The sequence below is a fragment of the Carcharhinus amblyrhynchos genome, chromosome 2 (assembly GCF_965287045.1).
Source record: "Carcharhinus amblyrhynchos chromosome 2, sCarAmb.v2.hapA, whole genome shotgun sequence".
Lineage (NCBI taxonomy): Eukaryota > Metazoa > Chordata > Chondrichthyes > Carcharhiniformes > Carcharhinidae > Carcharhinus > Carcharhinus amblyrhynchos.
Genome location: NC_137325.1, coordinates 135,449,062 through 135,593,240, shown reverse-complemented (window position 1 = coordinate 135,593,240; position 144,179 = coordinate 135,449,062). Strand labels below are relative to the sequence as shown.

Genomic DNA, 144,179 nt, shown 5'->3' with positions numbered 1-144,179 from the left:
TTTTGTAGTTTCTTGCGGTCTTGGGCAGAGCAGGAGCCATACCAAGCTGTGATACAACCAGAAAGAATGCTTTCTGTGGTGCATCTGTAAAAGTTGGTGAGAGTCATAGCTATCATGCCAAATTTCCTTAGTCTTCTGAGAAAGCAGAGGCGTTGGTGGGTTTTCTTAACTATAGTGTCAGCATGGGGGGGATCCAGGACAGGTTGTTGGTGATCTGGACACCTAAAAACTTGAAGCTCTCGACCCTTTCCACTTCATTCCCGTTGATGTGGACAGGAGCATGTCCTCCTTTACACTTCCTGAAATTGATGATCATCTCCTTCGTTTTATTGACATTGAGGGAGAGATTATTGTTGTCACATAAGTTCACCGGATTACTCTATCTCTTTCCTGTACCTCATCCCATTCATGTCTTCCTTTGTGAAGACGGAAGCAAACTACGAATGTAATTCCTGGGCTATTTCTTCATTCCCTGTTATGAATTCTCCCATTTCTGACTGTTTGTGCCAACATTCATTTATGTCAATCTTTTTCTCCTTATATATTTATGGAAACTTTTAATCAGTATTCATGTTCCCACTAGTTTGCTTTCGTAATCTATTTTTCCCTTCTTAATCAATTCCTTCTTTGCTGGATTTTAAATTCCTCCCAATCCTCAGGCCTATTGCCTTTTCTTGGCAATTCATACCCTTCTTCCTCGAATCTGATACTATCTCTAATTTCTCTCGTAAACTGTGGTTTGGCCACAACTCCCTGACAACTCTTGTGCCAAACAGGAATAAACAACTTCTGGACTTCATCTATTCGTTCTGGATGACTCAAAATGTTGGCTCTATTTTCTCTCAGTAAGAAGTCTCACAACACCAGGTTAAAGTCCAACAGGCTTATTTGGTGTCACAAACTTTCAGAATGCTGCTCCTTCATTCTCCTTCACTCACCTTATACAGGAGCAGTGCTCTGAAAGCTCCTAGTCCCAAATAAACCTGTTGGACTTTAACCTGGTGTTGTGAGACTTCCTATTGTGCCCTCCTCAGTCCAACACCGGCATCTCCACATCATGGCTATTTTCTCTCCACAGATGCTGTCAGACCCGCTGAGACTTTCCAGCATTTTCTGTTTTTGTTTCGCTCTTACTGTGCTGTGGTTTACATTGGCAAATACCTTGACCTGTTGGCATCGGTGTAAGAAACGGACTTAAAGGTCCGTAGGCATCTTCATCATGGAGATACCGCAACCTCTTAATTGATGGGAAATTGGGACTGCATGTCCACAGTCTCAGACAAAGGGATCGGGCATTTGGGACTGAGATGAGGAGAAATCTCTTCACTCCAGGGTTCTGAACCTTTGGAATGTTCTATTCCAGAGAAGTGTGGATGCTCAGTCATTCAGCATTTTCAAACCTTTGAAATTAATTGGACTTACAACATTAATCAACCATTTCAGATGTTGATAAAAGACAAAATTTTACCCGTCTCTACTACTATGTCTGGCAGCTTATTCCAGATTCACCACCCCTCTGTGTGAAAAAATTGCCCTTTTTGTATTTCTCCCCTCTCACATTAAACCTATGGCCTCTAGTTTTAGACTTCCCTACCTTTGGGAAAGGATGTTGACTATCTACCTTATCTATGCCCCTCATTATTTCATAGACCTCTATAAGATCACCCCTCAGCCTCCTACACTCCAGAGAAAAAAGTCCCCGTCTATCCAGCCTCTCCTTATAATTGAAACCATCAAGTCCCGGTAGCATCCTAGTAAATCTTTTCTGCACTCTTTATAGTTTAATAATATCCTTTCTATAATAGGGTGACCAGAACTGTACACAGTGTTCCAAATGTCCCCTTCCAACAGATGAACACATTACCTTAGGCAACATGACAGTTTCAGGTGTGTTTAATTTTGTCCCTAGAGTGAGGCCCAGTTCTTAAACTAAAAATGAGCGATGTGGAGGCATCTGTATTTAATTTTATCTTGGCCTGACCAATAGCTGACACGTATGTGTGCTGGTGATGAAATTAAACACAAAAAGATTCACTGTCACTGAAACTGAACAGTAGTTCTCAACATGTTTTAAGGTTGTATCAGATTTTATATGAAATGGATCAAGAAATCCCTTGAACTTACTCCTCCTCCGTTGACATTTTTCTCCTGGTAGGATACTGGAAACACCCTAACTCAGAAGTAACACTGTAGGACGGAGAGCAGCTTTGAGTAGTTCATGTCCTTGGACTTTCCAATTTTCCTTTGCTTCCCACATTTAGGACGTGGGGATTATTTTCCTTAGAATACAAACAATTACAATAGTCTAATCTATGTTATTGCATTTTGGAAATTACCACAAACATTGATCGAACTAAGAGAAATGCTGGAGCAATGGGAATGTCACTGGATTAGTAAGCAACTCAAAAGGCTCAGGCTGATTGTCCAGGGGCATGAGTTCAAATCCCACTACGGCAGCTGGTGGGAGTTAAATTAAATTAATAAAATCTGGAATTGATGGCTGGTCCCAGTGATGGTGAGCATGAAGCTATCAGTTATCATTGTAAAAACCCATCTGGTTCACTAGGGGAGGTATTCTGCCATCCTTACCTGGGCTGGCCTAGACATCACTCCAGGCCCATATAATATGGTTGACTCTTAACTGTCTTCTGAAATGCCTGAGCAAGCCACTCATGTTAAGGGCAATTAGGGATGGGCAACAAATGATGGCCTTGTCAGTGATGCCCACGTCCCATTAAAAGAATAAACTAAAAAAAAGCGAGGCTTGCCAATATTAGCTCTCTGCCCAATGTACTCCAGTGGTTTTCAATGTTCAAGGATTGATCTCAGGTAGGAAATGCTGTAATTTCAGAATCCCACGTTTAAGGAGAATGGCAAAGTGACACTTGCTGTTGCTGTTTGACATTTCCTGCCAAAACGTTCCACATCTTTGTTATTTGCTCACAAAATGTGGGTAGCACTGGCAAAGCCAGCATCTACATAGAACATAGAACATCGAACACTACAGCACAAATAGGCCCTTCGGCCCACAAGTTGTGCCGATCACTTCTATACCTACTAAGCCATAGACCTATCTATAACCCCCAATCCCATTAAATCCCATATACTCATCCAGAAGTCTTTTAAAAGACCCCAGCAAGTTTGCCTCCACCACCACCGACAGCAGCCGATTCCATTCACTCACTACCCTCTGATTGAAAAACTTACCCCCAACATCTCCTCTGTACTTGCTTCCCTGCACCTTAAATCTGTGTCCTCTCGTAGCGACTATTTCAGCCCGGGGAAATAGCCTCTGAGAATCCACCCTATCTATTCCTCTCAACATCTTATAAACCTCTATCAGGTCACCTCTCAACCTTTGTCTCTCCAGGGAGAAGAGACCTATCTCCCTCAACCTATCTTCAAAAGGCATGCCTCCCAATCCAGGCCACATCCTTGTAAATCTCCTCTGCACCCTCTCAATAGCTTCCACGTCCTTCCGATAGTGAGGCAACCAGAACTGCGCACAGTACTCCACGTGGGGTCTGACAAGGGTCTTTATTGCTCTTCTCTGATTGCTCTTATGAAGATGATGGTGAGCTGAGTTTTTGAACCACTGCAGCCCATTTCAATGGTTTTGTTACAATTGACTGGCTTTCCAGGCCATTTCAATGGACAGTCAAAAGCCAACCAACATTACAGTGGGTCTGATGTTCCATACAGGCCAGATCACTTATAGACAGCAGATGAGTGAAGCAGATGGTTTATTTTATGACACAAAGATAGTTTTATGGTAACAATAGTGGATTTTCACAGTAACTTCATTGCAGTGTGAATGTAAGCCTACATGTGACTAATAAATAAAAAAAAGACAAGAATTTTAATGAGATCACCTCTCATCTTTCTAAACTCCATGGTTTATTCTATCCATTCTACACAAACAGTGTGCTATTTGATAACAGGAGCATAGGAGATGAACAGGCATCAACCTGCCAATTTCATAGTGGAATGCACCTTTGAATTCCTGATTGTCTGAGGGGACAGGGGTTTGATGATGCAGCACAGACAAGTCATGAGCAGTAAGATTCTGTTTCCTGCTGCATTGTCTTGAGTGTTTTCCTGTAAAGGACTCTGTAATGGAGCCTCGTACTCAGCACCTACAGTTGGTCTTGGGCAGGGTGCTGCACCTGCTGCGGTTCCACCTGTCCTTTCCCCATCTCATTGTGCTCAATGCTTTCCCAAGTTCTTCTGTTTTGTTCTTTTAATGATCTGGGAGAATGTTAAATAAGAGACGGACTAATCTTTAAACTATTAAAATGGTTTATTACAAAAGAGGGAACAATATGAAAGAAATGTAAGCAATGAGTCTCACGCTCTTCTGCCCATTGAGGACCCCGGTAACAGTGCCTGGTCTGGAGCTCAAGAGATCCTGGCACCAATTGCGATCCTGGTCCAAGGTAATGTACCCGGGTTGAAGTTCCCCTTTTACATTGTGGCACAAATAACCCTACGTGAGACTTGGTATAAACACATATTTGGAAAACAATATACAAAGATATCATTTGAAGGCTAGCTTGTTATTGTAGTGCAGCACCATTTTTGGATTTTCACAGGATGAACCATCAGTTGACTGACAAATTTCTCAACTTCTTCCATTCTATACACAAGTGCTTCCTCCCATATCTCACAAAGAACAAAGACAAGGGCAGCACAGGAGCAGATCCTTCTGCCCTCCAAGCCTGTGCCAATCATAATGCCCTAACTAAACTGAGAAAAAAAACCTTACTCAGGCCATATCCCTCTATTCCCTCCCTATTCATGTACCCATCCAGATGCCTCTTAAATGTTGCTAATGTGCCTCCTCCCCTGCCACCTCCTCTGGCAGCGCATTCCAAGCACCCATCACTCTTTGCCTGAAAATATTTCCCTGCACATCTCCGTTAAACATCCCCCCTCTCACCTTGAACCTGTGTGCTCTTGTAGTTGACACCTCCACCCTGGGAAAAAGCCTCCGACTATCCACTCTGTCTATGCCTCACTGACAGGGTTGCCACAGCTCTCGTCACAGTCGGAAAGGTGGGGTATTGGATGATGTGAGATAATAGATTGAGATGGCAAAGGTGGCAGGTTTGGCTCCTCCTCTATTAGCTGCCGGTGAGGCAGAAGAAGAGCACACCTTACTATGCTTGCAGTAATATGTCCCTTGAAGCAAAGCTGTGCATGGGGAAAGATGAGTTTCAGCCTAACTGCTGCCTGACACTCTTGATTTACTTTGGTTGGCTCAGTAGGTTAGCTGTTGGCTAAACTGCTGAGTTTCAGTCGGAAGGAATAGAGGACATAGGATTTACTGAACCTTATTTTTCTAATGTGCTGTTCTTTGACCTGACCTAGAGTTATATGCAAGGTTGCTCAAACTGTCTGGTCTTTCTATCTGAGGCGAGGTTTCCCATACAAGCAATTCGCGCAGTCGGGGTAAATGCGCACAGGGATATTTCAGCCTTTTCAGATATTTCATCCCTTGTCAACAAGCTTTAACACAGTCACAATAAATCTAAATGCAAGAAGGTCATATTTCTGGATTGTATTGCATTAGTTGAGGCACGTCTGATGAAACAGCCAAGGAATTACAGAATGACCCAGATAACAATTTGCAAATAAGCAGAACCATGCCAGATGAAATTCAATTTGGCTAAGTGCAAAGTATGACACATGGAAAGAAGGAAGTTGGGAAGGGCATTCAGACTAAATGTGCAGATATATCAGCCAGAAAATCTGACCTACAGCTTCAGAAGAAAGATCATTTATTAGTGTCACAAATAAGCTCACATTAACACTCCAATGCAAATCTTTGAGTCGCCACATTCTGGCGCCTGTTCAGGTACACTGAGGGAGAATTTAGCATGGCCAATCCCCCTAACCAGCACCTCTTTTGGATTGTGGGAGGAAACTGGAGCATCCAAAGGAGACTCATGCAAACAAATGCAGAATGTGCAAACTCTGTACACACAGCGACCTAAGCTGGGAATGGAACTCAGGTCCCTGGTGCTCTGAAGCAGCAATGTGCCACCATGCTGCCCCGAGAAAGATCTGAGAAAGATCCCCAAATGCAAATAACTGAAAAACCATCCTGAATTTGGACTTGTGACATGTGGATACAATGAAAATGCAATAGTGTATAAACTTCATATAACTTAAAATTCAAATATTCAATAAGAACACAAAAATAGGAGTAGGAGCAGGAGCAGGATTAGGTCAGACTCCTCGAATCTGCTCCACCATTCAATAAGATCATGGCTGGTTACCTACCTTAAATCCACATTCCCACTCTATCCTCATTACCACCAATTCCCTAAGTGTCCAGACCTATGGCTCCTGATCTTGAGTACGCTCAATCGCTGCACATCCACAACTCTATGGGGTAGAGAATTCCAAAGATTCACAGGTCTCTGAGTGAAGAAATCTCTCTTCAACTCAGTCCTAAAAGGCTGACCCCATTATACTGAAACAACGGCACATTGTTCTAGACTCTCTAGCCAAGGAAAAGAGACATTTGAGCATCACAAGATTCTACCAGAGGACTGTGGAATGTATTTGGAGGGATTTTTTTTCCCATTTCCTGTGGAGTCATTAATTGTAGGCCTCTGTTGGACGCTGTTGCTACTGGAGCTGAAACTCCACAAAGATTTCACTGGTCTCCCACCATAGCTCCACTGGAATCATTGTGGGGTATCAGCTCTTCTCAATCAATAGCAGAATATAATGCCCTCCTGGTGGTGAATTCCAAGGCGAGTGGAACCATATGATTGGGCAGGAGGGAATGTAGTGGGACTGGCATTGGGGGCAGTCCAGAGAAGGTTCATTCGGGTGTTCCTGAATATGGAGGGTTTTTTTTAAGAGGAGAGGTGATGTAGTTTAGAAGAATGAGAGGTGACCTTGTTGAGACTTATAAGATTCTTAGGGAGGTTGGCAGGGTAATTGCTGACAGGTTGTTTCCCCTTGCGGGAGGGCATAATCTCGGAATAAGTTTAAGATAGAGATGAGGAGGAATTTCTTCTCTTGGAGGCTAGTGAATCTCTGGAATTCATTACCACAGAGGGCTGTAAAGGTTGGATTGTGAAGTGTGTTCAAGGCTGATATGGACAGGTTCTTAATCAGTAAGGGAATCAAGAGTTATGGGGATAAGGTGAGTAAATGGAGTTGAGGATCAGCCATAATCTCATTGAATGATGGAGCAGACTCAATGGGCCAAATGGCCTACTTTTGCTCCTACATCTTATGCTCTTCCTGCCTGATTAAGCCCAGGGTAGGAAGACTTGTGGGCAGCCTTCATGCCTGGATGCCAAAGGAGGCCCTTAGTTGGGTAATACATGTCCATTTAAAGGCCTCATCCCACCACCTCTGGTATTCAACCTGTGGCGGGAGGATGGGGGTCTTGGCGTGAGGGGAGGCTGACAAACAAACTCTATTGAGCTGCTTGTGACTTTCCTGGGAGGGGTGTGGAGTGGGTGTTCCCTTGTTCAAAGGCACTTAGTGCCAGATTGAAGGAGCCGGTAATTGGAAGACCAGGGCTATAGAGAGTCACCTCCCCCCATCTCTCCCCATCACCCCCCACCTTTCCTTTCGATACCTATGCCCTCTTCATGCACCCTAACTCACCTTTATCCAGTAATCTAGCAATGACCTTGATGAAGGGCCATATGTATTACAGGCAGCAGCTACTGTTCCCGGTGGCATAGCTGGTAATTGTGAACTGCTGGGCTCTGATTGGCAACTCAACGGAGTGGAATTGCCAACCAAACAGATGGAAGCAAAGCATTTAAATGTCCCCTGTGGAGTAGGGAGCCCCAGAGACTGTGGAACTTAAGGTCAAATAGGGCCTTAATTGCCTCGGTGTTCCCAGAGATGGGTTTGGCAGGGATCTCGCCAATTTCAGTCGTAGATGTCAGGATCCTCTGGCATCCTCATAAGTTCCACCCTCTGCAACGTAATCCGATTATCATAGAATCTCTATAGAGCAGATTGAGGTCATTCAGCCCATCGAGTCTGCACCAACTCTCTGACAGAGGATCCCGCCCAGGCCCTTTCTCGCAACCCCACGTCTTTATCCCACTAATTCTCCCTAACTTACAATATAAAGTCATTTACACAATTGTCTCAATGGCAAGGCAACATTGGAGGCCAGTCTGCCATTGGATAGTTATGCAAATCAGAACAACTACCCATTATACCTCTCTCCCAATTCTGGCATGGGCAAAATTCTGTGCTAAAAAATTCTACGTTTCCCAGATTTCCACTGAAGTCAATTGAGAGAAATGTACAAATGGACTGCTGATCAGATGTCACTGGTTTAATATTATCACTCCAAGTCAAAATTACTCCCCTCCTCTCCCCAGTTCTTTCCTCATTAGACTGTTCTTGGGACAATGTGGTTGTCCTGGCAGGAGGGATGGAATAGACTAGGCTTGAGTTCCCAGGAATGTGGAAGAGTCAGGGATGATCTAATGGAATCACATAAAATTCTTCTTGGATTTGACAAGCTAGGTGCTGAGGAAATGTTTCTCTTGGATGGGAGGGACACCTAGAGCACAGGGTCACAGCTCAGAACACAGGCCATCTGGGGCTGAGATGAAGAGGGTTTTTTTTTAAGGGTTATGAATCTTTGCAAATCTCTTCATCAGACAGCTACGGATGGTCAGCCGTTAAGTGTATTCATGACAGAGGTTGATAGGTTGTTGGATAATAAGAGAATTGAGGAAGAAGGGGATGGTGCAGGAAGGTGGAATTTATGTAGAGTGTTGGCCATGGAGAAGTGATAAGGAGCATACAACTGGCAGAGAGAGATTACAGGAAAAGATTGGCCGCTGGTATGAAGGGAAACCCAAAAGTGGTTAGGGGCAGCATGTGGCATGGTGGTTTGCACTGCTGCCTCACAGTGCCAGGAACCTGGATTCAGTTCCTGGCTTGGGTCACTGTCTGTGTGGAGTCTGCATGTTCTCCCCGTGTCTGCATGGGTTTCCTCCGGGTGCTTGGGTTTCCTCCCACAGTCTGAAAGACATGCTGGTTAGGTGCATTGCCCATGCTAAATTCTCCCTCAGTGTTACCCAAACAGGCACCAGAGTCTGGCGACTCAGGGATTTTCACAATAATTTCATTGCAGTGCTCAGGTAAGCCTACCTGTGGCACCAGTAAATAAACTTTAAACTTTAAAATGATCTGACTGGAGTAAATCAAACTATCATGTGTGGGGAATAAGAGGTACTGCAGGGTTCAGTGCAGGGAGTGTGGAATTGGGATTGGCAGAGGGAAATATATTGAAACCAGGAGGTATAATTAATTGTGTGCAGGACAAGACGGCATGGATGAATGGAATTGCTGGAAGAATGACAGGTGCAGTTAAAAAAGAGATTTGCATTTTTATAGCATTTTTCATGACCACTGGATTTCTCAAAGCACTTTCAGCCGGTGGCCAGTACTTTCAATGAAGTACCTTTGAAGCGTAGTCACTGTGGTAATGTCGAAATTGCAGCAACCAAGCAGTGCACAGCAAGCTCCCAATAACAGCAATGCAACAATGACCAGACAATCTGTTTTAGTGACGTTGTTTGTGGGATAAACATTACGTCGGACACTTCTGTTTGAAATAATGCCATGGGATCTTTAACATCCACCCAAGGGCTGGATTTTATGGGGTGCCGTGTTCTGTGTCGCATGGCCCCTCGTCTAGAAAGCCAGTTGAGAGATTGCCTGTAAAAAAACTGGCCATTCCGCAGTCGCTTTACACTTGCCGGGGTGTTAATTGGCACAGGGTGAGACTTGTGCCCCCAGCCTGGGGCAGGCCTATGGCCGTGCCAGCCTGAGAAACAAAGCGCCCACCTGGGGCGGATGACTCTGCTACAGAGAGCCGCTGGCCGGTCCAATTGGCTGCCAGTGCTGTCGTCCCAGTAGATTCGAGCGGTGGCCACCACGGGGACTACAGGTGGAACCAGGAAAAGGGGAGGTTATGGAAGCTGGACTGAAGGTCAGAATGGGGTATTGGAGGGACCTGGCTGGCAGGTTGCAGCGAAAGGTGTTAGGGAGGTGGAGGGGGGTGGGCCAGGTTTGAGAGGCGGTGGGTGGACTATTTAAGTATGACTTTGAAGGGGGCAGTGCCTCCGATGGACACAAGGGTATCCTCAAAGGAGATTCCCCCCCCCCCCCCCCCACTTCTTACACTATCCTGTCTTGTCCAGTAAGACTCAGTAAAACCTGCCAGGCTATCCACTTGGCCCGGGGCCTCCTCCTGCCAAGGATAAAATTGTGATGGATGCAAGAAGAGACATTTAATTGGTCAGTTAAGGGCTTCAATAGGTCAAGAGTGAGCGGGCTGCCCAAGCTTTCTATCGCTCCTCGTTGTAAAATGGAAGACAGATCGAGGTGGGTGGGAAAATGGCATGGGTAGGCCATGTGCAGCATCTTAGGGAGGAAAACTGGGGATGTTGGCAGTGTGGAATCATTAATGGGTTTTGACCTCTGTGGCTTGCAGAATTTGGGGACCATTGTATATCACAACTTTGAAGGGCCTGAGGGTTAAAACCATAGTGACCTCTGAACGGCGTATGTGTTTTTAGGAATGCGTCTCTGTGAAGTCATGTCAAATGATGGTAATATTTGCCTGTTACTTTTTCTCTGTTGAAAATTCAGGTGAAATTTCAGCAGCTGCGCCCACCATCCCCGATGGACCAACCATAAGAACATAAGAACATAAGAAATAGGAGCAGGAGTAGGCCATCTGGCCCTTCGAACCTGCCCCGCCATTCAATAAGATCATGGCTGATCTGTCGTGGCTCAGTTCCACATTCCCGCCCTCTCCCCATAACCCCTAATCCCCTCTCTTATCAAAAACCCATCAACCCGCTTCTTAAAAATATTTAGCGAGGCAGCCTCCACCACTTCAACAGGCAGAGAATTCCCGAGATTCACCACCCTTTGAGTGAAGAAGTTCTTCCTCAACTCCGTTCTAAACCGCCCCCCCCTTTATCTTGAGGCTGTGCCCCCTAGTCCTACTGTCCTTTCTGAGCGGGAAGAGTCTCTCCACCTCTATCCTATCCATCCCATTCATCATCTTATACGTAACCTTGAAGGAGTAAGAGGTGGGACTCTCAGAGGGTTCATACAATCATAGAACCCTATGGTGCAGAAAGAGGGCCTTCGGTCCATCGAGTCTGCACCGAACACAGTCCCACCCAGGTCCTACCCCCACATCCCTACATATTATACCCACTAATCCCTCTAACCTAATGATCTCTGGACACTAAGGGGCAATTTCTTAGCATGGCAATCAGCCTAACCCACGCATCTTTGGACTGTGGGAGGAAACCGGAGTACCCAGAGGAAACCCACACAGACACGAGGAGAATATGCAAACTCTACACAGACAGTGACCAGAGCTAGGAATCGAACCCAGGACCCTGGAGCTGTGAAGCAGCAGTGCTAACCACTGTGCTACCGTGCCACCCTATAGTGTCGCATCCCTGTTCCGTACCTAGCACAAGCGCAGATACATGCACTTCAATGGGAAAGTGAGAGTTGGCTCAAAGCGATCCACCCACTGCTGTGAGCACATCACTGTGTCCAGAGCAACTGTCAGAGTTTGGGATAATTAAGTCCTCTGGCAATTGGAGGAGTATTGGAGACAACCTTGATGCTGAGTGAGCCCTGGGCTGATGGTGAGCCTTTGGAGTCGTTTGTCAGGTGGCAGGTGGTGGATGTCCACTGCGGGGCTACGTAGAGATGTGGCAGTCATTCTAGGAGTGTCGTGTACACTGACTAGTTCAATGGAGGAATCCATCTCAACCATGAGCATTGTGATCACCCATTCTTCAGAGTGCATGGCTTCTTCTACTGAGAGACTGGTGACTGTCATGGAGGGCTAAGCTCAGAAACTCACTGATGGGGTACTGGGTACGCGCTCTGATCTGTAATTTATCACATCGTCTCTGAGCTCTGCGACCCAGAGCCAAGGTGAGAAGGGGATAGGTGTTTGGAATTGCAGTTTCTTGGATCCTTGGGGGACCAGGGAAGGCCTAATGAACCTCATGGTGGTGGATGAGCAGTTGGTGATGTTTCTGATGGGGACAGCGTCTCCTGCACTCTGCCACTGGCACAAATGGCTCGCCGACCGAATGAGCCTTCTGCCACTGCAGGAGACCCCCACCGCACCAGGAGACTCACTGCCTCAGGCAGCCAGAGGACTCCTGCCAGGAAAAGCAGCACAAGGGTCGGCAGCCTGTCTGCGACACAACTGGCAGGGAGGAGGAAGCACCATGTCTTGGCACCTGGAAAAGATTGAAGAAAATGCCACATTATGACTAATGTTAGTCAGGTGTTTACAAGGGTGATTGCTCGCTTTTGTAGAGTCTGAAAATTCTTGGTTTGTTTTGTCAACAAATAATTCTCAAATACCTAGCTTCCTTTCAAATGCCTCAATCAATTCTGCATCTATGGCCTTCTGGAGCAGGGCATATCGTCACAACTGTGCGAAGGACTTTCTCTTGCGTTCACTTAACAGCTTAGTTCAAGATTCTCTTCCTCAGACAGGAATATACATTTATGTAACATCATTCATGTGCTCAGGACATTCCAAAGTACTTCCCAGTAAATGAATTACTTTTGAAGCGTAGTCACTCTGTTATGCAAGCAAACAGGGCAGCCAATTTGGCACAGAAGAGCCCCATAAACAATTATATGGTCTGATTCATAGCATTGGTTGAAGGATTAATGTTGGCCAGGACAAGAGAACTCCCTGCTCTTTTGTGAAAAAATTGCACAAACAGACTAGGTCATCTGTTCAACATCTCACTCAAAAGTCAGCACCCTCAAAAGCGCAGGGTCACATCCGTAGTGGACTGAACTGCCAGTCTAGATTATATGCTGAACCCCTGTAGTAGGGTTTGAACCCCACTACCTCTGAAGGCAAGTTCAACTGCTTACCCAATCAATGGTGGAAGAGGGATGCCTCTGTTCTACGTTGTTGGGTCTCTTCATTATTAAAAACTCTTCAATTGTACAATTCTTTACATCTTAATTTTATCCAGTTTGAGAACCTGGTGAACATAGCCTGAACATTAGAACGAGGTTATTTTGGACTGAATTCAGGAAGTACGTGTTTGTAGCCAGGTTAGCAGAAACTTGAAACTGGTTCCTCCAAAGACTGGGAATACTGAACCCATTAACATTTTCTGGACTGAGATTGATAGGTTTGTTTTATTCAATTCAAGGGCTGTGTGCTTTGCTGGTTGGCCAGCATTTATTCCCCACCCCCAACTGTCCTTCAGTAGCTGGTAGTGAGCTGCCTTTGTCGTGTAAGTACCAGGGAAATCCAAGAAATTGGAATATTTTCTGCTGGGTAATATTATTTGGAATCATCAGCTGTGTGGAGAAGTAGGTTTCACAAACAGGGCATATATAGATGAAGAAACAATTGCAAGATAATGGTTGGAATGTGAGTCTTTTCAGTTAATCAAGTCTTTACGGGTACAGACAGTATGAATGGAGAGAGAGATAATCACAGGTTACAGAGATGTGAATTGACTCAAGCCAGGACAGTTAGTAGGATTTTGCAAGCCCTGGTCAAATGGTGAGGGTTACATGCAGTCTGTCATGAACCCAAAATCCCCATTGAGGCCGTCCCCTTGTGTATTGAACTTGGCTATCAGTTTCTGCTCGATGATTCTACACTGTCATGTGTCTTGAAGGCTGCCTTGGAGAACTCTTACCCGAAGACTGGAGGTTGAATGCCCTTAACTGCTGAAGTGTTCCCCAACTGGAAGGAACTCTCCTGCCTGGCAATTGTCGTGCAGTGTCCGTTCATCCATTGCTGTAGTATCTGCATGGTCTTGCCGATGTGCCACGCCTTGGGACATCCTTCCCTGCAGTGTATGAGGTAGACAGTGTTGGCCAAGTTGCTTGAGTATGTATTGTGTACCTGGTGGGTGGTGTTCCCATGTATGATGATCGTATCCATGTCGGTGATCTGTAATGTTTTGCAGAGGTTGCTGTGGCAGGGTTATCTGGCGTTGTGGTCCTGAAGGCTGGGTAGTTTGCTGCATAAAGTGATCTGTTTGAGGTTGCGCGGTTGTTTGAAGGGTGTGGGGATGGCCTTGGCGAAATGTTGGTCTTCATCGATGACATGTTGAAGGCTCCGAAGAAGATGTTGTAGTTTCTCTGCTCTGGGAAAGTACTGGACAACAAAGGGTGGATATAGACGACCATTTCCTAGGATTATTTGTATGTAATTTTCATAAAAACAGAAATTAATTAAACATTTTAAGAAGAAAATAATAAATGGCAGAGAGAGAGAGAGCATAGCAGTGCAAGATAGGACCTGTGCGGAGCTCCAGAGGGACAAAGCACTGAAGGTCTCCTTCTGAGCTGAAACTGTTAAAATGAGTGATAATAGACAGGAAGCTTCACATAGGAGCGATCATTGAATAACCTGTTCTTCTCCTGTTTCTTAATCCAGAAAATGATGTCTAGACCTAACTATAGAAAACATATGTTTTGCAAAAACAAAGGTGCAAGGAATTGGCATTAATATATGAGGATTGGCTTGAAAAAAGAAAATTGGAATGAACAAACTAGGGTGTAACTGGTGAAGTGCTGCCAGGGTCAGTGCTTGGGGCTCAGCTATTTACAATTTATATCAATGATTTAGACGGGGAGGTGGGGGGAATATTGTCTAATGTATTCAAGTTTGCTGACGGCACAAAGTTGTGTGGGAAGATAAACTCTGACCTGAGGAGGATGAAAAAGGCTGGAAATAGATATAGACCGCCTAAGTGATTGGGTGAGAAAGTGGCAGATGGAGGCTTAAGTGGGGAAGTGTAAAATTATACGCCTTGCTAGGAAGAGTGGAAAAGCAGAATATTCTTTCAAAGGTGCGGGATGAGTAAATGTTGGTGTGCAGAGAGATTTGGGTGTCCTTGAACATGAATCACATACAGTAAGTAATCAGGGAGGCAAATGGTAAGTTAACCATTGTTTGGGAGGTGGAGCCCACAAGTAAATAAGTCTTGCTGCAATTGTATATGGCTTTGGTGAGACTATGCCTGGAATATTATGTACATGGTTAGTCTCCTTACCGAGGGAGGAATACACTTGCCCTAGAGGGATGACACAATGATTAACCAGAAAGATCCCTGGGATAGGAAGATCATCCTATTGAGTAAAGTTGATATCTATTTTCTGGAGCTTAGATGAGTGAGAGGTGATCTCAATGAAACCCAACTGTAGAAAACATATGTTTCGCATTAATAAAGGTGCAAGGAATTGGCATTAATAAATGAATATTGGCTAGAAAACAGAAAATTGGAATGAACAAACCAGGGTGTAACTGGTGAAGTGCTGCCAGGGTCAGTGCTTAGGGCTCAGCTATTTACAATTTATATCAATGATTTAGACGGGGAGGTGGGGGGAATACAGTCTAATGGATTCAAGTTTGCTGACGATACAAAGTTGTGTGGGAAGGTAAACTCTGACCTGAGGAGGATGAAAAAAACTGGAAATAGATGCAGACCCTCAGCTGGAGAGTCTAGAACTAGGGGTCGGAGTTTCAGGTTAAGGGCTCAGCCAGTTGGAACCGAGAAGAAAATAAGTAGAGAGTTGGAAATCTTTGGAATTCTTTACCCCAGAGAGCTGTGGAAGCTTCATTGATGACTATTTTCAAGCCTGATAATCATAGAATCATAGAACCCTACAGTGCAAAAACAGGCCCTTCAGCCCATTGAGTTTGCACTGACCACAATCCCACCCAGGCCCTACCCCCATATCCCTACATATTTTACTCTCTAACCTACACATCCCAGGACACTAAGGAACAATTTTATCATGGCCAATCAATCTAACCCACACATCTTTGGACTGTGGGAGGAAACCGGAGCACCTGGACGAAACCCACGCAGACACGAGGAGAATTTGCAAACTCCACACAGACAGTGACCTGAGCCGGGAATCGAACCCAGGTCCCTGGAGGAATGAAGCAGCAGTGCTAACCACTGTCCTACTATGCCGCCCCAAATGATTTGAGTTATTATTGTTGCATGTATTGAGATGCAGAGAAAAGTGTTGTTTCTTATGCGCTGTACAAAGCATACTGTTCATAGAGCACATAGGGGAAAAGGAAAGGAGAGGTTGCAGCATATAGTGTTACAGTCAAAGCTAGGGTGTAGCGAAAGATCAACTTAAACCAAATCTGTCAGAGATTGGAATAGAGCATTGTTAGAGAGTTTATAAGAATTAGAGTACAGTTTTAAGAGCATAGAACGAGAGTAAAAGATAGAATTAGAGGGTAGGCTGGGGACAGCTCACAAGAAGTCACCGCGCTCTACTGCCATCTTGAACATCGATGATATTGATGGACATTTGGATGCAAAGGGAATCAATAAATATGGGGTTAGCGCAGAAAGGTGAATTTGAGCAGGAGTTCAGCCATTTGAATGGCAGAGCTACACCCATTCATGCTCTTGTTTCTTTTGTTCTTGTAATGGCGGTCACGATCAAAATGTTGCATTGGATCTTGGTCAGAGGTCAGAGAGAGCCCCGAAATAATTAGTTGAAATGCCCAGGAAGAATTTTCATGCTACACCAAGGAGAGGAAGTCCAATTCATCATAAACAGAGAACAAAGAACAAAATCAGCCCGGGAAACAGGCCCTTCGGCCCAACGAGCCCGCGCCGCCATCTCAACACCACCAGTCCCCCTCTCCCCCCACGACCCCTGTCTAATGTTTTATGGCCATCCAGATTGAGGGAAACTGATTTAGGGACAATTTATTCCTGCCAATCAGCCTAACAGCACATGTTGGCAGAGCAATATTAAATAGAGATGCACATATGAAATATGGATGTGGATATTGTTGATGATGTAGAATTTTTTCAGTCCAACACATTCCATTTTGCCATTTCATTGGATAGAAATCCTATTTTTCAATAGATTTTTGAACTTTTTCCTATTGCCAGGATCAGAAATAAAAGGTTGCACTACTCTGCCAAGCAGTTTATTTCTGTATCTCTACACTGGTGGTACTTGAATTTGACTCTGACAAAAAGAGTGAAGAGAAATTTCTAAGAATAATCTCCAGTGCCTGATGCATGGAAAATCCATCTATCCAATGACTGCTGGGTAAAGAAATACAGTCCCACTGTGTGGATATTTGAGTATCCATCACAATTATCCCCTCAAACTGGGCCAACAGCAGCAAGACTGCTCCTAATGAAAACAAAGCAAATTCCTGGACCTCAAAGGACCGAGTTTTACCTTCAGCAGAAGCTTACCAACTTCTTTCTCAGTTAATCCTCATTTGTCCACCACTGAAGATCAGCCCGAAAGCAACCATGCTTGAATAAACTGGGCATGCTCTGTTGCGCTCTTCTGAAAATTAAAAGTGTCCTATCCTTTTCCTAGATGAGCAGAGTGCTTTGAAGAAGTGGCCATTTCTGTGCGGCAGATGCTGATTAAGTAATGTCAGGCAGAGAGCCATCAAAATAATCAACATCCCCATCACTCATTCATATTGCCAGATCACTGTTCATTGACACTCCTTGATTCATTCTCCACCAGTGCCAGACTCTTAAGCGGTGTCTGGAATGGCACCAGCAACTTCCTGATCCTGTGCAGACTAAATACAGCTGGCTTGGGATTGTTTCCACGGTTACCGAGACAACTGCTTGCTTTTGTTTGGAGAGCCATTATAATGCTTTGCCTGATTGATTTTAAGGGAGAAGATTTCAGTTTGTTTAATATAGATTAAAGTGGCTTTATGAGCAAAGCCAGTGATCTGATATTTGGAGATTGGGGTTCTTCACAGGTTCATGAACGGGACTCTTGTCAAAACATACCCATTGATAACCAGAAAGTTGTCGTGAACCAGAATGCTGTTTTGAGTTTCTTTTTATTCAGTCATGGCATATGGGCGTCGCTGGCTGGCCAGCATTTATTGCCCATCCCTGGTTACTCTTTTCAGAGACTAGTTCAGAATCTTCCACCTTCTTCCGTTGGGAAAAAGATACAAAACTCTGAGGACACGTACCAACCGACTCAAGAACAGCATTCTTCCCTGCTGTCATCAGACTTTTGAATGGACCTTCCTCGCATCAAGTTGATCTTTCTCTACATCCTAGCAAGGACTGTAACACTACATTCTGCACTCTCTCCTTGTCTTCTCTATGAATGATATGCTTTGTCTGTATAGTGCGCAAGAAACAATACTTTTCACTGTATATTAATACATGTGACAATAATAAATCAAATCAAATCAACAACAGTGCTGTGACTCTGGAGTCACACGTAGGCCAGACCAGGCAAGGACTGCAGATTTCCTTGCCTAAAGGGCATTAGTGAACCAGATGGGTTTTTCTGACAATCGACAATGGTTTCATGGTCATCAGTAGATTCTTACTTCCAGATATTTTTTATTGAATTCAAATCCCATCATCTGTTGTGGCAGGAGTCAAACCTGGGCCCCTAGAATATTATCTGAGTTAATAATAGTCTAGCAATTAATAGTCTAGCAATAATGCTATGAGGCCACCATCTCCCCTTGATTACAAACTGGAAAATTCTGTTTAGTATTGTACAACGTGCTAATAAAGTAACCCGTATTGTAGTTATAGTTATATTGGTGTCATTCCAATTGAATCCCTCCAGTACAAAAGGAGGCCATTTGGCCCGTCAAGCCTGCACTGAAAACAATTCCACCCATGCACTATCCTCATAACCCCACCTATTTACCATGCTAATCCCCTGACACTAAGGGGCAATTTTAGCTAGGCCAATCCTTCTAACCTGCATGTTTGGACTGTGGGAGGAAACTGGAGCACCTGGAGGAAACCCACACAGACACAGGGAGAATGTGCAAATTCCGCATAGTCACCCGAGGTTTGAATTGAACCCAGGACCCTGGTGCTGTGAGGCAGCAGTACTAACCACTATGCCATAGTCGACTGTACTACGCTCTAGAAAATTAATATTTTATAGCTCAAGAATCCATTTGGCCCATTCTGTCTGTGCTAACTCTTCTCTTTCCCATTTCCCCATTCCATGGCCTAATCTTAGAATTATACCCATCCTCTACCAATCCGCAAATTTCGAACCAACTGACAGATTGACATTTTCCGATTCATATCAGGGATTTTACTCAATGGGTAAGATGGTAAATTTGAGTCAGAATCATAGAACTCAACTCTTGGTCTCTTGAGGACTAGCTAATGCAATGGGTTAGCACATTTCTGGCATCTGTCTCCAAATCCAGTCTGGCCTGGTTGGATGAAAGTTTCCTTCTTCTGGCCAGCTGTACGGATTTCATCCAGAAAGAGTCAAACCAGTTTAAGGCAGCACGGTAGCACAAAGATTAGTACTGCTACCTCACAGCATCAAAGACTTGGGTTCAATTCCGACTTTGGGTCACTGCCTGTGTGGAGTTTGCATGTTCTTCTTATGTCTGCGTGGTTTCCTCCCACAGTCCAAAGATGTCCGAGTTAGGTGGATTGGCCAGGCTAAATTGCCTTTTCGTGTCAGGGGGATTATCAGGATAAATTTGTGGGGTTATGGGAATAAAGTTTATTTATTAGTGTCACAAGTAGGCTTATATTAAAACTGCAATAAAGTTACTGTGAAAATCCCCTGGTTGCCACACTCCAGCACTTATTCAGGTGCACTGAGGGAGAATTTAGCATGGTCAATGCACCTAACCAGCACATCTTTCGGACTGTGGGAGGAAACCATGGTACCAGGAGGAAACCCATGTAGACACAGGGAGAACTTGCACACTCTGCATGGACAGTGACCCAAGCTGGGAATTGAACCCAGGTCCTTGGTGCTGTGAGGCAGCATTGTTAACTGCTATGCTACCAAGCCATCTGGGTGGGATTGGATTAGGCCTGGGTGGCTTTGTTGTCAGTGCAGACTCGATGGGATGGGCCGAATGACTTCCTTCTGCACTGCAGGGATTCTACGATTCTATGAAACTTGCTGGCCAAAATTATTTCTGCCTTGCTCCTGGGAATCACAACTTCCCTGTTGCATTCTAAATGAAAGATTCTTTCACTTTCTATTTATCTCAACAGCTCTTGATGCATTTCCACCTATTGTACTGATCTTATTTAGATTACATTTGAAGCCATTTCCAAAAATGGTGGCCACCTTTGAACATTAACAAACTGCATGGGACAAAGGCAAGCGTTGGTCATCAATATGTGGCTTTGTATCATTTCAACTACACTGCGTGGTTAGAGCTGAGGTACTCAACAGAAGACATTGCTAAGGCCAGGTTAGAATGGGGAGTCTGAATCATGACATTTGATAAGTCAGGACCATTGAGACTGAGTGGGAAGCAGCAATAGGTCAGGGAAAGTGGCGCCAGTACTTGGTGCTATGGTGGCTCGGCAAGAGTTGGTTTAGGATTGTAGATGGCGAATGTGTAAATGCCTAAACAGCGAACAGGCTGGATCCAGCCAAGATCATATGCTATTCAAAAAATAGATTACACTCAAGAAGTAAAGAAAAAGTCAGAAGTACCATTCTTGGGAGATATTGAAGGAGCAAATGGAAACTATAGAGTGATATTACGGTCAACAGACATAAAGCAAATTTCAGGTAAGACACTGGAGCAGGAACTTCAATTCTTTCAGACTTAGAAAGGTGGTTAAAACCAAAACCTTGACTTCATCTTCTTAATAAAGGTTCAGGACTTCTGTAAAGGTTATCAGCAGTACTCATGTCAGCTGTCAGCTGGCAAGAGGACCAGTTGAGGCCTTATAAAGGTGGACTGTGTTAATTCCTGGGGTGGTGTGGATATGCCCCATTGATATTGGGTAGGTATTGGTAAACCCGCCACTATGCCAACCAGGAAATAGCAATACAGAAGAAACAGGCAATAGTTTGGTGGAAATAGAGGTACCCAGGTTCTGTACATAAGTCTGTCTCAAATAATGGCTCCAGATCAGTATTTCAGAACTGCTGATGTTAGGTATAACCTGCATGATGATCTTTGGCCTGAAAGCAGTAACAGTAAGGAATGTGTAATTGTTTGTAAATACATTTGAAAGAGACTTTAAAGACTCACGTGTAAAAGAATCAATTAAACATTTTGGATCAACAGGTCTATGTGACTGCAATTCTTGACCTAGAGGGCAGCATGGTGCACAGTGGTTAGCACTGCTGCCTCACAGCACCAGGGACCTGGGTTCAATCCTGGCCTAGGGTCAATGTCTGTGTGGAATTTGCACATTGCCCCCATGTCTGCGTGGGATTGCTCCGGGTGCCTTGGTTTCCTCCCACACTCCAAAAACGTGTGGGTTGGATTGATTGGCCATGATAAATTGCCCTTTAGTGTCAGCGAGATTAGCAGGCTAAATACATGGGGTTATGGGGATGGTGCCTGGGTGTTATTGCTGTTAGTGCAGGCCCAATGGGACGAATGCCCTCTTTCTACACTGTAAGGATTCTATGATTCTATGGAGGTAGCACCAACAGACAGGTAATTAAATAATGGAGACAGAAAGATACAAAGAGCTGGGGAGAGAAGGTGGTCAGCAAGTTGAGTCAGAGAATTGATGGAAAAGTGGTTGTGGAAAAAGTGATTTTCTGAGTGGTTGAAAAGCATGTTTAGAACTGCTGCCATTGTTTAGGTTAAGTTGATCTTTCTCTATACCTTAGCTATGACTTCTCTGCTCTGCTATGTACTCTATGAATGGTATGCTTAATCTGTATAACGCGCAAGAAACAATACTGTTCACTGTATCCCAATACAGGTGACAATAAGGAATCAAATCGAATCAAAAACATGTGGAGCGAAAGGCAGTTCTGGTGTATCCACATTGCCATGACCTATGGGAACTGAAAGTTGGGAAAGTTATGGAAAAAACTGCACCATTGCATAGAAGGTTCCTCAAGCATAACCCTGTCTTGTGGAAGCTGCTAACAGCAGTGAGTTGGTAAGTGCCTGAAGGAAAGTGACTGGAATTTTGCCTGAGGAAAATCCAAATTTGGAAAAATGTTATGACTGAAATTAGGGCCACACTGGACTGCTTAGAAAAATATGAGAGATTTATCTTTTGGTTTATTTGCTATTCCACTTGTAATTTATAGTTCGTACTGACAGCTTCTTCCCTGCTGCTGTCAGACTTTTGAATAGACTTACCTTGCATTAAGTTGATCTTTCTCTACACCTTAGCTGTGACTGCAACACTACATTCTACACTTTCTCGTTTCCTTCTCTATGAACAATAAGCTTTGTCTGTACAGCGTGAAAGAAACAATACTTTTCACTGTATGCCGATACATGAGATAATAATAAATCAAATCAAATCAAATCAAACTGTGCTAACCTCTACTTAATTTATGTTGGTTTTCCTTCATGTAAAGTAAAAGTCCGAAAAAGTGAATAAAAGCAAAACACTACCAATGCTGGTAATCTGAAACAAAAAACAAAAATGCTGGATAAACTGGCAGCACCCCTGGAAGAGAAAGGTTAAACAGTTTAGGCCTATACTCTCTGGAATTTAGAAGAATGAGGGGAGATCAAATTGAAGTATACAAGATGATAAAAGATATGGATTAAGTAGACATGGAGTGGATGCTTCCTCTTGTGAGGCATACAAGAGGTCATAGTCTTAGGATAAGGGGTAGCAAATTTAAAACAGAGTTGATGAGAAACTACTTCTCCCAAAGGGTTGTGAATCTGTGGAATTGTTACCCAAAGTGCAGCGGATGCTGGGACAGCATGTAAGTTTAAGGAGGAGTGAGACAGACTTTTAGTTGGTAACGGGTTGAAGGGTTATAGGGAGAAGGCAGGAAAATGGGGATGAGGAGCATATCAGCCATGATTGAATGGCGGAGCGGACTCGATGGGCCAAATGGCCTAATTCTGTTCCCATGTCTTATGTGCTTATAAACTTATGGAAAACAGAATTAATGTTTTGAGTCCAGATGACTGTTCTTTAGAGCTTGTAAAGAGTGAAATCTTGTTTGGTAATTTCTTCATTCGGGTGTCATTTGGTAAATTTTTGGTTTACAATCTTGGCATAAGAATTTCCAGCTACAGAGCAGTACACAAGTTCATCATTAACCATCTTAAGAAGAACGTAACAAGTAAAAATCAGCTTTTCAGCTGTGCCACACTCATTGATTTTATGAGAACAGATCCTTAATTGATGGAAATTACGACTGAAATTACATTGTGTTTAATGAGCAACATTGCCAAATGATATATTAAGTATTAACTTTCTACAAGTGAAGCAGCAGACCATTCTGTTTTTTTTCCAGGTGAATCATCTTGTGTTTCTTCTGGTCTTACTAATTCATACAGCAAAAACAGTGGAAAGGTGGGCTCTGTTGACTGACCTTGAGTAGAGAGGGTTGAAGGTTTTTTTACTTGCTGCGTTGAAGGTGATTAAATGAATTGGGCAAGTAGAGAGAGGGAAACTATTTCCTCTGGGAGATAGTCCAGAACAAGGGGGTCATAACATTAAAATTAGAGCGAGACCGATCAAGGATGAAATCAGGAAGGACTTCTTCACAAAGAGAATAGCGAAGATCTGGACACCTGACAGTGGCTCAGTGAGCTTGGCTCTGAATCATAAGTTCCTGGCTCAAATCCCAGTTTAGGATACAAACATAAAACTCCATTCTAATACTGAGTGAGTGCTGCACCCTCAGAGGTGCTGTCCATCAAATGTGATCTTAAACTGAGGCCCTTCTGCCCTCTCAGTTGGTTATAAAAAGTCACAAGATGGGGAGCATGGAAGTTGTCCCTAGTGACCAGGCCAATAATTATCCCACAATCAATTATCTGCACATTGCTATTTGTGGGAGCTACTGTGTTTCAAACATTACAACATAGAATTATGGAATCATGCAATGCAGAAGAGGTCCTTCGGCCCATCGGGTCTGCACTGATGTGTGAAACACCTGACCTTCCACCTAATCCCACTTACCAGCACCTGGGGCCCATAGTCTTGAACGTTGTGACATGCCAAGTGGTCACCTAGGTACTTCTTGAAGGTTGTCAGGCAACTTGCCTCCATCACCCACCCGAGGGGATTTTCACAGTAACTTCATTGCAGTGTTAATGTAAGTTTACTTGTGGCACTAATAAATAAAGTTAAAAACTCTAAACTCCCATTTAGTGCTTTCCAGACTGTCACCATCCTCTGGGTAAAAATGCTTTTCCTCACATCCCTCCAAAAGCTCCTGTCCCTCATCTTGAACCTATGTCCCCACGTGACTGACCCTTCAATTATGGGAAACTGCTGCTCCCTATCCACTCTGTCCATGCCCCTCATAATCTTGTACATCTCAATCAGGATGTCCCTAATCTTCTCTGCTCCAATGAAAACAACACAAGCCTATCCAACCATGACTTAAATGTTCCATCCCAGGAAGCATGCTGGTGAATCTCCGCTGCATCCCCTCCAGTGCAATCATATCCTTCCCATAATGTGGCAATCAGAACTGCACACAATACTCTAGCTGTGGCCTTAAAAAGTTCTCTCCAACTCCAACATGACTTCTCTGCTTTTTGTAATTTATGCCTCAATTGAGAAAGGCAAGTCTCCTGTATGTCTTTTTCACCACCCTACTAACATGCCCTTCTGCTTTCAGAGATCTGTAGACAAACATGCCAAGGTCCCCTTGTTCCACACAACTTCCAAGTGTCCTACCATTCGTTGAGTACTTACTTGTAAAATTACTCCTCCCAAAGTGTATTAACTCACACTTTAAATTCCATCTGCCACTTATCTGCCCATTTGACAATTCTGTCTATATCTTCTTGTAGCCCAAGATGCTCTACCTCACTGTTAAACACCTGGCCAATATTTGTATCATCCGCAAACTTACTAATCCCACCTCCCACATAGCCATTAATGTGATTTATATAAATGAAGAACAGGGGGCCTAACAAAGATCCCTGTGGTACACCACTGGGCACTGGCTTCCAGTCACTAAAGCAACCTTATGTTATCACCCTCTGTCTCCTACAATTGAGCCCATTTTGAATCCACTTTATCAAAGTACTCTGTATTTCCTATGCATTTACCTGTTTTACAAGTCTCCCATGTGGAACCTTGTCAAATGCTTTGCTGAAATCTATATAAACTACATCAATTGCACTACCATCATCTACACACAGATAGAATCTACAGTGTAGGAGGAGGCCATTTGGCCCCTTGAGCCTTCACTGACAGCAATCTTACCCAGGTCCTGTCCTATCCCTGTAATCCCACTTATTTTCCCCCATAACATTAAGGGGAATTTCTCATGGCCAATCCACCTAACCTGCACATATCTGGACTGTGGGAGGAAACTGGAGCACCTGGATGAAGCCCACGCATACTTGGGCAGTAACAATCATAAAAACAATCATAGAAACCCTACAGTGCAGAAAGAGGCCATTTGGCCCATCAAGTCTGCACCGAGCACAATCCCACCCAGGCCCTACCCCTTCATATTTACACGCTAATCCCTCTAACCTATGCATCTCAGGACTCTAAGGGCCAATCAACCTAATCCACACATCTTTGGACTTTGGGGGGAAACTCACACGGACATGGGGAGAATGTGCAAACTCCACACAGACAGCAACCCAAGCCAAAAATCGAACCCAGGTCCCTGGAACTGTGAAGCACAGTGCTACCGTGCTGCCCACAGAGAATGTGCAAACTCCAGTCACCCGAGGCCGGAACTGAACTTGGGTCCCTACACACCTGGTCACCTCCTCAAAACATTCGGCCAACAGTGACTGCATTTAAAAATAACTTTTAATCAGATTATAAGGGGTATGGACAGGATAAGAATGGAGCAGCTGTTCCCTTTGATTGAAGGGGTCAATTGAAGTTAGGCCAGGGGATTGTCGTTAAGGGGGAGCGGGGGGTATAAAAAAGGGGTAGCAGCATAGAGCGGGCAGCGTCGGGAGCGGGCAGCGGAGTGAGTGGGAACTGAGTGAGAAGGGCTTTGGCTTGCTGGGCTTAGGAGAGAGCAGGCTTAGAGAAGGTGAGTGACAGATTTCTACCTTTGGGCACTTACAGGAGGTTGGGACATGGTAGGGAATATAGGGAGGAATGTAAGTTGTGTCAGGTGCCACATGTGGGAGTTCCTGGTGGTGTCACGTGTCCCCAAGGTCCACATCTGCAGTAAATGTTTAGAACTGCAGCGATTGAGGGCCCGGGTCAGGCAACTCGAGGGGCGGCTGGAAGATGCGTTTCTAGTCAGGGAGAACGAGGAGATAATGGCTGGGAACCATGAGCAGGAGGAGGTCTCAAGGGCTGAAGAGAAGGGAGGATGGACGACTGTGAGGAGGGGAAAGAGGAAGAAGAAGAGTAGTCAGGTTCCCCTGGCCTCCCCAGAGGCCCCCCATGGTTCATCGACAGGGGCACAGAAAGATAGGCAGGAGGAGGTGACTGACTTAGAGGGACAGGAGGGAGCTGGCAAGGTGATAGTGGTAGGGGACGGGAGGGTCAGAGGTATCGATAGGAGGTTCTGTGGACAGAGGCATGACTCCAGGATGGTGGTCTGCCTCCCTGGAGCAGGGGTCAAGGATGTAACGGACAGGGTAGAGGGAATTTTGAAAGGGGAGGGGGCACAGGCTGAGGTCATAGTACATGTAGGGGAGGGGGACATAGGAAGGAGGAGTAGGGTAGAGGTCCATAGGCAATTTAGGGAGTTGGGGGCCAAACTAAAGAGTAGGACCTCCAGGGTGGCACTCTCTGGGTTGTTGCCCAGTACCAGCAGGGCAAAGGATGACGAGATCATGCAGCTGAATGCATGGTTGAGGGATTGGTGTAGGGTAGAGGGCTTTACTTTTGTGGATCACTGGGAGGTGTTTAGGAGAGAAGGGCAATTGTACAGGAGGGGTGGGGAGAATTTGAACGGGAGGGGAACTAATGTCTTAGCGGGGAGGTTAGCTGGGGTGTTTATGAAGGATTTCAACTAATATGGAGGGGGGTTGGGGAGGTGGCTGGGAGAGAGTCGGGTGAAAGGAAAAGTATCAGGGAGAAGGAGGTTCCGAGGGATACTTGTGGGTTGAACTGTGTCTGTTTCAATGCTAGGAGCGTGGCAGGGAAAACGGATGAGCTTAGGGCCATGATGTTTGTGAGGCAGTTAGATGTGATGGCTGTAACAGAGACATGGTTAAGGGAAGGGCAGGACTGGCAGCTGAATGTTCCTGGGTACAAGTGTTTTAGGTCAGACAGAGGAGGGTTGAAGAGAGGTGGAGGGGTGGCACTGTTGGTAAAGGAAAACATCACAGTAGTGCAGAGGGAGGACAATATAGAAGAGATAGGGATTGAGTCACTGTGGGTGGAGTTGAGGAATAAAAAGGGAGAGATTACGTTGCTAGGCGTGTATTATAGGCCACCCAACAGCCCGAGGTCAGTGGAGGAAGGCATTTGCAGGGGCATTTTGGATAGGTGCAGGAAGAATAGGGTGGTTGTAGTGGGTGACTTTAATCTTCCTGGAGTGAATTGGAGGGGGCCTAGAGCTGGGGGTACGGAGGGAGAGGAGTTTGTGAAATGTGTTTTGGAAGGGTCTCTAGAGCAGTATGTAACTAGTCTGACGAGGGGAGGGGCTATACTGGATTTAGTGTTGGGTAATGAGCCGGGGCAGGTGGGAGAGGTAGAGGTAGGCGAACATGTGGCTAACAGTGACCACAAGTCCGTCTACTTTAGGATAAAAATGGAAAGGGACGAGTGCTGGCCGAACGGGAGTGTGCTGAACTGGGGAAAGGCGAGCTATGGCAGGATTAGGAGGGAGCTGCAGGACACTGATTGGGAGGGACTGTTAGCTGGCAAGTCCACGGTTGGCAAGTGGGAGGCTTTTAAGGGCAAAATGAAATGGTTGCAGGGGAGGTATGTTCCGGTTAAGCGGAAGGATGGGAAAGGTAGGATTAGAGAGCTGTGGATTACAGGGGGTATTGAAGACTTGGTCAGGAAGAAGAGGGAGGCGTATGTTAGGTCAAAACGACTGGGTACGGAGAGTGCACTGGAGGAATATAGAGAGAGTAGGAGGGAGCTAAAAAGGGGAATTAGAAGGGCGAAGAGAGGGCATGAAATGGCTTTGGCTGGTAGGATTAAGGAAAATCCAAAGGCATTTTATTCCTATATTAGGAGCAAGAGAGTAGTTAGAGGGAAAATTGGTCCTCTTAGGGACAAAAGTGGGGAGATATGTATTGAGTCGGAGGGAATGGGGGAGCTCCTGAATGAATACTTTGCGTCGGTATTCACGAAGGAGAGGGGTTCGGAATCGTGTGGTCTGTTAGAGGGAGCTGAGGATCAGCTGTAGGAAATATCTATTACGAGGGAGGAAGTGCTAGGGCTTTTAGGTAGCGTAAGGACGGATAAAGCTCCGGGGCCTGATGGTATTTATCCCAGGCTGCTTAGGGAGGTGAAAGATGAAATTGCTGGGCCTCTGGCGCAAATCTTTGTCTCTTCTTTGGACACAGGTGAGGTCCCAGAAGACTGGAGGGTAGCAAATGTGGTACCGCTGTTCAAAAAAGGTAGTAGGGATAACCCTGGAAATTATAGGCCGGTGAGTTTGACATCGGTGGTAGGGAAATTAATGGAAAAAGTACTTAGGGGTAGGATGTATGAGCATTTGGAGCGTTGCGGTCTGATTGGGGATACGCAACATGGCTTTGTTAGAGGGAGGTCTTGCCTTATGAATCTGGTGGAATTCTTTGAGGAGGTGACAAAAACGGTTGACGATGGGAGAGCCGTTGATGTCATCTATATGGATTTCAGTAAGGCGTTTGACAAAGTCCCTCATGGTAGGCTGGTAGAAAAGGTTAAGGCGCATGGGATACGAGGTCAGGTAGCTAGGTGGATTGAGAACTGGCTGGGTAATAGGAGACAGAGGATAGTTGTGGAGGGGACTTTGTCCGGCTGGAGGCCAGTGACCAGTGGTGTGCCGCAGGGCTCAGTACTGGGACCTCTCCTCTTTGTAGTCTACATAAATGACTTGGAAGAGAGCGTAGGTGGTGTGATCAGCAAGTTTGCTGATGACACCAAGATGGCAAGGTTGGCGGGTACCGAAGTGGATTGTGAGGTGATACAACAGGATATAGATAGGTTGGTGCATTGGGCAGATAGGTGGCAGATGGAATTTAATCCTGACAAATGTGAGGTGATGCATTTTGGAAGGAATAATGTAGAGAGGAGCTATGTGATTAAAGGTAGACAAATTAGGAGTATAGAAACACAGAGGGACCTGGGAGTGCAGGTTCACAAATCCATGAAGGTTGCGACACAGGTGGAGAATGTTGTCAGGAAGGCTTATGGAATGCTAGCCTTTATAGGAAGGGGTATAGAGTTTAAAAGCTGCCGTCTAATGCTTCAGTTGTATAGAACGTTGGTTAGACCGCATTTGGAGTACTGCGTCCAGTTCTGGTCACCTTACTACCGGAAGGACGTGGAGTCTCTGGAAAGGGTGCAGAGGAGGTTTACCAGGATGTTGCCTGGCATGGAGGGGCTGGGTTACGAGGAAAGGTTGGAGAAACTGGGACTGTTCTCCTTGGAAAGACGGAGATTGAGGGGGGTCATGATAGAGGTATATAAGATACTGAAGGGAATAGAGAGTCAATAGTGAGAGACTGCTCCCTAGATTGGTTACAAATACAAGAGGACATGATTTAAGGGTGAGGGGGGAGAGGTATAATTTGGAAGTGAGAGGAAGGTTCTTTACGCAGAGAGTTGTGGGGGTATGGAACGCGCTACTGAGTAGGGTGGTGGAGGCGGGAACGTTGGGCTCGTTTAAGGTCCAGTTAGATAGGCACATGAGTGAAACGAGGATGGAGGGTTATGGTAGGGGTTATTAAATAAGGGTTAGAACCTCGGGAGACACCGGAAAGGCAGGCTTGTGATTAACGTTTTTGTCTTTTAATTCCGCAGGTGGAGGTCCACCTCGTTGTCAAACGAGGGGCATGCACACGGTGGGTCGTGCGTGGGCTGCTCTTGGAGGTTCCGGGAGTGGCCTAGTACTTCGTGTCGGTGTGTGTGCTTGATCCTGGACCGGTAGACGGGCGCCGCAACAGCTCGGTGACTAGCACTGCTAGCTGTGCAGATACATGGATTTGGGCCTGTGTCTGTGGGAGTTTGTGCATTCTCCCTGTGGATGCGTGGGTTTCCTCCGGGTGCTCCGGTTTCCTCCCACACCCCAAAGATGTGCTCTTAGGCTGATTGGTTTTACCAAATTGACACTATTCTCCCCTGAATCTGGCTAAGTCAGGGGTTCTATTTGTAGATACGCGGGGTAGAATAGGTGTAGGGTGATGCGGTGGCGCGGGCTTGTTGGGCCGAAGGGCCTGTTTCCCGTGTTGGGTTGTTCTTTGTTCTTTGTATCATGAGGGGACGTAGTTTTAGGCTAAGGAGCAGAAGATTCAGATGGGATTTGAGAAACATCTTTTTCACTCAGAGGGTGGTTAGAATTTGGAATGCACAGCCTGGAAACCTTACAACCTTTAAATTTCAGAAAATTCAAGGATATGGGACGCGCAGGAAAACGGGAATAGTGGTAGTTATTGTCGGTGCAGACTCAATGGGCCAAAGGACCTTTTCTGTGCTGTACAACTCTGATAAGATAGTACCACAGAATTCATGCCAGAAGGTGTGCTGGTTAGGTGCACTGGCTATGCTGAGTCCTCCCTCAGTATACCTAAACAGGCACTGGACTGTGGCGACTGGGGTATTTTCAGGACAGCTTCATTGCAAGTGTTAATCTAAGCCTACTTGGAACACTAATAAATAAATAAACAAACAAACAAACTTTTTCTGCTCTATGACAGAATTTTATTGATATCAGTTCCTGGAAAACCAATTCCAAATAATTCAGCTCTGACGAAGGGCCATCCAGACTCAAAACACTGGATCTGCAGTAATTTACAAATGCCTGAATAACTGTACATCGTTAGCTCCATCTTATTTATTTATTCTTATTTATTAGTGTCACAAATAGTAACGTGGGCAGCACAGTGATTAGCACTGCAGTCTCACAGCACCAGAGACCTGGGTTCAATTCCCGGCTCGGGTCACTGTCTGTGCAGAGTTGCCACGTTATCTCTGTGTCTGCATGGGTTTCCTCCAGTTTCCTCCCACAGTCTGAAAGATGTGCTGGTTAGGTAGCGTTGGCCATGAGAAATACTCCCTCAATGTACCCAAACAGGTGGTCGAGTGTGGCGACTGGGGGATTCTCACAGCAACTTCATTGCAGTGTTAATGTAAGGCTAACTTTTTTAAACGTTTATTATGTTAGTGTCATAAGTAGGCTGACATTAACACTGCAATGAAGTTACTGTGAAACTCCTCGAGCTGAGTTGTCCCATGTGATTGGCAGGCGGGAGAAGAGCGCGTCAGGGCGGGGCCGGGATGAATGCGAGTAGGGAGAGGGCGACAGAGCGCGGCGGCCATGTTGTTCGTCCGCTGCCAAAGGCCCTTCATCCGGGTAAGCAGCGCCCTCAGGCGGCTCTGACCCCGGAAGTGCTCCTCCTCATGGTTACTGCGGAGACGCGGGCCGCACGCTTTGAAACGCCTCGCCGGCAACAACAACAACAACAACAACAACCACCACCGGCAGCACCAGGAGGAAAAACACTTCACCCGGCCGTTCCACTCCCACCGACCTGACCAGCATGGCGGGCCATTTACCTCCTTGTGTCATTGACTGCGGGACGGGGTGAGTCTGCTGTCCTTCCCGGGGGGCAGGAGCCGGCCGGCGGGCGGTGCAGCGCCCACCCACCTGCCGTCAGTCACAGCCGTCGCCATGGTTACGATCGGGGCCAGCTGTTGGAGAGAGGGGAGGGGCCTGGGCAGAGGGGCGGGGCCCGGGGAGAGAGGGATGTGTCCTGGGAAAGAGGGGGGGAGGCCCGGCGAGGGAGGGGGAGGGGCTTGGTGAGGGAGGGGGCGGGCCTCGGGGAAAGGGGAGGGGCCTGGCGGGGAGAGGACTGGGGCACTGAGACGAGTAAAAAGTCTGACAACACCAGGTTTTAGTCCAACCTATTTATTTGATAATATACTCACTAGCTTTCGGGGTTACCCCGAGACAGAAAGGTAGAAAAACTGCAGCACAAAGTTGTGCCAAACACGTCCCTACCTTAGAGATCACTAGGTTTACCTATAACCTTCTATCTTACTAAGTTCCATGTACTTATCTAAAAGTCTCTTAAAAGACTTAAAGAGGGCGGGGGGGGGGGGGGGGGGGCCTGGAAGGAGCTTGGTGGTAAGGGAAGGGTGGGGCCTGGGAGGGGTGGGCAAGGGGAGGGGTGGGGCCTGGGAGGGGTGGGCAAGGGAAGGGTGGGGCCTGGGAGGGGTGGTCAAGGGAAGGGTGGGGCCTGGAAGGGGTGGTCAAGGGAAGGGTGGGGCCTGGAAGGGGTGGTCAAGGGAAGGGTGGGGCCTGGAAGGGGTGGTCAAGGGAAGGGTGGGGCCTGGAAGGGGTGGTCAAGGGAAGGGTGGGGCCTGGAAGGGGTGGTCAAGGGAAGGGTGGGGCCTGAAAGGGGTGGTCAAGGGAAGGGTGGGGCCTGGAAGGGGTGGTCAAGGGAAGGGTGGGGCCTGGGAGGGGTGGTCAAGGGAAGGGAGGGTCCTGGGGGGGGTGGTCAAGGGAAGGGAGGGTCCTGGGAGGGGAGGGGGCAGCAGGGCAGGGGTGGGTCCTGGGGGGGAGGGGGCAACAGGGCAGGGGTGGGTCCTGGGGGGGAGGCGCTGGCAAGGCAGGGGTGGGTCCTGGGGGGGGAGGCGCTGGCAAGGCAGGGGTGGGTCCTGGGGGGGAGGCGCTGGCAAGGCAGGGGTGCGTCCAGGCGGGGGAGGGGCTGGCAAGGCAGGGGTGGGTCCTGGCGGGGGGGTGGGTGGCAAGGCAGGGGTGGGTCCTGGCTGGGGGGTGGGTGGCAAGGCAGGGGTGGGTCCTGGCTGGGGGGTGGGTGGCAAGGCAGGGGTGGGTCCTGGCTGGGGGGTGGGTGGCAAGGCAGGGGTGGGTCCTGGCGGGGGGGGAGGGGCTGGCAAGGCAGGGGTGCGTCCTGGCGGGGGAGGGGCTGGCAAGGCAGGGGTGGGTCCTGGCGGGGGGGTGGGTGGCAAGGCAGGGGTGGGTCCTGGGGGAGGGGTGGGCAAGGCAGGAGTGGGTCCTGGGGGGGGGGGGCAAGGCAGAGTTGGGGCCCTGGGGTGGGGAGTGAGAAGGGAGGGGCCCTGGGGTGGGGAGAGAGTGGTGGGGAGAGAGGAGTGGGGTCCCAGCAGGAGCGAGGTTGGATTGGTCCAGAATGAAGTAGGAGTGTAGCCAGGTTGGGAATGAAGGGATGCGGGTGGGTGTGATGGGTGCAGCAGGAGGGTAGGGAAATTGTGCACTTGTCCCTCTGCTCAGCAGGAATAGTTCATTTGATTTATTATTGTCCAAAGTGTTCAGGTTAGATTGATTGGTCATGCTAAGTTGCCTCTCAGTGTCAAGGGGATTAGCAGGTTAAATATGTGGGGTCATGGGGATAGAGCCTAGGTGGGATTGTTGTTGGTGCAGGCTCGATAGGTTGAATGGACAATGAAGAGAGACTAAACTCGTTGGAGTTTAGAAGGATGAGGGGGGATCTTATAGAGACGTATAAGATAATAAAAGGGATGGATAGGGTAGAGGTAGAGAGATTCTTTCGGCTTAGAAATGATAGCAGGACTAGAGAGCACAGCCTCAAGATAAGAGGGGGGCAGTTTAGATCGGAGTTGAGAAGGAACTTCTTCACTCAAAGGGTGGTGAATCTCTGGAATTCTCTGCCTGTTGAAGTGGTGGAGGCTACCTCACTAAATATATTTAAGTCATGGGTAGATAGGTTTTTGGGAGACAAGGGAATTAAGGGTTATGGGGAGCAAGCGGGAAAGTGGAACTGATCCACTTCAGATCAGCCATGATCTTATTGAATAGCGGGGCAGGCTCAAAAGGCTAGATGGCCTACTCCTGCTCCTATTTCTTATGTTCTAATGAATGTTCTTCTGCACTATAGGAATTCTATGTTTTGGGATACTTTGAAAAGTATTGCTTGTGCACTGAACAGATGAAGCATATGTACATAAGGGAGAAGGAAAGGAGAGGGTGCAGAGTATGTTACAGTCATAGTTAGGGTGTAGGGAAAGATAGGTCCATTTAAGAGTCTGACAGCAGCAGGGAAGAAGCTGTTCTTGTGTTGGTTGGTACATGACCTCAGACTTTTGTATCTTTTTCCTGATGGAAGAAGGTGGAAGAGAGCATGTCTGGGGTGCATGGGGTCCTTGATACTGCTGACTGCTTTCCCAAGGCGATGTGAAGTATGGACTGAGTCAATGGATGGGAGGATGAATGGAGCTGCTGCCATGTGTGTAAATGTATTTGTCCTTGCAGTGTTGAAGCAGGATCTTCGGCCCATCCAAGTCCATGCAGGATCATTGTTGTGCATTATTCTGTAGCTTGGCCAGTTTATTTCTCAAGTCCATCTGATTTCCTTTTGAAATTGTTCGTGGTCTCCTTTTCCACACTCTTAGGCAGTCTATTCCAGGCCATCGTCAAACTGTGTTTAAATGAAAAGTCCTTCCTTGCATCCCACCCCAGCACTGCTCAAAAGCTGAGATTCATGTCTCCTTAGCCCTTGCACCATCAACTATTGGAAACAACTTTGTCTGCTTAAATCTGGCATGCAATCTTGTCCACCTTTGCTAAAACTTTCATCATCCAGCCTTTCTTGCTGCAAAGGAAACAATCCTAGTTTCTTCAACCTAGCTAAAATCCTTCAACCCTACAACCATCCTGGTAAGTCTCATCTCCACCCTCTCAAGATCCTTTAGATCCTTCCTGAAGTCTTGTGTCTAGAACTGGATGTGATAGTCAAGTTGTGGTTCCTACGTATAAAACTTAATAACTCCTCTGAAAGCTCGTGCTATCATATAAAACTGTATCATTTAACCTGGTGTTGTGAGACTTCTTACTGTGCCCACCCCAGTCCAATGCTGGCATCTCCACATCATAAAACTTAAGCAACTCAGCAGCTTGCATTTTCAGTATTCACCATTGTGAAACTAGTAACCTTATTTAGAATGTCTTTTGTTTCTTGTGTTATTACTTTTTTGGTCAGCCATGTTTTACAGGCAATTTATAATATTCAATACTTGTATTATATCCAGCATTATCCTGGAACATGCTCCCGAACAGCACAGAAAAATTTATTTACAATCACATTGATTTTTGAGCATAAAAATCATGACTGACACTCTGAGGGACTGCTGCACTATCACAAGTGCCACCTTTTGGCCAGGACGTTAAATTGAGGCCCTCTCTTTTCTCTCAGATGGCCCATGACACTATTTTGAAGAAGAGCAGGGAAGCTGTCCCTTTGTCCTGGCCAATATTTATCTCTCAAAAACAGATTATCTGGTCACTATCTCGTTGCCAATTGTGGGAGCTTGCTGTGCACAATTTGGTTACTGTGTACATTACGGCAGCGATAGCACTTTGAAAATACTTCATTGACTGTAAAGTTTTTTTGGCTTTTCCAGTGGTTGTGAAAAGTGCTATGTAGGTGCACGTCTTTTTAATTTGAGTTTATTTTTGGTCATCGAAATGTAGTAGTTCTATGAACTTCATTGCATTTATTTGTACATTACTCAGCCTTATTTGTACTTAACTTTTAATCAATATTATTAAAAGATCTTAACATTTATTTAAATCAGACCTGTGATTTTTGCCTCACGTTGTTATGTTATTTTCTGTAAACTCTCTTCAAAGTCCTCATTAACTTGTTTTGACATTTTTAGCAGTTAGACATTGGAACAGAGTGGTATTTGTCGCCTCTATGTACAAATTGACTGCTGTGGTCTCCTCCTGTTAGATCAATGTCATTTGCTGGCATGTTTTAATTATCTGGTATTTCAATTTGTGTGACTTTTTAACTTGGTAAAATAAGTTCTATAATTTTTAAATGAGATCTGACAATGACAAATGTACATGTCACTTGAAGAAAGATGAATAATTTACTGTTTAATTTTTCTTTATTGCTTTTTAAAAAAAGAGAAAGTCTAAATATTTAAACTGTTCTTGGTTTTGTTGTGTACAAGTTTGTCACCTCATCTGAAACAACAGCTGTTTATTTTCTGTCTTTAAAGAAGTGTTGTGGACATACAATTACAAGTGAATCTGTTGTATCTAAAACTGCAATCCCCTGTAGCTGCTAAGTTATATTTACCATTTTAAAAGCAAGAAGTAAATGAGCCCGTTTTTCAAAGATATTTCCATATGTTTGCTTCTAGTTGAGACCTACAGAAACATTTGTGGTGAAGTAAGTACTTTTGCTGCAACAATATTTTAATTACAGGATTTCTGGTTATTCCTTATCAAATAATTGCTCCTATCACTTTGCCACAAATAACTACTTACATCATCTAATTCCCCTCCTACCCATGCCATTCCATCCCATTCCTTTCATCTTCTGCTGCCACCATGCCACACTTGTTCGATTCCCAGCTTGGGTCACTGTCTGTGTGGAGTGAGAAGGGCTCTTATGAAAAGGTGGCACAGTGGTTAATACTGCTGCCTCATGTTCCCAGGGACCTGGGTTCGCTTCCAGCGGAGTGGAGTTTGCACATTCTCCCCATGTCTGTGGATGGTAGCTACTTTTATTCAAAATAGTGGTGAGGAATTTTTTTTCCTCAGAGGGTCATTAGTTGGTAGAATTCTCTTTCTCGGAGAACAATAGAGGCTGAGTCATTAAGTATGTTCAAGATTGAACTAGGTTTCTGATTGACAAGGGAGTCAAGGGTTATGCTGTGCAGTCAGCTAGGTGGCATTGAATCCACAATCAGATCAGCCATGAGCTCAGTGAAAGATGCTGCAGACTCCTCTTAATTCTTGTGTTCTTCTATTGGGTTGCCAAAGCAATGTGCTGGCCAAGAAGATGGACTGAGTCGCATTCTTCTGTGCAATAATTATCTGTTGCTGGTGAGAATCAGTGTATTTGATATGGGAAAAGTATTCACAGCATACAAAGTGCTATTAAAAGTAGATGCAGCAGCTCACAATTGCAGCCTATAGGCACTGTTGGCCATCAGAGTGGTGGAATTGTAATTCCTCACGATCTGTATACTCATGGTCTGGCATGTACCACGCTTCACCACCACGATGAAGGCGGATCCTTGGTCAAAGAAAGTTGTGAAAGTGTGTGTCAGGAGTGGCACACAGTCAATGAAGTACAGGTATATTGAAAAATGAGGTGCCAATCAATGACGGTGTAATGCAGGATTACATGCATGCTGAACTGTAACAGCTGGAGGCTACAGACTGAGTTGAACATCTCCCAACCAATGGCTAAAATGCTGTCATCCTGCTAAACCCAGTCATGGTGGGTAATGAGGCAGCTAATGGCGGCAAGTCTTCATGAACATCCTTCTTCAACAATGGTAGAGCCCAGCAAAAGGCGAGGGTGAGATATTTGAAACCATCTTCAGCTATAAGTGCCAGTAATAATCTGCTTATCTCCTGACTTCCAAAGCCCCTTTACCACCTACCTCTAAGAAATAAATTAGGAGTGCTTTTTGCTTGCTTGGATGGTAGCTACAATAGTACCTGTCGGACGATAACATCTGAGACAAAGTAGACCAGTGTGATGGTCACCCCATCAGTTTAAATTTCTGTTCATTCTACCATCTTTTGAATGCACTGCAGCAAATCATCAGACTTCCCAAAGACATGCCTCCACCACCTAAAGGACGAGGGCAGTAGGTGCATGGTAATCCCATCACTTCCGAGTCTCTCACTATTCAAACTTGGACATATTTCATTGTTTCCGTATTGTCACTAGGTCAAAATCCTGGAATTTTGTAACTGAAAACATTTTGGGATTAAATTCACCACACAGAAACATAGAAAATAGGTGCAGGAATAGGCCACTCAGCCCTTCGAACCTGCACCACCATAGTGTATGATCATGGCTGATCATGCACGTTCAGTATCCCACCCACACTTTCCCTCTGTGCCCCTTAATCCCTATAGCCACAAGGGCCACATCCAGCTCCCTCTTGAACATATCTAAGCTTTCTGTGGTAGAGAATTCCACAGATTCACAACTCTCTCAATGAAGAAGTTCTTCCTGATCTTAGACCTGAATGGCTTACCCCTTATAAGTTCTGGACTTCCCCAACATCGGGAACATTCTTCCTGCATCTAGCCTCTCAAGTCCCATCAGGGTTTTATATGTTTCTATAAATCCCCTCTCATTTTTCTAAATTCCAGTGAGTACAAGCCCAATCGATCCAATCTCTGTTTGTGTGTCAATCCTGCCATTCCAGGAATCGGTTTAGTGAACTTTCACTGGACTCCCGCAATAGCAAGAACGTCCTTCCTCAGAAAAGGAGAACAAAACTGCACACAATGCTCAAGGTATGGCCTCACCATGACCCTATATAATTGCAGCAAGACATCTTTACTCTTGTACTCAAATCCTCTTGCTATGAAGGCCAGCATGCCATTAGCTTTCCTCACTGGTCTGCAAGGACTGCAATGGTTCAAGAATTTTGTGGAGCTGAGTCCATGAGAAGATTAGCCATGAATTTATTGAATGGCGGAGCAGGTTTGAGGGGCCAGATGGCCTACTCCGGCTCCTAATTCTTATGTTTAAGAAGGCCCATCCTACACTTTCTCAAGAGTAATAAGTATCTGTGGTACTCCTATCCCAAAGAAAGAAGACTTTTCTTTTAAATTATCCAAAGGAATAATCTGTGCTGTTGACAAAATTTGAGGTGAGTATTAATTTAGGTTCAGCTAGATTTCTCACCCTGCATAAACAAACTTCAGGAAGAAAGAAGGGCGTACAAAAGGTTCAGAGAGCTAGGAGATGTTAAGGATCTAGAGTATAAGGCTTGTAGAAAGGAACTCAAAAAGGAAATTAGGAGAGCCAGAAGGGGACATGAGAAGGCCTTGGCGGGTAAGATTAAGGAGAATCCCAAGGCGTTCTACAAATATGTGAAGAGTAAAAGGATGAGAAGAGAAGGGATAGGATCTATAAAAGGTGAAGGGGGAAAAGTCTGTGTGGAACTGGAAGAAATGGCAGAGGTGCGTAATGAGTACTTTGCCTCGGTATTCACGGTGGAAAGTGATCTGGGAGGTTGTACTACAGGTTTGCGGCGGATTGAAAAGATTGAGGATGTGGACGTTGAGAAAGAGGATGTGTTGAAGCTTTTAAATTCTATCAAGCTAGATAAGTCACCAGGACCAGATGGGATGTACTCCAGGTTACTGTGGGAGGTGAGGGAAGTGATTGCAGAGCCCCTGGCGATGATCTTTGCATCGTCGATGGAGGTGGGAGAGGTTCCTATTTTCAAGAAAGGATAGCCCGGGAAATTACCAACCGGTGAGTCTAACCTCAGTGTTTGGTAAGTTGATGGAGAGGATTCTGAGGGGACAGGATTTATGAGCATTTAGAGAACTTTAGTATGATCAGAAATAGTCAGCACGGCTTTGTCAAGAGCAGGTCGTGCCTTACAAGCCTAGATGAGTTCTTTGAAAATGTGACTGAACACATTGATGAAGGAAGAGCATGGACTTCAGCAAGGCGTTTGATAAGGTCCCCCATGCAAGACTTTTTGAGAAGGTGAGAGGGCATGGGATCCAAGGGGCTTTGGACTTGTGGATCCAGAACTGGCTTGCCTGCAGAAGGCAGAGAGTGGTTGTGGATGGGTCTTTTTCTGCATGGAGGTCGGTCACCAGTGGAGTGCCCCAGGAATCTGTTCTAGGACCCTTGCTGTTTGTCATTTTCATAAATGACCTGGATGAGGAAGTGGAGGGATGGGTTGGTAAGTTTGCCGACGATACGAAGGTTGGTGGTGTTGTGGATAGTCTGGAGGGATATCAGAAGTTGCAGCGTGACATAGATAGGATGCAGGACTGGGCGGAGAAGTGGCAAATGGACTTCAACATGGATAAATGTGTAGTGGTCCATTTTGGCAGGACCAATGGGATGAAGGAGTATAATATCAAGGGTAGGAGTCTTAGCAGTGTTGAGGAGCAGAAGGACCTTGGAGTCCGGGTCCGTAGGACGCTCAAATCAGCCTCGCAGGTGGAGGATGTGGTCAAGAAGGCGTATGGTGTACTGGCCTTTATTAATTGAGGGATTGAGTTTAGGAGTCGGGAGGTAATGCTGCAACTTTATAAGACCCTTGTCAGACCCCACTTGGAGTACTGTGCACAGTTCTGGTCACCTCACTACAGGAAGGATGTGGAAGCTATTGAGAGAGTGCAGAGGAGATTTACAAGGATGTTGCCTGGATTGGGAGGCATGCCTTATGAAGATAGGTTGAGGGAGCTAGGTCTCTTCCCCCTGGAGAGATGAAGGTTGAGAGGCGACCTGATAGAGGTTTATAAAATGTTGAGAGGAATAGATAGGGTGGATTCTCAGAGGCTATTTCCCAGGGCTGAAATGGTTGCTACGAGAGGACACAGATTTAAGGTGCTGGGGAGCAAGTACAGAGGAGATGTCAGGGGTAAGTTTTTCACTCAGAGGGTGGTGAGTGAGTGGAATCGGCTGCCATCGGTGGTGGTGGAGGCAAACTCGCTGGGGTCTTTTAAAAGACTTCTGGATGAGTATATGGGATTGGGAGTTACAGATAGTTCTATGGCCTGGTAGGTATGGATATGATCGGTGCAACTTGTGGGCCGAAGGGCCTGTTTGTGCTGTTATGTGCTATGTTCAAACTGCATAATGAACTTCAGTGATAGCTGAATGTGGACTCAATATCTTTGTAACACTGCTCGTCCTTGCGCTCTTATGTATGCATGTCACCTATTTTTGTTACTTTGCAAGTAATGAGCAATAAGAAGTTGCCCTTCAGGCACTGAATAATTTAATACCCTGATGTATTTAACTAGGTGTTCTGAGTTTTTGTGTAATTATGATTTCAATAAAGATTTGAACAAATCAAATTGTTTATGATACCATTCCGAGTCAATGAAGTGAAGATTGGTGAATTAATGTTTCTACAAGACTGCACAGCACCCTAAATCAGGATGCCAAGTAGACATTTCCATGTTGTATTTTGCTGCAACCACTTTGATTCTTGTGCTTTTGCGTGCTCCCCACCAGCTAAGTATTCTAATTCAATTACATTAAATGGAATTTGCAGCACAGAAACAGGTCATTCAACCCAAAAGGTCGGTGCTGGTGTTTAAGCTCTGAGTCATCACCATTCTCTACAAATCCTTCTATTTCTTTCTTCATGTACTTGTCTAACTGCCCCTTAAATGCACCTATTTACCTCAACCACTCCATATGGAAACATGGTCCATATTGTTATCATTGGTTAAGGAAGTAGATCCTGAGTTCTTTCTTAAGTGCTTTAATAACTATCCTATATTTCTGACCCTGCGTTTTGGTTGCCTGCCTCTCAAGTGGCAGGATCTTCTTTACCCGACCTAACCTAGTTGCTCCATTTCTATTCTGAAATGATCAGTAAATCAGCTTTGCACTTTCTCCATTGAACAAAGAACAGTACAGGAACAGGCCTTTCGGCCCACCAAGCCTGCACCAACACACGACGCCTTCCTAAGCTGCAGCCCTTTTGCCCCTACCCGGTCCATATCCCTTGGTTCCCTGCCTATTCATGTATCTGTCAAGATACCTCTTAAACGTTACTATTGTACCTTGTATTGCTTTTGTAGCCATTTTGTTTGGTAATATGGAGACCAGGACATGCATTAAACTCCACTGCAATTCATTTGCCATCCACATGCCCATTGTACAAGCTTGTTAATATCATCTTGTGTTTTGTTGCAGTCTTCCTCCATATTAAATATACCAGCAAATTTCGAATTGTCCACCAATGGTTAAGTGCTACTTCTAATTCCCGAGTCTGAATCAAGTTTTTTTTAAATTACATCTTTGAGTAAAGGTTTTAACATCTTTCCTACCACAAAGGTTAAGCTAAATGTCCTATAGTACCACCAATTTAATTTACATCACCTTTTGAATATAGTATTTTCCTTGCTCTTTCTACATACTATTTAATATGCTTATTTTAAGTGTTTACATCAAATTACTACTTAAATGTTCTGATTGACTTGGTTTTAATTCACAGTTGTATAATGTATGCCCAATTCTAATGACTTTTAGTGCAGGGGATGTGATTGGGGGAGGGATTTTTGAATTGATTTGTTATTGTCAGTGTATTAACATAGTGAAAAGTATTGTTTCTTGTGCGCTATATAGACAAAACATACTGTTCATAGAGAAGGAAACAAGAGAGTGCAGAATGTCGTGTTACAGTCATAGCTAGGATGTAGAGAAAGATCAACTTAATGCAAGGTAGGTCCCTGATCACAGTAGGGAAGAAGGTGTTCTTGAGTCAGTTGGTATGTGACCTCAGACTTTTGTATCTTTTTCCCGAAGGAAGAAGGTGGAAGAGAGAATGTCCAGGGTGCATGAGGCCCTTAATTATGCTGGCTGCTTTGCCGAGGCAGTGGGAAGCGGGAAGAAATTACCTTTTAAACCTCCCCTTTTTAATGCATTTGTTTACCCCTCTTGTTGCCCATAGTATTGTCCTACCAGTGTAAAATTTTCGAGATCATTTTTCAGTTATGGAAACCTAGCAACAGAAGTCGAGGCCATTCAGCCGCAATCACCTGTTCCATCATTAATGGAAAAGTGCATCCTTCACTCATTTAAAAACCTAGTTCTAATTTTGAATGCTAGTACTAAGGCAAAATGTAGTAGAATTTGGGTCAATCATCTTTTGTCATTTAGATCTGATGAGGAACCATTGACCTGAAACATTCACACTTGCTGAAAACCTCTGACCTTGTCTGCTGCGGTGATTCTCCAGTGCTGCTGCAGTGAATGGAGTTTTGGCTGAATGCCAAATCCTTCGTTCTCACTGGCAGCGGGATGGGAATGGATGAGATTGGAGAATCCTGCCCACTGACTGTCTTCATGGATGCTGCCTGATCTGCGTATTTCCAACACTTGGTTTTTATTTCAGATTTCTAGATTATGCTCTCATTCTGAATTTCTCCATCAGAGGAATTAGTTTCTTTTATGATTCTATTGAGTACTTTTGTAATTTTAAAGACCATTATTAGATCACCCCAAGATCTCCTAAATGTGGCTTCTCCAATGCGTGGACTGCAGGCCAGATGTGGCCGTCCGAGGCCGCCTCCAATGCCGTCCCTGGAGGTAGTTTTCAAAATGTCGGATTCTGAAAGAAACTCCTACTCTAATAGCAGACTGTCTCACTCCTGTGTTTTGCAGCTTATAGGCTCACTCATGGTTGTTGGACCTCATAGAAGAGGGAGAGTCTCACAGTGGCACAGTGATTTAGTGCTGCTGCCTCACAGCACCAGGGATCTGGGTTCAATTCCGTCCTCAGCTCACTTGGTGTGGAATTTGCACATTCTCCCCATGTCTACATGGGTTTCCTCCGGGTGCTCCAGTCTCCTCCCACACTCCAAAGATATGTGGGTTTGGTTGATTGGCCGTGCTAAATTGCCCCTAGTGTGAGGGGGTTAACAGGGTAAAAATGTGGAGTTGCAGAGATAGGGCCTGGGTAGGATTGAGGTTGGTACAGACTCTGGGCTGAATGGCCTTCTCCTGCACTATAGGGATTCTATTCCTGTAAGGGCTCGTTCTGTGCTGGTGGGGAAGGGAGAGTCCGGGTGCTGACCTGGGAGAGACTAGTTAGTTGCAACGGTGCGGGCAGGTTGGGGTGGGGTAGTGTGGCAGTGCACGGTGCAGATGAAACTACTCACTGCCCAGGGGTGTGGGGAAGAATGTGAGTGAGATGTGGGAAGGGCTCACTCATAGTCTCAGTATCTCACTCATCCTCATCCCTGCAACAATGTGCAATCACATCCACTCAAGAGATTGGGAGTGAGAGCCAGACTTTTAAAACCTCTCCCTCTCCCGCTCTAAAGGTGATCTTTATTCATTAATTAACTTCTTGCCTTATTTTTGCTCAGCAAGTTGTTTGTTTTTGTCATCCTGCAATGTTATCCTCAAATTCACATTTAATGTTCAAATTTGCTCATTGGCTCTTCGAATGAGATGAAAGTGGAAACGTGGCCCGCAGGTGAAAAGGTTGGGCATGCCTGTTATGAATTTAAGGGAATGCAAGCCAACCTATTCTCATAATTCAATAATATCAGGATTGATTTGTGCCTCAACTCTATTTACTGATCAATTGAAGCTTTCAAAATGGTCTTGAAGCATTATCCGAAAAGGAAACGTAAAAATGGACAGCATGCGTTTTTCCAGATACTTAAACAGAAAAGGAGTCAATAAAATGAGTACTGGTACTCTGAGTGAGAATGGGGAGCTAATGGAAGATAATAAGGAAATGGCAGATGGAATAAACAGATATTTGCTTTCATATTTACTGTAGAGGATGCAAGAAATATTCCAGTAACAACTGTAAGATGGAGGGGAGAGGGGAACTTGTTGAAATTACAATCACTACGGAAACAGTACTGAGCAAACTGATGGTGCTGTGAGCTGTCAAGTCTCTGGGTTCTGATAATTTTCCAAAATTGTCTAGATTATGGAAAGGTTGCATCACACTGGAAAGTAACATATTCAAAGAGAGAGGGCGGTAGCAAACAGGAAATTGTAGGCCAGTCAGCGTGACACCTGTCATGGGCAAGCTGTTAGAATCAATCATTAAAGAGGTTGTACCTGGTCATGTAGACAAGCTCAAGGTAATTGGCAAGAGTCAGCGTGGTTTTATGAAAGGGGAGTCCTGTTTGACCAATATACTAGAAGTAACATGCTGTGGATAGAGGGGAGCCTGTAGATTCTACTGGGATTTCCAGAAAGTGTTTGATAAAGTGCCAAACCAAAGATTATTGCAAAAAATAGAAGCTCATGATGTGGGGCGTAACGTATTAGCCTGGGCAGAAGATTATCTGGTTGCCAGAAAACAGATGTAACAATGAAACTCCTGATGGCCAAACAGTTGGTGAAGTGACGCCTATTTATTTACAGGAAGAAAAGACTATTTGCAGGAATTATTTACAGCAAAACAACAGCCCTAACATAACTATCGCAACCTGCTTGTCCAGGCCTCAACTGTGGGTTTTAAAGCCCGCTGTCCATCTCCAAATCATGTGTATTGTCATCCCATTGGCCAAGGAGCCACCTAATCCTTGGGATTTGCCAAAGCCTTGGACACAGAGGTCACATGGTCTCCGAGGTCACCGTGATATTCTTCCCCCTTCAGGTCCTCTATTACCTAAAGACTTGACGTTAATACCTTTGACCTCAGCCTATTGGGGAACTTCTGTCTCTGTCAAGAGCGATGGAGTATCACTGGTTGGAGTTTCTCTTCAGGGATGGTCTTGCTCTGGCCAGCATCTCCATTGGCTTCGTTGGTACAAGGACGTCTTCGGTGGCAACAGATTCTGGGATCATATTGGCCTGGTTGGTGCTCTCAGTATTTTAGTCAATAGTAACTGTGGGCACATGTGGGTTGGTGACATCGCCAGCTTTAGTGGGGGCTCTTTTCTCAAAGTCTAAATGTTTTTTCAGGACCTTGTCCTGGATTCTCACCTCGTATGAACCTGGTTCAGTCTTTACGACAGCAGTTCCTCTGATCCAACTCCCAATGGGTCCCACAAAACTTGACTGTTCACCTGAAATGATCTCTCCACCTTTGAAGAATCGTGATTCCTTTTTCGGATATCTTGTCTGCCAAATTTGGAAATGTGAGGCTTAGTTTTGTTTTAGTTTATTTATTAGTGTCACAAGTAGGATTACATTAACACTACAATGAAATTATTGTGAAAACCACCTAGTCACCATATTCTGGCGCTTGTTCTAATACACTGAGGGGGAATTTAGCACGGCCAATACACCTAACCGGCATGTCTTTCAGACTGTTGGAGCAAACTAGAGTGTCTGGAGAAAACCCACGCAGACACGGGGAGAACTTGCAGACTCCATAATATATACACACACACACTGATCCAAGCTGGGAATCGAACCTCTGTCCCAGGTGCTGTGAAGCAGCCATGCTAACCACTGTGCCACCTTTCTTGTCCAAGATTTCTTGTTTGATGCCCATCGTTATTTCTGCCGGGGCTATTCCTGTTGTTCAATGTAATTTTGTTCTACAGGCTAATAAAAATTGTGCAATCTTGGTACCTATGGACGCTGGAGACTGCTTTTTTGATTCCGGATTTGATAGCTTGGTCCTCTAAACCATTTGGCAATGGGTGGTGTGGCACTGATTTGATGTACTTAATAGGACAGAAAAGCATGAATTTCTGAAACCCCATGCTGTTGAAAGCAGCACCATTATCTAAAAACCAGGACCTCTGGTATTCCGTGAATGCAAAGACACTGGCATAATGTTCCAGTTGCTGGGTAAGAAGTAGTGGACTTCATTTGGTATGTGTCCATCTAAGGAATGTTTTGGGAAAAATTGCTGTAGTTGCCCTGACTGGGTGAAGGAACAACCCCTCCAGAGACTAACAGGAGAAGAACATCCAGCAAAGGAACACGTGAATATTGTACCAGAAATACTGAGAGGAACATGTTTTAGTGAGAAGTTGAAGAAAATCAGCATTAGTAAAGAAATGGTTTTGGGGACTTTGATGGGATTGAAGGTGGATAAATTTCTAGGTCCTGATGTTCTTCATCCCAGACTACTTAAAGAAATAGTACATCCATTCGTGATTAGTGATTATTTTCCAAAAATTAGTGGAATTAGTACATCCATTAGTGATTATTTTCCAAAATTCTTTGGTCTCTGGAATAGTTCCCACAGCTTGAGGGCAGCTAATGTAAGCCCACGATTCAAAAATGGAGGTAGAGAGAAAATGGAACTATAGATCAATGAGCCTAATGTTGGTACTGGGGAAGTTGCTGGAGTCCATTGTCAAGAATTTCATAACTCAGCATTTGGAAGGCAGTGATATAATCAGACAAAGACAGCATGGATTTACAGAAAGGAAATCATGCTTGATGAATCTATTGGAATTTTTTGAGGATGTAACTAGTAGATTTGACTGAGGAGAATCAATGGATGTGGTTTATTTAGACTTTCAGAAGGCTTTCAACGAGGTCTCGCATAACAGACTACTGTGTAAAGTTTGCAAAATCCTACTAACTGTCCTGGCTTGAGACAATTCATACCTCTTTAGCCAGTATTTATCCCTCTCTCCATTCGCACCGTTTGTATCTGTAAAGACTTGATTACCTATAAAGACTCACATTCCATCTATTTTTCACATTCCAACTTGCAATCATCGTGCAACCATGTCTTTGTTTATATATGCCATGTTTGTGAGCCTACCTCTGCTCACCTGATAAAGGAGCAGCGCTCTGACAGCTTGTGATTCCAAATAAACATGGTTTATTTAACCTGGTGTTGTGATACTTCTTAAGTTAAAGCACGTGGAATTGCAGGTAGTGTCTTGAGATGGATAGGAACCTGGTTAGCAGGTAGGAAGCAGAGCTGGCATAAATTGGCCTTTTTCTGTATGGCAGTCAGTGACTGGTGGGATTCTGCAGGGATATGTGCTAGGAGCCCAACTGTTCACGTTATATGATTTGGAAGAGGAAACTGAAAGTATTATCTCCAAATTTGCAGATGATCCAAAGTTGGGTGGGAGGGTGAGCTATGAGGAGGATGCAGAGATGCTTCAGCGTGATTTGGACAGGCTGATTCTGCGTGGCAGATGTGGATAAATGTGAGGTTATCCACTTTGGTAGCAATAATAGGAAGACAGATTATTACTTGAATGGATGTAAATTGAGTGAGGTGGACACTCATTGAGAGCTTGGTGTCCTCATGCATCAGGTGCTGAATGTAAGTGTATAGGTACAACAGACTGTAAAGAAGGCAAATGGTATGTTGGTCTTCTTAGCGAGAGGATTTGAGTATAGGGATAGGGATGTTTTGCTGTAATTGTACAGGGCATTGGTGAGGCCACACCTGGAATATTGTGTGCAGTTTTGGTGTCCTTATCTGAGGAAGGATGTCTTTGCTGCAGAGGGAGTACTGTGAAGGTTTGCCAGCCTGATTCCTGGGATGGCAGGTCTGTCATATGAGACTAAATCGGTTAGGATTATATTCATTCAGGAAGAATGTTCCCAATGGTGTGGGAGTCCAGAATTAGGGTCATTGTTTGAAGATAAGAGGTAAACCTTTTAGAACTGAGGTGAGGAACGTGGTGAGCGTGTGGAATTCACTACCACAGAAAGTAAATGAGACCAAAACGTCTGATTTCAAGAAGAAATTAGATATAGCTCTTGGGGCTAAAGGGATCAAGGGATATGGAGGAGAAGGGGAAATCAGGATACTGAATTTGGTGATCAGCCATGATCAAAATGAATGGTGGAGCAAGCTTAAAGGGCCGAATGGTCTACTCCTGCTTCTGGTTTCTAAGTTACTTGTCCTCAGACTTTTGTATCTTTCTCCCGATGGAAGAAGGTGAAAGGGAGTATGTCCGTGGTACATGGGGTCCTTGATAAAGCTGGCTGCTTTTCCGAGGCAGCGGAAAGTGTAGACAGTGTCAGTGGATGGGAGCTGGTTTTTGTGATGGACTGGGCAATGTTCACAACCCTTCGTAGTTTTTTGCCGTCAGAGCAGGAGCCAAACCAAGTTGTCGACTAATAAGATGTGCTGGTTAGTATATTGACCTGAACAGGCACTGGACTGTGGCGATGAGGAATTTCACAGTAACTTCATTGCAGTGTTAATATAAGCCTTACTTGTGACTAATAAATGAACTTTAAACTTTGAAAGAGTACTTTCTGTGGTGCATCTGTAGAAGTTGGTGAAAGTCGTAGTGGACATGCCAAATTTCCTTAGCCTCCAGAGAAAGTAGAGGCGTTGGTGGGCTTTCTTAACTATAGCATCAGCATGGCAGGACCAAGACAGTTTGATGGTGATCTGGACACCTAGAAACCTGAAGCTTTTGACCATTTCCACTTTGTCCCTGTTGATGTATCCACTGTGCTTCCTGAAGTCAATGACTATCTCCTTAGTTTGTTGACATTGAGGGAGAGATAATTGTCATCGCACCAGTTCACCAGATTCTTTATCTCATTCCTGTACTCCTGTCTCATCGTTCTTTGAGACCTGGCCCACTATGGTGGTATTATCAGCAAACTTGAAAATGGAGTCAGAGGGCCATTTGGCCACACAGTCATTGGTGTATAAGGAGTATAATAAGCGGGTGAGGACACTTAAGCCTACTTATGGCACTAATCAATAAACTGATCAGTATGACTGACTAAAGACAGTTCCCGATGCCATGGAAACATTGATCCGGGCACCCAGGCAATTCTAGGGTTTTGCTAAGGCCTGAATGGCATGTCCCAGCCCATTGGGGCAGGGGGCTGGATTTGGAGGGTGAGTGAGTATTGTGGAATGCCGTAGAGCGTGTGGACTCTGTTGGCCTCAGGATGAACCCGTCGCAGCTCCCATTGCAGATAAAATGTCAACAAAGCTGAGAGGGAGGGCAAAAGCCGCTGAGAGGGAGGGCAAAAGCCACTGAGAGGCCTCAACTGGCCAAAGGATGCATAATATCAGCCGAGGTGGGTGTGTGACAGGCATGGCACTCTTGCCATTGCATTCGATTTCAGGTCTTCTCCACCTGCCAGCTGATTATGTAAGGAGCTATAAAATTCCATCTTTTGTTTTTCCGTCTTTTGATTTACCAATGTTACATGTTGTGGTCATGAGGAAATGGCTCTGAAACGATTTATCATTTATCTTGTTTGAAACTGTTCCAATGTACTGTACCAAACTAGGGCAAATTTACCTGATCAATTCGCTGAAGTGAGTGTTCTGTTTTTTATTCTCCCATTTTTGTCATCTATATTTTTGAATGAAGCTTTGTCTGCTGGCACTGTGATTCACTTTAAACACATTCAAGTGAAAGATTTCCTCGACTATGTTTGACATTAACATCTTAAAGAAAAATCTTAAGTACTTCTTTCTGCTGTCTCTGCAGGTACACAAAGCTTGGCTACGCAGGTAACACAGAACCGCAATTTATCATTCCTTCATGTAAGTACAATAAACATCCTTTTTAACACTCTCAAATGTTACCTTTTAAGAGTATCTTGAGCAAGTTTTATTCTACTATAATGAGATGGTACAGAAATATAGTTTTAATGAGGGGCAAATTCATTGGGGAAGTGCTAAATTTTACCTGAAACAGTAAAGTTTATTAGTATCACAAGTGGCTTACATTAACAGTCCAATTAAGCTATTGTGAAAATCTCCTAGTTGCCACACTCTGGCGCCTGTTCAGGCATACTGTGGGGGAATTTAGCATGGCCAATCCACCTAACCAGCACATCTTTCAGACTGTGGGAGGAAACCGGAGCACCTGGAGGAAACCCATGCAGATACGGGGAGAATGTGCAGACTCCACGCAGACAGTGACCCAAGCCAGGAATCAAACCTGGGTCCCTGGCACTGTGTGTGCTAACCACTGTGCCACTGTAATGCCCACCCACCGTGTTTTATATCAGGGGTAGAGTATAATGTGGGGAAATGTGAAATTCTCCATTTTGGCAGGAATAATTAAAAAAAAAAGCATATTGTCTAAATGTTGAGAGATCGTTGCGCTCTGAAATGCAGTAGGCTTTGGGTCTTAGTGCATGAATAACAAAGAACCAGTATATAGGTATAGCGAGTAATTAGAAATGCTAATAGGTTATCATTTATTATAAGGGACACTGAATAAGAACATAAGAAATAGGAGCAGGAGTAGGCCATCTAGCCCTTCGAGCCTGCCCCGCCATTCAATAAGATCATGGCTGATCTGTTGTGGCTCAGTTCCACTTTCCCGCCCTCTCCCCATAACCCTTAATCCCCTCTCTTATCAAGAACCCATCAACCCGCTTCTTAAAAATATTTAGCGAGGCAGCCTCCACCACTTCAACGGGCAGAGAATTCCAGAGATACAAGGGTAGAGAGGTTTTGCTTCAGTTGTACAGGGCACTGGTGAGACCAAATCTGGAATACCGTGTATTACCTTGGGCAGGATTTTCTGGCCCTGCCTGCCACTGAGATTTTCCAATCCCATTGAAGGTGACTCACTGCAGCCGAGCTGCCGATGAGCAATGAAAGTGGCTGTTAACTGCGGTGGGACTGGAAAGGTGACTTGGCTCCACCAAGGGAAAGCATGCGATGGTTTACCAGCTCTTATTTCAGGAAGCATAGGATTTAGAAGCAGAATAGACAATTCAGCTGTTTGAGCCTTCTCCGCCATTCGATCAGATCATGACTGATCTCTCCCTGGTCTCAAATCCACTTGTTGCCCGTATCCCCTCATCCCTTTTTATTAAAAGTATATCCATCTCCCTCTTGACACCATTCAACAATTCAGACTTCACAGCACTATGAAGCAGCGAGATCCACAAATTCGCCACTCTCATCTTAGTGTTAAATCTACCGCCTCGCAGCCTCTCGTTCTAGATTGCTCCATAAAAGGAAACATTTGGCCTGCATTTACTTTATCAATCCCTTTTAAAATTTTGCACACCTCGCTGTGGCACCCTGCTAGTCACATTTTGCCAACCAGAGAAGGACCCGTTTATCCTGATCCTCAGGGTAAGGCTCTCTGTCAGAGAGTAGGTGCAGAGTCAATGGGCTGAATGGCCTCTTCTGCACTGTCGGGATTCTATATTCAAAAGTTGTGACTTGGTGAAGAGAAGATTAAGAAGGGGTTTCATAGAGGTGTTGAAAATCATGAAGGATCTCGACAAAGTAGATAGAAAAAACCTGTTCCAATTGATGGAAGGATCATGAATCAGAGGGCACTGATTTTTAACCCAAAGGGAGAAAACGCTGGAAAATCTCAGCAGGTCTGGCAGCATCCGTAAGGAGAGAAAAGAGCTGATGTTTCGAGACCAAATGACCCCTTGTCAAAGCTAAAAGGCAGAGAAAGTGGGACATATTTATGCTGCAGCGGGAAGGAATGAAAGATGAGTCATAGCCACAAAAACAAGGGGAAAGGCTGCATAAAGAGAATGGAAGATGTGAATGGCCAAACGGCAGAAAAGCTGTGAGCTGTGACAAATGAAGATGTGGAAGGCGGGGTGGGGTGGGGGTAGATAAAATGGAGAAAAGGGAGAAAAGCTAAGAATAGGGTGAAGAGTGGGAGGGGGAAGAAAAATAAAGAAAGACAATAAAGAAGTAAAATGTAGAGAACAGTTTAAAAATTAAATACTGGTTTTAAGATGATTGGAAAAAGAAGCAGCAACAACATGAGGAAAAAGCTTATTATGCAGCGGGTGGTTAGGCTACAATGTTGTGCCTGGGTGTTGTTAAGGCAGCTTCTTGTGGCTTTTAAAACAAATTGGAAAATTACCTGAAGAAAATCATTACAGAGCTATGGAGAAAAGGTGGGGAGTGGGACTAGAGGAGTTGCTCTAGCAGTGAGCTGGCATGGATACAATGGATACATCTTCTGCACTGTAACCATTCTGATTCTGTAATCAAATCATGAATGTCTTTGACACAGTAAATAGGAAACTCTTCCACTCAGCAGCAAGGTTGGTATCTGGCGGTACAGAGGGCACAGATCTGGGTTGAAAGGCAAAAGAAGCAGAGACCTTTTTACAAACGTTGTTGTGATTTGGAATGTGGGTGGAAGCGGGTGGTTAGAAACAGATGCAATGGACTCTTTCAAAAGAGTATTGAGTAAATATTGAGGGAAACACTTTATAGGGTTATGGGGAAACTGTGAGCAGAGGGAGGAGTTGGAAAAACTCCTTCAAAGAGCATGCAGAAGAACGATGGGCTGAATGTCCTTTAGTGATGCATGATTTTAATCTTCTAAGATTTCGAGTTTGATGATTTTGTCCAATTTAGAATCAAAGAACCATAGAAAATTACAGCTCGGAAACAGGCCTTTTGGCCCTTCTTGGCTGTGCCGAACCATTTTTTTGCCTAGTCCCACTGATCTGCACCTGGACCATATCCCTCCACACCCCTCTCATCCATGAACCTGTCCAAGTTTTTTTTAAATGTTAAAAGTGACCCCGCATTTACCACTTTATCTGGCAGCTCATTCCACACTCCCACCACTCTCTGTGTGAAGAAGCCCCCCCTCATATTCCCTTTAAACTTTTCTCCTTTCACCCTTAACCCATAACGTGCATCTGTGTTTTTTTTCTCCCCTAGCCTTAGTGGAAAAAGCCTGCTTGCATTCACTCTATCTACACCCATCAAAATCTTATATACCTCTATCAAATCTCCCCTCATTCTTCTATGCTCCAGGGAATATTTGTTGGGGCTTTTGCAGAAAAAGTTTAAATTTATTCTGATTATGCTCATGAAAGACTGAGAACTTCTCATTTTGCTTAAAAGTGGTCAGTCTCTTGAATACTTGTTTTATGTTTAAAGTTTACTTATTATTGTCACAAGAAGATTTACTTTAAAACTGCAATGAAGTTACTGTGAAAGTTCCCTCGTTGCCACACTCCGTCGCTTGTTCAGGCAGACTGAGGGAGAATCTAGCATTGCCAATGAACCTAACCAGCACATCTTTCAGACTATGGGAGGAAACTGGAGAACAGAAGGAAACACGCAGACACGGGGAGACTGCACAGACAGTGACCCAAGCTGGGCATTGAACCTGGGTGCTTGGTGCTGTGAGGCAGCATTGCTGACCACTGTGCCACCCTGAAGGATTGAATGTCCTCCTGTGATGTAAGATTTTAATCTTCCAGGATTTCAGTTTGATGATTCTGTGCAATTTGTCTGGATTTTGACAAGAAAATTTTAAATTTATTCTGATTTTTCTCATGAAAGCAATTAGCTTCAGTGGCGGCGCAGTGGCTGGCACTGCTACCTCACAGCACTAGGGAATCAGGTTCGATTCCAGCCTCGGGTTATCATCTGTGTGGAGTTCGCACTTTCTCCCCACGTGTCTGGTTGAGTTCGCTCCAGTTTCCTCCCACAGTCCAACAATGCCAACAATGTGCGAGTTAGATTGATTAGCCATGCTAAATTGCCCCTTAGTGTCAGGGGCTAGCAGGGTAAACAAGGGTTACGGGAATAGGATCTGGGTGAGACTGTGGTCAGTACTGACTTGATGGGCCAAATGGCCTCCTTCTGTGCTGTAGAGATTCTATGAAAGAATGAGAAACTTTGTTTAAAAGAGGTCCATCTGTTGAATAATTGTTTGCACGCACATCACTGTGACAGGTCATTTTGATGCATGTTATGTTGTTACAAATGTGCAGTCGCTCATTTTTTTTTCTTCCCCAGCCACATCTGGTTGAAAATCTTGCCCCTTTAACAAAATCAAAGTTTGTAGTTCCTAAACTGAATAAATAAGAGATCAAGTAGTTGCTACTGGCTTCCAGCATCCATGTACGTTAGTTGCCATGGTTACTTGGAGCCATTAGCTTTTTAAGAGGTTGCCAAATTGCAAAACGGTAATGCATTAACAGTATTTAAGTGGGTGTAATTGATTGATTGCATGCAGCTTTTGATTGCCCTCCTGAATTTTGTATCTCGCCAGGTATTGCTATTAAAGAATCAGCCAAGGTAGGTGACCACGCACAGCGGAGATTGGTGAGGGGAGTCGATGACCTTGACTTTTACATAGGCGACGAAGCTATAGATAAACCCACGTATGCCACAAAGGTAATTCTAAAACATTACTTTTCCTTGTTGTCATTACGTGATCTGAGAAAAATTAAATTCCCTGTTTTTGTTAAGATCCAAGATAAAACGCTACCCAAGACCAGTACAAATCTAGTACAGTGTCAGAACATCCTCAGTACACTAATTTCTTTTCCTGCAATTTATAATCCATCATTTCCCATGATTGCGGCTAGGCCGTGAGGTTGGTATGGCCAGCCACAATGAGCTGACTTCTTCAGAGGAAAAATAGTACCTGTAGGGCTGATCGCCTAAGCTTTTTTCTTTAGTGTCGTAAGACTGAGTACAGGCAGTAGTTTTCTAGATATAATTTTTTTAAAGTTTATTTATTAGTGTCACAAGTAAGCTTGCATTAACACTGCATTGAAGTTACTGTGAAAATCCCCTATGGATGTGGCTACAATGTTTGACAAGGTAATATTGTGTGAGGAAACTAGTGCAAGGAGACTAGTACTACAATGAGTGCTGGTAAGTGAATATTTGTTTGATAATACAAAACTTGAGTATTGCTGAAAAGACATTTCATCAAAGCTTTTCAAATTGCAGACATCAGGATGGAACTGCAAGAATACCTATATAATTGGCATTCTTGTGAACCTATCCTGAAGAGTGCAAGATGAAAAGCTTTGACGACATGTTTTTTTTTCTGCAATGCATAAGTGAGCATATTTTAATGAAACAAAATATACTTTGGCGGCATCAGTTCTTCTATGTAATCATCACAACCCACTGAAACTCCTAATGTTTTCACCTTGCTGACTTATTGTTCCCACAGGAGCCTAGCTGATGAGTGACAGAGGTATGTAACGTCAGGAGAAAAATTCTTTTTGAAGCATTATGTAGAATCTACAGCACAGAAAAGTTCATACTAGTATTTATTCGCAAACATCCCGTTCTATCTAACCTTATCAACATACTCCTGTTTCTTTCTTCCTATTCTTTATCTAGATTCCCCTGAAAGGCATCTCTGCTATTTGCCATAATTACCCCATGTGATTGCGATTTCCACTTTCCTGGCAAAGCAGTTTCAACTAAATTCCCTTCATATTGGATTTATTATATTTAGGGACTTAGTTTTGGATTCTCTCACAATTGGAAACAATTTTCCAATTTTGAGGCAGCATGGTGGCACAGTGGTTAGCGCTGCTGCCTCACAGTGCCCGGGACCCGGGTTCAATTCCGGCCTCAGGTGACTATGTAGAGTTTGCACGTTCTCCCTGTGTCTGTGTTGGTTTACTCCAGATGCTCTGGTTTCCTCCCACAGTCCAAATATGTGTGGGTTAGGTTGATTGGCCGTGCTAAATTGCCCCTTCGTGTCAGGTGGATTAGTGGGGTGAATGTGTGGAGTTACTGGGATAGGGTCTGGGTGGGATTGTTGTTGGTGCAGGCTTGATGAGCTAGATGGCCTCCTTCTGCACTGTGGGGATTCTATGATTCTAACACGAAAATAAAACATTGCAGATGCTGGAAATCTGAGATCAAAAATGCTGGAAATACCAGAGGGTTGCAGACTCTGTTGAGGCTGAGGATAGACCAATTTTTAGTCTCGGTGAACCAAGGTGTATGGGGAGCAGGTGGGAAAGTGGAGTTGAAGTCAAGATTAGCCATGATCATATTAAAGGGAGAGCAGGCTCGACAGGCCGTAATGTCCACTCCCACTCCTGTCCCTTGTGCTGTGTTCTCAGCAGGTCAGGCTGCCTCTGAGGAGACTAACAGGGTTAACATTTCAGGTTGATGACCTGATGAAGGATCCTTGATCTGAAATGTTAACTTTTTTTTGGTTTTCCCTCTACTCACTGACTTTTTCAAGCATTTTCTATTTGCAGTCAATTTTAAAACTCTTTCTTGGTTCATCCTTCTCTTCGGAGAGGTGGACCACAGCCTGCTCAGTACTTTCCTCCAACGGTTTTCCTCCAATCTGGTATCATTCTATAAGTCTTGTACCTTTTTGACCATCTATCTGCATTTTACAAAAAGTATGTTGGGGCCAGAACTCTGCACAGTATTTTGTGTCATCTCACCCAGGTTAGAATCATAAAAAAGCTACAGCACAAACAGGCCCTTCGGCCCACAAGTCACGCCGATCCTATCTCTACCTGCTAGGCTTACCTATAACCCTCAATCCTATTAAGTCCCATGTACTCATCCAGAAGTCTCTGAAAAGACCCAGTTGAATTTGCCTCCACCACCACCGATGGCAGCCGATTCCACTCACCCACCACCCTCTGAGTGAAAAACTTACCCCTGACATCTCCTCTGTACCTACTCCCCAGCACCTTAAATCCGTGTCCTCTTGTGGCAGCCATTTCAGCCCTGGGGGAAAAGCCTCCGAGAGTCCACCTGATCAATACCTCTCAACATCTTATACACCACTATCAGGTCCCCTCTGTTCTGTACAAATTTAACACAACTTTATTTTTTCTAATCTTATTCCCCGAACAGGGATTGACAGTTATTTTGTGCTTTGTCAGTGACGTCCATGCCCCATGAACAATTCAAAAAGTAATTAAATGCTTTGTTCATATTTTTATGGTCTTATTAACTTCCATTGCTACTCAATAATCTGATCTCTTCACTCCTGTATTCTCTACCCCATTTAGACTACTTTCCAAGGAGTGTGTGTTTTTAATAAGGATATTTTAAAAAAGAGACGAGTTAAAGTAAACACTGGTCCTTCAATGACTGAATCAGGAGAAATTATGGAGAATGAGGAAATGGTAGGACTGGTAGCTGAATATTTTGTTCATTTTTGCAGATTTATTACTAGAAACAGAAAGTAACCAAGGGGTTAATAAGATGAAGTAACTTATTAAATATCAGTAGGGAAAGAATATTAGAGAAACTGAAGGACCATAGTGGGTCGGATCTCAAACAATGACGAGACAGAGTACAGGAATGAGATAGAGAACCTGGTGAACTGGTGTGGCAAAAATAATCTCTCCCTCAATATCAACAAAACGAAGGAGATTGTCATCGGCTTCAGGAAGTAGAGGAGAACATGCCCCTGTCTACGTCAATGGGGACGAAGTAGGAAGGGTTGAAAGTTTCAAGTTTTTAGGTGTCCAGATCACTAACAATCTGTCGACACTACAGTTAAGAAAACCCACCAGTGCCTCCACTTTCTCAGAAGACTAAGGAAATTTGGCATGTCAGCTACAACTCTCACCAACTTTTACAGATGCACCATACAAAGCATTCTTTCCGGTTGTATCACAGCTTGAATGGATCACAGCTTGTATCACAGAATGGCTCCTGCTCGGCCCAAGACTGCAAGAAACTACAAAAGGTTGTGAATGTAGCCCAATCTGTCAAGCAAATCAGCCTTCCATCTATTGACTCTGTCTATACTTCCTTCTGCCTTGGCAAAGCAGCCAGAATAATTAAGAACCCCATGCACTCTGCACATTTTCTCTTGCATTTTCTTCCATCGAGAAAAAGATACAAAAGTCTGAGGTCACATATCAACCGCCTCAAGAACAGCTTTTTCCCTACTGTTGTCATCAGACTTTTGAATGGACTTACCTTGCATTAAGTTGATCTTTCTCTACACTCTAGCTATGACTGTAACACTACATTCTGCACTCTCTCGTTTCCTTCTGTATGAACAGTATGCTTTATCTGTATCATGCGCAAGAAACAATACTTTTCACTATGTTAATACATGTGACAATAATAAATCAAATCATATCTCCTGGATGTATCAATCAGTGTTCTAATACATCATAAATTTGTTGTTTCCCCTGACATTAGTGCCTTGTGAACTGTACAGAAGAGAACAAGGCAAAGTGTTTTCTCAAAAAAGTATTTTTTTAGCAATACTCAATTTATGTTTCTCTTTGGTCATAAGATCTAGAAATTACATGGTAAAAGTCACTGAAGGAAAGAACTACATCAAATATAAAAGGCAACATGCTCATTTCTGACTTTGGAGTTTCTCTTTCCAGTGGCCCATTCGACATGGAATAGTTGAAGACTGGGATCTAATGGAGAGATTTATGGAACACGTGATATTCAAATATCTCCGAGCAGAACCTGAAGATCATCACTTCTTAATGGTGAGGGCAATGTTAAAGTATTAATGGCCAATCATAATGATTCTGTTCATTTGAGGTTGCTAATGCATATTCTACGTAATTTTTGTCAAAAGTGTTCATGATAGTATCTAAATACTAGCAAATCATTATGCCAGGTCAAATCTACGCTGATGCAATCTAAACTGCAATAGACAATAGGCAAACAAAATGTCAGATGTTGCTCTTGTATTAGTAATCTTAAATTGGTGCAAATGTTGCTTTTGCTACATTTTGTATGCATTTTATTTTCCAATATGCAAACTGGAGCTCAGTATTTATAATGAAAACTACTTGTATAAATTTATTGCATTATAATTACTGCTCCGTAGGTCAAAATAGTGATTCAGATGATCTTGCTCCTTGGTCTGAGGAACTGCTCTTTCTGGGAAGATGAGAACAAGAATAACCCATTCACCACTTTGCCTGCTTTGCCATTCAATCGATATCTGTATCTCAACCACACTTACTGGCTTAACCCCGTTCAGCATATCTTGCTGCAGGTTGGACTGACCGGAGTTCAGATGAATAAGGCAGGGGAACCTCAGAGAAACTGATAAAATTCTAACTGGACTAGACAGGTTAGATGCAGGAAGGATGTTCCTGGTGGTGGGGGTTGTCGTGAACACGGGTTCACAGTCTGACGTTGCAGGGTAAATTGTTTAGGACAGAAATGAGGAGAAATTTCTTCACCCACAGAGTAGTCAGTCTGTGGAATTGATACCACAGAAAGTAGCTGAGGTCAAAATATTGATTATTTTCAACAAGCAGTTATATAGAGCACTCGAGGCAAAGGGAATCAAAGAATATTAAGGTGGGGCGGAAGGCAGGATCAAGCTATTGAGTTGGATGAGCATAGTGAATGGTGGAGCAGGCTCAAAGGGCTGAAAGGCCTTTTCCTGCTTCTACTTTTGGTGTTAGGGAGAAGATTCGAAGGCATGTCTTTTTGAAGGTGTGGTGGAAACACTCATATGATAATCATCTGTGGGTCTTTGAGGAGAAATTCATAGAAGTTTGTTTGGGTGGCATCAGCCACTTGCTTTCAGAATGGAGCGTGTCTAACCTCAGTTAGCCTGCTTATTGGTAGCCCTGTCACTCTGTTTATCCTCAATTTCTAAAACAAAAAGCAGTAGAAGAGAATAGAATTCTGACAGTGTAGACAGAGGTGGCTCATCGAGCCTGCACCAACAATATGAGGATGTGTCTAGGGCGGTGGATAGAGGAGAGCCGGTGGATGTGGTCTTTCTGGATTTTCAGAAGGCGTTTGACAAAGTACCTCATAAGAGGTTATTGCAGAAGGTCAGGGGACTTGGAGTTGGGGGTAGGGTGTTAGCGTGGATAGAGGATTGGTTGTCAAATAGGAGGCAGAGAGTGGGGGTCAACGGGTGCTATTCGGATTGGCGGATGGTGACTAGTGGAGTGCCCCAGGGGTCGGTGCTGGGGCCTCAGCTTTTTACCATTTATATAGATGATCTGGAGGAGGGAACCGAGTGTAGGGTGTCGAAATTTGCGGATGACACCAAGATTGGGGGAAAGGCAAATTGTGTGGAGGGTGTGGAGAGTCTGCAGAAGGATCTAGATAGGCTGGGCGAATGGGCCAGGAAATGGCAAATGGAATTTAGTGTTGGCAAGTGTGAGGTGGTCCACTTTGGAAGGAAGAATGGTAGGAAGGACTATTACTTACGTGGCGAAAAACTGCAGCAGGCGACGGTGCAGAGGAACCTCGGGGTCCTTGTGCATGAGTCGCAAAAACCCAGCTTGCAGGTGCAGCAGGTGGTCAGGAAGGCGAATGGGATGCTGGCCTTCATAGCGAGGGGGATTGAATATAAAAGTAGGGAGGTCTTGCTGCAGCTGTATAGGGCATTGGTGAGGCCGCAGCTGGAGTACTGTGTGCAGTTTTGGGCGCCGCACCTGCGCAAAGATATTTTGGCCTTGGAGGGAGTGCAGAGGAGGTTTATTAGGCTGATACCGGAGTTGAGGGGGTTGAGCTATGAGGTGAGGCTGAATGAACTAGGCTTGTACTCATTGGAGTTTAGAAGAATGAGGGGAGATCTCATTGAGACGTATAAGATGATGAATGGGATGGATAGGATAGAGGTGGAGAGACTCTTCCCGCTCAAAAAAGACAGTAGGACTAGGGGGCACAGCCTCAAGATAAAGGGGGGGTGTTTTAGAACGGAGTTGAGGAGGAACTTCTTCACTCAAAGGGTGGTGAATCTCTGGAATTCTCTACCCGTTGAAGTGGTGGAGGCTGCCTCGCTAAATATTTTCAAGAAGCGGGTTGATGGGTTTTTGATAAGAGAGGGGATTAAGGGTTATGGGGAGAGGGCCGGAAAGTGGAACTGAGCCACGACAGATCAGCCATGATCTTATTGAATGGCGGGGCAGGCTCGAAGGGCTAGATGGCCTACTCCTGCTCCTATTTCTTATGTTCTTATGTAATCCTAACCAAGCCCTATCCCCGTAACCCCCTGTATTTGTCCAGCTAATCCCCCTGACACTAAGGGACAATTTAGCGTGGCTAATCCACCTAACCTGCACCTGACACTAAGGGACAATTTAGCATGGCTAATCCACCTAACCTGCACATCTTTGGAATGTGGGAGGAAACCCACACAGACATGGGGAGAATGTGCAAAGTCCACCTGAGGCTGAAATTGAACCCTGACCCTGGCGTTGAGGCAGCAGTGCTAACCACTGTGCCCCTGTGCCACCCCATATTCATTTTCTTTAAAAAAAAGTAGACGTTGCGTTTTTTTTTAAAACCAGGATTCCATTCTGGCACCTTACCATCGAGTGGTAACACCAGCTGGGATGGTAATATTGCTAAACTTTGACTAAGTTTTGAATACAGTAAAATAAGCCTTTTAATTAACCTTGATTTGTGGAAGTGTTGGTAGAAATCTGTTTAATGTCAGGTCCTATTTCAGTGCTTTTATTTCAGTACGAGATGTAACCCTCCCATTAAGTAGCATAATTGGTGTGAAATGCCTTGTCAGTTTTGAAATTAGTTTTGGGAAAATGAATAGAGGACAAAGATGATGTGAACTGGTAATTATAGTCAATTGTTATTTCCTGTTTCCCTGTATTGTGGGAGTTGCCTCTGTGTGGGATGGAGAAGGTACAAAGGGCAGGGAACTGGTTTATTGGTGTAGCATGGGAGAAATGAGTATAAAGAACAATATAAGGTGATAATTACATGGGCTGCAGTGAAAAATGTATCTGATGATATTTGATGGCAAAACATGTGTTGCTATTGGTGATAACTGTGGTTGTTGTGTTTATGATATGTAGTCATCTTTGAGCCAGATGTTAATCATGGACTGACTTTGTTGCTTAAAAGTTGTGTCTTGGAATGAATGAGGATTTGTAAATCCAATTTATAGCTCAGAATGTAAAACAGGAAAAAAAATGTGCCCCAGAAAATATCTCTGGACCTTTGGTCTGGGAAAGAAAAGGGTATATAATTGGTACACCTGTATTTCTGATGATAAGTCTACTTAAATGTATTTTTTTTAATTGTGACTATTGCTGAGGTTGAAATTTAATGACTAGAAAGCAACTATCTTATTCCGTGATATACACAGAAAACTACAGATGCTGGAACCTGAAACAAAAACAGAAAAATGCTGAAAAATCTCAGCAGGTCTGAGATGTTGCAGGACTCGAAACAAAGAACAAAATCAGCCCGGGAAACAGGCCCTTCGGCCCAACGAGCCCGCGCCGCCATCTCAACACCACCAGTCCCCCTCTCCACCCACGACCCCTGTCTAATGTTTTATGGCCATCCAGATTGAGGGAAACTGATTTAGGGACAATTTATTCCTGCCAATCAGCCTAACAGCACATCTTTGGGGTGTGGGAGGAAACCGGAGCACCCGGAGAAAACCCACGCAAGCACGGGGAGAATGCGCAAAATCCCACAGACACCGGCCCAAATCCATGTGTCTGCACAGCAATCAGTGATAGTCACTGAGCTGTCATCTTGCCCAGTATCTGGTCCAGTTTAGGCACACACTAACGACATTAAGCACTGGGCCAATCTCGAACAACCAAGAGCAGCCCCAGTACGACCCATCGCGTGTATGCCCCTCGTTGGACACGAGGTGGACCGACTTAAAACCTGTGAATGAAAAGAGAAAAAGCATTATTATCATACCATACCCATTTACATTACCAGGGACGCCCCAGTGCTAATGACCCTTATTTAAAACAATCTCCTATATCCACCCATCTCCAACCCAGTCATGTGTCTGTCTAAGTTACTCTTAAATGACTCTAGCGTGTTTGCCTCCACCACCTTACTTGGCAGAGCATTCCATACCCCCACTACCCTCTGTGTGAAAAACCTCCCTCTAATATCTGTGTTGTACCGCTCCCCCCTCATCTTAAGTCCATGGCCCCTTGTCCTACGTGTGTCTATCATCGGAAATAGCTTACCTCTGTTTACTCTATCTATACCCTTCATAATCTTCTATACCTCTATTAGATCCCCCCTCAGTCGGCGTCTTTCAAGGGAAAAGAGCCCCAATTTCTTCAATCTTTCCTCATACCCCAGTCCTTCCATACCAGGCAACATCCTGATAAACCTCCTCTGCACTCTCTCCAGAGTCTCCACGTCCTTCCGGTAGTAAGGCGACCAGAACTGGACACGGTACTCTAAATGTGGCCTAACTAACGTTCTGTCCAACGTTGGCGCTATTCTCACTCCACAGATGCTGTCAGACCTGCTGAGATTTTCCAGCATTTTTTATATCTTATTCTGTCATCTGTGCAAATAGAACAGAAAATGCTTCACTTAAAAGATGTTTCGAGGGAAAGCCCTCATTATTTCCTGCACTAAATAATCTTCGCTTGTCAAATTGCACTCAACTCTTCAAATGTGGGAGCTCATATCACCATGCACTTAGAGAAATAAAGTTCAAGAGTTTTCCATGTCCTCTGCTTGACCCAAGTACTGACAGATTTGGAACAATAAGAAATGTCTTAAAAAGAAATGCAAAAACAAACCATTCTGGCTGTAATATTGAAATTCGTCATTTAAAATAATTTGTCATCAAGTAAGAAATAGAGAAAAATAAAACTCAAGGGTACCATAAGTCTAAAAGAAAGCTGCTTGGCTTATGTAGCAAGTCAGTACATATCGTCGGAGAAAAGCTGGTTTACTGTGTACAGTCTTGCTCAGCCTATTATAGAAAGGATATTATTAGATTAGAAAGAGTGCAGAAAAGATTTACTAGGATGCTACTGGGACTTGATGGTTTGAGTTATAAGGAGAGGCTGGATAGACTGAGACTTTTGTCTCTGGAGCGTAGCAGGCTTAGGGGTGATCTTACAGAGGTCTATAAAATAATGAGGGGCATAGAAAAGGCAACTAGTCAACATCTTTTCCCAAAGATAGGGGAGCCTAAAAGTAGGGGGCATAGGTTTAAGAGGAGAGAGGGTACAAAAGGGTCCAGAGAGGCAATTTGTTTCACACAGAGGGTGGTAAGTGTCTGGAATCAGTTGCCAGAGACAGTAATAGAGGCGGGTACAATTTTGTCTTTTAAAATGCATTTAAATAGTTACATGGATAAGATGTGGGTCAAATGCGGGCAACTGGGATGAGCTTAGTGGTTAAAAACTGGGTGGCATGGACAAGTTGGACTGAAGAGCCTGTCTCTATGCTGTAAAACTCTATGGTTGAATGGATGGATGAGTGGAACCTGAGAAACTACACTGAACTTTGTCTTCACAGGTCTGTTTTCAACATTTTCTGCTTCAGAACAAGTGATGACAAACGTGTGATCCTTCTTAAATTATAAAATCAAAGAGGAAGGCCGAGGTCTATTCAGAGGTCAAAGACGAAATACCAGATAAATGTGGAATGAGTGATTTTATTTATAGCTAACTTACAGCCTGACTAACATCCTTGATCTTTACACTCCTCCAAATTTTGCTTCTTGTGTATCCCTGATTTTTCTCCTTGGCAGACTTCCTTCACTGGTCTTGAGTTCTCTTACTAAAGCTCTCTGCCTCTTAATTAAATGCCTTTGAAAGTCTGTTACACCACAACAACTGTATTATCTTAATAAACCCTCTGTCACCTCACCACCAAAAAAACACTCAACCAAATAAGCTAAACATCATTTGCCCTTAAATCCATGTGGGTATTCTGTACATGGCAGCACGGTGGCACAGTGGTTAACACTGCTGCCTCACAGCGCCAGGGACCTGGGTTCAATTTCCGGCTTGGGTCACTGTCTGTGTGGAGTGTACATGTTCTCCCCATGCCTACATGGGTTTCCTCCATGTGCCCTGGTTTCTCCCACAGTCTGAAAGATGTGCTGGTTAGGTACATTGGTCATGCTGAATTCTCCTCCCACATTCCAAAAATGTGCAGGGTTGGGTGGATTGGTCATGCTAGATTGTCCCTATAGTGTTAGCGTGACTAGCTCGGGTAAATGGATGGGATTATGGGGATAGGGCCTGGGTGGGATTGTGATTGTTGCAGATTGCATGGGCCAAATGGCCTTCTTCAGCATTGTAGGATTCTACGATTCTACCATCTTTTGGCCTGTGGGAGGAAACCGGAGCACCCGGAGAAAACCCACGCAGACACGGGGAGAAAGTGCAGACTCCGAACAGACAGTGACTCAAGCAGGGAATTGAACCTGGGTCCCTGGCACTGTGAGGCAGTAGACTGTGCCACCATGCTGCCCAAATGTTTCAATTGAGGAGTAACTTAGGATCTATAGAAATCAATTATAGAAAAATATTTGGCACAAGAAAAAAAGAGGCTTTTGAAAGCAACTTTAGCAGTGAAAAAAATGGGTGTAGTTTTGGGTCAAGTATTAAATGTGGCAACATCAAAAGCGGAAGAAGTAGCTCCTACAGTTTGAAGAAGCAATGTATCTCATCTTCAAGGTGATGAAAGCAACAAAACTTTGTTTCGTTGAATGTATTTAGTCTTGTACATACATTAGTGCACTCTTGTATTCCAGACAGAACCGCCTCTCAACACACCAGAAAATCGAGAGTACCTCGCTGAAATCATGTTCGAGTCCTTTAATGTTCCAGGTCTTTATATTGCAGTACAGGTAAGGAGATTGTAAATAGCAGGGAGTTTCTTGCCATTAGCGAGAGATGCAGTGGCAAACACGTGTTACTGTAACAGTATGGGTTCCAGCCTAGACTTCCCCTTCCCCACTCAGCCAATATTGATAGCGCCACTGGCAGGAGAGAGAATTGGGAGTTAACCCTTGTTCCAGTTTCACGCGTTTCTCGAAGTTTGGAAACTGTGCAGCATTGGCACGCTGGCAGCTTTCTTGCCAGTCACGTAGATGTGTGTACATGTTTTTAACTTGACAGTGTCTTGTCAACATGTTTAAATTTGTTTTGCCTAAGCAATCAAGTAATGAAACAAAGTAAAATTGAGAGGTACATTGTATTCAAATATGTCCTTGCACTGCTCAGTCAAATCTCGTGTGACAGATGGGGTGACAGTTTATTTCTCTCCAGTGCTTGTTACAGGTCAGAAGTTAAGGTTAATACATTTTTGGCAGGCTAAATTGAATTCTTGGAGTGCAAAATCTCACAACATCAAACCAGTCTTCTTCAAATTTAGGGTTGTGACACTCGTTCATCAGTGTCATTGAAGCAAGCTTACAAAATTTCATTGTGAGATGTCGCAGTGAAAAAACTGCTGCTTAGTAAGTGGCAGACGACAAATTAATATTGTTGTTATGAGCCAGATTTATTTCGGACCAACAGAGGGGACTGTTTTCATGGACTTCTACAATTTATGAGCATTCTGCTGAAATGGGAGTATTATACAAAGTAAAGAAGGAACCACTTGTGATTGTAGTTGAAAAATCCCATTTCCTCACCCACCTCCCTTCTCACACCTTGCACTATCCTTACCTCTTTTAATTCCCTTCATATCCAAAAGTTGGTTGATCTCTGTTTTGAATATATTTAATAATGAGTATCCACAGCTCTGAGGTAGAGAATTCCAAACGTTAGCTGTATAGGGCATTGGTGAGGCCGCAGCTGGAGTACTGTGTGCAGTTTTGGGCGCTGTACTTGCGCAAGGATATTTTGGCCTTGGAGGGAGTGCAGAGGAGGTTTACTAGGCTGATGCTGGAGTTGAGGGGGTTGAGCTATGAGGAGAGGCTGAATAAATTAGGCTTGTACTCGTTAGAGTTTAGAAGAATGAGGGGAGATCTCATTGAGACGTATAAGATGATGAATGGGATGGATAGGATAGAGGTGGGGAGACTCTTCCCGCTCAGAAAGGACAGTAGGACTAGGGGGCACAGCCTCAAGATAAAGGGGGGGCGGTTTAGAACAGAGTTGAGGAGGAACTTCTTCACTCAAAGGGTGGTGAATCTCTGGAATTCTCTGCCCGTTGAGGTGGTGGAGGCTGCCTCGCTAAATATTTTTAAGACGCGGGTTGATGGGTTTTTGATAAGAGAGGGGATTAAGGGTTATGGGGAGAGGGCGGGAATGTGGAACTGAGCCACGACAGATCAGCCATGATCTTATTGAATGGCGGGGCAGGCTCGAGGGGCCAGATGGCCTACTCCTGCTCCTAGTTCTTATGTTCTTATGTTCTCTTGTGCAGGAATTGCCTTACTGCTGACACTGGGATATTCTGTTTTGAAAGATGATAACTACTAAACACCATGCTACTAAAATGGTAGTAAATTTGAGATGGAAGTTTTTATTTATTATTGACACAAGTAGGCTTGCATTAACATTGCGATGAAGTTACTATGAAAATCTCTTAGTCGCCACACTCTGGCGCCTGTTTGGGTACAGAATCACAAAACACCACAGCACAGAAGAGGCCCTTCGGCTCATCAAGTTCGCATGACAGGCCCTGACCTGCCCACCTAATCCCACTTGCCAGCACTTGGCCCACAGCCTTGAATGTTATGGCATGCCAAGTACTCATCCAGATACTTTTGAAGGATATGGAGGTATCCCACCTCCACCACCCTCTCAGGCAATGCATTCCAGACCATCACCACCCTCTGAGTAAAAAAAACTTTTTCTCACATCCCACCCCCAAACCTCCCACCCCTCACTGTGTCCCGTCATAACTGAGCATTCAATTAAGTTGGTCCCTATCCATCCTGTCCTTGTCCCTCATAATCTTGAACACCTCAATCAAATCGCCCCTCAATCTTTTATGCTCCTGAGAAAACAACCCAAGCCTTAATCTGTCTTTCCTTCTTCAGAGGTCTATGGACAAACATTCCAAGGTCCATTTGTTCTTCAGAACTTTCCAATGTCAGACCTTTCATTGTATATTTCCTTGTCAAGTGACTCCTTCCAAAGTGTATTATTTTACACTGAGGGAGAATTTAGCATAGTCAATGCACCTAACCAGACTGTAGGAGGAAACCCAAGCAGAAATGGGGAGAACGTTGCAGACTCTGCACAGAGAGTGACCCAAACCCAGGTCCCTGGTGCTATGACACAGCATAAATATATGGAAAATTTTTAGTTTCTTTGTTTAAAATAGAGACTTGAGTCAGGAACATGGAAACTGGATTGGTTCAACTCGAGCTCAGGAGAATTCTTTCTCAAGATTGTGCACCAAAGATTAATCTTGGGCCTCGATTAGCTTGAATTTCGAAGTAGGGATATTCATGATCTAATTGCTGTTAAGTTCGTTGGGTGAGTGATTTGCATCTCTAGTAGAGATGTCTAATTTTTTAATGCTCCATCTGAGCGTTTGGAATGAGGAGAGCAGATTGCGGAAATGTCCCTTTACCCAATTTAGTGATTCCATCTGTAGCCATGGAAACAGAAATGCAGCACTTTGGAGCAGTGACACATAAAATGTACTCCCACATCTTTCTAATTTGGTAGCTTTTCCTTGCAGCATCTTTGTTTGAGAATACTTTTGCCATTGTTTTTTAATTTAAATTTTGAGATAGATCTTTGAATTGGCACTTGCCAACATCTTAGAGTTAACAAGGTTTTTAAAAAAAATCAGTCTTGTGCTTACCCAGACAATGGTTAGATACTGCCACATGACTTGTAATCATGGAATCCTACAGTGCAGAACACCATTCAGCCCATCGAGTCTGCACCAACCACAATCCCACCCCAGGCCCTATCCTTATAACCATGTGCATTTACCCTGCTAGTACTCCTGACACTAAGGGGCAATTTAGCACGGTCAATCCACCTAACCTGCACGTCCTTTGACTGCGGGAGGAAACCGGAGCACCCGGAGAAAGCCCATGTAAACAGAGAGAATGTGCAGATTCCACACAGAACTGACCCAAGCTGGGAATTGAACCCAGGTCCCTGGCGCTGTAAGGCAGCATTGCTAACCACTGTATTACCCCTCATTTGAGATAAATAGCTTGGATATACTTAAGAGGAAGCAAGATAAGCAGGTGGGGGATACTGGAAAGGGCAGGATGGAATGGAATAGAACAATACGCTGATGGGGTTAGATGAAGAGGAGAAGGAAGATGCATGTTTGGAGTATTACAATCCACATGGGAATCAATTCAGAAGGGTGGTCATCCCCAAATAATGGCAACAAAAGATCAATGAAGGAGATTGCACCATATTTTAATTTAACAATCTAATCAGATTCAATATGAATTATACAATACATAGTGGATACACCAAAACTATCACTTTGTTTGTTGGTGCAGGCTCGATGGGCCGAAGGGCTTTTTCTGCACTGTATGATTCTATGGTCACTGGAGGGATAGCCTGCAGGTAGCAGCTGTCCCTGAGGATTCACTATTGAAGAGTTGTGGAAAATGTTCTTTCCGACATTAATGAATGCCATTGTCATCCTTAAGAAGAAAAATGCCATCCTGGACTGAAGAAAATTTTGTCCATCTGACCTTGCATGTCATGATGGTCAGCATATTGTTGGATCTCTCAGGCTTTGTCTTTCTACCACATGCCCTTCATTTGCAGGGGAAATCCTTACAGGCATTCTCCTGAATCATCTGCTTTCTATGGCTGAGGAAATCCTTCCAATGATTAGGTCTGGCTTTAGACCTTTTCTGAGGAACCTCTGACATGGTCTTTGACACCAGGGAAATTCAAGTCAAATATTGAGAACAACACCAATACTTCATTGTACTCATCAACTTGACTGAAGTGTTTGATTGAGTAATTTGTGAAGCTTTGTGGATTGTACTCAAAGATTTGAATGCCCAGGAAATTTCATTCCCAATCTTGCAGCTGCTTCATGCTGATATGACTGCAACTTTCTTGTCACCATGCTCCTGTACTGCAGTGAGACCTTGGCTGTGTGTCTGTGACATTGGTGAAATTCCATCAGCAATGCCTCTGCTGCATCCTTCAGATTCAATGGAAAGACCATCAAACAAACACTCGTAACTTCAGGTAAAACTTCTGCAAAATCAACTGTGGTGGGTGCATTCGATGGATGGGATTTTCCAGCCTTGCTCTACCCGAAACTGGAAAATCCCGCCTGAGGTCGGCGGACCTTCCGATGGTCCGCCCCTCGCCCGCTCTGATTCCCGTGGTGGATGGGATGGTAAAATTTGACCCTGGGCCTAGATGGCTGAAAAGTGTCTCCCTCAATAGGCCCTGTTTCCTCAATTCTCAAATGGACAACACTCCAGGGGAGGTCAAAGAATGACACTCTGAATCTTTCCCTGAAGTGAGGCAGCTTCATGTCACACTATCTGTAACCCCCATGACTTGCCTGGGCTTGCAAAATCTCACTCACTGTCCTGTCTGGAGACAAAACACATCTCTTTAACCTATGCTAACGCTCTCTCCACTCGCATTGTCTGCATCTTTAAGACTTGAATAGCAGGTTAGCTGTAAAGACTAGCATTCTAATCAGTATTCTGTAAACTGTGTGTGACTTTATATGCCCTTCTCTGATCAGAATCTTCCACACACCTGACAAAGGAACAGCTTTCCAAAAGCTTGTGAGATTACTATCAAATAAACTGGTTGGACTTTCACCTGGTGTTGTGAGACTTCTTACTGTGTTTACCCCAGTCCAACACCAGCATCTCTACATCGTGAGGCAACATTGACATGAAAGGCTGGAAGGAGCTCGCGACCAGCTGTTCAAAATAGCAATAACTTGTCTGTCAAGCTGCATCATGTTTTGAGTCAATGTCTTAATGATGAAGTAGAGCACAACAGAGAAGGAAAGAAAAGGAAGCAAAACCTGCTTTCTGGATCCCGTTACCCCATGGGGCATCCTGCCCTGTCTGCCCAATGGTCTATTGAATTGAGAATCAATCACATGTTTTGTCTTTTTATTCCACAGATGTCGGTCCACCTTGTTGTCAAACGAGGGGCATGCACACGGTGGGTCATGCGTGGGCTGCTCTTGGAGGTTCCGGGAGTGGCCTAGTACTTCGTGTCGTTGTGTGTGCTTAATCCTGGACCAGCAGACGGGCGCCACAACAGCTCAGTGACTATCACTGCTAGCTGTGCAGATTCATGGATTTGGGCCTGTGTCTGTGGGAGTTTGCACATCCTCCCTGTGGTTGCGTGGGTTTCCTCCGGGCGCTCCGGTTTCCTCCCACACCCCAAAGATGTGCTCTTAAGCTGATTGGTGTACTAAATTGACACTATTCTCCCCTGAATCTGGCTACATTAGGGGTTCCACCCACATACACACAGGGCAGGGTAGGTGTAGGAAGATGCGGCGGCATGGGCTCGTTGGGCCGAAGGGCCTGTTTCCCGTGCTGGGTTGTTCTTTGTTCTTTGTTCTAAGACCCAAGGGGCAGCATGATGGCTCAGTGATTAGCACTGCTGCCTCAGAGTGCCAGTGACCCGGGTTTGATTCCAGCCTTGGGTGACTGTGTGGAGCTTGCACATTCCCACTGTGTCCGTGCGAGCTTCCTTCAGGTGCTCTGGTTTCCTCTCGCACTCCAAAGATGTGTAGGTTAGGTGGATTAGCCATGGGAAATGTATGGGGTCTTGAATTGATGGACAGGTCACCATGATAGATTTAGAGTCACAGAGGTTTACAGCACGGAAACAGGCCCTTTGGTTCAACTTGTCCATGCTGCCCTTATTTCTTAAACCCCTAAGTTTGTCCCAATTGCCTGCATTTGTCCCATATCCCTCCCAAAATGCATCACCTCCCATTTATCTAAATTAAACTTTGCCATTCGTCAGCCCACTGGCCCAATTAAGTACATAAGAACATAAGAATTGGGAGCAGGAATAGGCCATCTGGCCCCTCGAGCCTGCTTTGCCATTCAATAAGATCATGGCTGATCTTTTTGTGGACTCAGATTCACTTAACTGCCTGCTCACCATAACCCTTAATTAATTTACCGTTCAAAAATTTATTTATCCTTGCCTTAAAAACATTCAATGAGGTAGCCTCAACTGCTTCACTGGACAGTGAATTCCACAGATTCACAATCCTTTGTGTGAAGAAGTTCTTCCTCAACTCAGTCCTAAATTTGCTCACCCTTGTTTTGCCTTCTAGCTCTAGTTTCACCCACCTGTGGAAGCAACTTCCCTGTTTCTATCTTATCTATTCCCTTCATAATCTCATAGTTTCCATAAGATCGCTCCTCATTCTTCTGAATTCCAAGGAGTATAGCCCTGTCTACTCAATCTCTCCTAATAAGCCAACCCTCTCAACTCTGGAATGAACCTAGTGAATCTCCTCTGCACCCCACCCAGTGCCACTACATCTTTTCTCAAATAAGGAGACCAAAACTGCACACATCAAAATCATTCATATAAATGACAAGTAACAGTGGACCCAGCACCGGTCCCTGAGGCACACTGCTGGTCACAGGTCTCCAGTTGAAAAACAGTCCTCTACAACCATCTTCTGGCTTCTATCATCAAGCCAATTTTGTATCCATTTGGCTACCCCACCCTGAATCCTGTGAGATTTAACCTTATGCAACAACCCCCCAAGCAACAGTTGGATTTTGTCTTTTTCCAAAGCTGCCTGCTAGAAATTGGTGGGAATGCCCCAGAAGTTGTCTGTGATCTCGCAGGTAGGCTATCCAATATGTCCCAAGAACAGGAGATAAAACTCTTTCTATCCAAAGTTCCAAAGGCACAAACTATTGAATGCCGTCACAACACGTCCAAAGGACATCCTGGTTAGAATACATAGAACAGAATACATAAAGTACCTACAGTGCAGAAGGAGGCTGTTCAGCTCATCGAGTCTTCTTTGACCACAATCTCACCCAGGCCCTATTCCCATAACCCCACATAGTTACCCTGCTAATCCCTCCCGATAGTAGGGTCAATTTAGCATGGCCAATCAACCTACACATCTTTGGACTATGGGAGAAAACCAGAGCACCTGGAGGAAACCCACACAGACACGGGGAGAACGTGCACTCTCCACACAAACAGTGACCCAAGGCCTGAATTGAACCTGGGTCCCTGGCGCTGTGAGGCAGAAGTGCTAGCCACTGTGCCACCTCAGTACTTTGGCCAAGCTCAATTCTCCCTCGGTGTACTCAAACAGGCACCAGAGTGTGGCGACTAGGGGATTTTCACAGCGACTTCATTGCAGTGTTAATGTAAGCCTGTGTCACAAATAAATAAACTTAAGTTTAAAATGATTCCGCAGGCAAATCTCCTCCAAAGAAATGCTGCTTGGTTTCAACCGAAACCATGTTTCCCAATCCAGCAGTATTAACAGAAGAATGTCAATATCCACACCTGAATTTGGGTACCCCAAATAAACTGACATATATTCCAATGACTACAGCTTTTCATTAAATATAACCCTAGCTTCTACCACGGCCTCTGAGTGCTATAAGGATACTAACTGAACTGGGAGCCGATCATCTTTTCATCTGCCTCTAAGACTGCAATAAATGTTACAATTTTTTACAAAGTTCTGGAGTTTCGAGATGTCACCGTTTTTCATCCATCTGATACAAGGCAACAAGGGGAAGGTAGAATGACCTCTATTTGCTAGACATTTCTCCTCTAATCTCTTGTTACACCTTTATTGAATATGTATTCTCAGTGTGTACGTTCAGCGGCGGCATGGTGGCACAGCACCTTACAGCGTTAAGAACAGGATTTGTGGACTTGTGCACCTAGGTCCCTCTGTGTTTCTATACTCTCGATGGCGCTAGGGACCCAGATTCAATTCCCACCTTGGATGACTGTTTCTATGGAGTTTGGCCATTCTCCCAGTGTCTGCGTGTGTTTCCTCCGGGTGCTCCGGTTTCCTTTCACAGTCCAGAGATGTGCAGGTTAGAGTCATAGAATCCCTACAGAGCAGAAGGAAGCCATTTGGCACATCAGGTCTGCACTGACAACAATCCCAGGCCCTGTCCTTATAACCCCCGACAATAAAGGGAAATTCCATCCAGATCTGTTTCCCGTAACCCAAAGTATTTACCGTACTAATCCCCCTAGCTGACAAATCTTGGGACGCTAAGGGGCAATTTAGCATGGCCAATCCACCTAACCTGCACATCTTTGGAGTGTGGGAAGAAACCAGAGCACTTGGAGGAAACCCATGCAGTCACTGGGAGAATGTGCAAACTCCACACAGTCACGAGGCTGGAATTGAACCCGGGTCCCTGGCGCTGTGAGGCAGCAGTGCTAACCGCTGTGCCGCCCTAAAGGTTAGGTGGATTGGCCATGCTAAATTGCCTCTTAGTGGTCCAAGACCTGTGGGTTAGGGGGAATTAAATGGGTGGGGCTAAAGGGATGGGATGGGATGGGGGACTGTGGGGCCTGGGTAAGATGCTCTGTTGGGCAGTCAGTGCAGACTTGATGGGCCAAATAGCTGCCTTCTGCATTGTAGGGATTCTGTGATTCATTTGGCATTGATTACATAGCTCTGTACTATACTAAAAATGTGAACTTTTGTCGAAGGAGCATAAACACCACATAGTTCATCCAGTTGGCCTGAATGGCCCTCTCTGTGCTGTAATCTCTACATGTGTCATAGTTACTGAAGTTAATAGTGAACATAGCTGTAAATGGAAAGTCCATACTAAAAGTCAGGATACTTTATTGTGCTGCTGCTGCTTTGTCAATGTCCCATCTTGCACATCGCTGCCAATTAATTTAATATCGATCGCTGAAAAATCATGAAATGTTTTAGCTGAAAATGGGTCCGTTATGAATTGAAAAAAGATACTGAAGAAAAAATAATTGCTATCATCTGAGGGTGATTAAAGATGTTCAAGGAATGCGTTCTTAATAGATACTTAAATGGAAAGTTTTGAGATAGCCCAGTCACATTTCCTAGCCTAAAGCTGCAGCATCCATTACTTAAACTAGAGAGATTAGCTCCAACTACGTGGAAGAAATTAATTACCAAATTCTGTCAGAATATCCATAATAAATGATACACAATCTCCTGCAAAATAGAAATATTTTCTTTGGTCTAGGGTTGCAATGATTCCGGAGAGGAATCTGCATCGCTTCTCAGAGAGATTTATGCACTTCAGTTCATTTCATGGAGTCATTACGGTGAATTATGTTCTACTGAGTTGTCCCATAATCCTAATTGTAATGAGGATTGACGGAGGGCTGTTTGGTATCTCGGTTTCATGCTTCACCGCTGCTTATACATTCAGCTAGCAGGCAGTCGTTTTGCGTATAAATTTTCCTTCTCTGACAAGCAGAGAAAATCTATTATTGATCATCCTGGTGAAGGTGTAGTGGGCAAAACTTTGCGCTGCCGTGGAAGGAAATGTTATATTCAAAGTGTCCCCTCCCAAGTTGTCAACGGGGTATAAGGGTATAGATATGTCCCTGTTTTACCTGTACTTTTTTTGATGAGTTGTGAAACTAAGGTCCAGCCTGTCTATTCAGATGATTACAAAAGACCCTGGGCAGAATTTTCTCCAAAAAATTCTAAGTGTAAAACAGGAGGTTTTCTCATCTTTTTTTTAATCAAGGTAGAATCAGAGAATCCTTAATTCAAGACCATTCGGTCCATCGAGCCTGCACCGACAACAATGCCACCCTGGCCCTACCCTCTTAACCCCGCATATTTACCTTCCTAATCCTCTGACACAAAGGGGTAATTTATCATGGCCAATCAACCTAACCCGCATACCTTTGATTAGTCATAGTAATTTATAGCAATGAACGGGGATGGCACAGTGGTTAGCACTGCTGCCTCAGTGCCAAGGACCGGGTTCGATTCCTGGTTTGGGTCACTGTCTGTGTGGAGTCTACACATTCTCCCAATGTCTGCGCGGGTTTCCTCTGGGTGCGGCGATTTCCTCCCACAGTCTGAAAAACGTGCTGGTTAGGTGCATTGACCCGAACAGGCACCGGAATGTGGTGACTAGGGGAATTTCACATTAATCGCATTGCACTGTTAATGTAAGCCTTACACGTGACTTATAAATAAACGTAACTTTACAGCCTCTGCATTGCAAATGTAAAGTAATGTGAATTGCCATTAGAGGGGAGGGTGGAGTTTCAGCTCACCTGTTTGGCCAGCAGCTAAGCTCTAGGAGAACCATTGTGCAGGTGCTCCGTTCTCCTGGTATACAGTGTATACTGGGTGCAAGGTTTATCTTGCCAGCAGAACAGGGCCGGCAAGATCATGAGAGGTGGGAAACTGGACACAAACCAGAATTTCTGCCTCTTGGTCTATCTTGCCAACTTGAAATGGCGAGCAGATACAACTTTATTCCCGATGGCATTTTATGAAAGATCAGCAAGAAATAGTTATTCTGTCCTGGACAACGTTCTTCCCTTAAACACAATACCGCCATAAAACATCTGACTGGCTATTCACTTCCCTGCTGTTGGACTTGCCTGTTGTATTTGCCTATTAAACAATGGCTGTATTTTAAAATCCAGCTTGCTCGTTGTGAGGCAGCTTTGGCCTTGTCGAGGAAGTGAAAGGAGCAATATAAATGCTAATCTTTCTTTGCAATATTGTTGGACAATTTGGTGCAAGATGCATCCTTTTTAATGCAGCACTTTTAGAATTAGGAAATGGACTGCGGCAGAATTATATTTTCTGGAATGATAAAGTGGAGCGTGGCAGAATTGCATCTCGTAAAGCTTCTAAATTGCTATTCAGAGAAATGCAGGAGAAATGGCATTGCATATGTTACAACTGTGTAAATGATTGGGATATGTTTCCAATTGCAGGCTGTTCTAGCCTTAGCTGCTTCCTGGACTTCTCGACAGGTGGGAGAACGCACGCTAACCGGCATAGTGATAGACAGCGGAGATGGAGTCACCCATTGTATCCCAGTGGTGAGTATTAAGCTTAAACAGAAATAATGATTATATTTACTCTAAAAGGAAAAAGAATCTGTTCATTTTGAGATTGTGAGAAGTGTTACAATTGGTGATTAAAATGCTGAACGACTGAAGGTCAGAATTAAAATCCAATATCAAAGCAACCAATTTTAAGTTTTTAAGGTTTATTTATTAGTGTCACAAATAGGCCGACATTAACACTGCAATGCAGTTACTGTGAAAATCCCTGAGTCGCCACACTCCAGCGCCTGTTCGGGTACATTGTGGGAGAATTTAGCATAGGTTGATGCACCTAACCAGCACGTCTTTCAGACTGTGGAAGGAAACGGGAGCACCTGGAGGAAACCCAGGCAGACACAGGGAGAACGTGCAGATTCCGCACAGCAGTGACCCAAGCCGGGAATCAAACCCGGGTCCTGGCACTGTGAGGCAGCCGTGTTAACCACTGTGCAATTTTAGATGATCCCAAATTTGTGATGGAGGTGTTTGAAATGCTGGTTATTTGCTGATATTAATCAGAGGCAAATTGCTTCCATTGGGCAATGTGACTGACACTAGAGAGTTTTTTATTGCAACAATCAGAAAAAAAATATTTCCAGGAAATAAGTGATTGGACGTGGAATTGGATGTGATTGGAATGTGTAAGCCCATTCTCTGAGAAAGTGATGTGCTTTCTGAAATAATACCCCCGAGGCCATTGTCCTTCACCAAATACAGATTTATTTACAATAGCTAATAATACTCAGACATGTACTTCCCAGGACTGAGTATGCACCCTGCGTGCTAGTAACACTGACACTCCACTTTATATACCTCTGCAGGGCTCTTGGATTGGAGAGCATTAACTTCCTCAATCAGGGAGCTCGTACTCAGGTCCACCTTGTGGACATTGTTAAAGTCATTATAATGTCTTCTTGAATTGTTGAAATCCTAATTTTTTAAACTTTTTCTTTCTGTCCCATGCCCCTCTCAATCCCATCTTTTGCTCTATTTGGCTCTTTCTCAAAAGCTTTGGCGTTGTATTTAATATTATAACTTCCACTTCCTGGTTTAGACTCTATGGGTGATATTTTACCTTTTTTTGACAAAGTACTGGGTGGACTTGAAACTGGGAGAGTTTCAGATCCATTGCTTGGGCTTGTTTTTGGGTTCCCCCATATTCACTCTGTCTGTAAAATTCTGAGCAAGCCTGTTGCTCGCAGCAGAAGCCTGTGGACACGGCTTAAAGCACCCGAAAGTCTACAGAGGGAGATAGTGCGCATGTGCAGGCCTCTGATGCTGCACATGCGCATTAGCAATAGCAGGGGTCTGACAGACAATAAGAGAGCTGTCAGGCTCCTGCTACTGCAGGTAGCCTGAAGCAGCAACCCCCTACCTCTCCAACTGTGAGGGCCCGCGGTCTGAAATACGGCCCCTGCCATCTAGACCAATCGCTGTAGAATAACAGTGGGCCCTGGCCTCTCCCCCATTAGCCCCGACCCTGGCACTGCCTAGTGGGCACTGTCCAAGTGCCAGTGTGGCACTGCCAGTTTGACACTGCATAAGAAGTACATCCCCTTGCTTCTGACCTCCTGGGGGTGCCTCAATGGCCTCCAGTTCCACAGGCAAGGTCAAGTTGACTGCTCCCCATTCATGGGGAGTGTGTCTATTCCTGGCCGGCGAGATCCTTTCCCAGCGAGGTCATAAAAGGTGGGCCGAGCCTGGACAATTGAGCACTGGGCTCAGTAAGCAGATGTTAAGCAGCATTTTAATAAATTCCAGTACATTAACCTGCCTGTTGCCCATTTCTGGCGAGAGGCTAACTGCGCTGGAAATCCGGCGCTCGTAAAATGGTGCAGGTCACAAAAATTGGCGCTAATCGCTTTACACTCTACGGGCGCAATGCGATGGTAAAATTGCCCCCCATGTGTCTCAGGAAGTGTTTTTCAGTCTGGTTAAAGAGGCATACTGTTGCTTGTCCTTCTATGGAGCGCACTGCACTGAAATATCACCACAAATTACAACACAAAAGCCCATTCAAGAAATCTGTGCACGAGTGTAATAAATCATTGTTTGTTAGCTACTGATCACAAAATGAGGGCCACTGCATCTGCAATGCACTGTAGATGGAGATGATAACTGGGTCCTGAATAAATAAATTTGTCCATCTTGGATTGTGTGGAGCTTTTTAACTGTGCCTGTAGCCTTCCAGATGAGGAAGTATTCCATTGACTTGAGCTATGCAAATGTTGGATGGACAGGAGGAGGCTTTATGAGGTGCTTATAAAATTCGGATTTAATAAATGGTTATCAGGAGGGAAGTATCTTTGGTTGTGAGTGAAGAGAGTATCGTTCTTTTTTCATTTAAGTTTATGACTTAAGATTGCTCATGTATTGGTTATAGCAATGAGGAAATAACGTGAACCAAAGCAGCTTTCTGGGGAAAGATTCCAAGGCGATGTGTGGTGATTAGAAAGCCCGAGTTCCAGTGAGACCAGTTGGCTCATGGAGTGACAGACATTTGGGGGAGTTGATGAGAAATCTGTAGAAGTTATTGTGGTGGAATCTGCTGTTTGGCTTCAGGGTGTGGATATTAGGAATGAGTACAGTTTATTTTCTGATTGCCTATTGATTTACACAGACTGTGTAATTATTATGTGTGTTGCAGTATAAGCTGGTCCTAACTTGAATTATCCATGCAAATCAGTGTAGAATCATAGAATCCCTACAGTGCAGAAGGAAGCCATTCAGCCCATTGAGTCTGCAGTGACCACAATCCCACTCAGGCTCTCTCCCTACAACCTTACGCATTTACCCTAGCTAGTCCCCCTGACACTAAGAGGCAATTTAGCATGATCAATTCACCTAACCCACACACCTTTGGACTGTGGGAGGAAACTGGAGCACCCAGAGGAAACCCACGCAGACACGCAGAGAATGTGCAAACTCCACACTGACCATGACCCGAGCCGGGAATTGAACCTGGGTCCCTGGCCGTGTTGTGTGCATACTCATCTGTAAACCTATAGTGGGGTGAAGGAGTCATGTGTTATGGTTATGTTTTCTTGGTTAATAAGTATTTTCTTGTTTTTAAATTCATCAACTGACCCCTGTAACTCTGTCCAGTAGCTGCCTTCCGGGTGCCTAAACAAAAAAATAAGGGATAGAATCTCTCAAGCCAGGTTCCACTCTGGGACCTGAATTGTCCTGTAGTAACATCAGCTGTGATTATAACATTGCACTCTTTGCTAAGCTGTTTCAGTAAGACTACAACACTAGCAAGTACCCGACAATGTGGAAAATTGTCCATAAAAAGCAGGATAACTCCACCCTGACCAATTAATGCCCCATCAGTCTACACTCAATCATCAGCAAAGTGATGGATAGTCTCATTAACTGTGCTATCAAAGATTAGTGAGCTAACCCGCTTATTAACACTCGGTTTCTCCCAGGGTCACTCAGCTCCTGATCTAATTCCTGCCTTGTTTCAAGCATGAGCAAAAGAGTTGAAGTTGAGAGATCACTGCCCTGGACATCAAGGCAGTATTTGATGAGTGTGGCATTAAGGAACCCGAACAATTCAGTGAGAAGTGGGAATACTCTCCACTGGTTGGAGTTGTATCAATACAAAAGAAGATGGTTATGGTTGTTGGCAGCCTCCGTTCAGCGACACCACTGCAGGAGTTCATCAGGATAGTGTCCTCAGCCCAACCATCTTCAGCTGCTTCATCAATGACCTTCCTCCATCATAAGGTCAGAAGTGGGGATTTCACTGATGTTCAGCACCATTTATGACTCCTCAGATACTGAAGCAGCCCATGTGCATGTGCAGCAAGATCGGACAGTATCCAGACTTGGACTAATAAGTGGCAAGTAACGTTTCTGCTGCATAAGTGCCAGACAATGACCATCTCCACTTGATATTCAATGGCATTAACATTGCTGAGTCCCTCAGTACCATCGTGCTGGGGATTACCATTGATCAGAACCTAAAACTGGATTAGCCATATCAATACTGGGGCTACAAGAACACAAGATTGGGAATTCTATTGCGAATAACTTGCTTCCTGCCAAAAGCCTGTTGACCATCTACAAAACAGATGTCAGGAGTGTGGTGAAATACTGGATGAGTATTGGATGAGTGCAGCTCCAACAACACTCATTCAGGAAAAAGTAGCCCATTTGATTGGCACCCCATCCACCACTTTTAGCATCCAGTCCCTCCACCACTGATGCACAACGGCAGTATTGTGTACCATCTACAAATGCACTGCAATAAATCACCAAGATTCCTTTGAAAGCATCTTCCAGCGATCTCTACCACCTGGAAGAACAAAGGCAGCAGATCCCTGGGAATACCATAAGAACATAATACCACCACCTGTAATTCCCCTCCAAGCCACACACCATCCTGACTTGGAAACATACCACCCATTCTTCAATGTCGCTGGGTCAAAATCCTTGAACTGCCTCCTTAACCTGCACTGTGGGTGTACCTTCACCACATAGACTGCAGCGATTCAGAAAGGCAGCTCACCATCACCTCGAGAGCAAATTTGGAATGGGCAACAAATGTGGGCTAAGCCAGCGTTGCCCACGTTTCTGTGAAAGAATAAAAGAAAATGTTAGGTCAATCACAAGATTGTCAGGGGGAAGCAGTGGGGTAGTGTGATTGTCGCTGGATTAGTAACCCGGAGTAATGCTTTGGGGACCTGGGTTCAAATCCCACCACAGCAGATGGTGAAATCTGAACTTAATAAAAAAAAATCTGGAATTAGAAGTCGAATGATGACCAAGAAATGATTGTTGTAAAAACCCATCTGGTTCACTAATGTCTTTTAAGGAAAGAAATCTGTTGTCCTTACCTGCTCTGGCCTACATGTGACTCCAGAGCCACAGCAATGGGTTGACTCTTAACTGCACTTGAGGATGAGTGATAAGTGCTGGTCCAGCCAATGAAACCCACATCCCATGAACAAATGGAAAAGAAAGATAATTTTGGATGTCCAGGACTCATTCTAGCGTCCAGTTGTCTCTTAGGCTGTCTATGTTTTTGGGCTATTTCATTCCTGATATAAATTTCTCTATCCAGAAGTTTATTGCACTCACTGCCAGACAGATTTTCCTGGTAATCTGTCCTAAAATTTCACACCATTAAAATCAGATAATCTTGTTGTTATCTCTTTGCTGTTTGTGGAACCTGGTTCTGAGCCAATTAGCAGTTGTCTTTCTTGTATTATGATACTGATTGTGATCCAAAAAATGATATTTCACTTTTGAGATCATGAAAGGTGTTAGGTGAATGCAAGTCTTTCTTCCCTCCTTCAATTTGAGTTTGTCTCTCCATGTTCTTCTTACTCGGGTTAATTTAATGCCTTAAGGGATAGGAACTGATAAAAGGTGTGCATATAGTAGACGTGGAGTGGATGCATCCTCTTTTGTGGGGCATTCTAGGACGAGAGGTTATAGTTTTAAGATAAGGGAAAGCAAATTTAAAACAGTTGAGGAGAAACTCCTTCTCCCAAAAGGTTGTGAATCTTTGGAATTTGGTACCCCAAAGAGTGGTGGATCCTGGGACAGTGAGTAAGTTTAAGAAGGAGTTAGACAGATTTTTAATTAGTAATAAGTTGAAGGATTCTGGGAAGAAGGCAGGAAAATGGAGATGAAGAGCATATCAGCTGTGATCGAATGGCAGAGAGGACTCGATGGGCCGAAAGGCCTAATTCTGCTCCTTTATCTTATGAACTGAGGAATCTGCTCCAGTATTCCTTATGATCGAGGCTGATCTTTGGCTTCAACTCCACTTTCCCACTCACTCTGCACATCCTTAGTGTCCCGAGGGACCAAAAAATCCATTTCATACAATCTTTTCAGCCTCTGGGGTTAGCTCTCAGGCTCCTTTTTTGTGCTGTATAGACCAAATTTGCTCAGCCCTATCTCATAATTTGCATCCCTTGGTGGTATCTGTCTGCACTGCTGCCCATTCCTGAATATGTTTCTCATTTCTTGACAGTCAGAATCAGGTGGCGGGGTCGAGGTGCAATCTGCCTAGAACACGATAAAGTTTGATTTTTTTTTACTGTTCTAGCCAAGTAGTTCCACATCCCGTTGCCTTTGTTAATTGCTTTTTTCAACAAGTTTATTATTGAGTACACTCGCGAGAGTCACACAGATTTGAAATGTTAACCCCTGTTTCTCTCTACAGGTGTTGCCAGAAATGCTGAGTTTATCCTGCATTTTTCTGTAGTTGTTTCAGATTTCCAGTTTCTGCAGTATTGTGCTTTCATCACCTGTGGCTGTTCCAAAATATTTTGACCTGTGCTTTTACAGTGTAGTCATTACTATAATAAAGGAAATGTGGCCAATTTTCACACAGCAAGGACTCACTTCACTCTTGGCTGTATTAACATAATTCATGGAATTGTGCGCTATCTGCTTTCATTTCTTTTGCATACCACTTTACTCTGTTACGTTTTCTCTGAGACTGCTCTGCTTACTTGCATATCTTTCTTCTTGAAAGTGGCATAGTGGTTAGCACTGCTGCTTCACAGGCCAGGGACCTGGGTTTGATTCCTGGCTTGGGTCACTGCATGGAGTCTGCATGTTCTCCCTGTATCTGCACGGGTTTTCCCCAGATGCTGCGGTTTTCTCCCACAGTCCAAAAGACGTGCTGGTGAGATGCATTGGCTGGCTAAATACTCCCTCAGTGTTACCCGAACAGGCGCTAGAGTGTGGCAACTAGGGGATTTTCACAGTAACTTCATTGCGGTGTTAATGTAAGCCTACTTGTGGCACGAATGAATAAACTTTAAAGTTGAACTCATTGCCCTTCCTGGTTTAGATCATAGAATCATCGAAACCCTACAGTACAGAGAGGGGCCATTCGGCCCATCACATCTGCACCGACCACAGTCTCACCCAGGCCCTACCCTCATATCCCTACATATTTACCCATAAATCCCTCTAACCTATGCATGTCAGGACACTAAGGGCAATTTTAGCGTGGCCAATCAACCTAACCCACACATCTTTGGACTGTGAGAGGAAACCGGAGGAAACCCACGCAGATACGAGGAGAATGTGTAAACTCCACACAGACTTTGACCAAGCCGAGGGTTGAACCCAGGTCCCTGGAGCTGTGAAGCAGCAGTGCTAACCACTATGCTACTGTGCCGTGCACAATAGGTTTATTTGGTATCATCAGGTGAGCAGCATTCCGAACGCTCGTGATATCAAATAAACTTGTTGGACTTTAACCTGGTGTTGTGGGACTTCTTACAATGCCCACCTCAGTCCAACGCTGGCATCTCCACATCATGGCTTCCTGGGCTTTGTTCCATCTGCAGAATTGACTAGTTTTCATTGAGTTGCAGCATACGCTTGCATAAGTTGAAAACGAACACTGAGGTACTCTGTCTCGGTCATGACTACTTCAATAAATGCTTTTCAGGCAGTTTTGCACCCATTCTCATGATGGTTTCCTGAATTGTTGCAATGTCCCTGGTGCAGTTGTTCCTGGAAACTACATAAAACTGTAAAAGGAAGAAGTATGGTAAGGATTCAAAGTGTGTTTCAAACTTCAAGTTTAGGGAGGTGTTATGTAAGTGGTAAGTGCTTGAGGATGATGGGAGGAGGTGTGAGATGATTACTAACTATGCGCAAATGGAATGTAAATGTGTATAGGTCAGTGAATTGTAGGAGTTCACTCTTAGGGCAGTGTGCTATAAAGATGTTTTTAAATTATCCGCCGATGAGCAGGGGACTTTTGTTTGCCTAAATTCATTTTTCATTTGAGAAAGCTCTTAGTTTAATTACAGGCACTAAAATGCTAAAAGGCATAAGACGCCCTTTTTCATCATTAGGGAGGGCAGGGGAGAGCTCCATTGGACCAGAATAAATCCACTGTAGCAAGGGAAAAGAAACAGAAGTCAAAAGGCTGGAGAAATCGAGAGGGGCAGCTGGGTACTTGCTGTGTTCGGGCAGATGGAGGAGAAAGAGCGGTCGTAACAGAGATATTTTGCACAAACTGCATGGTATATCTAATATTGCAGTTTTCAGTGATAAGAGATGTTGCTTTTGTAGTCACCTTAAATCACCCTGCTTGAGGAACGACATGGTGGCACAGTGATTAGCACAGTGCTAGGGACCTTGGTTCAATTCCTGGCTTGGGTCGCTGTTTGTGTGGAGTTTGCACGTTCTCCTTGTGTCTGTGTGGGTTTTCTCCAGATGCTCCGGTTTCCTCCCACACTCCAAAGATGTGCTGGTTAGTGGATTGGCCATGCTAAATTGACCCCCGGCATACCTGAACAGGCACAAAGAGTGTGGTGACTAGGGGGTTTTCACAGTAACTTCATTGCAGTGTGAATGTGAGCCTATTTGTCACACTAATAAATAAACTTCAAACTTTAAAACTGGTGCTGTCAAATCAAAGTGTGTAAGGGGGAGAAACAGAAGAATGAATTTCAGTTACTTTGCCTTTGCAAGTGCCATGGAGGAGATTTCTTCCCAAAATTGTAGCCTCGTGTCCTCGTGTGACATGGGTAAGAAGAGGAGAAATTGCGAATCAACTGTGTCAACTTACAATTAACACATGGTCACCTATCACTGAGCTACCCTAGTAAATCCATAGAGGGTTATACAGCCAAAACAGAGGGGAATAACTGGGCTGTGGCAAAAAAGAGAAAAGGCCAAGAGGCCCCAGCTGTGGACGGTGCTATGCTCTTGGGGAGTTACTTTGCCTCAGATTTCAGGTATGCTGCCCATCACCACTGCCCCTTTCTTCCCACCTCCCAATCCTTTGTTAATTCCAACACAATATGGCCAATAAGTTCCAGACCTCAGTCCCCTCTTTCCCTGCCCCACTCGGGATGATCAAAGTAAAATTACCGTAGGCCTAGGTGGCCATAGGCTGCTCTCCTTTTTAAGGGGGAGAACTGATTGGTGGTGATTTAACCTGAGGATCAGCACAACTCAGGCAAGCGACAAGGCTAAGAAGGCAGGGCCTTCATAAGTAATCTCAGCTGGTATGGAAATTGAACTAGCTCTACATCACGAACCAGCTATCCAGAGAACTGAGCCAAACCAACTGACTCAATACTATACCTCTGCACTAGATAGTTTTTTGATGCCATGTGGTTTCTGGGAGAGTGAGCTCGACTGAAAGAAGTTGAAAACTGACCTTCACAACCTCAAGTTACGACAGAGTGAGAAGATCATCTTTCATCTAATATTGATGAGGAAATATTTGCATGATCCTGGCAGATGTGTGATTTTAAAATTACAGCCACAGAAGGTACATCGCTGAAACATATTTCTGGTGTGTTCAGTTTTCACTGGTCAATGGGCCTGAAAGCCTCTGGAGCAATATCTGGTCAAGTTATGCTCAGGATCCATGTTTTAATTTTCTTTATTTGTTCACTGGATGTGTGGGTGTCGGTGGCCAGGTCAGCATTTATCGCCTGTCCATAATTGCCCCTGACAGCCCTCCTGCAGATCTTGTTTTTGGTAGCAAAAAATCGATGTGCCCCACAACAAACTTGCGAACACTGCTTGGTTTGGCAAATCTTATACACATGATGTACAGGCTCTGCTTGGAAATGGAAACATCGTATTAATTTGTGGGAGGTGGGTGTCGCTGACTGCCCATGAGAGTTAACCACATTACTGTGGCTCTGGAGTCGCACGTAGGCCAGACCAGGTAAGGACGGCAGATTTCCTTCCCTTAAGGACATCAGTGCACCTGATGGATAATGAGAGCATGCCTGGACCCTTGCAATGGACTAGTTTTCTACCCATCTCAAGTCTCACCAGTTTTACTTGCCCCACTACTACTGGCACACTCTTGCTTCATCCAATGATATGATTTCACCCTACTTTTTCTCCTCCCTTGCTCCCTTTTGCCCTGCCCTCCCCGACAACTCCCAAGGTTATCTTTTGACCCTGAATAAGATTGACCCAGCCCCCACCCTCACACACCCCGCCAAACCTCTCATTAGTACGCGGAACTGTATGATTAATTATGAGTCACATTCTGTGTTCCGCTAAGCACCATGCAACTTAGAGCAAGCACTATGTATGCATTTCTTGAGAATTTGTGAATTAGTGTAAAATGAAGATTGAAAAAAACAAACTGAAGGAAGTGAAAGTTGAGAAATATTGGCTCGAATTCTCTGGTCTCACTGCTGTAGCAAGAATGGAGAATGTGGCACCCAGCCAAGACTCCATTCACTGCAGCAGGACCAGAGAATCCTAGGCGCTTGTGAGGCCTGAGAATTCTGGCCTTTGGGTTAAAGGTGGCAGCAAGATGGGATTTGCTCAGGACAGCTCTTTAAGGTTATAGGGATGGTGGAAGTGCCTCCTTGGCTGTACATCTTTGGTGTAAATCACTTGGTCTGCTGGACTATTGTAAACTCACGAGTGATGGTCTGGGTTCAGCGGAGGCCTTCTCTTCCAGTGCAGGGAAATATAAGAAGCCAGTCCTGACCAACATCATTTACTCAGTGAAATACTTTTCTTTAAGGAAGAAATTAAAAGACTCTGCTTTATTGTTATTCTAACTGTGCATTCCAGCTGGGACTTGAAGCCCGTCGCTGTTTAACAAGCGTGGAAGTAGAATGTAGCAGCTGGAGGTTGTTCCTCATTTGGGAATACGGTAGAAGTGAGATGGGCCTTTAGAAACCAATTTGTAACTTGCTAGCATTTATTGCATCACCTGAATGTCCCACATGTGGACACCCTTCACCATGCCTGAGTCTCCAAGCCATGCTCCAGCTAGTTTCTGTTTGTTTGAATCAGAGACTACATGCTCTTCCCAAAGGAAGAGATCTCCAACTGGCCAAAGTCCAAACCAAAACTTCAGGACTATAATGTGTGCAGAAGTGCTAGAAGTTCAACTACTGCAGTGCACTAAAATATTTCCCGCTCCTTGTACAATCAGAACTGCTGTCACCACTAGGCTTTTGGGTTGTTATCTGGAGCAAGCAGAAGGTTGCTAGTGACAGACTCACCCCTACAGTTGCAGCTTGTGTACCAAACTGGCTGTTCGACAGTGTTCTGAAGAACTGAGGGTCAGTTTCGCAGATTATGGGAAATGCCACAGCAGGTGAACTTAGTTCAGAACTACCAGATCCAGAATGTCATCTTACAACTATTTATGTCCATATCTTTGTAAATATAAAATAATTACGTTGGGTAAAGGGAGTCTCCAATCTAAACAAGGTGAGGCTTGTTTGTTAACATGGTGTGAATTCTATTCTAATCCTACTTTGTACTTTTTGTGTATAAATTTTACGATAAAAGTTTGGCAAAGCATAATGTAAGTAGCTGCCAAATTCTGTGTGCTTAATATGTACAAAACAATTTAGACAAATTTCACTAATGTCCTTTGGGGAAAGAAGTCTTAGGCAAAGAAATTTGCCTCCTTAGCTGGACTGGCCTACATGTGACTCCAGATCTATAGCAATGTAGTTGACACTTAAATGCCCACTGAAATGGCCTAGCAACATAGGGTGGCACTGTGACACAGTGGTTAACACTGTTGCCTCACAGTGCCAAGGTTCTTGATTAACAAGGGGATCATGGGTTATGGGGAAAAGGCAGTAGAGTGGGGATGAAAAAACATCAGCCATGATTGAATGGCAGAGCAGACTTGATGGGCCGAGTGGCCTAATTCTGCCCCTATGTCTTAAGTCTTAGGTCTAATGGAGCTGGTTTCGGTGGGTGGCTGTCTGTGTGGAGTTTCCCCAGGTTTCCTCCCACACTCCAAAGATGTGCACATTAGGTGGATTGGCCATGCTAAATTGATCCTTGGTGTTCAAAGATATGTAGGTTAGGTGGTTTAATCATGGTAAATGCGTAGGGATAAGGTGGGGGGGGGGGGGGAGGTTAGGCTACTCTGTTCATAGCAACTTGGGGATGTCAGCAAAGGACATGACATGAATAAAAAGATAGAATTACTCGGTAAATATGACAGAGTACTGGAAGTTGGAAATAAAAGTAGGAAATTGTAGCAATGGTGATGCATTATCAGAGAGAAAAGGTAATGTATGATTTAATTTTTAGCCCCGATTATAGTGAAAAACATAAAACTTTGTTTTTAAGGTAAAATCTGTGCTAGTTTCAAAGTTGGCAGATTGGAAGTTGGTGAGGTTACGTTACCTATTGTTACATTGCAACCATAATAAAATGTGTTTCTTCTGCTTTGCAATTGTATATTGTTCAAAATGGTTCCCTTTTAGTGCTTGCTGTCTCAGCTTTTGTAAAATCAAATCTGGCCTGGTGTTCTCTGAGTGCACTTTCTTCAAATCAATCCACATTTGCCTTGTTAGTACTGATTAGCTGTAAATTGTTCTGTGTTTGTATGTCTCTACTGGATACCTTTTAAAATTAATTAAGTGGTAATTTGGAAGGAAAATTTCAATTCTAGTGTAGATAAGAATGGAGAGGTAGGATTTGGAAAAAGGTACGCAGTCAGAGTGTTCAATTTTTCATTCTATGATTCTATGTATTTATGATGTGGATATGCCAGCGTTGGACTGGGGTAAACACAGTAAAAAGTCTGACAACGCCAGGTTTAAGTCCAACCGATTTATTTGGTAGTAAACTCACAAGCTTTCGAGGTTAAGCTCTTCTTCGGGTGAACTTAATACTTTTTCTATGTATTTAGCCATTGTTTCCAAATCCTAAAGCTAAAAAGTTTAAACGTTCCCTGCGTTGCCCTTAAGCAACAGAAATTACTCTGTGATATTTCTTGACGTTGTGTTGTTACTAACTGAACAATGCAAACTTGTTGTACAAAGGATCCTCTTCATACAATCTTAGCTGTGTGCTGTGGTAAGATGTGTGGTTTTAACTGGTTTATCTCCAGCAGTGTCCCAATGTACATTTGGGGATTGTACTTGCCAACTTCCATTTGGTTTGATGAGGGAATGGAGGTCTCTTGACTGAAGTTGTGATGGGAATTTGGGATTAGGGAATAATGGAGGAAAGTAAGGGAGAGCCCTGCATAATGTATGCAGAAATTCTACACCTGTACATATCTCAGTTGGTTTAGCACATTTTCAACAGAATGACTGCTTTCTGTGTCCACCATAATTTAATCAAGGATTTTCTTAAACTTCAGTATACAATTGTATTCTGTTTTGAATAGAATTGTATTTTCCTACGTTACATAATTGACTACACATCAAAAGGACTTCATTGGTTGTAAAGTGCTTTAGGTGTCTTGTTATGAAAAGTGCTGTATAAATGTGACTCTTTCTAATAAATAGTCACTATACTAAAATAAGATTGTTGAAGACTCCCAGTTAATGATTTTTATATGTCACCATAAATTGTACACTGACAATTGATTCCAACATGCAACTTTAATAATCAAATTAAACAAGTTCAATGAGGAACAAAATACATTTTTTTTTGTACAGCCAGACAGTTAGCCAACAGAGAAGAAAAAGCAGTAAAAAGGAATCAAAGACATTAGAGAGATTGGTTTCAGGGATGAGGATCTTCAGTTGCATAGATTGGAGAAGCTGACACTGTTCTTGTGGCGGCATGGTGGCACAGTGGTTAGCACTGCTGTCTCACAGCACCAGCAACCCAGGTTTGATTCCTGGCTTGGGTCTGAGGGAGTTTGTGTGTTCTCCCTGTGTCTATGTGGGTTTCCTCTGGGTGCTCCGATTTCCTCCCACAGTCCGAAAGAACCGTTGGTTAGGTGCATTGGCTGCGCTAAATTTTCCCTTATTGTACCCAGACAGGTGCTGGAGTGTGGTGACTGGGGGATTTCACAGTAACTTCATTGCAGTGTTAATGTAAGCCTACTTGTGACACTAAGGAATAAATTTAAAGTTAAACTTGAAGAGAAAAGAGCTGAGAGGAGATTTGATAGAGGCACTCAAAATCATGAGGGGACTGGGTCAGAGTAAATGGGGAAAAATAATTTGCATTGATAGAGGAAGGGATCGAGAACCAGAGCACACAGATTTAAGGTAATTGGCAAAATAAGCAGTGGCAACCTGGGGAGTAACTTCTTCACACAGCAGGTGGCTAGGATCTGGGATGCACTGCCCCAGAGTGTGGTGGAGGCAGATTCAGGAATTGGATCATTTATTGAAAAAGAAAATTTTTTGCAGGCCTACAGGGCCTAAAAGTTGGGAATGACACTGGGGGTGGCAAGGTAGCAGAATCGTTAGCATTGCTGCCTTACAGTGCCAGAGACCCAGGTTTAATGCCCAGCTTGCTTCATTGTCTGTGTAGAGTCTGCATGTTCTCCCTGTGTCTGCATGGGTTCCCCCCCCAAGTGCTCTGGTTTCCTTCCACGGTCCAAAGATATACGGGTTAGGTTGATTGACCATGCTAAATTGTCGATTAGTTTTGGGGGAATTAGTAGGGTAAATATATGGGGTTACAGGGATAGGCCTGAGTGGGATCATTGTCAGTGCAGGCTCAATGGGCCAAATGGCCTCCTTCTGCACTGTAGGGATTCTATGATTCTAATTGCTCTTGCAAAGAGCCAGCACGTACATGATGGGCTGAATGACCTCCTCTGTATTGTATGTAACATTCCAAGATTCAAGGAACTAACAAGATTAGGTGCAGCACTAAAGCAAACTTTGATAGATAGCAATGGAGGCATTAGTATGTCTATTATTTCAAACTGCTGAGTTGCATTGAGCTTCCTGTTTCCTGAAGGTTACCCAGCCTTGTTGCAAGTGGAATTTTTCAGTCTTGATTTTCAACTGCGTTTCCAAAGGAACTTCATTTGCACTTTATTGAAATCTGACTGGAAGTCCATCTCATTGGTTCTGTGAGCAAAGCATGACAAATTGTGGAAACGTTTACTAGAGTACCTTTTGTATTTTGGTTGAGGCCAAAAATGATTTGATTTATTATTGTCACTTGTATTATCATACAGTGAAAAGTATTGTTTTTTGCGTGCTATACAGACAAAACATACCGTTCACAGAGAAGGAAACAAGATCGTACAGAATGTAGTGTTACAGTCATAGCTAGGGTGTAGAGAAAGATCAGCTTAATGCAAGGTAAGTCCATTCAAAAGTCTGACAGCAGCAGGGAAGAAGCTATTCTTGAGTCGGTTGGTACATGACCTCAGATTTTTGTATCTTTTTCGCAAAGCAAGAAGGTGGAAGAGAGAATGTTCAGGGTGCGTGGGGTCCTTAATTATGCTGGCTGCTTTGCCAAGGCAGCGGGAAGTGTAGACAGAGTCAATGGATGGAGGCTGGTTTGCGCGATGGATGGATGGATTGAAATGCCAATGATTTTAGTTCTTACCATCTTCACTGAAATTTGAAACGATATCTCTTTCTGCCCCCTACTCTACCCCTACTTCTATTTAAATCTTCATAAGAACATAAGAAATAGGAGCAGGAGTAGGCCATCCAGCCCTTCGAGCCTGCCCTGCCATTCAATAAGATCATGGCTGATCTGAAGTGGCTCAGTTCCACCTTCCTGCTTTCTCCCCATAACCCTTAATCCCCTTGCCTACCAAAAACCTATCTACCCGCGTCTTAAATATATTTAGCGAGGTAGCCTCCACCAGTTCAACGGGCAGAGAATTCCAGAGATTCACCACCCTTTGAGTGAAGAAGTTCCTCCTCAACTCCATTCTAAACTGCCCCCCCTTATCTTGAGGCTGTGCCCTCTAGTCCTGCTGTCCTTTCTGAGCGGGAAGAACCTCTCCACCTCTACCCTATCCATCCCCTTCATCATCTTATATATCTCAATAAGATCCCCCCTCATCCTTCTAAACTCCAACAAGTACAAGCCCAGTCTATTCAGCCTCTCTTCATAGTTTAACCCCCTCAACTCCGGTATCAGCCTAATAAACCTCCTCTGCACTGCCTCCAAGGCCAAAATATCCTTGCGCAAGTGTGGCGACCAAAACTGCATACAGTACTCCAGCTGCGGCCTCACCAGTGCCATGTGCAGTTGCAGCAAGACCTCCCTACTTTTATATTCAATCCCCCTCGCTATGAAGGCCAGCATCCCATTTGCCTTCCTGATCACCTGCTGCACTTGTAGGCTGGGTTTTTGCGACTCATGCACAAGGACCCCTAGGTCCCTCTGCACCGTAGCATGCTGCAGCTTTTCGCCCTTTAAATAGTAGTCCCTCCTACTATTATTCCTGCCAAAGTGGATAACCTCACACTTGCCAACATTGTATTCCATCTGCCAGGTCCTCGCCCACTCACTCAGCCTATCTAGATCCCTCTGCAGACTTTCCACACCCTCCGCACAATTTGCTTTTCCACTTATCTTTGTGTCATCAGCAAATTTTGACACCCTACACTCAGCTCCCTCCTCCAGATCATCTATATAAATGGTAAATAGCTGAGGCCCCAGCACCGGTCCCTGGGGCACTCCACTAGTCACCAACCGCCAATCTGAATAGCACCCATTGACACCTACTCTCTGCCTCCTATTTGACAGCCAATCCTCTATCCACGCTAACACCTTACCCCCAAGGTTAGGGGCAAGGTTAGCAGACTCCACACAGATAGTGACCCAAGCTGGGAATCGAACCAGGGTCTCTGGTGCTGTGAGGTAGCTGTGCTAATCACTGTGCCACCTTCTGTAACAACCTTTTGTGTGGCACCTTATCAAACGCCTTCTGAAAATCGAGAAACACCATATCCACTGGTTCCTCTCCGTCCACCGCACTAGACACATCCTCATAGAATTCCAATAAAGTCGTCAGACATGACTTCCCCTTAATGAATCTGTGCTGCGTCTGCTCTATCAAACAATTTTTCTCAAGATGCCTTGCTATTTCTTCTTTGATGGATTCAAGCATTTTTCCTACAACAGACGTTAAACTAACCGGCCTATAATTTCCTGCCTTTTGCCTGCTACCCTTTTTAAACAGCGGCGTAACATTAGCCGTTTTCCAATCTTCTGGCACTTCCCCGGAATCGAGCGAGGTTTGGAAAATAATCACTAAGGCATCCACTATCACCTCTGCCATTTCCTTCAGAACCCTGGGATGCATTCCATCCGGTCCTGGGGACTTGTCCACCATCAGTCCCGTTAGTCTATCAAGCACTACCTCTCTAGTGACAGTGATTGCATTCAGGCCCTCAACTCCTACCATCCTTCTATCTTTAATATCCGGCAAACTATTCGCGTCCTCCTCCGTGAAGACCGAAGCAAAAAACTTATTTAAGGCCTCAGCCATTTCCTCATCCCCCACCACTAAATCCCCCCTCTCATCCTCTAAGGGTCCAACATTCACCCTAGCCAGCCTCCTGCTCTTTATATATTTATAAAAGCTCTTACTATCCTTTTCTATATTTAGCGCTAGTTTAGCTTCATAGTCTATCCTTCCTTTCTTTATCAACTTCTTCGTCATTCTTTGTTGATTTTTTTAAACCTCTCCCAATCCTCTACTCGCCCACTACATTAATGCCTCAGACTTGATCTGACCAACTCTGAGATAGAAACCTGTCAGGCTTCTGCTGCTGCTGCTGCAGCTGACCTCCCACCTCCATCCTTTGCCCCCCTCCTCATCCAGCTTAGCGTGAGACCCACACCACCTGGAAATATTGTCCCCTCCTCCCTGCCGCCTAGACCGATTGCGCTCCCAATCTCCACCTCCCCCCCCACCCCCACTGCTGCCATGATCACGTGCAGAGTGGCAGCAGGGACGTCTCCCTCTCCCTACCCAATTGCCTCACCCCCGGCACTGCCCAGCTTCAGTGGCCTCCCATTCTATCAGTGAGATCATCATGACTGGTCCCTGTTTGTGGATTTGATAATCACATGAAAAGAAGCCTTTAAATATATTTAAATAATTTACTTAGCCTCTCGCCGGAAATGGATGGGCGGTTGAATGCGCCGGATATCGGAGAGGCGGGAAATCGGGTGCGAAGGTGATTTCTTGGCTCTCGCGGAATTTTCCTGGCTTGCCCCACCCATCGCTGCTTGGGGAGACTGCTCCCAAACAACTTGGAGCAGATTATGGCAAAATTGCAAGGAGCACGCAGAATATTCTGATGGAAAAGTAAATTGCAACATAAAGAGACCTATTGCATGGGTTGGTGGTGTGAGGGTGCTGCTCTTATTGCCAGTATCTCTCATTGAAATGCTGACTCACATTGTTTGTTGTAAACCAGTGTTATTATGTACATTTTGGTATATTGATTTATAGCCAGTGTTTTGCTCTCTGGTTTATTATATACCTGAGGTTCTAAATGAAACTTTTATCCGCTGGGATATAGTATTTCAAATGTACTTTATTAAAATCGTGACTGGACTTGGATTTTGTGAAATAGTTTAGCTCTGACACTCAGATTTTGCAGCAGGTGTCTTTTTTTCTCCCAATTGATTAAGTTGGGTTGCCTCACAAGGGAGGCTTTATTTAATGGAAAATAAAACTCTGGAAGCCAATAAGCCTCTGATTTCTTCTTTTACCTGTGACTTTTTATCTGACTTCTAAATCGGTTTTGATCCAGATTAAACAAGAGTTGTAACCTTGTAACTGAATCATGTGACAGAGGCTAATCAACATGAATACCGCTGTGATATTTAATTTTCTGTCCAATTGAAGGCTCTGTCAACCTGAGAGGTGATCTTTCTGATCTTGAATTTTCAGTCTTCTGCTCTATCTCACCGCTAATTAATCTGTATTTATTTATTTCTTTGTCTCGACCTGTTTCTCTGTCTCGCTGCCTCTGCCCTCCTCGCTGCCTCTGCCTGCCCCTGCCCACCTCCCTGCCCCTGCCTGCCCACCCCTCCCCTGCTAGTCTGCCTGCCTCTCTCCTGCCCGTCTCTGCCTCTGCCTGTCCACCTCGCGCGCACACCCACTTGTAACCATGTCCATTTGATCTATTTTAATTTCTCACCTGACTTCCTCATGAATTACAAACCTACTTGCAGTTGCCATGTTTGAAGATTTATTTGGACAAAAAAGCTTTTCTGCCACCTGCAGGATTTAAGCGGCGGGTGTCATGTGTACAAACTAAGGGCAATTAAAGAAACGGGAAAACATTTTGTTTATTAAAACAAACGAGACAAGTTGTAGTCAAATCGAAGTCTGGGTTGTTAGAAATGCTTCAAGGCAAGGCAGCGGATAAATGGGTTAGAAACAGTTAGTAATGTTGCTGACTCATCACTCTGTCCTGTACTCAAATTCAATCTTTGCGAAGACTCTTCAACCAGAGTCTTGTGCTGAATTTCCCTCAATCTTCCTTCCTCTTGCACATATCAATCTTAAAAACTCATGCAAGCCATCACATTTTTTCAAATCTTGATTCTGCATTTTTCTGTGGGCACAATGGTTTCACTGCTCCTCACAGTGCCAGGGTCCTGGATTCAATTCCTGGCTTGGGTCACTGTCTGTGTGGAGTCTGCATGTCTTCTCCATGTCTGCGTGGGTTTCCTCCGGGTGCTCTGGTTTCCTCCCACACTCCGAAGATGTATGGGTTAGGTGGATTGGCCATGCTAAATTGCCCCTAAATGTCAGGGGGTCTAGCTAGGCTGAGTGAATGGGGTTATGAGTATAGGGCTTGGGTGGGATTTTGGTCGCTGCAGACTTGATGGGTCAAATGGCCTCATTCTGCACTGTAAGTTCTATGATTCTTCTTATTCTGTTTCAAATGTGATAGGCCTCCAGTTTCCCAGTGGAAAAATAGGGAATGTCCTTTATCACATTATTGGCACATGCCGGTGAAAAATTATGTCACTATTTCATTGGCATATGTTCAGAAACTAGTTATTTCCCTTTTTAAAGAAGGTTCACCAGGATGTTGCCTGGTCTCGAGGGTGTTGGCTATGAGGAGAGGTTGAATCAATGAGGAGTGTTTTCACTGAAACGACGGAGGCTGAGGGGAGACCTAGTAGGTGGTCTCACGACACCACCTTAAAGTCCAATAGGTTTATTTCTCAGCTTCACTCACCTGAGGAAGGAGCAGTGCTCCAAAAACACATGCTACCAAATAAACCTGTTGGACTTTAATGTGGTGTTGTGAGACTTCTTACTGTTCCTACCCCAGTCTAATGTCAGGAACCCCACATCGAGGGGTGACCTGATTGCAGTCTACAAAATTATGAGAAGCATAGCCAGGGCGGATAGTCAGAGGCTTTTTCCAAGGGTGGACATGTAAATTACAAGGGGGCAGAAGTTCAAGGTGAGAGGGTGATGTTTTTCATCAAGAAAGTGATGGGTGCCTGGAACATGCTGCCAGAGGATGCGGTGGAAGCAGGCATTTTAGCAGCATTTTAGAGACATCTGGATGGGTACGTGATTGAGAGGGAATGGGGGATACAGACCGAGTAAGGGCAGAACATTTTATTTTTAGTTTAATTAGGCTATCATGATCAGCTCTAGTTTGGAGGGCTGAAGGGCCTATTCCTGTGCTGTACTTTTTTTTGTTCTTTATTGTAAGACGTGCCCCTGTCTACATCAATGGGGATGGAGCAATGGTCGAGAGCATCAAGTTTCTAGGTGTCCTGATCACCAGCAACCTGTCCTGGACCCTCCATGTCGACACTATAGTTAAGAAAGCCCACCATCGCCTCTGCTTTCTCAAGAGCCGAAGGAAATTCAACATGTCTGCTACGACTCTCACCAACATTTATAGATGCACCATAGAAAGCATTTTTTCATTCACAGCTTGGTATGGCTCCTGCTCTGTTTAAGACTGCAAGAAACTACAAAGGGTCATGAATGAAGCCCGTTCCATCACACAAACCAGCCTCCCATTTGTCTGCACTTTTGCTGCCTTGGAAAAGCAGCCAACATTATCAAAAACTTCACGCATCCCGGACATTCCCTCCTCCACCTTCTCCCATCGGAAAAAAATGCAAAGGTCTGAAGTCATGTACCAACCGACTCAAGGACAGCTTCTTCCCTGCTGCCGTCAGACTTTTGAATGGACTAACCTTGCATTAAGTTGATCTTTCTCTGCATCCTAGCTAACACTACATTCTGCACTGTCTCCTTTCCTTCTCTATGAACTATTGTCTGTATAGAGCGCAAGAAAGGATACTTTTCACTGTATACTAATACATGTGACAATAAATCAAATCAAAATCCTGCATGTAAATTCTTTATATAGCACAAATGCTGCACAGCATTCCCTGAAACAGGACCACAGTTCGGGAAAGGGGAAACCGTGCTAGTTTTGCTCTTTGCTATTATTTTCCAGATCCATGGTGCCTCTTTAAACCTGGAGATTTTCTGTGGTATTGGGGTGGGGTGGGGAAGAAACAATGGTTTGAACAGGAAGGCCAATGGAATGTGAGGAAGGCTGGATATCTTGGAATTTTACTTGATTACTTGTGATGATGGAGTCTTTGTAAACACCACTCTCTCAGCAAATTAGACTAATGGATATTGAGTAGATGACGGGGTCCATTTTACATAGTCTGCAAAAGTGAAGCATTTAAATGGCCTTTCCACTTGCTTCCTTGTGTTCAGAAACTCCTGAGGGTTTCATGGCAGTGATCATCACACTTCGGTATCAATTCCTTGATCACTGGATTAATCTCAAATTTCTGGTTATGTTTTGATCAGACCAAATAAGTAGCCCAGCCTATTAACCTTATTGCTAAACTACACTGACACTTTCACTTTGAAGCCAATTTCTCTAATACTCTTCTTTCATTTTTCTCTCCTTTTGTTTTATTGAAACACCAAAGGCTGAAGGTTATGTGATTGGAAGCTGTATTAAACACATCCCAGTTGCAGGTCGGGATATTACCTTTTTCATTCAACAGCTCTTGAGGGAGAGGGAAATTGGAATACCGCCTGAACAATCCCTGGAGACGGCCAAGGCCATCAAGGTAGGAATCCAGAATGAATGCTGCTTTTTATTTCCCTCCAACATCCCTGACCACTCTTTTCTTGCTGCCAATATCTGCTCCCTGTCTCCTGACTCCAGTTATAGAAATATGGTGAACAGGAAATATGGCACGGTAGCACAGTGGTTAGCACTGCGGCTTCACAGCTTCAGGGACCTGGGTTCAATTCTCGGCTCGGGTCACTGTCTGTGTGGCGTTTGCACATTCTCCACGTATCTGCGTGGGTTTTGTTCAGGTGCTCCAGTTTCCTCCCACAGCCCAAAGATGTGTGGGTTAGGTCGATTCGCCATGCTAAAAATTGCCCCTTTAGTGTCCTGAAAGGAGTAGGTTAGGGGGATTAGTGGGAAAATATGTAGGGATATGGGGTAGGGCCTGGGTGGAATTGTGGCTGGTGCAGACTCGATGGGCCGAATGGCCTCTTTCTGTACTGTAGGGTTTCTATGATTTCTATGAGGAGGAGCCCATTCAGCCCTTCGAGCCTATTCCACCATGCATTATGGTCATGGCTGACCATCCAATTCAGTAGTCTGCTCCTGCCTTCCCCCCATATCCTTTGGTCCTCTTCGCCTCAAGTGCTATATCTAACTACTTCTTGAAAACACTCAATGTTTTAGCCTCAACTGCTTTCTGTGGTAATGAATTCCTCAGGCTGACCACTCTCTGGATGAAGAAATTTCTCCTCATCTCCGTCCTAAACAATCTACCCTGTATCCTCAGACTGTGACCCCTGGTTTTGGACACCCCCACCATCGGGAACGTCCTTGTTGCATTTACCCTGTCTAGTCCTGTTAGAATTTTATAGGTTTCTATGAGATCCCGCCTCACTCTTCTGAACTCCAGAGAATACAATCCTAACCGACTCATCCTCTCCTCATGTGTTAGTCCCTCCATCCCAGGAATCAGTCTGGTAAACATTTGCTGTGCTCCCTCTATAGCAAAAACATCCTTGCTCAGATAAGGAGACGAAAACTGTGCACACTATCCCAAGTATGGCCTCGCCAAGGCCTGTATAGTTACATCAAGACATCCCTGTTCCTGTACTTGAATCCTCTCATTTTGAAGGCCAACATACCATTTGCCTTTTTCACTGCCTACTGCACCTGCATGCTTACCTTCAGTGACAGGTATGTAAATACAGGTGGTGCAACACTTATACTTTCACCTCTTTCCATGCAGGCTTCCAAACGTCCCTTCCAGGTGAAATAGTCACGTAACGATTGCAAGTCACTTTTTAATAAACCATAATCATTACTCATGATGTGCTCTGTAAATTGGTGAGACCAAATGCAGTTTGATTCAATGTCTGCTCTGCTAAACACTCTGTTTAGCCTGCAGACCAGACTTTAGTCTTCCAACCACTATATTAATATTCCACCTCACTCTGACTTCTCTGTCCTTGCCCTCCAGTGGTTTTCCAATGATATACAACCCAAACTCATGGAACAATACCTCATTTTTTCCATTTGGACAATTCTTGGCCTCAACATTGAGTTCAATAACTTCAGATCAAAGCTATTTTCTCAGACAGTAGGTGTTGGTACCGGTTCCACTGATACCGTTTTCCTTATTTTGTTTCTTTTGTTATCCCATGACCAATCCCTTTTGCCTTGCACTCTCATCCCTTTCACCTTTTAATCACTCCCACTACAGATTTTATCTCTTATTGCTCATTCTTCACTCCCCTTTTCCCTGCCTCTCTTCTTCTAAACTGTCACACCTCGAACTTTTTCCAGTTCTGATCAAAGGTCATTAACTGAAAAGCTAACTTTGTTCCTCTCCTGAGAAACTGCCTGCCCTGTTTCCAGCATTTCCTGATCTTAGCCTCCTGTTTTAATTATGTGCCAACGGTGGCAATGGGGGTGGCACAGTGATTAGCACAGCTACCTCACAGCACCAGAGACCCTGGTTCGATTCCCAGCTTGGGTCACTATCTGTGTGGAGTCTGCTCGTTCTCCCAGTGTCTGCATGGGTTTCCTCCATGTGCCACCAGTTTTCTCCCACAATCTGAAAGACGTTCTGGTTAGGTGCATTGGCCATGCTAAATTCTCCCTCAGTGTACCCAAACAGGCACCAGAGTGTGGCGACTAGGAGATTTTCGCGGTAATTTTATTGCAGTGTTAACGTAAACCTACTTGTGACACTAATAAACAAACCTTTTGTGACCAAAAACACTGGCAGTGCAATGTAAATAGAAGGTAGAAAGCAAAATGAAATCTAGTTTGTATTTGTTTAATGTAATAATGTCTGAAAAGTAAGAGGTTTCTATTTTTCAACAACACCAGTTATATAAGAGGAGACTCACAGCTTCAGTATTCTGGTAAATGCTGTAAAACTCCTATTAAGAGATTAATGGGGTGCATAATTTCCTGATATGCGTTTCCGATTCTCAAAGTGCAAACCCTTCACTGCAGTTCTGTCGGGGAGGGGTGAGTGGAGGACTGGCTCCATTTTTCGTGCGTGCCTCATGTAATTTTTTTTGTTTCAGGGATTTATTATACATGATTATGTGCAGCAGGAAAAAAAACCTTTTATTCAAACTCCCAAGCATTTGGTCAGTTTTTGAGAATCAAAATTAACCTTGCTCTTTGTCGTAAGACACTTGAGGCCCTGTCAGTCTCAGAATATGATGTTTCCTCCACATGTTCCTTTTTCTTTATTTTGCTCTCACGTTCTGATGTCGACTTTCTTACTCTTTCCTTACAGGAGCGATATTGTTACATCTGCCCCGATATAGTTAAGGAATTCACTAAGTACGACACTGATCCGGGGAAGTGGATCAAGCCATATATCGGTACCAATGCCATCAGCAAGCGGCAATTTGCTGTGGATGTGGGCTATGAGAGGTTTCTGGGACCTGAAATTTTCTTTCATCCAGAGGTGATTGAAAAGTACCTGCTATAATTCTGCCTGTGGTTTTGGGTTCTGTACATTGTTGGTGATTCTGTTCAAGCTTTTCTTTCGCAGAAAGTAGCAATCCAAATTTAACACCATGATCCATGGCATGGATAGGGTGAATGCACTCAGTCTTTTTCCCAGGGTTGGGGAATCGAGAACTAGAGGTTTAAATTATGAAGGGAAGGAATCAATGGGAACCTGAGAAGCAACTTTTTTACACAGCGGGTGGTACGTATGTGGAATAAGCTGGCAGAGGAAGTGTATGAGGCAGAGACAATGGCAAAATTTGGACAGATACATGGATAGCAAAGGTTTAGCATGGTATGGGCCAAATGCAAGCAAAGCTTAGATTGGCATTTTGGTCAGCATGGAGCAGTTTGGGCTGAAGGGCCTGTCACCATGCTGTTGATTCTATGATCCAGATGTAAGTTTGATTTGTGGAAATTACTGAATGATTAATGATTAAGTTGGGCGTCGATTAGCTCCATTGACTGAACGGCTGGTTCACGGTGCCGGCAGCGCGAGTTCAATTCCCAGATCGGCTGAGGTTTCTCATGAAGGCTCCACCTTCTCAACCTTGCCCCTCACCTGAGGTGTGTCCACTTTTCATTTCACTTGCCACTGTGCATCAGGTATAATGACCTACTTAATAGGGAAGCCTACTTGTGATACTAATAAATCAACTTTAAACTACACATTGAGTTTTTACCTTTGATGTGGTACCATATCAAATGTTATTTTGAAATCCAAATATACCACATCTACTGATGCTCCCTTCATCCATCCTGCTTGTTATATCCTCAAAGCATCCCAATAAAATTGTCAAACACCCTTTCACATGTTAATGCTGCCTGAGTGTACTATGATTTTCTGTGTGTTCTGCTGCTACTTTTTTAATCATAGATTCTAGCATTTTACCAATGGCGAATGTTAGATTAACTGGCCTGCAATTTATTGCCTTCTGTCTGTGTTCAGCATATTCCAGAGTGTCTCTCTCAACCTGTATGGAAGGTGGTATATTTGGCGATATGGGTTGACATGAGTTTTGTTTTCATGGACATTGAAAGATAAGCTGAGTTTCTTGTGTGCAAAATTGAAGAGCAGCGTGCAAATCTTGTGCCGAGTGGGCAACAACATTGCAGTGATCCACAAACTGCAGAATTTGTTTGATTATTTGTGGTGGTTTGCTTTAGTTTTGGCGTGGAGGTGACTGTGGTGAAGGTCTTCCAAACAGGCACCACTCAGTTCTGACACTAGAGGGCAGTTGATCTGTGATGAGCTGAACAGTTCAGGTAGATTATGAATCATTGAGGTGCTGTCGCACAGCTTTGTCTGACCCCAGTTTGGATTTTGTAGGTGTTTTGTTTCTGATCTCCCACTTGAGATGGTTGCAGCCATGTCATCGTGAAAGCATCACATTCAGTCACGTGTTATTGAAGGGAACAGTTAGCCATTTTGTGCACAGCATGATCTCTCAAACAGTATTGCGATGAATGATGGGGCATTTTACTTTTGGATCACAGTTGTTCCAAGAATATAAAGGTCAGCATTTATTATCCTTCCCCCTTGCGCTGAGAGGTGGATGGTGAGCTGTTGCTGCTGTCTGGAGCTATTACAACTTGCTTGGTCACTTCAGAGGCCTGTTATAGATCAGCCACGTTGGTGTGAGGCTGGAGTCACGTATCGGCCAGATTGGGCAAGGGCAGCAAAATGAGGAAGAATGAAGTCCAGGGCACTGAGAGAAGTCCTTTCTCTTTGAATTGTGCTGCAGGTTCTTTTAGCACTCACACCAACGTGAGGTTTGGGCTTTGATTTAAAATTTAATTTGTGAATATGGAGCCTGATGATACAGCACTTCCTCAAGTCTTGTGCTGAAGTTTCAACCTCAAGATCAATGGCACAGTGGTTAGCATCACTGCCTTGCAGCGCCAGGGACCCTCAAGTCACTGTGTAGAGTTTACAAGTTCTCCCTGTGTGTGGGTAGGCTTCCTCCCATGCTGCAAAAATATGCAAGGATTGGCCTTGCTAAATTGTCCTTTAGTGCCCCAAGATGTGTAGGCTAGGGGGATTACTGGGGTAAATACATGGGGCTGCGTGGATAGCATTTGGGTGGGATGCGTTGTTGGAGATTTGGTGCAGATTTGATGGGCCGAATGGCTGCCTCCTGCAGCGGAGGGATTCTACATTTCTAAAATCTGAGGCAAGAGTAGTGTCAACTGAGAATAAGTTGCACCATGGTTGGTATTTGTACATTCTGAGACACTGTTGTTTTGTTTGTTCTCAAGTTTTGTGATTTTACAGTGAAATAAAACCCTGATTACTTGAAACGACTGCCACTCCAATGAAATAGGGAACTTGTCTCCCAGTTGGTGAAACATGATGTGAACAGGAAGTTCAGCGTCTAGGTTTCAGGAGGTGCTCAATGCCTGTGAGGAGCTCGCGTGTTCAAAAATCAGGCTACTGTGGTTTAATTCAGAGGCTACGCTCATCACCCGCACCTCCGAGCTATGATTGAAGCTTTGGGATTGAAAGGTTACTCATTTCAGTTTATCACTAGCTCCCAGTAATGGTTTCTTTGGGGAGTAGTTTAAATAATGTTCCTTCTGCTCCAAAATTACATTCTTATTTGTCGTACTTTCCATGTTCATATAAACTTAATTTCAAATAGTAAACTCCTCTGACGTTTTTTGGCATGGAGAATTAAGCCATTGCATTTCTGTGAATTGGGATTTCTTGCAGCTAAAAAGAAGGCCATGGTTTCACCTCCCAGAAGTTAATGAAACCCGATCAGGTGCTGGGAAGTGGGATTAAAACGAGCAGCTGGTTTCTTTTCCTGTATTCTTTGGCCGGCACAGACACGATGGGTTGAATGGTCTCTTACTGCACTGTAACATTTCTATGGTTTGAGCAACTATGGGTATTTGATCTGTCCTGAGGATTAGTTTTCTTTTTAAACCTCACTTTAAATTTTGTCCAGACTAAAGCGTGAATTTAATCCTCAACAACATTTCTGGTCTGCATTTTGAGGTCTTGGATGTGAAATGCAAATTCCGTTGCAAGAACGGGAAAAGAGCTTGTGTCTTATTAAAATGACAGAATGAGGTCATTTCTGAAATCCAAGCAGTTTTCATAAGGGACACAAACAATGGGGTGATGCCAAATGGAAATTGGAAGGATGCTCAAGCTGCTTCTACATTGCCCTTGGTGTCTGTGTGATGTTCACCTGGGCCATAATGACTTGGCATCGGCAAGAAGCAATACTTAGAAAACTGGGCAATGTTTCTGGCCTCTGAGAGAGCACAGTGGTGCCAAAGAAAAGCGAGCCTTTTAAAAGTGAAAATAAACTCTTTCAAACTTGATTGCACCATGATTTGTTACTGGGAGCAACTAAGTAGCCTGATAGCCTTTAAAAATATTACCGCCTGATAGGCGGCACGGTGGCACAGTGGTGAGCACTGCTGCTTCACAGCGCCAGGGACCTGGGTTCGATTCCCAGCTTGTGGAGTCTGCATATTCTCCCTGTGTCTGCGTGGGTTTCCTCCGGGTGCTCTGGTTTCCTCCTACAGTTCAAAGATGTCCCGGTTAGATGGATTGGCCATGCTAAATTGCCCCTTAGGGCAATCTTGGGGATGTTAGCTTGGGGGGTAAATGCATGGGGTCATGGAGGTGGGACTTGGGTGGTATTGTGGTCGGTGCAGACTTGATGTTCCAAATGGCCCCCATCTGCACTGTAGGATTCTATTATTCTAAAAATATTACTGCCTTTAAAGTAAAGTTTATTTATTTGTCACAAGTAGGCTAACTGCAATGAAATGAAATCCTCTTTAACAGCCACTAAAAATATTACCGGTGTTTGGAGGCAGTAAACTGCACTGTGCCTGGGCCTTTCAGTGTACGTGCCAAACTTTGTCTCCCTTCCTTCATTCCAGTGAATGTGGAGAGGTAGAATGGATAAATAGGAAAGGGACACTGAATGTATTCATCACACTTCTGTGGAATGGTTGTCATTTCCGCTGTGGCTGCTTATAAAAGGCTGCTGTTGGCAAACACTGTGTAGATTCTTCCATAGTTCTATCTCCTATTACTTGGTTGCCAGAGAGTGATGGACTGCAGTTTGATAAGTCTGTTCCAAACGGAAGTCTCAGCCTGAGCAGGGATGTGTCGGGTTGTAATGTGTGAGAAGTGCTCTGAATTTGAAGCACAAGAGGTGCAATGAGAGAGCTTTGTTTTCTTGATTTGGGGTGATTTGGAGAGTAATGATTGAATAAGCAGTGGTGGAGAGGATGGCTTTTTGAAATTGTTGGTGACTGTCCCTCGATTTGTGAATGATGTCTACTCAGGGTTGCGAGTTTCTGCCATGGGTCTTCATGTAACTGATAGGCTTTTTTTTGAGCACTTGAGGTAAGCTGTCCCATGAGATGGTGGGGTCTGGTGTTTATTTTCTTCTTTCCTAGAGTTTGACATTGCTGGCTAGCATTTATTGCTGATCCTTAAATTCCCCATGAGAAGGTCGTGGTGAGCCTGTGCCTTGAACCACTGTCGTCCATGTGGTGTAGGTACACCCACAATGCTGTTAGGGAGGGAATTCCAGGATTCTGACCCAGCGACAGTGAAGGAACGGTGATGTATTTCCAACTCAGGATGGTGATTGACTTGGAGGGGAACTTCCATGTGGTGGCATTCCCATGTAACTGTTGCTCTTGTCCTTCTGGATGTTGGTGCTGATAGGTTTGGAAGATTCAGGATTTGTTTCTTTTACACTTGCTCTCCATTGTTACTCTGCGTCATGGTTAAAGCATTGAAACTTGAACAGCGAGGCAGCCTGATTGACAGGTTATCACCATTATTGCCATTATTATTGCCACTTATTATTGCCAGCAAGCTCCTCTCGGTCAATTGGGTAATGCTGCCACACTTCAAGGAGGCCTTTGGAGACCTTTTGAAATTTTTCTTGGTCCTCCCGTGGAATGTTGACTATTTGAGAGTTGAAAGAAGAGCACCCGGTAGAGAGACCATTTTCAGCCGTGCATATGCAGTGGCCACTCAGTTAAAGTTGATTTTTTGGGAGAATTGCCGGGCCGCTTGTGGACCTGAGTTGTTTGATAATCCTCCATTGAATCTAGAGGATGTGGCAGAGGCATCGCTAATGGAATTACTCCAGTATTCTGGTGTCACTGATACAACATCCAGGTCTCACCGCAGCACAGAAGTGTGGTGACGACAGCTGCTCTGACCATGATACAATCAATAGAGTGCACAATGTAGAGTTGAGTGGACAAACCGTGGAGTTGCTTCTCCATATGGTCTGTAATAAATTTCCAGCTCTGTTTGGAAGATCATGGTTGGAGAAGATGAAGCTTACTGGAGTACTGTCAACAGATTGGTTGATGTCAAAACAGACCTACAGCACCTTCTGGATAAACAGAGTGTATTTGAAGAGACACTTGGCTCAATGAAGGGAGTTCAAGTTAAACTCAAGGTAAAGCCTAATAGGCAACTAAAAAGTCTCACGGCAAGGATGGTGCCATATGCAATTCATCCTCAGGTTGAAGAATAATTAGAATGACTTATTAACACTGCTGTATTGGAGCTGGTTACAATGAGTGACTGGGCTACTCCCATTGTACTTGTTATAAAACCAGATGCTTCAGTTCATAATTGTGGTGATTATAAAACAACCATAAATGCAGGTTGGGTGCTGAAAAATATTCGCTTCCTTTAATTGAAGATTTGTTGTTGGTTATCAGGTTGGCTGAAATTCTTTGCTCTCTCACAAGCATATTTAGAGATGAATGTAGCTGGATTTCATCTGTTGCTTATCATCATTATTCATAAGAGTCTTTTTCATTATAAAAGATTGCCTTTTGCATTAAGATCTGCACCAGCTCTATTCCAAGATCGATGGATCAGATTTCATGTGGTCTCTCTGGTGTACAATGTTACTTGGATGATATTCTAATTATAGGGTCCAACGAACAGGAGCACTTGAATAATTTAGAAGCAACATTGGAACATCTTCAAGCATATGATCTGCATATCAAGAAAGTGAAGCGTGACTTTTTCCAGACATCAGTCCAATATTTGTATCACTTTATTGATGGTAAAAGTTTACATATAAAGCGCCTAAAAAGCTGGGTGGTATTTTAGAAGCATCACTTCTGACGGAAATGATGGAGTTGAGATCCTTTCGAGGATTAGTAAATTATTATTTTGCCCTTAATTTAGCCTCATTATTGAAGCCAAAGCGTAATTTACTATATGTGAAACAGTTATAGGATTGGACAACAAAACATGAGAAGGCATTCAAGGATGTCAAAGATTCTTTGCAGAAGCCTGAAGTATTGGTTGATTTTAATCTGAAGCTATCATCACTGCTTACTTCTAATGCTTCACCATGTGGAGCAGGAGTAGTAGATTCACTTATTATACTAATAGCTTTTGTTTTGCGTACTCTGATTAGTGCTGAATCTAACTATGCTCAGGTTTGAAGAAATAGCATTGAGTATAATTTTTGGCATACCAAGGTTTTATAATTATTTATGTGGTTGTTATTTCACGTTATTGGCTGATCATCAGCTAAGAACAAAGAAAATTACTGCATAGGAACAGACCCTTCGGCCCTCCAAGCCAGCACCGACGATGCTTCCCGATTGAACTAAAACCACCTACCCTTCCAAATCCCTCTATTCCCATCCTATTCATGTATTTGTCCAGATGTCCCTTAAAACTCACTATCATATCTGCTTCCATTACCTCCCCCGGCTGTATAGGGGCATTTTTGGGCTGTATAGGGACATATAGTCGTTAGCTGCTAGCCAATTGCAAAAACGGTTACTGATCTTATCTGCACACTCCTGCGATGTAAAAGTGCCATGTTAATGTTGATGCATTATCGCCCTTTACCTATCGAGCAGACGCCACCAACTAGTTTTGCTAATAGTCTTTATTTTTCAAGAGAAGATATGCAGGCAAATTATCTACTAAAGTGCAGAGACATACCAGAAATTATCCCGTCACAGAGAAAGTGATGGGTATGAAATTGAAATGCATCAGGAATATGAGTCTTGATTTGCAATCATATCTGTCAAAAAGGCTTGGGTTGACTTTCCAAGGTGAATGTCTACTGTGGGGAATCAGAATGATCATTCCTACTAGTCTGCATGGAAGAGTTCTTGAACAACTACATGAAGGACATCCTGGTACAGTCTGGATGAAAGAATTAGCACATAGATATTTTTGTTGGCCTGGTCTGGATGCTCGGATTGAAGAAAAAGTGGGACAATGTCAGTCGTCTGCATGAATAAGAAATGCTTTACACCCTTGGGAGAGGCCTAAAATGCCATGGCAACAATTGCTTGTAGATTTTGTTGGTCTGCTTGAGGGTTACGTCATCTTAGTCATAATTGATGCACATTGAAAGCAGCTGGAAATCCTTTTCACGAGATCCACTACAACAGAAAAGATCATTGATAAACTTGGTGAAATGTTTGCAAGATTTGATAAATCGGAACAAATTACTCATGATAATCATTCATAGTTTACGAGTTTGAGGGTTATCCCAAAGTAAATGGTATTCAGCATATTAGCTGAAAGATTCATACAACCCTGGAAACAGTCCTTAAAAATTTCACAACAGCCAGGTTTGTTTTCATGTCACGTGAATAGCTGTTGGCACCTTACAGAAACACTACCCATGCCATTACCCAAAGTTCACCTACATTAAGAGAAAGTTGAGAACTGTGACAAAAGCAAAAAACTGTGGGTGCTGGAATCTGAAACAAAAACAGAAAATGCTGGAAAATCTCAGCAGGTCTGACAGCATCTTTGGAGAGCGAATAGAGCCCGTATTTCAAGTCTGGATCATCCTTACTTGGTATTGTGTGATTTATGCCTAAGCGTTTCTTCTGCACCCTCCAACTCAGTTCTTTTTGCAGCATGATTTACTGGAAGTGATATGGTGAGGGCAACAGGGTATCTGGGACCAACAATGTTGAGGATTGGTTCGCAAGTCTATAATTAAGTTTATTTATTAGTATCACAAGCAGGCTTACATTAACACTGCAATGAAGTTAGTGTGAAAAACCCCTTGTTGCCACACTTCAGCTCCTGTTCAGGTACGCTGAGGGAGAATTTAGCATGGCCAGTGCACCTAAGCAGCACATCTTTTGGAAATTTGATTGAGGAAGAATCCGAGTAACAATAGGTAAGGGTGGTGAATTAAAGTTCAATCTGGTTCGGATGGAGAGGGAGAAATAAAGATGGATTGAGAGAAAGAAGACGATAGGAAAAAAAGTTCTGAAATCCCCTAAGAACTTATTATGTGCAAGAATGAGAGTGCCCATTTAAAATTTTGGTCTCCTTGCCTAAGGCAGGATATATGTGTGAGAACCTTGACAAGCCACCCGCAAGGAAAATCGGGAAATGAGATCCAGCTAGAAAGATACTCATTTCCCACCTCTCATGGAATTTTGGTTCCATGTTACAGTTTACACTGATGGCTCACGTGGACTCAAAATTCCTCCCTGTGAGTCCCAAACAGCTGCCTTTGTCCATAGCTGACAGGGGCAAATATAGTGAGTTTGGTAGCTGAAATTCTACTATAGAAATGTAAAGAGGCTTTTTGCAGTCTCAGGAGGAGGCATCAGTGCCTTCTCTTTTTGGGATAATGAGACTCTGCTGTTTATAGAATGTAGAACAGTACAGCACAGTACAGGCCCTTCGGCCCTCGATGTTGTGCCGAGCTCTGTCCGAAACCAAGATCAAGCTATCTCACTCCCTATCATTCTGGTGTGCTCCATGTGTCTATCTAATAACCGCTTGAAAGTTCCTAAAGTGTCTGACTCCACTATCACACAGCAGGCAGTCCATTCCACACCCCGACCACTCTCTGAGTGAAGAATGTACCTCGGACATCCCTCCTATATCTCTCATCATGAACCTTATAATTATGCCCCCTAGTAACAGCTACATCCACCTGAGGAAATAGTCTCTGAATGTACACTATCAATCCCCCTCATCATCTTATAAACCTCTATTAATTCATCTCTCATCCTCCTCCGCTCTAAGAAGAAAAACCCCACCTCCCTCAACCTTTCCTCATAAGACCTACCCTCCAAACCAGGCAGCATCCTGGTAAATCTCCTCTGCACTCCCCTTGTTGACCAGAACTGCACACAGTATTCCAAATGAGGTCTCACCAAGGTTCTGTACAGTTGCAGCAAAACCTCACGGATCTTAAACTCAAGCCCCCATTAGTAAACCCTAACACACGATAGGCCTTCTTCACGGCTGTATCCACTTGAGCGGCAGCCTTCAGAGATCCGTGGATATGAACCCCAAGATCACTCTGTTCCTGAAGGTTAGAAATTCCTTTGGTGAGTCATGGTTTGTCAGGTTTGATAAAGCCTTGTCCATTTCCAACATTAAAAAAAAATTTAGAATAGCCAGGTTGACAGAAATATTTATAAATATTAATATTTTCTTCCTGTTTCTCTGACCAAACAACGAGAAGTTCTATTGACAGTAGTGGGACCAGAAAAACCTGTCACCGGCCAATGGTGGGGTGCCTCAGTCAGCATGAAACACATTGCGGGGGTGGGGAAACCTGGCCCAATATTCAAATTGTTGCCTGAATGTTTATACATTTGATATAGTTTGATATATTGATGTATTATTAAACCTTGTATCCCATATACTTTTCCTTTTAGCAGAGAGAGAGAGAGAGATGCTGTATTTTGATTGAAGGTAATTGTGAATGTTTCATGCACTATGTTTGTTGAAATAAAATTAAACTAAAATTGTGTTTTGCTTTTGCAGTTTGCAAATCCGGACTTTATGCAGCCTATTTCCGAGGTAGTTGATGAAGTAATACAAAACTGCCCCATAGATGTTAGACGTCCATTGTATAAGGTAATGCTATTAATGTTTCATTAGGAAAGAAAAGTACTGTTCATGCTGCCAAGCGCTTCACAGATCAAGCGCAAAGCTCAGACAATATGTTGCCTGACAAATGTGTTCAAACTGTAATCTTTAAAAAAAAATCGAGCAAAATAGAAGCCTGTTCCAATGGAGAATTCCACATGAAACTCCTTTTCTTGCAAGAAATGAACATTGCGTTCCTTGATTCTGCTGCCAATTTTCATCTCTCCTGCAGGGCATGACAACTTTCCAGTTATCATCCAGTACCTCTTCCATTGTTGGAGTATGAGCTTTGATGTGTATTAATTAATACTTGGCTGGGGGGGCCCTAACGTTTGTGCCTGTTGGCCATTGTAGGGTCTGTTCTCTTCTTTAGAATGGACGTAGACATAATTGGTTTGAAGTAGAATTTCTTTATTGATTTTATCATTTAAAATTAGCATTTACAGAAAGTGAAATAAGGATTACTTAAGAGAGAGAGAGAGAAATAGAGAAAGCAGCAAAAGCCAATATTGTGCATGCCAAAGAACTCAAAACAGAGTCTGGATCGAACTGACTAAACATCGATCTGTGTCTATAATCTCACCAAATACTCATCTGTGTTATGAAATTACCTGATACAAACTGTGTCTAGCTCCATAAACAATTGGCAGCTATGGTCATGAAACACTGCTGTTTACCTTACATTGTACAAATTTACCTTACATTGCAAATGTGATGTAATGCATTTTGGAAGGTCTAATACAGATACGAAATATACAGTAAATGGCAGGATCCTTAAGAGTATTGATAGGCAGAGGGATCTGGGTGTACAGATACACAGGGTCACTGAAAGTGGCAACGCAGGTGGAGAAAGTAGTCAAGAAGGCATATGGCATGCTTGCCTTCACTGTATGTAAAAAAAAATCTCTCGTACATAGTGCGAGGTTAAGTTGCCCCTCACATCTTAAACCTATGCCCCCTAGTAATTGACTCTTTCACCCTGGGAAAAAGCTTCTGATTACCCACTCAGTCCATGCCCATCATGATCTTGTAGACTTCTATCAGGCCACCCCGCAACCTGCGTCGTTCCTGTGAGAAGAAACCAAGTTTCTCCAACCTCTCCTCATAGCTAACGTCCTTCATACTAGGCAACATCCTGGTAAATCTTTTCTGTACTCTCTTTAAAGTCTCCTCATCCTTCTGGTGGTGTGGCAACCAGAATTGAACACAATATTCCAAGTGCGGCCTAACTAAGGTTCAAGCTGCAACATGACTTGCCAATTTGTAAACTCTATGCCCTCGCTGATGAAGGTAAGCATGCCGTATGCCTTCTTGACTACCTTCTCCACCTGTCAAGTTAGCTTAAGTTAGCTTTAAAACATAGCATGATTAGTTACATAGGCAAAATACCTTAAAATGAAGGTATTTTTTAACTAGAGCAGACCATACAGAAGATCCCATGGCCACACACAGTTCTTCCAGTGTGGCTCAAAAGTTAAACACAAAGGTGGAAAGGGTCAACATCCTGATACTCCCTCCCTAACAGCACAACAGGTGGACCTGCACCACATGGACCACAGTGGCTCAAGAAGCTGGCTCACTCCCACCTTCTTCAGGGTAAGTAGGGGCAGGTAATAAATGCTGGTCCAGCCAATGACACCCATGACCCATGAATGAATACATAACTGAAAATAGAGGTAGAATTTCTACTCCACTAGCTCAGGTGCACTGAAGTCAGCATATTTCATATAGACTGATAAACCATGATGTACATCACAGTTATTCACCAGCTGAACCTGCCAGAGGGAGTCAGCATTTTGTACAGCCATTGAAGTTTGCAACACAGAAGGAGGCCAAATGACTCATACTGGGACGCACGATGGCACAGTGGTTAGCATTGCTGCCTCACCACACTGGGTTCGATTCCCGGCTTGGATCACTGAGCGAAGTCTGCATATTCTCCCCGTGTCTGCACGGGTTTCTTCTGGGTGCTCTGGTTTCCTCCCACAGTCTGAAAGACGCACTGGTTAGGTGCATTGGCCATGCTAAATTCTCCCTCAGTGTACCCGAACAGGCACCGGAGTGTGGCGACTACAGGATTTTCACAGTAACTTAATTGCAGTATTAATGTAAGCCTACTTGTGACAATAAGGAATAAATAAACTTTGAACTGTATGTCAGTTCTTTGGTAAAGCTATCCAAAACTAATCCTACTAGAGTGCACGCTCTCTGTATCCCTGTATCTTTCTTTGCTTCGAATATTCACCCAACTGCCCCTTAAAAGTTGCAAAGCCTTTTTCTCAACTGCTCTCATACATCCATAACCCATTGCAAAAATAAATGTTCCCTCTGAATAGCCATTTTAAATTGATGATCCCTCACCACACATTCCCCAACCAGAGGAAAAATAGTCTTTCTCTATTCTTATGATCATAATTTTAAAAGCATCTGTTCAGTTTCCTTTGGTCTGACAAATATTTAAAATAAACCCCTGTTTCTTCTAATTAGTTTCTCATATCTGGCATTCTTCAGGTGGATTCTATGCTGTAGTTGAGCACAGTTTTTTTTAATTCATTTGTGGGACATGAGCGTTGCTGGCTGGCCAGATTTATTACCCATCTCTCATGACCCAAGCAGTTGAGAATCAACCACATTGCTGTGGATCTGAAGTCACATGTAGACCAGACCGAGTAAGGATGGCAGGTTTCCTTCCCTAAAGGACATTAGTGAATCAGATGGATTTTTGTGAGAATTGACAATGGTTTCATGGTCAGCAGTAGATTCTTAATTCCAGACATTTTTTAATTCAAATTCATTGCAAGTGACTAATAAATAAACTTTTAACTTTTTCTGTCATCTGCCGTGGTGGGATTTGAACCCGGGTCCCCAGAACATGAGCTGAGTTTCTGGATTAATAGTCGAGTGATAATATCACCAGGCCATCACCTCCCCTATAATCTCCATTTACTAAGTGTCCCCAGGAGGGCAGAATACCATAACTGTGCTCTACCCATTGCTCTACGACAATTTATCATGACTCCTTTACTGTTGTACTCCACACCCCTATTTCGAGAGATTAACCCATCATTTATAAATCAGGATATTATGTAATGCCAGTTGTTTCTGGTTATTCACATCTTCACAATCTTTCTGCTGAATATATGCTCTCTTCTGCTTGTTTTTCATCTGAAAAACTCTGCCCTTGCGTTTACCCACATTAGATTTCACTTTGAGCCCATTCTGCTAATGTATTAGCCGATTTTGGCTTCTTGAACCAGCTGAATGCTGAGGAGCACTATAACTATGCTCTACCCATTGCTCTAAAGACAATTTATCATGGCTTATTTACTGTTGTACTCCACAGCCCTATTTAGAGAGATTAAAACCATAAATTATAGACTTGCACCTCCCGGGTATTATGTAATCCCAGCTGTCTCTGGAATTCTGCCCACTGCCGGTGGCATGACCCCTGCTGGGTGGAATGAATTTTCATTTAGTTTTGTTCACAAAGTGACCTTTCCTTTTTCATATTTGAGTAGACGTTGGCTGTGCCATTTAAGATTATATTCCTGAGATACATCAGCGTTCTGCACATTTTGTAAAGTCACTGGATCAAAGTTAATATTGCAGAAACAGACCATTACACTTAACTGATTTAGGCTGATGCTTAATGTAAAGTTTATTTATTAGTGTCACAAGTAGGCTAACATTAACACTGCAATGTAGTTACTGTGAAAAGTGTGGCACAGTGGTTAGCACTGCTGCCTCTCAGTTCCAGGGACTCAGGTTCAATTCCCTGCTTGGGTCATTGCCTGTGTGGAGTCTGCACGTTCTCCCTGTGTCCGTGTGGATTTCTTCTGCGTGCTCTGGTTTCTTCCCACAGTCCAGAGATGTGCTGGCAAGGTTGATTGGCCATGTTGAATTGCTCCTTAGTGTCCTGGGACGTGTAAGTTAGAGGAATTAATGGGGCAAATATGTGGGGTTACGGGATTAGGGCCTGAGTGGGATTGTGGTTGGTGCAGACTTGCTAGGTGGAATGGTCTCCATCTGCACAGTAGGGATTCTATGAAAATCCCCTAGTCGCCACACTCCGGCACGTGTTCGGGTACACTGAGGGAGAATTTAGCATGGCCAATGTATCTAACCAGCATGTATTTCGGACTGTGGGGGGAAACTGGAGGCACCCAGAGGAAACCCATGCAGACGTAGGGAGGATGTGCAAACTCTGCACAGACACCGATCCAAGCCAGGAATTGAACCCGGGTCCCTGGTGCTGTGAAGCAGCAGTGCTAACCACTCTGCCATCGTGCCTCAGCCACTCTACTTCTAATCCTATCTGCGTATCTTTCTATTCCTTTCTCCCCTCTGTGTACTTGTCTAGCTTTTTCGTATGTACATCTGTGCTGTTCATCTCAGTTGCACCTTATGGTGTTGAGGCACATGTTCTCTGGGCAAAGAGGTTTCTCTTAAATTTCATTAGTGGCTAACTGGTTGACCTCTAGCTTTGAACATTTTCCTTTGCCCTTTGATATTTTTAAATCATCAGCTCAGCCTTCTGCTTTCTAGAGAGGAGAGCTTATCCAGGAATTGGATAAGCATCCTGATTTGAGAAGAGCAGTAGCAGGATACAGCCGAGAAAGTGCTTGTCCTTCAGCAAAGACTTTACACGGATTGTTTTCCTTTGCTACCCTTTCAGGTTTGTGCTACAAGAGCTAGGTGGCACTGCTGTACTGTTGGTAAACTCCTCAGTTGCATATCGCAAATGTTTCTTTTTATCATTTGCAGTTTTGATTTTCCCTTTTTTTTCTTTTCACCAGTACTGTTTAAGCTAAAAATGAAAATCCAGTTGTATTCTCTTTGTATCCATGGACATCTCTGGAGACTCATGATGAGCCATGTGGACAAATGAATCTCAACTTGTTGAAATTCTGTCTTCCCCTGTAGAACATAGTTCTTTCTGGAGGTTCAACAATGTTCAGGGACTTTGGACGCCGTCTGCAACGAGATCTAAAAAGAGTGGTAGATGCAAGGTTGAAAATCAGTGAACAGCTCAGTTCTGGTCGAATAAAGGTGAGTAACCCTGCTGTTTTTCAGCTAATAAGTTTGATGATTTAAAAAATTCAACTGTCAATATAATTCTCCCCTTTTAGAAATTAATTTAACCCCTTCCCTTTCTTTAAGGCCGATTTTTATTTTATTCGATTGGCTGGGGAAGCAGTTCTAGTTTGTTGAGGTGAATAATGCAAAACAGCGCAGAAGAGGCCCCTCAGCCCATCAAGTCTGCACCGACACACAAGAAACACCTACCCTCCTGCCTTATCCCATTTACCAGCACTTTGATGCCAAAACATTGAATGTGTTCAAGAAGTGGCTTCCATACAGCACTTGGGTCGAATGGGATCAGTGGTTGTAGGGAGAAAGCAGGATTAGGCTAGGAGTTGGACGATCAGCCATGATCATAATGAATGGCGGAGCAGGCTCAGCGGGTCAAATGGCCTTCTTCAGCTCCGATCTTCTATGTTTCTATACGACTCACAACATGATGGCCCCTGCTTTTGAAATCTGTGCCTTGATTGACAAAGTCAAGTGTCCTGTATGCCATTTTCACCACCTTTACTAACATGTTTAACACGACTAACATTACTAGCATAGTGTCAATGTTTGTGATGCCACCAGGAATGGATCTCTCGGGGCAGAGGTTCAGTATGGGTGATGATCTGTTTTTGGAGTGGGGCGGAAAGGGGGCCACATTCTCATTTAGAAGTGTTCCTCATGTTCCACTTGCATGGAGCAAGTGACCTGCGTCTTCCCAGGCCTGTCCTCAAATGGTTTCTTGAGGGTTGTCTGTCTTTTCCACAGAAGGTTGAAACTTGGGGCATTAACACTCAGGTTAGTTAACCGGGTTAGAGTGGCTGGTGGTTTACAGTTAACTGGGTTAGAGTGGCTGGTGGTTTACAGTTAACTGGGTTAGAGTGGCTGGTGGTTTACAGTTAACTGGGTTAGAGTGGCTGGTGGTTTACAGTTAACTGGGTTAGAGTGGCTGGTGGTTTACAGTTAACTGGGTTAGAGTGGCTAGTGGTTTACAATCCAACAGGAGGTGTGCCATTGAGAGCTGGAGTTGTCATCAGGGTCGTAGGATGTTCCAGTAGCAACTACAGGATTTAAGATGAGCGTGTGGGCTTTGTTTTTTGATGTGCTGTGTCAATGAGAGTGCTTGGATAGCAGGCAGCTTGGAGATGTTCCTCGAGGAGATCAGAAGGCTCGATAAATCACATAAGCTGAGTTGGTCTTGATATCCCAGAAATAGTTCTCATGACTTCCCAGAGGTGGATATCTGCCTCGTTTTGTGATGGTTGTTGAGTGTGGGCAGACACAGTACGAAGTCTGACAACACCAGGTTTAAGTCCAACCGATTTATTTGATAGTAAACTTGCAAGCTGTCGGGGTTTGCCCCTTCTTCAGGCGAATCACGTCATGAGTGTGGGCAGACCAGGGTGACTCGAGCAGTGCCTGGTGTTTTGGATCTGCTGTCCCAAGTAGTAGCCTGGTAGGAGGTTCACTGTTGTCTTGACCTTGGCTCAGGTGTCCTGGAGCTGTTGTCAATAGGGGCCTGTGCAATCAAAAATGATGCCCTTGTATTCTGGTTTCAGGTCTTGCTTAACAGACTAAGGCCTGATTTATAAACTGCCTGTCACAAGACAAACATAATGCAGATCTTAAAATAGGTTTGAATGGTTGGTGATGTGTGGGAACCGCTCCAGGAGAATGTGCTACGTCACTCCTGTTTATTTATGTAATTTAAACTAATATTTTTGACTTTGAGGTATTAAATAGGAGCTATTGTCACATTTATTTTAAAACCCATATTACTGGTTTGTAAAAGCCCTAAGAACAAGAGGTTTTTTTAAGCAAAAACTAAATGGCCTCACTGAGCGATTCTTGCAGGTTATTTATTCTTCTTTTCGTGCATTCCATGTTGAGATGATGATCAAATATGTTGTGGCAAACTGGCTGTGGTGGGATTTCCAGCCCCGCATCCCCACACTGGGTTTTCCTGCAGCAGACGCAGTGGGCCATTGGCCGCAGGCAGAATCTTCCAGTCCCGCCAAAGTCTGAGCTTCTTCATGGCTCATCTACCCTGCTGTTGGGGATCTGTCTTGTTGGGGTGGAGGTTGACTTCGAAGGACTGGAAGATCGCGCTGGCAGGAAGGGCTGGAAAATTCCACCCACTGATGAAAATGTGTCCAATTTGAAACTGTTTACAGTTTCTTTTAACCCCAGGTATGTACAAACACACACAAGTTACAGCATGGCAACACGCCACTCGATCCAATTAGCCTGTGTCAGCATTTGGCCTCTGCTGAACAGATGATGCTAATTGTAGTCACCCACCTTGTTCCCAAATCCCTTTATTCCCTGTCCCTTCAACCATTTAATCCCGGTTTGGGTCACTGTCTATGCAGAGTCTGCACGTTCTCCCCGTGTCTGTGTGGGTTTCCTCCGGGCACTCCAGTTTCCTCCCACAGTCTGAAAGAAAGATGTGCTGGTTAGGTGCATTGGCTGTGCTAAATTCCTCCTCAGTGTACCCAAACAGGAGTGTGGCGACTCGGGAATTTTCACAGTAACTTCATTGCAGCGTTAATGTTAGCCTACTTGTGACACTAATAAATAAACTTTAAACTTAACGTTGGCTGAGTTTCTCCGTCGACCAGAAATCTGGGAAATGAATTCTGCAGACCACCAACTGTACAGGAAAATTTATCTTTCTGCTCTAAAATTCAACCTTCTATCTGTGGCTTCATCGAAACATGGAAGACAGGAAGTGGAGGAGGCCATTCAGCCCTTCGAGCCTGCTGCGCCATTCAAAGTGATCATGGCTGATTGTCCAACTCAATAATCTAATCCTGATTTCTCCCCATAACCTTTGATCCCATTCACCCCAAGTGCTATATCCAGCTGCCTCTTGAACACATGCAATGTTTTGACATCAATTACTTCCTGTGGTCTTGAATTCCACAGGCTCACCACTCTTTGAATGAAGAAATGTTTCCTCATCTATGTACTAAATGGCCCACGTTGTATCCTCAGACTGGGAACCCTAGTTCTGGACTCCCCCACCATCAGGAACATTCTCCCTGCATCCACTCTGTCTAGTCCTGTTAGAATTTTATAAGTCTCTCTGAGATCCCACCTTGCTCATCTGAACTCCAGTGAAAACAATCCTAACCTAGCCAATCTCTCCTGGTACATCAGTCCCACCATCCCCAGAATCAGCCTGGTAAACCTTTGCTGCATTCCCTTCTCATTTCTAACACCTCAAGTGCTGGAAACCATATGTTTCTTATCCTAACCATTCATGTGTTTAAATAATTCTATCACATCTAGAAATCTGCGTTGATATAGTGGTGAAGTGTCGTGAGAATTCTACAAAATAAAAAGCCTCGATTTTTTTAAATGTTTAAAATTTACTTGCATTGATTAGACCAGAAAGCTAGATGAAAGCAACATTACCTAGAAGGAAGTTTGAAAGATGTGACTGAATAAGTTTCTATTCCTGTACAGTAGTAACTGTGATTCAGAATGCTTCTAAATGCTGATTTTTCAACTTTTGTTCATTAAGCCTAAGCCAATCGAGGTCCAGGCGATAACCCACCACATGCAGCGGTACGCAGTTTGGTTCGGTGGCTCCATGCTTGCATCAACAGTAAGTTGGCAAATTAATTCTTACCAAAGCAATGTTTTATGTAACTAGTATAAAAACAGTGGATGGAAAAAGTAGAAAGTCAGGCAGCATCTGTGGATTAAAGTTTCAAATCAACTCGGTGGTTAGCAGTGCTGTCTCACAGCCCCGAGGACCCAGTTTCGATTCCCAGCCTGGGTCACTGTCTGTGTGGAGTCTGCATGCTCTCCCCGTACCTGTGTGAGTTTCCTCTGGTTTCCTCCCACAGTCCGAAAGATGTGCATTGGCCATGCTAAACTCTCCCTCACTTTACCCGAACAGGCACCGGAAACTGTTGACTAGGGGAATTTCACAGTAACTTCATTGCGGTGTTAATGTAAGCCTACTTGTGACACCAAGTTATAAACTTTAAAATTCTCCTTTGGAACTGAAGAAAGGTAGAAACAGATGGGTTTTATGCTGTTGAAAACACAGGAAGGGTCAGGTCGAACGAAAAAAAGGTCCGGGATAGGTTAGAGAGCAGGAGGGGTTAAATGGAATAAAATCAAAGGGAGTGGCAATGATCATAAGATCCCTACAGTGCAGAAGATGGCCATTCAGCCCATCAACTGCACCGACAACAATCCCACCCCAGACTTATCCACATATTTACCCTGCTAACCCCTGTAATATACACATTCCAGGGCACTAAGGGACAATTTAGCATGGCCAATCAACCTAACCCGCACATCTCTGGACTGGATCTTTGGGAGGAAACCCGCGCAGACACGGGGAAAATATGCAAATTCCGCACAGACAGTGACCCAATCCAGGAATCGAACCCAGGTCTCTGGCACTGTGAGGCAGCACTGCTAACCACTGTGCTACCGTGCCGCCCCGTCCAGTGTCACTGTTAACAGCAGAATGAGGGACAACTTTTTGTGAAAGCAAAAACATGAAAACAAAGTAAAGATTGAAACTTGATAAAGAATCAAAACGGGGAAGAGAGTTCATGCTCTGAAGTTGTTGAACTCAGTGTTGAGTCCAGAAGGTTGTAAAGTGCCTCCATGGAAAATGAGGTGCTTGTTCCCAAGCTTGCATTAGACATTAGTGGAACGTTGTAGCAAGCTGAGGACAGAAATGTTAGCGCTAGAGGAAGGTGGTGAATTCAAATGGCAAGTGACCAGAAAATCAGCATCATGTTTGTGTATTGGGCAGAGGTGTTCTACAAAGCGATTGCCCTGTCTCTCTGTGCTGTCCCTCGTGGAGGAAACAGCATTGTGAGCAGCGAATGCAGTGGACTAAACTGAAAGAAGTACAAATGAAACACTGCTTCACCTGGAAGGAGTGCTTGGGGCCTTGGACAGTGAGCCGAGAGGAGGTGAAGGGGTTGGTGATATCCCTTCCATGATTGCATGGGAAGGTGCCTTGGGACGGGTGCAAGGTGTTGGGGTGATGGAGAATCACAGAATACTGCAGTGCAGAAGAGGCCATTCGGCCCATCGAGTCTGGACTGACACATGCAAGGCCCTGACCTGCCCATCTAATCCCATCTGCCAGCACTTGGCCCATAGCCTTGAGTGCTATGATGTGCCAAGTGCTCATCCAGGTACTTTTTAAAGGATGTGAGGCATCCCGCCTTCCCCACCCTCCCAGACAGTGCATTCCAGACTCTCACTGTCCTCTGAGTAAAAAGGTTTTTCCTCAAATTCCCCTGGTAAATATCCCACTCTTCACTTTTAATTTGCGTCCCCTCGTAACTGACCCTTCAACTAAGGGGAACAGCTGCTCCCTATCCACCCTGTCTGTGCCTCTCATAATCTTGAACACCTCAATCAGGTTGCCCCTCAGTCTTTTCTGTGAAAACAACCCCTCAGTCTTCTCCAGTGAAAACAACCCGAGCCTACCCATAACTCTTCATAACTTAAATGTTCCTTCCCAGGCAGCATCCCGGTGAATCTCCTCTGCATCCCCTCCAGTGCAATCACATCCTTCTGACAATGTGACGACCAGAACTGCACATAGTGCTCCAGCTATGGCCTCACCAAAGTTCTATATAACTCCATCATGGCCCCTCTGCTTTTGTAATCTATACCCTAATTGATAAAGGCAAGTGTGCCATGTGCCTTTTTCACCATCCTATTAATCTGCCTTTCCACCTTCAGGGACCTATGGACAAACACACCAAGGTCCCTTTGTTCTTCAGAGCTTCCCAGTGTCAGACCTTTCGTGATATACTTCCTTGTCAAATTACTTCTTCCAAAGTGGACCAGGGTGTTGCAGAGGGCATGTCCCTTTTGAATGCTGACAGGTTTAAAGTTTATTTATTAGTGTCATGAGTAGGCTTACACTGCAATGGAATTACTGTGAAAATCCCCTAGCTGCCACACTCTGCGTCCTGTTTGGGTACATGAGGGAGAATTTAACATGGTCAATGCACCTAACCAGCACGTGTTTCAGACTGGGAGGAAATCGGAGCACTGGGAGGAAACCCACGCAGACACGGGGAGAATGTGCAAACTCCACACAAACAGTGACCCAAATGGGGAATTGAACCCAGGTCCCTGGCACTGTGAGGCAGCAGTGCTAACCACTGGGCCATCATGCTGCCCTAAAGGGGAGGGGAGGGAAAGATATGTTTGGTAGTGGCATCACACTGGAGTTGGAGAAAATGGTGGAAGATAATTCTTTGAATGTGGAGGCTGGTGGAGTGGAAAAGGAGGACAGGGGTAACCTACTGTATTTGTGGAAGTGGTGGGGAAGGGGGAGGGCAGAAGCACAGGAAATATTTTATATCAGCTTGATATGAGAATGTCATTTTTGTTTTAAATTCTGCTGAAGTCTTACCTATCTCTTAGCCATTGCACAGGATAAATGAAAGGTGGGGTAGAAAGAAACAAGACTCACGGTGTCGTTGCTACATTTTATTTTTCCTTTCAACAGCCTGAGTTTTACCAAGTGTGTCACACAAAGAAAGATTACGAAGAGTTTGGCCCAAGCATTTGTCGGCACAACCCAGTTTTTGGCGTCATGTCATAATGGCAGCTGTGAGTAACTGCAGCGGAAGGAATTGGAGATCCTGCAACAAGACAGGATGGGTGCAAGAACTAGCAAGTTTGTACCACTGCTGAACTGAAGTCTGGACAGTGGTAGCTGCGATGCTTATCCGGCAAGGTTTGGACACTGGCTAGAATCATTTCTACTAAGCTCAACATGTGCCAGATATTTATGTTCCCGCAACGTCCCTTTCTTCCCTTATTTAAGCTTACTGCGCCAAGTGATTTGGATTTAAGGTATAGTACCCTCCTCTGAGTAGGTTTTGATAAGTAATGCTAGCAGCGCTAATCCTCCCTCCCTCATGAAATGGTTCGATATAGGGATTTGTTTCCTAATGTAAATATGGAAAGATATATTGCAGATTCATTCGACTGGTTTATATTTCATAATTGTTTTGTAGTTTAAGATGGAAATGTTCTCAGCACAATATAGATGAGTGTGATGTGTATTTATGTACATAGTTGAATATCTTGAACTTGGAAATATGGAGCTCCTTAGCAGCCGCTGTTTGTTTATTTAAAAGAACAGGAAGTTTTCTCTTGGGGAAAGTTTTTTTTGTCAAAGTAAGATTATCCTGAAGTTTATTTATTTATTTTTTGGGTTACAGTATTGGTTGTAATATCATGTCTTAGAAACGTTGGTGCTTCTTAAATAGTTATTTATTATCAGTGTTTCAGGGTCACTTTTTTGAGCCGGGATATGGACAGCAATGTTAAATATTCTGAGATTCTAATAGATGGATGAAATGCTACCATGCACCATTTTAATAAAGGCACTTCACAATGCATATGCTCCAGGATTTGATTATTTTCTCTTCTATAAGGTTTTGTCTTTAGTGAATAGCTACTTCTATCTTAATCTGGTCTTCTTTTTGTGATTTGAATGAAAGAACTTTAACTATGGGCTGTAAGGCCTCTTTTCTGTGCTGTAAGGTTCAAAATGAACCAGTACTGGAGGATTTATTATGGTGCTTAAATTGAATTATTCAATAATTGCATTAATTGAAACTTGTAATTAAATTTTCACAGCAGACCGTAAATCATTTCAATGTCTTATTACTCATTGCTTAAATATCTTGAAATAATATACTTCAGTATTTACTTCATAGAATGGTTATAACGTAGGAGGAAACTGTAACTCTCTGCTTTACACTTCCCAGCCTTTTCCCTGTAGACCTGCAAATGTTTTTTTAAATCTCCAGCTCTTATCTAAATTCTCTTTGAAAACCACAATTGAATCTGCCTCCCACTCTCTCTCAGGCAGGTCCTAACTACTTGCTGTGAAAAGTTTTTGTTCTCCATGCCGCTGTTGGTTGCTCTTGCCTTTATATCGGTGTCCACTTGGCACTTAGCCCTTCTGCCTGTGGGAACAGTTTCTATCTACACTCTTTAAAGTATATATTTTTTAAATTCATTCATGGGACATGAATGTTGCTGGCTGGCTAGCTGTTGAACCAGGAGCAGTCCTTGTCACAGTGAATGTCTCAGCACTCTACACCAGCATCCCCCATGACAATGGCATTGCTGCAACTGCCTCAGTACTCAACTGCCAGTTTCCAGATGCAATTTTACAACTCATCCGCTTCATCCTGGACCATAATGTCTTCAACACCCAGTTCTTCATCCAGACACACAAAAAGCCATGGGGACCAAATTTGCACCTCAATACGTCAACATCTTCATTCACAGGTTTGAACAAGATCTCTTCACTGCACAGGACCTTCAGCCAATGCTATACAATAGATACATCGATGACATTTTATTCCTTTGGACTCATGGTGAACAATCACTGGAACAACTATATGATGACGTCAACAAGTTCCATCTCACTATCAGACTCACCATGGACTACTCCAGACTTGGTTGCATTCTTGGACACACACTAAGGACAGTCACTCAGCACTTCATGGATAACCTCACAAGTTCTGCTTCTCCAGCTTCCACCCTAAACACATTAAAGAAGCCATCCCCTATGGACAAGCCCTCTGTATACACAGGATCTGCTCAGATGAGGAGGATCGTAACAGACATCTGATGCTGAAAGATGTCCCCATAAGAACAGGATATGGCGCTCAACTCATCGATCGACAGTTCCGACACGTCACAATGAAAAACCGCACCGACCTCCTCAGAAGACAAACACGATGGACAGAGTACCCTTCGTCGTCCAGTACTTCCCCAGAACGGAGAAGCTACGACATCTTCTCTGGAGCCTTCAACGTGTCATTGATGAAGAGAAACATCTCGCCAGGGCCATCCCCACACTCCCACTTCTTGCCTTCAAACAATCGTACACCCTCAAACAGACCATTGTCTGCATCAAACTACCCAGCCTTCAGGAGAACAGTGACCACGACACCACACAATCCTGCCACAGCAACTTCTGCAAGAGGTGCTGGATCATCGACACGAATGCCATCATTTCATGTGAGAACACTATTCACCAGGTACATGGTACATACTCTTGCAACTCGGCCAATGTTGTCTGCCTGATACGCTGCAGGAAAGAATGTCCCAAGGCATGGTACACTGGGGAGACCATGCAGAAGCTACGACAACAGATAAATGAACACAGCTCGACAATCACCAGGTAAGAGTGTTCTCTTCCTTTTGGGGAACACTTCAGCAGTCACGGGCATTCGGCCTCTGATCTTCGGGTAAGTGTTCCCCAAGGCAGCCTTCGCAACACACGACAATGCAGAGTCACTGAGCAGAGACTGATAGCCAAGTTCCGCACACATGAGGATGGTCTCTGTAACCTCCATGACTTGGCTGGTTTGCAAAATCTGATTAACTGTCCTATCTGGAGACAATGCACATCTCTTTAACCTGTGCTTAACCTTCTCTCCACTCACAATGTCCGTACCTTTGAGACTTGATTACTTGTAAAGACTCGCATTCCAATTGTTATTTTGTAAATTGAGTTTGTGTCTTTATGTACCCTGTTGTGAATAGAACTCCCATTCACCTAACGAAGAGACAGTGCTCTGAAAGCTAGTGGCTTTTGCTACCAAATAAACCTGTTGGACTTTAACCTGGTGTTGAGAGATTTGTTACAGCATTTATTGCCCATCCCTAATTCCTGAAGGTAGTTGAGAGTCAACCACATTGCTGTGGCTCTGAAGTCACGTTAGGCCAGACCAGGGGTAAGGATGGCAGATTTCATAAAATCCCAGCAGTGCAGAAGGAGACCATTTGGCCGATTGGGTCCGCGCTGACCACAATCCCACCCAGGCCCTATCCCATAACTCCACGTATTTACTCAGCGAATCCCCTGACATGAGGGTCAATTTAGCATAGCCAATCCATCTAACCGGCACTACTTTGGACAGTGGGGGGGAAAAAAACTGGAGGGAACCCCATGTAGCCATGGGTAGAAAGTGTAAACTTCATGTGGACAGTGACCTGAGGCTGGAATTGAATCTGGGTCCATGGTCCTGAAGGGCAGCAGTGCTAACCAGTAAAGGACATTAATGAACCAGATGGGTTTTTCCGAAAATTGGATACGTTGAAGGAGAATTTAGCATAGCCAGTGCCCTAACTTAGCACGTCTTTTGGACTGTGGGGGGAAACCGAAACAGCTGGAGGAAACCCATGTAGACACAGGGAGAATGTACAAACTCCGCACAGATAGTGACCCAAGCTGGGAACCGAACCTGGATCCCTTGCTGTATGAAATCAGCAGTGCTAATTACTGTGCTGTCTATTTATAAGTCTTAGAATATTGTATGTCTTTTTAATCACAGAATCGCTACAGTGCAGAAAGAGGCCATTCGACCCATCGAGCATGCACTGACGACAATCCCGCCCAGGCCCTATCTCTGTAACCCCACTATTTACCCTGATAATCCCCCTGACACTTAGGGGCAATTTAGCATGGCCAATCCACCTAACCTGCACATCTTTCGAATGTGGGAGGAAACTGAAGCACCCGGAGGAAACCCACACAGATATGGGGAGAATGTGCAGACTCTACACAGACAGTGACCCAAGCCAGGAATTGAACCCTGGTCGCTGGTGGTGTGAGGCAGCAGTGCCAACGTGCTACCACATTCAATCATCATTCTCATCCTGCCTCCTCACCACAGTGCACATGGGATCAACTCTGGTTCAATGAAGAGTTCAGGAGGACATGCCAGGAGCAGCGCCATCCAAACCTAAAAAGGAGGTTCAACATGGTGAAGCTACATTCCAGGACAACTTGCGTGCCAAACAGCATACAATTTCACAACCAACAGATCAAATCTAAGCTCCTGCCGCGTCCAGACATGAATGGCTGTGGGCAATTAAACAGCTCAATGGAGGAGGAGGCGCCACAAGTAACCCCATCCTCAATGATGGAAGAGCTCAGCAGTGCAAGCTTCAGTTAGAAGTGCCGGGTGGATGATCCATCACGATTTCCTTCAGAGGTCCCAAGCATCTCAGTTGTCAGTCCTCAGCCAATTCGATTCACTCCATATGATATCAAGAAATGGCTGAATGTCCTGGATACTGCAAAAGCCACGGGCCCTGACAATATTCCGGTAATAGTACTGAAGATTTGCCACGCCCCTAGCCGAGCTGTTCCAGTAAAGTTGCAACACTAACACCTACGCAGCAATGTGGAAAACTGCCCAGGTATGCCCCTTACACAAGAAACAGGACAAATCCAACCCAGCCAATTACTATCCCATCAGTCTTCCCTCGATCTTCAGTAAAATGATGGACGGGGTCATCAATAGTGCTATCAAGCAGCACTTGGCAAGCAATCTGTTCATGGCTGCTCAGTTTGGGATTCTCCAGGGTCACTCAGTTCCTGACCTCATTACAGCCTTGGTTCAAACATGGATAAAAGAGCCCAACTCCAGGTGTGAGGTAGGAGCGACTGCCTTTGACAACAAGGCAGCATTTGACCGAATGTTGCATCAAGGAGCCCTAGCAAAATTGGAATCAATAGGCATCCAGGGGAAAACCTTCCACTGGTTGGAGTCATACCTGGCAAAAAGGAACATTGTTGTGGTGGTTAGAGGTCAATTTTTTCAGTTTCAGGACACCACAGCAGGAGACCCTCAGAGTAGTGTCCTAGGCTCAACCATCTTCAGCTGCTTTATCAATGACCTTCCTGCCATCATAAGATCAGAAGTGGAGATGTTCACTGATGACTGCACAATGCTCAGCATCATTCACCACTCCTCAGGCAATGAAGCAGTCCATATCCAAAAACAAATGCATATAACATTTGTGCCATGCAAGTGCCAGGCAATGACCATCTCCTACAAGACAGAATCTAAGTATCTCTCCTTGACATTCAATGGAGCTAGCATCATTAAATTCCCCATTTCTGAGATTACCATTGACTGAACTAGGATAGCCATATAAATACTATAGCTGCAAGAGCAGATCAGAGACTAAGAATATTGCTATGTGTAACTCACCTCCTGACTTCCCAAAGCCAGTCCACCATCTATAAGTCACAGGTCAGGAGTGTGATAGGAGATTCCTCACTTGCCTGGAAGAGTGCAGCTCCAACATCACTCAAGAAGCTTGACACCATCCAGGACAAAGCAGCCCCCTTCACTGCTAGCCCTTCCACAAATATTTGCTCCACATGGCAGCCGTCTACAAGATGCACTACAGGAACTGACCAAGACTACTTAGGCAGAGCCTTCCAAACTCATCTAGCAGGACAAGAGCAGCAGACGCATGAAAACACCACCACTTGAAAATTCCCACCAAGCCATTCACCATCCTGACTTTCTCTCTTTTTCTCCCCACCACTCTGGGTCTGTTCGCGTTGGAGTTTCGAAGGATGATGGGGGGCATCTTACTGAAACTTACAAGGCCTGGATAGAGTGAGCGTGGAGAGGATGTTTCCATTAGTAGGAAAAACTAGAACCAGAGGGCACAACCTCAGGCTAAAGGGACGACCCTTTAAAACAGATGAGGAGGAATTTCTTCAGTCAAAGAGTGGTGAATTTGTGAAATTTTTTTGCCGGAGAAGGTTGTGAGGCCAGGTCACTGAGTGTCTTTAGGACAGAGATAGATAAGTTCTTGATTACTAAGGCGATCAAGGATTAAGGGGAAAAGGCAGAATGGAGATGAGAAAAATATCAACCATGATTGAATAGCAGAGCAGACTCGATGGCCCAAACAGTCTAATTCTGTTCTTTTAGCTTTCCTAAGCCTGTAAATCTAATCAAGTTTATTTATTTATTTATTTATTAGTCACAAGAAAGGCTTACATTAACACAGCAATGAAGTTAGTGTGAAATTCCCCTAGTTGCCACATTCTGGTGCCTGTTCAGGTCAATGCACCTAACCAGCGTGTCTTTCAGACTGAGAGAGGAAAATGGAACACCTGGAGGAAACCCACGCAGACACAGGGAGAATGTGCAGACTCTGCACAGACAGTGACCCAAGCCGGGAGCTGAACCTGGTTCCCTGGCTCTGTGAGGCAGCAGTGCTAACCACTGTGCCATCACGCCTTCCTACTGCCAGTGACAAACAGGTGTAGTTTGGACTTGTAAAACAGGCTTTCCTGGCGTGACTATTTGCAGTTGATGCCTTTTAATTGGATCTTATATCATTGAATCATAGAATCTATGACACAGAGACAAGTTCTTCAGCCCAAACTAATCCATGCCGACCAAAATGCCCATCTAAGCTGACCCCATTTGCCTGCAGTTGGCCCGAATCCCTCTAAACCTTTCCTATCCATGTATCTGTCCAAATGATTTTTAAATGTTGTCGATGTCCTTGCCTCAACCACTTCCTCCAGCAGCTCATTCCACATGTAAGAACATAAGAACATAAGAAATAGGAGCAGGAGTAGGCCATCTAGCCCCTCGAGCCTGCCCCGCCACTCAATAAGATCATGGCTGATCTGTCGTGGCTCAGTTCCACTTTCCCGCCCTCTCCCCATAACCCTTAATCCCCTCTCTTATCAAAAACCCATCAACCCGCGTCTTAAAAATATTTAGCGAGGCAGCCTCCACCACCTCAACGGGCAGAGAATTCCAGAGATTCACCACCCTTTGAGTGAAGAAGTTCCTCCTCAACTCCGTTCTAAACCGCCCCCCCTTTATCTTGAGGCTGTGCCCCCTAGTCCTACTGTCTTTTTTGAGCGGGAAGAGTCTCTCCACCTCTATCCTATCCAACCCATTCATCATCTTATACGTCTCAATGAGATCTCCCCTCATTCTTCTAAACTCTAACGAGTACAAGCCTAGTTTATTCAGCCTCTCCTCATAGCTCAACCCCCTCAACTCCGGTATCAGCCTAGTAAACCTCCTCTGCACTCCCTCTAAGGCCAAAATATCTTTGTGCAGGTGCGGCGCCCAAAACTGCACACAGTACTCCAGCTGCGGCCTCACCAATGCCCTATACAGCTGCAGCAAAACCTCCCTACTTTTATATTCAATCCCCCTCGCTATGAAGGCCAGCATCCCATTCGCCTTCCTGACCACATGCTGCACGTGCAAGCTGGGTTTTTGCGACTCATGCACAAGGACCCCGAGGTCCCTCTGCACCGTCGCCTGCTGCAGTTTTTCGCCACGTAAGTAATAGTCCTTCCTACCATTATTCCTACCAAAGTGGACCACCTCACACTTGCCAACATTAAATTCCATTTGCCATTTCCTGGCCCATTTGCCCAGCCTATCTAGATCCTTCTGCAGACTCTCCACACCCTCCGCACAATTTGCCGTTCCACCAATCTTGGTGTCATCAGCAAATTTCGACACCCTACACTCGGTTCCCTCCTCCAGATCATCTATATAAATGGTAAAAAGCTGAGGCCCCAGCACCGACCCCTGGGGCACTCCACGAGTCACCATCCGCCAATCCGAATAGCACCTGTTGACCCCCACTCTCTGCCTCCTATTTGACAACCAATCCTCTATCCATGCTAACACCCTACCCCCAACTCCATGTCCCTCGACCTTCTGCAATAACCTCTTGTGAGGTACTTTGTCAAACGCCTTCTGAAAATCCAGAAAGACCACATCCACCGGCTCTCCTCTATCCACCGCCCTAGACACATCCTCATAGAACTCCAGTAAATTTGTCAGACACGACTTCCCTTTAATGAAACCGTGCTGCGTCTGCTCTATCAAGCAATTCCCTTCAAGATGCCTCGCAATTTCCTCCTTAATGACGGATTCTAACATTTTACCTACCACAGACGTTAAACTAACCGGCCTATAATTCCCCGCCTTTTGCCTGGCACCCTTCTTAAACAACGGCATAACATTAGCCGTTTTCCAATCTTCCGGCACTTCCCCGGAATCCAGCGACGTCTGGAAAATAACCACCAAGGCATCCACTATCACCTCCGCCATGTCTTTCAGAACCCTCGGATGCATTCCATCTGGTCCTGGGGACTTGTCCACAATCAGCCCCTCCAGTCTGTCGAGCACCGCCTCTCTAATAACAGTAATGTCATTAAGACCCTCCAGTCCTACCACCTTTCCATCACTAACACCCGGCAAATTATTCACGTCCTCCTCCGTGAAGACAGAAACAAAAAAGTTATTCAATACCTTAGCCATATCCCCATCCCCTACCACTAGGTCCCCTTTCTCATCCTCTAAAGGACCAACGTTCACCCTAGCCAGCCTCTTCCTTTTTATATATTTATAAAAACTCTTGCTATCCTTTTATACCACCCTCTGTGTAAAATAGTTGCTCTTCAGGTTCCCATTAATTCTTTCCCCTCTTAACTTAAACCTATGCTCTCTAGTTCCCAATTCCCCAACCCTGGGAAAAAGAGTGAGTGCATTCACCCTATCCATGCTTGTCACGATCTTATACACCTCTACAAGGCCACCCCTCAATCTCCTACACTCCAACGAAAGAAGTCCCAGCCTGTCCAATCTCTCCCTACAACTCAGTCCCTTGAGTCCTGGCAACATCCTTGTAAATCTCATCTGCACTCTCTCCAGTTTAATAACCAACTGAACATCATTCAGTCAATGAGAACCTTAGTGGTCGGCAAATCCCTTTGCAACAGTGATGTGCTTCCTGACCCCGATGTAGTTCTCTGATCAATACAAGGGTCGTTTTATCCACTCTTACAAGGGAAATGGGATAGGAGGGAGGTGAGATTTGGGTTTTCTCTGAAGTATGTTCCAATTTAGAGAACTTATGTATGCATAGTTATTCAACTGGAGAGAGTGCAGAAGAGATTTACAAGGATGTTGCCAGGACTTAGGGAACTGAGCTATAGGGAGAGATTGGACAGGCTGGGACTTTTTTTCTTGGGGCTGATCCACTTGGTGCTTGCTGACTTCCCTAAAAAGCTCTGGAAGGATCTAGTCCTTGGTGTGGGGGTGTAACAGAGATGCGGAGGCTGCGGGGAGCGCAAGTGGACAAGTTAAGAAATGGAAAGGGTAAAGACGAAGGAGTGTGAAACTTATTTCTGAAGTTAGAAAAAGCTGGGCTGAGTTTCGTTATGAGATGTGCCAAGAATTGGTTGGCAGCTTTCTAACCTAAGATGCAGAGATGTTGCTGCCATCTAAGTGCCTCCTATCAGTTTATCTTCAACAACTATGCAAATGTCCCTGGACTAGCAGGAGGCCGTGTTCAAATATTACAGAATGCTGAGTGTCAGAATTGCCGAGGGAATAACATTTCAAGCAGATTTACTGTCCTTTTTTCTCCCCCACGTGCCGTTTTCCTTTTGCTGACTTATTCTCCCTTTGACGGCGCTGAATTATCTGGCTGCGCAGATGGACCGGTTTTTGTTTCACGTTCCGCAGGGACTGCTGACAAGGTATCTTCTATATATTAAGGATAGGAAACGTGACAGTGCCGATGATGAATAATTTAGGCTCCCTTCCTTGTAACCCTCGCTTTCTGCTCTCGTTTTTTTTCTATGTGAAACATTTGCAATATTCAGTGATTGATTTTCGCCCCCTCAGAGAGAGAGGGGAAAAAAAACACCATTTGCGCAGTCTGGATCTTCTTGCAGTTTGTGCCAATTCCTTTAAGAACTTCTTGCAGCAGCGGCGAACTGCAGCAAATGATCCACGGGAGGTGTTAATGAACTGGAACCCGAAAGGCTTCCAAGATTGATGACTGAGCCCTTTATAAAACTATTAATAAAGAACACTGTCCAACAATTCATAACAGCTCCAACGTTCGTTTCTGCTAAAATCATTACAAGTAAATGGTCCCTTTTAACCCTATTCTAGTGCACATGGAGTAAAAACCATATTCATTTCCAGGAGTAATGTATCTACTGGACAGTGAAAAATATGACTTTAACTTCCACTTGACATCCCAGGCAGCCAAGCCAGAAGCAGAACTAGGTTTTGTAGGCATATGCGGGGGGAAAATCTAATGTATAGTGGTGAACATTATGCCACATTCTCAAGCAAGGGTTCTACAGCAATACAGCAAATTGTGTGTTGGCAACAGTAAGAAGCTAGATTAAGGAATTGATTCCTATATTGCTACTTTGGAATGATGTAAGTAGCATGACTCTACTTGGTTTACTTGTTCATTCACTGCCTGGGAGGATGGTGGAGGCGGGATGTCTCACATCCTTTAAAGAAGTACCTGGATGAGTCCTTGACACACCATAACATTCAAGGCTATGGGCCAAGTGCTGGCCAGTGGGATTATGTGGGCAGTCCTGGAAATTTCATGCCTCTGTGCAGACTGGATGGGCTGAAGCGCCTCCTCTTCATCTCTTCAACCAGAGAGTGGTGAATCTGTGGAACTCTTTGCTGCAGAAGGCTGTGGAGGCCAGGTCTTTGAATGTCTTTAAGACAGAGGTAGATAGGTTCTTGATTAATAAGGGGATCAGGGGTAATTGGGAAAAGGCAGGAGAATGGGGATGAGAAAAATATCAGCCATGATTGAATGGTGGAGCAGACTCGATGGGCCGAATGGCCTAATTCTGCTCCTGTGTGTGATGGTCCCTGAACTAGCGAGGGGGATTGAATATAAAAGTAGGGAGGTCTTGCTGTGGCTGTATAGGGCATTGGTGAGGCAGCAGCTGGAGTACTGTGTGCAGTTTTGGGCGCCGTACTTATGCAAGGATATTTTGGCCTTGGAGGGAGTGCAGAGGAGGTTTACTAGGCTGATGCCGGAGTTGAGGGGGTTGAGCTATGAGGAGAGGCTGAATAAATTAGGCTTGTACTCGTTAGAGTTTAGAAGAATGAGGGGAGATCTCATTGAGACATATAAGATGATGAATGGGATGGATATGATAGAGGTGGAGAGACTCTTCCCGCTCAGAAAGGATAGTAGGACTAGGGGGCACAGCCTCAAGATAAAGGGGGGGCGGTTTAGAACGGAGTTGAGGAGGAACTTCTTCACTTAAAGGGTGGTGAATCTCTGGAATTCTCTGCCCGTTGAAGTGGTGGAGGCTGCCTCGCTAAATATTTTTAAGACACGGGTTGATGGGTTTTTGATAAGAGAGGGGATTAAGGGTTATGGGGAGAGGGCGGGAATGTGGAACTGAGCCACGACAGATCAGCCATGATCTTATTGAATGGCGGGGCAGGCTCAAAGGGCTAGATGGCCTACTCCTGCTCCTATTTCTTATGTTCTTATGTTTTCATTTGAAGGAAATTACCCACTTTAATACTGTGTGCTGTTTAAGGCTATTTCTTTCTTTGCAGAGGTGAGTAATGATGGAGGTTTTTCTTTCATTCATGGATTATAGGCGTGGCTAGCTAGGCCAGCATTTTTATTGCCAATGCCTCATTGCCCTTGAAAGTAATGGTGAGCCGCCTCCTTGAGCCGCTGCAATCCACGTGGTTTAGTTACACCCACAGTGCCATTAGGGAGGGAGGTTCCAGGATTTTGACCCAGCAATGGTGAAGCTGGGCAATATATTTCCAAGTCAGGATGGTGAGTGCCTTTGGTGAGAGCTTGCAGGTAATGGTGTTCCCTATGTACCTGCTGCCTTTGTGCTTCTAGGTTGTAGAGATTCAGGCGAGGAAGGTGCTGTCGATGGAGCCTTGATGCGTTGCCTTGGTGCATCTTGTAGATGGTGCACACCACTATCACTTGTGTCTGTTGTGAAGGGATTGAATGTTTAAGGTGGTGGAAGGAGTGCCAATCAAGTGGGCTGCTTGTCCTGGTTGGTGCTGAGGTTCTTGGAACCCAAGATTCCCAGTCTCTGAACTGCTCTTACAGCCATAGTATTTACACGGCTGGTTTAGTTCAGTTTCTGTCAATGGGAGCCATCCCAGGGTGTTGATAGTGATGGTGATGCTAGCAAGGGGAAATGCCTGGATCCTCTCTTGTTGGTGATGGTCATTGCCTGGTAATTATGTGACATGAATGTTCCTGCCACTTACCAGCCCAAGCCTGATATTTTCCAGATCTTGTTGTATTTGAACATGGACTGTTTCAGTATCTGAGGAATTGCAAATTGTACAATGTTCAGCACAATCATAAACAAAAATCCCCATTTCTGACCTTCAGATGGAAGAAGGTCATTAATAAAACAGCTGAAGATATTTGGGCCTAGGACATTACCCTGAGAAACTCCTGCAGTGATGTTCTGGAGCTGAGGTGACTGATCTTGCACGGTAGCACAGTGGTTAGCACTGCTGTCTCACAGCGCTAGGGACCTGGGTTCGATTCCCAGCTTGGGTCACTGTCTGTGTGGGGTCTGCACATTCTCCCCATGTCTGTGTGGGTTTCCTCCCACAGTCCAAAGATGTGCAGGTTAGGTGGATTGGTCGTGCCAAATTGACCCTTAATTTCAGGGGGACAAGCAAGGGTAAATGCATGGAGTCAGAGGGATAGGGCCTGGGTGGGATTGTGGTTGGTGCAGACTTGATGGGCCCAATGGCCTCCTTCTGCACTATAGGATTCCATGATTCTATGACCCACAACAACCATAACCATCTCCCTTTGTGCTGGGTATGACTCCACCCAAGAGAATGGTTTTCCTCGGATTCCTGTTGACTCCAGTTTTTCTGGGGCTCCTTGATGCCGTGCTTGATCTCGTGCTGCCTTGACAAGTTCAGCTCTTTTGCATAGGAGTCAGGCAGCTTGGTCAGTAGTGATGCTACGGAGTTACTTTTGGTGATGGAGATTGAAGTCTTCCCCCCAGAATACATTCTGCTCCCTTGTCATCCTCAGTGCTTCCGCCAAGTACTGTTAAACTTGGAGGAATGCTGATTCATCAGCTGAAAGGGGGATGCTGGGCAGAAACCAGCAGGATGTTTCCTTGCCCACATTTGACCTGATGCTATGAGACTTCATGAGGTCCAGAGCCGATGTTCAGTAGTAGAGGCAGATACAATTATGTCTTTTAAAAAGCATTTAGAAAGTTACGTGGATAAGATTGGTATAGAGGGATATGGGCCAATCAAGGGCAATTGGGACTAGCTTGATGGTAAAAACTGCATGCATGGACTAGTTGGGCCATAGAATCATAAAACCCCTACAGTGCAGAAAGAGGCCATTTGGCTCATCAGATCCCACCCAGGCTCTATCCTCATACATTTACCTTAGTGAGTTCCCCTGACACTAAGGGGCAATGTAGATGGCCAATCCACCTAACCCACACGTCTTTGGACTGTGGGAGGAAACCGGAGGAAATTCATGCAGACATGGGGAGAACCTGCAGACTCCATACAGACAGTGACCCGAGCCGGGAATTGTACCCAGGTCCCTGACACTGTGAGGCAGGAGTACTAACCACTGTGCCTATTTCCATGTTGTAAACCACTATGATTCTATGACTTCCTCTAGTCTGCCACCTCTGGTGTTTCTGTTCTGCCGGTGAGACAGGACATATCCAGGGATGGTAATGATGTTGGCTGGGGCATTATCTGTAAGTTATGATGCGGTGAGTGTGACTGTGTCAGGCTGTTGCTTGCCTAGTCTATAAGACAGCTCTCCCAATTTTGGCACAAGCCCCAAAATGTTAGTAAGGAGGATTTTGCAGGTTGACAGGGCTGGGTTTGCTGTTATCAATGTTGAGTGATCTATCCGGTTTCTTTATTCCTTTTAGACTTCATAGCAGTTTGATACGAATTGTTTATTGGGCCATTTGAGAGCATTTAAGAGTCAACCATATTGCTGTGGGTCCAGAGTCACATGCAGGTCAGATCAGGTAAAGATAGCAGATTTCCTTCCCTAAAGGATATTAGTGAACCAAGTGGGTTTTTCTGACAGTCGACAAAGTTAATTGTTAGACGAATTTTTTAATTGAATAAAAATTCAAGCAGTTGCTGAGGTGGGATTTGAACCCCTGTAGCCAGAGGGTGAGCCTGGGCCTCTGGATTACTAATGTAGTGAGATCACTATATAGAATCATAGAATTCATACAGTGCATTTGGCCCATCGAGTCTGCACCAACAAAAATCCCTCCCAGCCCTATTTCCCCCTAACCCCATGCATTTACCTGACACTAAGGGGAAATTTAGTATGACCAATCCACCTAACCTGCACATCTTTGGACTGTGGGAGGAAACTGGAGCACCCGGAGGAAACACACGCAGACATGGGGAAAATGTGCAAACTCCACACTGACAGTGACCCAAGCCGGGAATCGAACCCGTGTCCCTAATGCTGTGAGGCAACAGTGCTGACCACTGTGCCACAGTGCAGCCCCAAATCACTACCCTCCTCCACGCCCATCCCCCAGGGAGAGGCTCTTATTGCCATTTGAATTGCTTTTCGGCCCTGTTTCTTGGCTATTTATTGCCCACCCATACAGTTGGACAGATATTCAGAGCAAGATCACAATTCTGACAGTAATGGAAACTAACCAGTAATGGACAAAACTATTGGAGGTATAAAAATACAGGTGTAACCCAGGATGGGTTTAAATATTACACCTCAAAAGTGATCAGAGACATTGTAGCAGTCTCCAGCAATTTGTTCTCTGCACATTATTTGCAACTTGCCTCTAAATAGGGAACAATTTGAAGAACAATTGGTATATTAACTGTAGTGGAGACGCAGAATCTTGCTTGTATTTATACACTCTTACTATGGTCAATCATATGATAATAGCTGTCAGAATTGTTTGCCCCTTGAAGTTGGAATTTCAAATAAAGACATTCTGGAGGCAATCCATGGCAGGAATGTCGATAGGATATCAAACATCCTCCACCGAGTGACAAAGTGCTTAACCGTCAACCCATTGTGTGGACGATGCAAAACATTGATGCTGGTGTTACATGACAGAAACTGACTTGCGATAGAAAATACCAGGAAATACCTTATTAGTCCACAAGAATGGACAAAAGGAGTCTGGCTCCAACACTACACAGGAAGCGATCTTGCCCAGCAGAAAGAGAGAACCATGCCTTGAAAATGTCACCTCAAGAAAATAAGTGGTGCTTTCAGGTTGGCAATTTTCACTGCATCAGCTTGAGCACAATTTTAACAGAAAAAAAAAACACAAACATCCAACCTCCATTACTGGAAGTAGTTTGTAGAAGTGACCTATTTCTTTTCACCCTTTTGTGAATTAAAGTGCATGCTACATCCTCAGAAATCATCCTTTTCTTGATGACTGATGAGAGAAGTCAAGGACAGCATAAAACCAAAAGAAAAAGCAGACAAAGTGACGAGGATTAGTGGGAAGCCAGAGGATTGGGAAGCCTTTAAAAGCGAGCAGAGGACAACTAAAAAAGCAATAAAGGGAGAAAAGATGAAAAATGAGTGTAAGCTAGCTAGTAATATTAAAGAAGATAGGAAGAATTTTTCTATATATAAAAGATAAGAGATATGCAAAACTAGCCATTGGACCACTGGAAAATGAGGCTGGAGAAGTAATAATAGGAAACAAAGCAATGGCAGAGGAACTGAATAGTTACTTTGTATCAGTCTTCACAGTGGAAGACACCAGTGGGATACCAGAGCTCCATGAGAGCCGGGGGTACAGTTGAGTGTAGTGGCCGTTACTAAGGGGAAAATGAAAGGTCTGAAGTTGGATAAATCACTTGGACTGGATGAACTACACCCCAGGGTTCTAAAACAGATAGCTGAGGAAATTGTGGACACATTGCTGAAAGATCGCCACCAATCACTGGAGGCAGGGAGGGTCCCAGAGAACTGGAAAGTAGTGAATGTTTAAGAAGGGAGGGAGGCAGCAGACGGGAAATTATAGGCCAGTTAGCCTGACTTTGGTCATTGGCAAATTTTAGAATCCATTATGAAAGATGAGATCGCAGAATACTTGGAAGTGCATGATAAAGTAGGATTGAGTCAGCATGGCTTCTTTGAGGGGAGGTCATGACTGACAAATCTGTTAGAGTTTTTTGAGGAGGTAACAAGGAAGTTAGATAAAAGAGAACCAGTGGATGTGATTTATTTAGATTTCCAGAAGACCTTTGACGAGGTACTGCATAGGAGACTGTTAAATAAGTTAAGTGCCCGTGGTATTAAGGATAAGATCCTGGCATGGATAAAGAATTGGTTGACTGGCAGAAGGCAGAGATGGGGATAAAGGAATTTTTTTCAGGATGGTAGCCGGTGATGGTTATAGGTAAGCCTAGTAATCTCTAAGGTAGGGACATGTTCAGCACAACCTTGTGGGCTGAAGGGCTGTATTGTGCTGTAGTTTTTCTATGTTTCTATTAGTGGTGTGCCTCAGGGGTCAGTGCTGGGATCACAAATTTTCACAATATACACTTAACAATTTGGAGGAAGGAACTGAAGGCACTGTTGCTAAGTTTGCAGATGATACAAAGATATGTAGAAGGACAGGTAGCATTGAGGAAGCAGGGGGGGTTGCAGAAGGACTTGGACAGGTTAGCAGAGTGGGCAAAGAAGTGGTAGATAGAATACAATGTGGAAAAGTGTGAGGTTATGCACTTTGGAAGGAGGAATGGAGGCATAGACTATTTTCTAAATGGAAAAATGCTTAGGAAATCAGAAACACAAAGGGACTTGGGAGTCCTTGTTCAAGATTCTCTTAAGGTTAACATGCAGGTTCAGTCAGCAGTTAGGAAGGCAAATGCAATGTTAATGTTCATGTCAAAAGGCCTAGAATACAAGAGCAGGGATGTACTTCTGAGGCTGTATAAGGCTCTGGTCAAACCCCATTTGGAGTACTCTGAGCAGTTTTGGACCCCTTATCTAATGAAGAATGTGCTGACCTTGGAAAGGGTCCAGAGGAGGTTCATAAGAATGATCCCTGGAATGAAGAGCTTGTCGGATGAGGAATGGTTGAGGAGTCTCGGTCTGCACTTGGAGTTTAGTAGGATGAGGGGGAATCTTATTGAAACTTACAGGATACTGTGAGGCCTGGATACAGTGGATGTGGAGAGGATGTTTCCACTAGTAGAAAAATCTAGAACCAGAGGGCACAACCTCAGGCTAAATGGAGGAATTTCTTCAGCCAGAGTTGTGAATCTGGGGAACTCTTTGCCGCAGAAGGCTGTGGAGGCCAGGTCATTGAGAGTCTTTAAGATAGAGATGGATAAGCTCTTGATTAATAAGGGGATCAGGGGTTATAGGGAAAAGGTCAGGAGAATGGGGATGAGAAAAATATCAGCCATGACTGAATGGTGGAGCACTCGATGGGCCGAGTGGCCTAATTCTGCTCCTATGTCTTATGGTCTTATAGTCTTTCTGGTGCGGGTGCCAGTATAGATGAGGACTGGGTGTTTGTTGCATTTACATTTCAGGTGTTGTAGAAAATATGTTATTGATTACAACTTATCAGAAAGCCTGATTTGTGTCTGTTCTGGAAAGCCACAGCACTCTAAAGCCAGTTGAGAAGGAAAAAGGGAGAAATTAGCTCACCTCTTTCCTCCATCTGTATCCCCTCTCAGTGCATGCGAGAGATAGTAGAGCGGTGCTAACATCATTGGACTAAGCCCAAGACCCAGGTTATTGTACTGGGTGGGATTATGATCAAATTCCATTATTGTAATTGGTAAGTTTTTAATTCAATTTTTCTGTAACGATGGCTATAAAATTGCCATCTGGTTCACTAATGTTGCTTAGAGAAAGAAATCTGCTGTCCTTATCTGGTCTGGCCTACATGTGACTCCAGAGCCGCAGCAATGTGGTTGATTCTCAACTGCTCTCGGGCAATGAGGAATGGGCAATAAAAGCTGGGCAGTCAGCGACACCCGTGTTCTATGAATGAATAAAACAAAATACTTAAATCCTCTCGCTATGAAGGCCAACATACCATTTGCCTTCTTTACTGCCTGCTGTACCTGCACATTGACATTCAGCGACTGATGCACGAGGACACCAAGGTCTCATTGAGCATTTACCTCTCTCAATTTACACCCATTTAAGTAATAATCTGTCTTCCGACTATTGCTACCAAAGTGGATAACCTCACATTTGTCCACATTTTAATGCACCTGCCATGCAGATGCCCACACACCCAGCCTGTTCAAATCACACTGAAACATCTCTGCATTCTCTTCACAGCTGACCCTCCCACCCAACTTTGTATCATCTGCAGATTTGAAGATAATACATTCAATTCCCTCTTCCAAACCATTAATATATCATGTTGTTTAAAATCATAGAATCAAATCATAGAACCCTACAGTGTAGATAGAGGCCATTCGGCCCATCGAGTCTACACCGACCACAATCCAACCCAGTCCCTACCCCCATATCCCTACATATTTTACTCACTAAGCCCTCTAACCTACACACCTCAGGACACTAAGGGGCAATTTTAGCATGGCCAATCAACCTAACCCGCACATCTTTGGAAAGAGATCTGCCGTCCTTACCTGGTCTGGCTGACATGTGACTCCAGACATGCAGCAATACAGTTGATTGCTCTCAAGGGATGAGTGATAAGAGCCAGCAATGCTCTCACCCTATGTTTCTCACTTCAAAATGCCTGCGTGCTTTTTACATTGTAAAGGATTCTGATCGCAGTACAGTGAGCGTAATGGAGAAATTGGAAGGGAAGTGCATATTTTGGCACCAAAACAGGCACAGTAAAATATCCATCTCTCGCAGAGAAGCAGAGGCATTTAGCAGAGCATGTGTGGCCTGAGAGTTAAGTACTCGGTAGTGTGAGGGCGGTCTCTCCTTTATATTTCAGCAATGGCTGAGCAATGCAAATAAGTAGAGTCCTATCTGCAGGAATGCAGTATTGAAACTCCGTGCACAAAGCAAAAAAACTACTGCAATGCTCTCCCCCCTTTCCCAGAGCATGCGTGCACTGCAGGGGAAAGTTAATGGGATGGTGTAAGCCACGTCTCAAAGCACAGCGGCCACCATCAGAGAGATTTTGACTATGCCAGTGTACTCCTTGTCTGTTTCACACAGGAGGTAAACACGCCGTCTCCCTCTGAAGTTTAAATCTACTGCAGTGAGTTAGATTTTGATGAAAACCCAATGTTAACTTCTCCACAGTGACAGAATGTAGTACATAATGAGGCTTTTTTTTGCATTTTTACCGATCTTTTTAATGAGAACATTGATCCTTTTAGATCATGCTTCAATGGTTGGTTTATGCTTTCAATGGGTTTTAAAACACTTCTAAGCAAAAATGTTTCACAGTCAATCTTTCAAAAAAGAAATTGATTTCTTCAAAACAAGAATCGAGGTGAATGTGAGCATACTGGTCAAGGTTTATCCCTGGCTTGGCTTGTTCTTTATCTGCTAGTGCTTTGACTTTGTAACTGAATTTATCCTGATTATCAAATGATTTTTTTCAGCTGAGTCTCTCGCTTCTGAGTCATAAGGTTCTTGGTTCGAATCCCACTCTGGAATTTGTGCTCTAAAATTGAGGATGATACTCCAGTCCAGTACTGAGGGAATGCCGCACTGTTGACAGTGTCATCTTTTCCAGTGAGGTCTTATTGACAAACTTAGTTAACAAAGGAAATGCGATAAGTCTTTTACTCTGATTAATAGCAGTGAAGATGAATACTTGTGGGCAATTGCACACTCCCTTCCTGATTGCTGTGTTTCCCTTCTAAAGGAAATCTTCCCATTATTGGGCCTTGTTTGGTCCCTCAGGCTCCAGGTAAAATATCGCCACTATTTCAGAGAGCAGAGGAACAAAGAACAGTACAGCACAGAAACAGGCCCGTCACTGTTCTCCTGAAGGCTGGGTATTTTGCTGTGGACAGTGGTCTGCTTGAGGCTGAGTGGCTGTTCGAAGGCAAGAAGTGGGGGTGTGTTGATGACCCTATCGAGATGTTCATCTTCATCAATGACATGCTGAAGGCTCCAGAGAAGACGTCGTACCTTCTCTGCTCCGGGGAAGTACTGGACGACAAAGGGTACTCTGTCCGCCATGTCCCGTGTTTGTCTTCTGAGGAGGTCGGTGTGGTTTTTCACTGTGGTGTGTCGGAACTGTCGATCGATGAGTCGAGCGCCACATCCTGTTCCCATGGGGGCAACACGCAGAGTCACTGAGCAGAGACTGATAGCCAAGTTCTGCACACATGAGGACGGCCTCGACCGGGATCTTGAGTTCATATCATACTATTTGTAACGCCCACAACTTGCCTGGGCTTGCAAAATCTCACTGGCTGTCCTGGCTGGAGACAGTACACATCTCTTTGACCAGTGCTTAACCCTCTCTCCACTCACATCGTCTGTACCTTTAAGACTTGATTACCTGTAAAGACTTGCATTCTAACCATTATTTTGTAAATTGAGTTTGTGTGTTTATATGCTCTGTTTGTGAACTGAAATCCCACTCACCTGATGAAGGAGCAGCGCTCTGAAAGCTGTGGCTTGTGCTACCAAATAAACCTGTTGGACTTTAACCTGGTGTTGTGAGACTTCTTACTGTATTTACCCCAGTCCAACACCGACATCTCCATATCATGAATTTAAGAGACCAGAGGGAGGATAAAGGAGAATGTATAATCTTGGAGTAGGGGGTGCAGAAGGTTGTCTCTGATGAGTCCACGTGACCCGCAAAGGAGATATAAAGTTTATTTAATAGTATCACAAATAGGCTTACATTAACACTGCAATGAAGTTACTGTGAAAATCCCCGAATCACCACACTCCAACGCCTGTTTGGCCACACTGAGGGGGAATTTAGCACGGCCAATGCACCTAACCAGCACGTCTTTGGACTTGTGGG

The 144,179-nt window shown here is 44.3% G+C and overlaps 1 protein-coding gene across 1 annotated transcript; it reads left to right on the top strand.

Moving 5' to 3' along the window:
* The first annotated feature begins 31,425 nt into the window (after positions 1-31,425).
* LOC145358735 (actin-related protein 3B) lies at positions 31,426-124,041 on the top strand. Its single transcript, XM_080212993.1, has 12 exons — positions 31,426-31,674; positions 49,930-49,985; positions 54,460-54,584; positions 58,547-58,657; positions 65,656-65,751; positions 76,766-76,873; positions 98,510-98,653; positions 101,375-101,548; positions 111,383-111,475; positions 116,411-116,536; positions 120,087-120,170; positions 123,069-124,041. The coding sequence occupies exons 1-12, from the start codon at positions 31,631-31,633 to the stop codon at positions 123,162-123,164; spliced, it is 1,257 nt and encodes a 418-aa protein (XP_080069119.1). The 5' UTR covers positions 31,426-31,630; the 3' UTR covers positions 123,165-124,041.
* The last annotated feature ends 20,138 nt before the right edge of the window (positions 124,042-144,179 follow it).

Bases quoted from the DNA above. Each gene is read 5' to 3' on its own strand.
- LOC145358735 (XM_080212993.1), top strand. From the start codon at position 31,631: ATGGCGGGCCATTTACCTCCTTGTGTCATTGACTGCGGGACGGG. The intron at 98,654-101,374 runs GTAGGAATCCAG...CTTTCCTTACAG, and splicing joins AGACGGCCAAGGCCATCAAG to GAGCGATATTGTTACATCTG. The intron at 101,549-111,382 runs GTGATTGAAAAG...TTGCTTTTGCAG, and splicing joins AAATTTTCTTTCATCCAGAG to TTTGCAAATCCGGACTTTAT.